Source organism: Choloepus didactylus, chromosome 18 (genome assembly GCF_015220235.1).
Source record: "Choloepus didactylus isolate mChoDid1 chromosome 18, mChoDid1.pri, whole genome shotgun sequence".
Lineage (NCBI taxonomy): Eukaryota > Metazoa > Chordata > Mammalia > Pilosa > Megalonychidae > Choloepus > Choloepus didactylus.
In genome coordinates, this window is record NC_051324.1 from 19,658,874 (window position 1) to 19,803,052 (window position 144,179).

Consider the following 144,179-nt stretch of genomic DNA (forward strand, 5'->3'; position numbering starts at 1 on the left):
GCTACCATTATTGCTATTACAATTTTCAATCTTTGTTAGTGGATACAAAGTAAAGGATAAACCTTTTCATGCTCATGTCACATAACTCAGAGTCCAGTGGGGACTTTGACTCTGGAGACCTTCTCCTGATCAGAGCTGTGCCCTGGCCCAACCCCAAACAACAGAGACCAACTCTGGTTAACTGAAAAGAGTACAATAATTTATTGGAATATTAATGAGTTCTCAGAATCAATGAGGAGGCAGGAGAAAATCTCAGAAAACAGAAGGAAACTGAGGGCAGTAATGTTGAGCTCACACTCAGGAACCACCTGCCTGAGCCCAGCTACCCTGGGCTCTGGTGTGTCTACTGCCTGCTGGGCCAGCCCCAGGCACCCTCAGCATAGCTGAGATCTGGTACTTCTGTCACAGTCACTGAAGAACATTTTGGACTGTCTGATCATTTGCATCAATTCTTCAAGATTCAACATCCTGGGTGGGAGCATTTAATTGGTTGAGGCTGCATCTCGTGGCTGTACTTGGGAGAGTTGGTGGAATTCATAGCAGGAAGCTTTGCTCTGCTTTTTTCTTATCTTTGAATCCAAAAAAGTAGGAAAATTATTTGCATGCTGATCAATCACAAATGCCAACTATCTAGCATTCTATCCTTTTGGAAATCTCTCTGAAAGTACTTTCCTTATTCAAGGACAAAATATAATAATATTTATAATAAAGGGAAAGAGAATAAGTTGTATACAATATACTGAAAGATAAAACAAAGGAATACAAAATGCAAAGAAGAGCTCGAGAATACACACCAGAAAAGTTTTGCTGCAGTGTGAAGAAAAATCATGATGTAATGCTCCTGATAGGGTTTCCTGCCAAACACTTTGGATTTTCCTTTATCTTCTAAAACAAAAATTTTTATACAGTTTAATCATATAATTATATTACCTTTAGTCTATCTAGGCCTTTTTATGTTTTTTTTTACTTTATCTGCTGATTCCATTTCCTTCTGTGTCTGTGCTATGGGAAAAAAGTCAGAACCTAGGGTTTACCAAGGGTGGAGACAAAGTAACCAAACTCGACATTGATGCAAATACACAAAGAGCATCGTAGACATAGGAAGAAACTTGAAATAAACTAAACTTGCTACCTTGCTTTGAATAATCTGAGATGTCCATAAAATCTCAAGCAGTAATTATAAATTGAGAGGATATTAGATTTCTTGGGACTCCAAGTACTAACTAAAGCTATTGAACATCATATTTAAAGGGAAATAACATCATCCTAAATCTCAAATTATTTTTCCAAATCCTTTTTCTAATCCAATGTGCACAGAGAAATAAAGATAACTGGACAGGCTCTGACAATATAGATAGATTACAAACATACAAAGTTGGGGTTGTGAGAGAATGGGAGTAGTATATGCAGAGAAAGTTTTAAGTCTTTTCATTCTTATATTGATGGTTGTAGTATTCACATTTTTCTTCTGACTCCATAATATTCTGTATTGTGAGATGAAACAAATTGTAGGATATTTTAATTCTCTCATCCCCTTTGTCCTTCAGAACCAGGATATTCAGTGTGAAAGAAAGTAGATACAAGTGTAAAATTTTATTTTTTTACCTGAGTGCTTGTTGCAATGGGGGATGTCTTACAATGATTCAGTAAGATGCATTTTGTGTTATGTGGATTTCTGTTTCTCTGTTTCATTTCACAACAAAAAGGTAAATCATGCAAACAAAGTGAGATACAACTACAACCAACATATTGCTAAAAGTTTTCAAGCATGACAATGTGGAGCCACAGAAGCCACAGGATCAGAGGCAGGTGGTTGTCTTAGGTCAGAAGATGGTTCCTTTAGCTGGGTGTGATCAGGAAGGGGCCATGGCATGTCCTGGGGTACTGGCCAGAAGCACTTCTTGACCCAGACAGTGCTCATGTGAATGTGTATGTCATGTAAACTCATTAACCTGCACATTTATGCCTTATTCAGGTTTCTGCATATGTACTAAATTTCATGATAATATTTTGAAAAACTTATATGATACCACCAAAACAAAGCTCCTGAGAAAGTTAGAATTCTTAATCTTAATGAAATATAATACAAATAACAAAATTACAAAATAAACCAAAGAAGAAAGGATGAAAGTTAAAAACAAAAATTAATTAAGATATGTAAGTCATATAAAATTGACCAAGAAATGTAAGAACTGATTCTTCTGGAAATTCCTAAATAAAGCATTAGCTAATATAATGTAGGAAAAGGTATATACAAAATTAAGAATGAAAGGAGCAAAAAACACACACAAGAATTTGAAAGAAATATAAAAGGACAGTATACATAAAAACAGAAAAAAACTTGAAAACCTGGATGAAATGATGCTTCTAAAGAAATATAAATAAATTCAAAAAAGAGATGAAAACCCAAATTAGAACCGTGTCCCTAGAGGAAATTTAAAAATTTTCAGAAATGCCGGTTAAGAAAGTGTGTCTCAGACAGTTTCATAGTCAGTTAATTCCAAAGTTCAAGAAACACATAATTTTGATGCAACTGAAACTCTTTCAGGGTTTAGAGAGAAAAGATATTTCCTAAATCACTTTTTAAAATCCAGCATAACACTATAGAAAATCCTGAACAAGGAATGAGAAAAATAAATTCCTATGCCACTTGAACTTAAAGAGACAAAAATTCTAAATAACTTTAGCACTACACAAGAAAAATGTCAAATTCTGACCAAGAATATAATGTTTTAATACTAGGAAATTTCTTAACACAATTCACCCTGTTAAAATTTCTTGAATAAGGAAGGCGGGGCAAGATGGCAGACTGGTGAGCTGTATGTTTTAGCTACTCCTCCAGGAAAGTAGGTAAAAAGCCAGGAACTGCGTGGACTGGACACCACAGAGCAATCTGTCTTTGGGCATACTTCATACAACACTCATGAAAACGTGGAACTGCTGAGATCAGCGAAATCTGTAAGTTTTTGCGGCCAGGGGACCCGCGCCCCTCCCTGCCAGGCTCAGTCCCGGGGGAGGAGGGGCTGTCAGCTCCAGGAAGGAGAAGGGAGAATTGCAGTGGCTGCTCTTACCGGAAACTCATTCTACTGATTCAAACTCCAACCATAGATAGACTGAGGCCAGACACCAGAGACTCTGAGAGCAGCCAGCCCAGCAGAGAGGAGACAGGCATAGAAAAAAAACAACACGAAAAACTCCAAAATAAAAGCAGAGGATTTTTGGAGTTCTGGTGAACACAGAAAGGGGAAGGGCGGAGATCAGGCCTTGAGGCGCATATGCAAATCCCGAAGCAAGGCTGATCTCCTGCCCTGGGCACTTTTCCTTAATGGCCCTGGTTGCTTTGTCTATTAGCATTTCAATAACCCATTAGATCTCTGAGGAGGGCCGTTTTTTTTTTTTTTTTTTTTTTTTTTTTTAAATCCTTTTTGCTTTTTCTAAAACAATTACTCTAAGAAGCTCAATACAGAAAGCTTCAAAGAATTGAAATTTGGGCACGTCAAGTCAAGAGCAGAACTAAGAGAGCTCTGAGACAAAAGGCAATAATCCAGTGGCTGAGAAAATTCACTAAACAACACAACTTCCCAAGAAAAAGGGGGTGTCCGCTCACAGCCACCATCCTGGTGGACAGGAAACACTCCTGCCCATCGCCAGCCCCATAGCCCAGAGCTGCCCCAGACAACCCAGTGTGACGGAAGTGCTTCAAATAACAGGCACACACCACAAAACTGGGCGTGGACATTAGCCTTCCCTGCAACCTCAGCTGAATGTCCCAGAGCTGGGAAGGGGGGAGCAGTGTGAATTAACAGAGCCCCATTCAGCCATCATTTGAGCAGACTGGGAGCCTCCCAACACAGCCCAGCAGCCCAGAACTGCCCTGGGGGGACAGCACTCACCTGCGACATAGCACAGTCATCCCTCAACAGAGGACCCGGGGTGCACAGCCTGGAAGAGGGGCCCACTTGCAAGTCTCAGGAGCCATACGCCAATACCAAAGACTTGTGGGTCAGTGGCAGAGACAAACTGTGGCAGGACTGAACTGAAGGATTAGACTAGTGCAGTAGCTTTAAAACTCTAGGATCATCAGGGAGATTTGATTGTTAGGGCCACCCCCCTCCCCGACTGCCCAGAAACACGCCCCACATACAGGGCAGGCAACACCAACTACACACGCAAGCTTGGGACACCAATTGGGCCCCACAAGACTCACTCCCCCACTCACCAAAAAGGCTAAGCAGGGGAGATCTGGCTTGTGGAGAACAGGTGGCTCATGGACGCCACCTGCTGGTTAGTTAGAGAAAGTGTACTCCACGAAGCTGTAGATCTGATAAATTAGAGATAAGGACTTCAACTGGTCTACAAACCCTAAAAGAACCCTATCAAGGTCAGCAAATGCCACGAGGCCAAAAACAACAGAAAATTATAAAGCATATGAAAAAACCAGACGATATGGATAACCCAAGCCCAAGCACCCAAATCAAAAGACCAGAAGAGACACACCTAGAGCAGCTACTCAAAGAACTAAAGATGAACAATGAGACCCTAGTACGGGATATGAAGGAAATCAAGAAGACCCTAGAAGAGCATAAAGAAGACATTGCAAGACTAAATAAAAAAATGGATGATCTTATGGAAATTAAAGAAACTGTTGACCAAATTAAAAAGATTCTGGACACTCATAGTACAAGACTAGAGGAAGTTGAACAACGAATCAGTGACCTGGAAGATGACAGAATGGAAAATGAAAACATAAAAGAAAGAATGGGGAAAAAAATTGAAAAACTCGAAATGGACCTCAGGGATATGATAGATAATATGAAACGTCCGAATATAAGACTCATTGGTGTCCCAGAAGGGGAAGAAAAGGGTAAAGGTCTAGGAAGAGTATTCAAAGAAATTGTTGGTGAAAACTTCCCAAATCTTCTAAACAACATAAATACACAAATCATAAATGCTCAGCGAACTCCAAATAGAATAAATCCAAAAAAACCCACTCCGAGACATATACTGATCACACTGTCAAACATAGAAGAGAAGGAGCAAGTTCTGAAAGCAGCAAGAGAAAAGCAATTCACCACATACAAAGGAAACAGCATAAGACTAAGTAGTGACTACTCAGCAGCCACCATGGAGGCGAGAAGGCAGTGGCACGATATATTTAAAATTCTGAGTGAGAGGAATTTCCAGCCAAGAATACTTTATCCAGCAAAGCTCTCCTTCAAATTTGAGGGAGAGCTTAAATTTTTCACAGACAAAGAAATGCTGAGAGAATTTGCTAACAAGAGACCTGCCCTACTGGAGATACTAAAGGGAGCCCTACAGACAGAGAAACAAAGACAGGACAGAGAGACTTGGAGAAAGGTTCAGTACTAAAGAGATTCGGTATGGGTACAATAAAGGATATTAATAGAGAGAGGGAAAAATATGGCAAACATAATCCAAAGGATAAGATGGCCGATTCAAGAAATGCCTTCACGGTTTTAACGTTGAATGTAAATGGATTAAACTCCCCAATTAAAAGATATAGATTCGCAGAATGGATCAAAAAAAATGAACCATCAATATGTTGCATACAAGAGACTCATCTTAGACACAGGGACACAAAGAAACTGAAAGTGAAAGGATGGAAAAAAATATTTCATGCAAGCTACAGCCAAAAGAAAGCAGGTGTAGCAATATTAATCTCAGATAAAATAGACTTCAAATGCAGGGATGTTTTGAGAGACAAAGAAGGCCACTACATACTAATAAAAGGGGCAATTCAGCAAGAAGAAATAACAATCGTAAATGTCTATGCACCCAATCAAGGTGCCACAAAATACATGAGAGAAACATTGGCAAAACTAAAGGAAGCAATTGATGTTTCCACAATAATTGTGGGAGACTTCAACACATCACTCTCTCCTATAGATAGATCAACCAGACAGAAGACCAATAAGGAAATTGAAAACCTAAACAATCTGATAAATGAATTAGATTTAACAGACATCTACAGGACATTACATCCCAAATCAACAGGATACACATACTTTTCTAGAGCTCACGGAACTTTCTCCAGAATAGATCATATGCTGGGACATAAAACAAGCCTCAATAAATTTAAAAAGATTGAAATTATTCAAAGCACATTCTCTGACCACAATGGAATACAATTAGAAGTCAATAACCATCAGAGACTTAGAAAATTCACAAATACCTGGAGGTTAAACAACACACTCCTAAACAATCAGTGGGTTAAAGAAGAAATAGCAAGAGAAATTGCTAAATATATAGAGACGAATGAAAATGAGAACACAACATACCAAAACCTATGGGATGCAGCAAAAGCAGTGTTAAGGGGGAAATTTATAGCACTAAACGCATATATTAAAAAGGAAGAAAGAGCCAAAATCAAAGAACTAATGGATCAACTGAAGAAGCTAGAAAATGAACAGCAAACCAATCCTAAACCAAGTACAAGAAAAGAAATAACAAGGATTAAAGCAGAAATAAATGACATAGAGAACAAAAAAACAATAGAGAGGATAAATATCACCAAAAGTTGGTTCTTTGAGAAGATCAACAAGATTGACAAGCCCCTAGCTAGACTGACAAAATCAAAAAGAGAGAAGACCCATATAAACAAAATAATGAATGAAAAAGGTGACATAACTGCAGATCCTGAAGAAATTAAAAAAATTATAAGAGGATATTATGAACAACTGTATGGCAACAAACTGGATAATGTAGAAGAAATGGACAATTTCCTGGAAACATATGAACAACCTAGACTGACCAGAGAAGAAATAGAAGACCTCAACCAACCCATCACAAGCAAAGAGATCCAATCAGTCATCAAAAATCTTCCCACAAATAAATGCCCAGGGCCAGATGGCTTCACAGGGGAATTCTACCAAACTTTCCAGAAAGAACTGACACCAATCTTACTCAAACTCTTTCAAAACATTGAAAAAAATGGAACACTACCTAATTCATTTTATGAAGCTAACATCAATCTAATACCAAAACCAGGCAAAGATGCTACAAAAAAGGAAAACTACCGGCCAATCTCCCTAATGAATATAGATGCAAAAATCCTCAACAAAATACTTGCAAATCGAATCCAAAGACACATTAAAAAAATCATACACCATGACCAAGTGGGGTTCATTCCAGGCATGCAAGGATGGTTCAACATAAGAAAAACAATCAATGTATTACAACACATTAAAAACTCGAAAGGGAAAAATCAATTGATCATCTCAATAGATGCTGAAAAAGCATTTGACAAAATCCAACATCCCTTTTTGATAAAAACACTTCAAAAGGTAGGAATTGAAGGAAACTTCCTCAACATGATAAAGAGCATATATGAAAAACCCACAGCCAGCATAGTACTCAATGGTGAGAGACTGAAAGCCTTCCCTCTAAGATCAGGAACAAGACAAGGATGCCCGCTGTCACCACTGTTATTCAACATTGTGCTGGAAGTGCTAGCCAGGGCAATCCGGCAAGACAAAGAAATAAAAGGCATCCAAATTGGAAAAGAAGAAGTAAAACTGTCATTGTTTGCAGATGATATGATCTTATATCTAGAAAACCCTGAGAAATCAACGATACACCTACTAGAGCTAATAAACAAATTTAGCAAAGTAGCGGGATACAAGATTAATGCACATAAGTCAGTAATGTTTCTATATGCTAGAAATGAACAAACTGAAGAGACACTCAAGAAAAGATACCATTTTCAATAGCAACTAAAAAAATCAAGTACCTAGGAATAAACTTAACCAAAGATGTAAAAGACCTATACAAAGAAAACTACATAACTCTACTAAAAGAAATAGAAGGGGACCTTAAAAGATGGAAAAATATTCCATGTTCATGGATAGGAAGGCTAAAAGTCATTAAGATGTCAACTCTACCCAAACTCATCTACAGATTCAATGCAATCCCAATCAAAATTCCAACAACCTACTTTGCAGACTTGGAAAAGCTAGTTATCAAATTTATTTGGAAAGGGAAGATGCCTCGAATTGCTAAAGACACTCTAAAAAAGAAAAACGAAGTGGGAGGACTTACACTCCCTGACTTTGAAGCTTATTATAAAGCCACAGTTGCCAAAACAGCATGGTACTGGCACAAAGATAGACATATAGATCAATGGAATCGAATTGAGAATTCAGAGATAGACCCTCAGATCTATGGCCGACTGATCTTTGATAAGGCCCCCAAAGTCACCGAACTGAGCCATAATGGTCTTTTCAACAAATGGGGCTGGGAGAGTTGGATATCCATATCCAAAAGAATGAAAGAGGACCCCTACCTCACCCCCTACACAAAAATTAACTCAAAATGGACCAAAGATCTCAATATAAAAGAAAGTACCATAAAACTCCTAGAAGATAATGTAGGAAACCATCTTCAAGACCTTGTATTAGGAGGCCACTTCCTAGACTTTACACCCAAAGCACAAGCAACAAAAGAGAAAATAGATAAATGGGAACTCCTCAAGCTTAGAAGTTTCTGCACCTCAAAGGAATTTCTCAAAAAGGTAAAGAGGCAGCCAACTCAATGGGAAAAAATTTTTGGAAACCATGTATCTGACAAAAGACTGATATCTTGCATATACAAAGAAATCCTACAACTCAATGACAATAGTACAGACAGCCCAATTATAAAATGGGCAAAAGATATGAAAAGACAGTTCTCTGAAGAGGAAATACAAATGGCCAAGAAACACATGAAAAATGTTCAGCTTCACTAGCTATTAGAGAGATGCAAATTAAGACCACAATGAGATACCATCTAACACCGGTTAGAATGGCTGCCATTAAACAAACAGGAAACTACAAATGCTGGAGGGGATGTGGAGAAATTGGAACTCTTATTCATTGTTGGTGGGACTGTATAATGGTTCAGCCACTCTGGAAGTCAGTCTGGCAGTTCCTTAGAAAACTAGATATAGAGCTACCATTCGATCCAGCGATTGCACTTCTCGGTATATACCTGGAAGATCGGAAAGCAGTGACACGAACAGATATCTGCACGCCAATGTTCATAGCAGCATTATTCACAATTGCCAAGAGATGGAAACAACCCAAATGTCCTTCAACAGATGAGTGGATAAATAAAATGTGGTATATACACACGATGGAATACTACGCGGCAGTAAGAAGGAACGATCTGGTGAAACATATGACAACATGGATGAACCTTGAAGACATAATGCTGAGCGAAATAAGCCAGGCACAAAAAGAGAAATATTATATGATACCACTAATGTGAACTTTGAAAAATGTAAAACAAATGGTTTATAATGTAGAATGTAGGGGAACTAGCAGTAGAGAGCAATTAAGGAAGGGGGAACAATAATCCAAGAAGAACAGATAAGCTATTTAACGTTCTGGGGATGCCCAGAAATGACTATGGTCTGTTAATTTCTGATGGATGTAGTAGGAACAAGTTCACTGAAATGTTGCTATATTATGTAACTTTCTTGGGGTAAAGTAGGAACATGTTGGAAGTTAAGCAGTTATCTTAGGTTAGTTGTCTTTTTCTTACTCCCTTGTTATGGTCTCTTTGAAATGTTCTTTTATTGTATGTTTGTTTTCTTTTTAACTTTTTTTTTCATACAGTTGATTTAAAAAAGAAGGGAAAGTTAAAAAAAAAAAAAAAAAGAAAAAAGACAAACAAGGAAAAAAAAAAAAAAGATGTAGTGCCCCCTTGAGGAGCCTGTGGAGAATGCAGGGGTATTTGCCTACCCCACCTTCATGGTTGCTAACATGACCACAGACATAGGGGACTGGTGGTTTGATGGGTTGAGCCCTCTACCATAAGTTTTACCCTTGGGAAGACGGTTGCTGCAAAGGAGAGGCTAGGCCTCCCTGTATTTGTGCCTAAGAGTCTCCTCCTGAATGCCTCTTTGTTGCTCAGATGTGGCCCTCTCTCTCTGGCTAAGCCAACTTGAAAGGTGAAATCACTGCCCTCCCCCCTACGTGGGATCAGACACCCAGGGAAGTGAATCTCCCTGGCAACGTGGAATATGACTCCCGGGGAGGAATGTAGACCCGGCATCGTGGGATGGAGAACATCTTCTTGACCAAAAGGGGGATGTGAAAGGAAATGAAATAAGCTTCAGTGGCAGAGAGATTCCAAAACGAGCCGAGAGATCACTCTGGTGGGCGCTCTTACGCACACTTTAGACAACCTTTATTAGGTTCTAAAGAATTGGGGTAGCTGGTGGTGGATACCTGAAACTATTAAACTACAACCCAGAACCCATGAATCTCGAAGACAGTTGTATAAAAATGTAGCTTATGAGGGGTGACAGTGGGATTGGGAATGCCATAAGGACCAAACTCCACTTTGTCTAGTTTATGGATGGATGTGTAGAAAAGTAGGGGAAGCAAACAAACAGACAAAGGTACCCAGTGTTCTTTTTTACTTCAATTGCTCTTTTTCACTCTAATTATTATTCTTGTTATTTTTGTGTGTGTGCTAATGAAGGTGTCAGGGATTGATTTAGGTGATGAATGTACAACTATGTAATGGTACTGTAAACAATCGAAAGTACAATTTGTTTTGTATGACTGCGTGGTATGTGAATATATCTCAATAAAATGATGATTAAAAAAAAAAAAAAAAAAAAAAAAAGAAAAGGAGAGAGCCAGGAAGGGGGGTGGGGAGTACTGATGGAACAAAGGATCCCAATAAAGAGACATTCAGGCATAAAAAAAAAAAATATATATATATATATATATATATATAATTGCATTCCATGAATGTTCATGGGGTTTTTCTTTTTGGAGCGAGGAAAATGTTCTAAAATTGATTGTGGTGATGAATACACAACTCTGTGATCATACCAAGAGCCACTGATTGTAGACTTTGGATGGATTGTATGCTATGTGAATAAAACTGCTTTTCTAAAAAATAAAAAAAAATAAATAAATAAATAAAAAAAAATAAAGTACTCCAGTGATCCAATTAAGACCCACCCTGAATGGGTGGGGCAACACCTCCATGGAAATTATCCAATGAAAGGTCTCACCCACAGTTGATTGAGTCACATCTCCATGGAAACACTGAATCAATAGGTTCCAACTTAATCAACACTAATATGTCTGCCCCCACAAGATCTCATCAAAGAACATGGCTTTTGGTGGGACATAATATATCTAAACTAGCACACGAAGAAAAGCACATTTCTGAACCCAAATATTTTAGCGTTAATTCCCTTCTACTGGAAGTTCCTTTTCTAGGAACCTATTCCTTAGAGTTACTCACATGTGTGCAGACACACTTGTACAAAGTTGGGTATTGCAGCCTGGATGATAACAGCAAAATGCAAATGGAACCAAGCTAAATTTCCATTAAACTGGACTAATGAATAAATTATAGTACATCCAAACTGTAGTTGTGAAACTACAACAAAGAAGAACAATGACTTAGAGCCTTACACTAACATGGAAGAATTTAAGAGAAAAAAAAATCAACTTGTAAGAAATAGCATTACAATCAACACAGAATATAGAGAAGTATAACCCCATTTATGTAAAAACATGAACAGTGGTTACCCCTGGAGAGTGAATAAAATGTGGGGGGCGATATACGAACATTTTTACTTTTTACTCTGTAACATTTCTGTATTGTATTTTTGTAATCATAAAGAATAATTTAAAGAACCAGGGAAAAAAACTGCCATTTTAGAAGTTATGTGTAATTAGATAGTATTTTATCGATGTTAAATTTTCTGAATTTGATCATTGTGCGATGGTTACGTGAGAAAATCTTATTCTCGGGAGATACTTGCTGGAGTCGTTGGAAATCAAAAATTGTGAAACTTACTCTCAAATAATCAGCAAGACATAAAAACAAGATAATAAGTTTACATGGGAGTTCACTCTACTACTCTTGTAAGCTTTCTATACATTTGAAGCATTTTCAAAACAAAAAGGTTTTCTAAAAATTTACATGCGATTTCTTCCTTCAAGGGTGGAGACATCGATGTGCAGTACCAGTGTTCTAGGAGGACCCCATTGGCGGATCCCTTTGTGCATATAAGGCAGGAACCAATCACTCTTCTTGGGTGAGACTTAAATGTGGCTAAGAAAGTCCAATGAGGATGCTCAGAGGGAGAGATCATGTTCTAGAGCAAGTGACATAAATTGTGTTCTTTGCAGGGAGGGAGGAGACCAAGGGACTTTAGACCCCCTGAGGCAAAACCTGGGAAACGCTAGAAATAGCTGACAAGAGGGAAATTTCTAGGAGACCAGTTTCCAGAAGTTATTCAGGTTTGGATTCATGTCATAATTATTTGAACAGAAAAAGAAAATGCCACTTTACCTTGAAAAGTGTTAGACATAAAGTTAATTTGTAATAGAAATGACCATTATTTGAATAAAAGTAGGTTTTGGGTGTGCTCCCAAAAGTCCCCGAAGCATCAGGAAGGGAGCAAAGACCCCAAAACACCAGAAACAGGGATAATTTTAAAAATCCAGTCTCAGAGGGAGAGCGCCAATGGGTCCAAATTTCTTGCTGCTTTAATTCATGGAAAGTACCTGAGTGCCATCTAATGGCCAGGATGAGTGGCTGTTTGGAAGAATAAAGAGGAACTCATTCAATAGACATTCAATATATGCTGATACTGCAGGAAAGGCACTGTTTTAGGGGCAGGACATACAATAATGAACCAATCTGGCTAAGGCCCTGCCCTCAGGGAACTAACATTCTGTCTGCATGTCCAGCTGATGGACAATAAACAAATATAAAATGTTGGGTGTTGATAGTGCTATGGAGAAAAATAAAGGTGGGTAAGGGTGCTGTTTTATAGCAGGGGAGATAACAAACTTTCTGGCTATCTGGGGGAAATCATTCCAAGAGGCTGGAAAAGCCAATGCAAAGGCCCTGGGTGGATGTATTCTTGCTGTGTTCAAGGAGCAGGAAGGAGATGAGTGGAGCTGGAGCAGAGGGAGGAAGGGGACGGGGTAGGAGATAAAGTCAAGGAGTCATCAGGGGACAGATCCAGTAGGGCTTCATGAGCCACAGTGAAAATTTCAGCTTATATTCAGAATGAAATCAGGATCATTGGAAGATTTTGAGCAGAGAAGTGACTCAACCTGATTTATGTTTTAAATAGATAACTCTGGCTCCTGGGCTGAGCACAGATAGCAAACAGGCAACATCGGAGAGTCCAGGAGAACAACCAAGAGGTTATTGCAACACTCTGGGTAAGAGATGATGGTGGGCTGGATGAGGAGGGCATGGGTGGTGAGAGATTCTGGATGTATTTAAAAGATGGTATCAACAGACTTGCTTACAGTTCAGATGGTGGGCTTGAAAGAAAGAAAGAAGTCAAAGAAGACTGCAGCATTTTGGGAACTGAGCAGAGATGGAGTTACCAATGACTGAAAAAAAGAGGCTGAGGGAGATGATGGGATCAGGGTACAGATCTGGAGGTGTTAAGCTGAAGATGGCTGGATGTGCTCATGTGGACATATTGAGGAGGCTGTTGGATAAAGGGCCTGTAGTTCAGGGGAAGGGTCCAGGTGGGAGCTATAAACGTCGGAGTCATCAGCCCATGGGTGACATTAAAGCCATGAGATGGGATGAGGCCCCCAAGGGAGTGAAATGTACAAGGTGCATAACCATTGACCCATGGACTCCACTTCTAAGCCTCCATCCCAAGAAACCCCAACACTATCCCAGAAGGAGGCACAAGGATGCTCACGGCAGGATTCTTTGGTCCATGTGAAGCATGACATAACAAAAAAGACTTAGGGATGTTGTATAATGAGACGCACATTATGATACAAAGGGAAGCTATGTAGATACAGGTATGTGTGTGTGCATGTGTGCGTGAATGCAGAGAATGGTCTGGGAGGACATACAACATACTGGAAACAGTTGCATCCATGGACAGACCTGAGACTGGGAAAGTGGGAGGAGCAATGCCTGTATTGCTTGAACTTTTAACGGTGAAACTGTGTTCATATTATTTGTGAAATTAAAAACAAAGTGATGTTTGAAATTACTTCAATTACATATATTATCTGAACACCAATTCTGTGCAAAGCATTGAGGTCCTGTGGGAAGTTGAATTATGTATCCAAGAAAAAATATGTTCTTAATGTTAATCCATTCCTGCGAGTGTGAAACCCATTGCAAATAGGACCTTTTGAAGGTGTTGTTTTTAGTTAGGGTGTGGCCAACTGAGGCAGGATGGGTCTTAATCCTATTACTACTACTGAAGGCCTTATAGAGAAGGGAAGGGAGAAGTCACCAGGGAGGAGAAAGAAGCCAGAAGCCAAAGGAATGCAGAGAAGATTGTGCATTGCCATGTGATGGAAAAGCCAAGGACCAAGGATCACCAGCTGCCAGTTCCAAAATGCCCTAGTCTTCAGGAAGGAAGGATCACCTTGTCGATGCCTCAATTTTAGACCTCTCCTAGACTCAAAAATGTGGTTGAATAAATTCCCATTAAGATAACTGTATTAGATAGAGTTCTCTAGGGGAACAGAATCAACAAGAGATATCTGTAAATATAAGATTTATAAAAGTGTCTCAAAGCAACTGTGGGTATGTACAAATCCAAATTCCATAGATCAGGCAGTAGACTGGCAAATCCAATGAAGATGTTCCATGAATTTCTCAGGCAGCGAACTGGCAACTTCAATGAATGTGTTTGATGATCTCCTCAGGAATGAACTGGCAACTTCGATGAACTCAGGAAATGCTTTGCTGGTCAGCCGAAGAAGTGAAGGTCCTCTATCTGTCTGGCTTAAAAGTCTTCAACGAATTGGATTAAATCCAGCTGATACATTCTTTCATTGTGGAAGACATGCCCTTCATTGATGTCATCAGTCACAGCTGCAGCCTTCTGGTTTATCAGGCAGCCACCAACATCCTTGCAGCAACAGTTAGGCCAGTGCTTGCTTGACCAGACACCTGGGTACCATCACCTGGCCAAGTTGACACATGAACCTAACCATCACAGTAACCTATTTAGCAGCTAGGAAACTTAAGAAACAGCTACTTTTCTGCATATAAAAAAGACAAAACTCAGTACTGGCCCTCAAGGAACCCTCGATCTTAAAGAAGAAGGTAACAGGTAACTGATATTTATTTGCCCTCGGCTGCATCCCAGCTCCTGTATTCAGTCATGTTCGTATTTATTCACTCAACCATCCTAACCACTAAGGGATGGGAATTTCCTTATAAGAGACAAGAGACAGAGGCAGGTAGTGCCCAAGGTCACACCATCAACAAGTGACAGCCAGGTCTGGAACCCAGACAGACTAGATCCAAAGCCCTCTTGGTTCCCATTGTACTACCTGACCTCCAGGTACAGATGGCTGTGCTGCAAGGAATCCTGGGATATGAGCTATGGGATGGAAGATCAAAGCAGGAAAGTCTTCATGGGAGAAGTACCATTTGGGTTGGCCCTTAAAGAATGAGTAGGATTGGGGCAGACAAAATTTTTTTTAAAAAGACAAACTAACTTGTATTAAGTACCTGCTAAGTGCTCCAGCAACTGTGCACGCTGCGATCATGTGCATTATTTGGCTTTATACCCTGTGAAGTAGGCCTTGTTATCCCCATTTTACAAAGGTAGGTACTGAGGCTTAGTGAGTTTAATGACTTGCCCAAGATTACAAAACCACTAAGGACAGAGTGGAGCCTTCTGACTCCAAATTCCATGTCTTTCTCTCCAAATCCTGCTGTCTTAAAATTAAATGGAATGTTCTGGAAAAGGAAAGATACTTGTTCTGGGAAACAGAGAACTGGCTCCTGGTCCCAGCTTGGCCACTGACCTGCAGTGTAATCTGAGCAAGTCCTCTTACTTCTCTGGGCCTCCACTCCCTCTTCTGCTGGTCTTGTTGATATGCCTGAGATTAAAGGTTTAGTCTGGGATACCTCAAATCCATGCCTGAGAGCTCAAGGCCAGTAAAGCTTATACATTCACCCCACATGCTCAGACACACCCAGAGAGAAATGGGGGCCGGTGACCGGGTAGCCACGCTTTCTGGTTGGCACTGGGGAAGCACAAGTCTCTGCCACTGTTCTGCTCTTGACAGCCTTTCACTGCCTGACTTTGACCTCCAAGGCCTGGGGTTTCCCACATTACCCAGAATTCTAGGAGCCCCCTCTTCCACGACAACCTCCCCACCACACAGGGAGTCTCAGGATCCTTCATCCAATGCTCAAATCCTGCTGACCTTTTAGGGCAGTGCTTTCTGCTCCTGGTAAGTCTGATTGTCAGAATGTCCTGGGGTTTGCTTATCGGCCATTAAAAAAAAACAGCTATATAACATTTTTAAAGGTTACTATAAGCTTTTACCTAATTCGAGCCTCTTGACAAATGTGTGATGTCCCATTTAATATATGAGCAAATGGAGGCTCAGAGAAATGAATCAACCACACAAGGAGCCAGTGTCCAAGGAGGCAGAGGACCCAAGCTCCAGAAACCTGCCTCCAGCCTGGGCCAGGGCCTCTCCGCCACCACCTGATGCTATTGCACAACAGTGAATGAGTTGGGCAATGTCATTCCTAAGCTGGAGTCCCCAAGCTCTGCCACTTCTGCAAAAGAAAAAGCATCTGTGCCTAAGCTCCCTGGGGCCTGACTTTGTGGTGGCAGGGCAGGGGCTGTTCCTCTTTCGGGTGGGAATGTTTACTTGCCAAGAGCTGGGCTGCCCATAAGCAGAGGGTCCCCTCCAACCGGGCCAGGACCACACACGCCAGTGCCCCTTGTAGTCCAGCAGGGGTGTACCACGTTGCTCAGGAAGCTCCAAAAATCAGGAGAGGCCGGGAGAGGTGTTCCCCGGCCTGGCTGCACTGTCTCCCGAGCAGGAGCTGCCCTGACAGACACGCCGCCTGGCTTCCCGGGGAGTTTGCACTGGCCCCGCGGGCAAGCTCAGGTAAGGGCCACAGGGCTCCATGTGCGTGCACCTGTCTGCTTGGACGGGCCTGCTCCTGGCCTGCTGGGGCTCGTGGGTGGGCCTGGGAGTCTGGCTCTGCAGGTGCCCATCCCTGTCCGGCCCCGGCCCCTGGCCCCGCCCCCACATGGTTTCCTCTCTGCCACTTGGTTCCTGCTCTGGCTGGGGCATGACTGCTCTCCCTGGTTGGTGTCCCAGAGCCAGGCCAGGTCTGGGAAGACCCTGAGCTAGATCCTACGCTCTGAAAGCCACCCCTCACCTGGGGTGCCAAGAATCCAGGTCCCAGGAGAAGGAAGACTCTGAGGAGCACCAAACAGTGAGTGTCACACACAGCCCGTTCACCCATCCTCCTGCCCCTCCTCTTCCCCCCCTCCTTGGATGAGCCCCTCCCCCAGCACCCCCACTGTCCTCTCCCAGTTTCCCCCAGACCCCTCCTGGCTCCCTGTGCCTTTGGCTTCCCGCCACTCCCCTTCCCCCTCCTCTTTCTCTTCCCAACACCATCTACTGGCACATGCCCTTGGGTTTACAAACAGTTCTGAAGCCTGAGCAGGAGTTTGCCAGGCTAGAGGAATGGTCCCAGTGGAAAAGTTGCACTGGGAGATGGTAGGGGTCAAGCCGAAGGGAAAACATTTCTCTGCCTGCTTGATGCATCCCCTCACTTCCCCACAACATCCCAAACCCCCCTGGGGCAGAGATGGCCGGTGGAAGCCAACAGCGGCTGGCCGCGTACCTGGAGCTCCTGAAGGAAGAGGAGATGAAGGAGTTCCAGCTTCGGCTGCCTGGCAAGATACTCGACGAGGGCTCTTCTTTTGTGACCCCAGCTCAGCCAAAGAAGGCAGGTGGCCTGGAGCTGGCCTCGCACCTGGTGGCTCAGTATGGGGAGCAGCAGGCCTGGGACCTGGCCCTTCGCACCTGGGAGCAGATGGGCCTGGGCTGGCTGTGCACCCAAGCCCAGGCAGAGGGGTACCTGATGTTAGGTGAGGACACACAGGCCCCTCTGCCTGCCACAGATCTCCCCACCCTTCGCCTTGGAACCCCCACCCTTGAACCCTCCCCACAAGCTTTCCTCTGGGCTGTGACCTGGGACTCCCCTGGGAGGGGTGGGCCCTGGGCCCCAGGCTAGGCTAGAGCTGGGAGACTTCCTGGGGTCCCTTTCTGGAGCCCCATACCCCCTTCTATGCAGATGCCTTCCCAGGACCGGATGGGGTCCTCAGAGCACTTGGGAGGGAGTGCTTAGCAGACCAGAGGGGGAAGAAGCCCTGGGAGGGGCACGTAGTTGCCTCATGCTCAGCTTCTGAACTTGCTGGGGGACAGTGTGGCATTGGGGACATGAGCCCAGATTTGGGAGTCAGGCAGAGGCAGTTTCCAGTCCTGGCTGTACCTCACTGGGCAAGTCACTTTGCCACCTTCTGCCTCTGTTTCTCTAACTGTAAAATGGGAGAGTAAGAGCAATGCCTGCCTCATAGGCCCATGTGCAGGTTAGAAGAGTTAATCACGTTAAACATGTAGCACGGGGTCTAACACATAGTAAGTGCTCAATAAATAAGATCCTCTTTGCCTTGCTATCATTGTCATTGCCACTATTATTATTACTTGTCACTGCCCTGGGAGGCAGAAGCTCCTTGCCCTCATGGGAGAGCTGAGTCTCGGGAGGAAGTGACAAAGGGAGGAAGAGTCAGAACCAGGGCAGAAACGCAAATTTCCAGGACCCCAGACCAAGACGTTTTGCCTGGCAGTACCTGTCATTCTCCAGAGGAGCCTGCAGAGGAAGCTGTGAGGGGGTTCCAGTGGGTTCCCTGGTTCACCCTGAGCTCTTGCTGGGGGGAAAGGGACCTGCCTCATAGGAAGACCCCCAGCCTCAGTCCCCCGGCTCCTGCCCCTGCCCCTCTGACAAGCCCCCAGCCTCTTTGTCTCCTTCCCACAGACCCCTCTCCTTCGTTCTTCGGCTCCCCAAATGTAGCCAATCTGGAATCCCCCAGCTGGCCCACCTCTACGGAGGTGCTGAGGTTCTGTGACCCCGAACAGCCATCCCCTCAGGACTCGGACCAGAGAAGGGTTTTGAGGTACCTGACTAACTTGTCCGGAAGCAGCTGGAGAGGTAAGTCTTGCTAATAGGCCCCAGGGCCCCAGGTGGGGCTGTGAGTCAACCAGTGGGTCCCGGCCCAGGTGAGCATGTACCTGCAGGAGGACCTGGGCTGGGGAGACTGCAGAGGAAGGAAGGAAGAGCCAGGCTGGGATGGTGGGAACAGCAGGCCCATAAATGATCTTTCAGAGGCACCCTCACCCATTTGACAGATGGGGAAACTGAGGCCTGTGAGGGGCAGGCAGTGAGTCTCATCCATGCTGGGTGCCACGTATGACACAGTCCCTGCTGAGGCAGAGCTCAGTTCATAATCTTGGTGAGCTCTAAGGATCCTTGAGGTCAGGGTCATCCAGAAAGTTCCAAGGAGGAGTCTGTTCTCCAGTTGGGTTCCAAGAAGAGGCTAAGTTTATTCCTCAGCCCAACCCAGCTCCCTCTCCCATCTTCTTTAATTTCGGTCTCTGCCATCTTGAGCCACCCAGCTACAAAACTCAGCCTCTTCCTCTTCCCTTCCCAGCATCAAAATGGCCTCCTCTTCCCAGTACAGAAGGCCCAGAGAAGGCAGGCCACTTGTCCAAACTCACACAGCACTTAGAGGCAAAGCCAAGGCTAGAAGCTGGGACAACCCATTGCTGTTGCAGCAATTCCCCCCCACCCCACCCCAGCTCCCCCCTCCCCCTGTCCTCCCTCCCTTCCCCCTGAGCCCACTCTCACCCCCAAGCCCTGGCAGTGGTGGTTACAAGCTAAAGCTCAGCTGCCCTCACTTTTCACCCTGCCTTGCTGTGTGACTCAGAACAAGTCACTTCATCCCTCTGTATCTCATTTGCCTTGTCTGAGCCTCATACTACTCACTTTTCACTTCTCACATCACCTCTCAACCCAACCCCACAGAATTTGCAGCTCATTGAGTGCCATACAAAAAATCTGTTTATGCAAAATGCTAGTTCATAACGTAAACTCTCCTGAAGATAAGGTAGAAGGAGAGGGTTAGGACCCTCCGGCTGCTCGCAGTATCTGTCTCCCAATGAAGATCCCCTCTTGGACCCCCACCAGAGTTCTTCTCACTCTGGCCCTTCCCCCATGCCTGGCCTCACTGACCCTTCCCTTCTCCAAGAGGCCAAGAATTCCACTCTGCCCCCAACTTGTATGCTCCTTGCGTTTTGTGCCCAGCAAGACCATGCCTGGAAGTAAACAGGACCCACCCTCCTTAGAATGCCACTTAGTAACTATCTGTCATTACTGGAAATTTGTTGTTACTCAGTAACTATTTCTTGTTACTCAGGGAGAGCAACCCTTTAAGTTGTTTATGAAAATCTTTCTACCTAACAGTCACTGTACTACCCACCAAGAGGAAGTTTCAGGCCAGCTAGTAAGAGGATCAAATTGTATCTCCAGCATTTCATGATTTCAAAAATAGAATTGGTTTCACCCATCTCACAGGATTATTGTGAGAACTCAAAATGCGTGAGCCTGAAACAAAAGTGATGCTCAATAAATAGTCATTTCTTTCCTCTTATTCTCTTTCAGAAAACCCATCCTCACTCCTCTACTTCTCACAATCCCCAAACCACACATCTCCAGACCAGGAGTCGCCCACTGCCCCCACATCCACAGCAGTGCCGGGAGTCTGGGAGCTGCCATCTCAGCCCAGAACGGATGCCAGAGAGCAGACAGCTTCCCAGGTGATCGGGCTTCTGGTTGAAGACCACGAGAAGGAGGACCCATGGGGCTTCTGGAGAGGGGCAGGTGAGGCAGAGGTGGGGGGAAGGTCCCCAGGGGGCCAGGTGGGCAGGCTGAGCACACCGGGTCTCACAAATATCTGAAACATCTCCCCTGAAATCCCACCGTGAGAGGTCCCCTGTTGGGTGAAGTTTCTGTTTCCAGGAGGTCCCTGTGTTAAAATGCAGATGTGTTACCCAGTATAGAAAACACTCCCCCTGGTTTAGTGGACAGGGCACCAGCCTGGGTTCAGGAAAGCTGGATTCAATTTCCGCTCAGCTCCTCAACCCCAAATGGCCTAGAAGGGTTTACTAGGAGCTCACTGTGTTGGGTCTGTACCCAGCACTTCACTCGCACATTCCACTTCAATTTCACCAGCATTCCATGAGGTGCACGTTATCCTGCCTTGGAGATGAGAAAACTGGGGCTCATGTGTTGCTCATGGTTGCACAGTTAGTCGTGGCAGAGATGGGATTCAGCCTTCACACTCTCAGTCCACATCTTTCACCCAGCATCCTGCTCCTTCCACCACCTGGGCAGCAGGGACAGTTACATCAAACCCACAGACACACATGCTCCTGATCCTACAGACTTACCCACTGACCTACACTGCCCCTCAATGTTAGGAGACGCCTCCCTTGAAGTCCAATAGGTGTTAAGTTAAAGGAATTACTTCTGCACCCAGCTAGGAGTAAAGTCATGGAATTCATGATCCTGAGATGTGCACTGGGCTCAAAGTATATCAATTGACTGGCACACCACCTCATCCAATAAAGGAAGGGAGAAAGAGAGGAAGGAAGGATTACAAATGCCTTACAGAAAGGTACAAATGCAATAAACTTACTAGGACAGTAATATCACATCAGAGTCTTAAAAATGAAAAAGCAAGTGAAAAAAGCTATGAAGAGTAGTTGCTATAAACAAACCATTTGGTTTTGAGCATCCTAGCAACCATAGCAAAACGGGAAATATGACAGTTACATAATATATTACTCAACAGAAGAGAAATGACCAATTCAAGAGAAACATTTTTTTCCCTGCTTCTAAATTCTAAGGGAATTCTTCAAATGGGGAACTTGAACTGCAGTGTCACAGCAAGCACAAAAACCACATGGCAGGCATTCTGAAATAAATCAAGAGTGGAAGTTGGCAAGCTTTTGCTGTAAAGAGTCAGATTGTAAATGTTTTAGGCTTTGTGGACCATATGATCTCTGTTGCAACTACTCAACTCTGCCTTTGGTAGCATAGAAGCAGCCGCAGACGAGGCATAAAAGAATGCATGTGGCCGTATTCCAATGAAACTGTATCTATGGACACAAAAATTTGAATTGTGTATATAATTCACTTATCAAGAAATATTCTTCTTTTCATTTTTCTCAACCATTGAAAAATATAAAAGTCATTCTTAGTTTGCAGATTGTACAAAAACAGGCAAGCGGGCCAGATTTGGCCTGTGGTTTAGAGTTCACTACCCCGATCAAGAACAGAACAGTAAGTGTGGAGGTATTGGGGGTAGGGAATTTTTTAAGTATAACTTGAGTCAAGAGGATTTAGGTATTTGGCACAGTGACAGAGTCATGATTGGGAGAATGTGAATCTGAGAAGAGCCAAGCCCTCTCCTGGCACCCCAGGCAGACACGAGCTCCTGAGCAGGTCCGGCCGTGGTGCTGACCCTGAGTAGCCATCCTGATGCTCTTAGAAAATCTTCCTATTGCCAGCAATGTTCCTACAGGAGAGAGTAAAAGAGAATCTATAGATTATGATTTCAGAAGTGGAGATGGCCCCCTGACACCCCATCTCTCCCAGTAATGGAGATGTAAATTGACCCCCCCAAAACCCCACCCTTCCCCAGGTTTTCCTCAAGGCACCCACTGAGATAGAACAGGTAACCTTGAACTCTGAATGCCCTACTGGTTTCCCAGGATAAACTGGACTTTGGGATCCCAGGTGAGGCACTTGCAGTGTCTCTAAAATTCACCTAAGGAGAGAAGTGAGAGGCCCTCAAAGTATCTTGAAGGGAAGAAGGAAGCTGTTGTAACAATTATTCTATTTGGACTCTAAGGGGTTGTCCCTTATATGTGCTTAGCGCCTCCAAGTTCTCGTCTGTCTCAGGTCGGATCCCCTCAGAAGCAGACCTTGAGGCAGGAGGATGTTTATAAAGTACAGGCAGTTTACTTCAGAAACACTGGTAGGAGAGTGGAGAAGTGAGACAGAGAAGGGAAGGAAGTCAAACAGGTGCATTGTGGAGTAGTTTAACCCTGTGAGCCCCTGAGGTTGGATCCTGTTGGGGATCTCTGAAAGAGAGTATAGGACGCTTGCATTCTCTCTCCTGGGAGGTGAGGGACTCCCGCCTGGCATTGATGGAGGGTCTGCCCAGCCAAGACAGAGACCCTCAGCCAGAACCACAGGAGCTTGTAGAAAGACACCATCAGCATGTTCTGGAACAGTGATTGCTCAGGCGATACAGTCACGCACCAATAGCACCTGCTCCACCATCCGTTATCTCATTCAAAATCATGAGCCCCAATTTACAAATGAGAAAACTGGGGTCCAGTGGGGCTGCCCAAGTCATGGGATTAATGAGGGCAGAGAGTTGTGTCTGTTTAGTTCACTCCTTATCTCCAGCCCCTAGAACAATGACTGGCGGATAGTAAGCACGTGATGAGTATTCGCAGGATGAAAGCAAGTCATACAGGGAGAACGACTTGGTAGCATCAAGATCTAAAGCCCACGTTCCTTCCACAGCACCGGAGAAAACACACAGCATCAGCAGCCAGCACAGCATGTGGCTAGGAGTGGATGCCTAAAAGAGTTGTAGGATGACTGGAGGGATGGATGGATGGATTTATGGATGGATGGATGGATGGATGGATGGATGGATGAACAAATGAATCCTATGCCTTTATGTTGTTCCATCTTTCCTCCCTGACTTAGGAAACAAAGAAAGATCATCTCCCCAGAAGACAGAGAGGCCCTGCACCACACAGGGTCAGAATTCTCAGTCCTGGAAAAAAGGGATTTTGCACCAAAAGTTCACAGAGCTGCTACTTCTACACAGACCTCACACTCAAGGCCATGGACCTCTGGTCAACAGAAGCTGGCCTCAGGAGGTGCTGGAGGAGCGAGGGCATTTGATTGAGGTCCAAGACTTATTTGGCCCAGCCCTGGGCATCCAGGACAAGGCCCCCACAGTCATACTGCTGGGAGCTGCTGGGATTGGGAAGTCAACACTGGCCAGACAGGTGAGAGGAGCCTGGGAGGATGGCCAGCTGTACCGGGAGCGCTTCCAGCATGTGTTCTACCTTGACTGCAGAGAGCTGGCCCAGTTCAAGGTGGCGAGTCTCGTTGAGCTCCTGGAAAAAGACTGGCCCACCCCTTTGGTTCCCACTGGGCAGATCCTGTCTCAGCCCGAACAGCTGCTCTTCATCCTTGATGGTTTAGATGAGCCCAGATGGGTGTTTGAGGAGCAGTGCTCTGAGCTGTGCGTGCACTGGAGCCAGCAGCAGTCAGTGCACACCCTGCTGGGTGGTTTGCTGGGGAAAACCACCCTCCCTGAGGCATCCTTGCTGATCACAGTTCGCAACACAGCCCTAGAGAAACTCATTCGTTTTTTGAAGCAGCCACATTGGGTGGAGGTGCTGGGGTTCTCTGATGCTGGCAGGAAGGAATATTTCCACAAATATTTCACAGATGAAAGTCAAGCAATCAGAGCCTTTAGCCTGGTGGAATCAAACCAAGCCCTCTTGACTCTGTGCCTTGTGCCCTGGGTGTCTTGGATGGTCTGCACCTGCCTGAAGCAGCAGATGGAGAAGGGAGAAGAGCTCCCACTGGCCTCCCAGACCACCACTGCCCTCTGCCTGCACTTTCTGTCCCAGACTCTCCCATCTCAGCCCTTCAGGACCCACCTGAGGCACTTGTGCTCTCTGGCTGCTAAGGGAACCCAGAAAGGAAAGACACTGTTCAGTCCAGCTGAATTCAAGAAGCAGGGGTTAGATAGGGGCCTCATCTTAACCTTCGTAAAGATGGGTGTTCTTCAAAAACACCCCACCTCTCCAAGCTACAGCTTCATTCACCTTTGTTTCCAGGAGTTCTTGGCAGCAATATTCTGTGTACTGGGAGATGAGGAGACAGGAGATCACCCTAGTAGCATCCAAAGGGTGAAGAAATTGCTGCGAAGGTATGGAAGGCATGACATCTTTGGGGCACCAACCACATGTTTCCTATTCGGCCTTTTAAGTAAACATGGGGCAAGAGAGTTGGAGAATATCTTCAACTGCAAGCCCTCTGGTGGGGTGGAGGATGAGTTGCTGCGGTGGACAGAAGCAGAAGTCCAGCACAGGGAGTCCTCACTGCAGCTGTGCTCTCTGGAGTTGTTCCACTGTTTGTACGAGATTCAGGATGAGAAATTTCTGACACAAGCAATGGCCCATTTACAAGGAACGAGGGTGCAGGTTCAAACGGACCCAGATCTCCTGGTGCTCACTTTCTGCCTTAAATTCTGCCGCAATGTAAAGAGGCTTCAAGTGAATGACGTCGGGCAGCACGGACCAGCCTCGTGGGACCCCCGGGTGGCTCTGTGAGTATCTCTACCCTGCCCTCATCCCACCTCCTCTCTGTCAGTCCCCATAGCAGGAATCTCCTGAGCCCAGAGGCACACTCACTAAGCTTATGCCAAGGACTAAAGCCACTAGTGACTTCTTATGCCCAAATGTAGCCACCTAAAATTCTCTGTCCACCTAAAACCCTCTGCAGCATCTGACCACATGGACGGTGTCACTCCCTGCTCCCTCTGTGATGAGGGTCTGCCTTCTCTCCTAGATGCACCTCCACCTGCACACTGACCATAGCTTCCCTCCGCTTTCCCCCAGGATCCCACAGTCCACCTGCCTCTGCTCCTCTCTCGACATCATTTCTGGCTAAGAGGTTGCCCCTCAGCTACATCAGGCACCCCCTTGACTGGAAAGACTGTTGAGAATGACATCAGCCCTGGGATCACCCCATCCTCTCAGGATGCATGTAGCTGAAAGGGAGTCCTTATTTTTCCTGCAAAACTGACTTCCTTGTTTGCCTGATCCTGCTGTTAGCCCAGGCACTCACCCTCTGAGCAGAAAGAGTAGCTTTCTCTAACCACCCTCCAAACCCAGCAAAACAAGTAACTTCCCCATTCAGGTTCCCCTGCTGCTCTTGCAGTATTGGTCAGAGAGTATTTCCATGTGTCCATCTTCCCTTTTCCATGAATATTTATTAAACACTGATTCTATGCAGATCACAGACTAATATAGGGCACAATCCCTACCCTCAAGTCACTCAAAACCCAGGGGAGAAGACAGACATGCATCCAAATGATTGCAGTAAAATATGATGCCTACAGTAATGGAGAAATGATCACAATGAATGGACCATATCAGGATGAGACTGAGGAAGCAACACTTGAGTTGGGTCTTTTATTTTTAGATTTTTTTTAGGCTTTTTTTTTTCACAATAAAAAGCAACCCCTGTTCATTATAGAAAAATAAGAATATGTAGATAAGTGAAAAGATGAAAAGAAACATCAACCAGAATCCCATCACTTAGAGATGATAGCATCATTAAGAATTGACACATGTCCTTCTGTCTTTCTGCACTCATTTCTATGCAAAATTATATATACATACTGTATATACTATTTTACAATCAGGTTTACTTTCTTAATAGAGCAAGGCTATCTTCCCAAATTATTCAGTAGTGTGATACAACATCCATAGGGAAGGTGCCATGGCCAGTTTGACTGTTCCTAAGTTCTTGGACATTTCAGCTATTTCTAGTTGTTCATGGTTATAAATGTAAACTAGGTCTTGAAGGAGTGGAGCACAGTGTTGGAAGTTGTGTAGGCCTGACATGGGGCCTTCAGAGGTGTCCTGAGCAGGTACAGAGGCAAAGGACAGACGAGGAGCAGCAGGAGCGAGGGACAGTGGGCTGGAGCAGGAGAGTTTGGCAAATGGAGCCTTGAAAGAGTCCCATGGGGGAGTCAGAATCTACAGCTGCAACTGGAAAGGGAGACCTTAAAGGCACTGGGTCAGTTTGCAGAGAGTACAGTGAGAAGGCTATTGTTAAAAAAAAAAAAATAAGCCAGGAAGAAATGATGAGTCTTGGCCTAAGATAGTGGGAAGCAAGAGGAAGCAGCCACTCTGACATGTCAAGGAAATGAAGGTGGCAGGAGGGTGGCCTCCAGGCATCTGACATTTAATCAAGCTTTGTGAATTTTGAATAATAATTTTTAATGTTTTGTTTTAGTTCCTCTGGTTAAAGATTAAAGATGGCAAACAGTGACCAAAATGAAAAAATTAAACTTTATAATTTAAATTTTACAAAATAAAATAAGTGTAAAAGAAATTGAAACAGGTAAATATTCAAATGATTTCTTTGTAAGTTTGTAGCATTTTTACTTCTGAAGTCATCAAAGCTTAAATCTGCACTGACAGGCTGACTCCCAGGGAAGATGGTGGAGTAGGGAGCTCCAGGACTCAGTTCCTCCCACCAAAAGCTATTAAACAGGCAGGAACTGTCTGAAAAAAGTCATCAGGGGCTCTGGAGGCCAGAAGAACACTGGCCTTGTATTACAGCATCTAAGGAAGAGCAGGAGGAGAGGCTGAAAAAACCATGGTAAAGAACAGTGAGTTGCTCTTTCCACATGGTGGCTTCTGGCATCCATCCCCCACTCTCATGGCAGGCCATTTGGGTTTCACTCCCTGGCTAGCTTGCTGGTGGCAGAAAGGGATATGAAAATCCTCTTCCCTAAGAACAGGAGTGGGCACAGCCAATCACTGATCATGGTTTTTTATTATTATATTCAGATCACTGGGTCCCAGCACTGAGCTACCATTTCAACTCGCCCTGGACAAAAGAGGTGGCAGCCATTGTTTCAACCCCACCCCAGACAGGGGTTGAGGCAGTGGAGATTTAAAGATGCAGTGCTTCCTCGGGGCTATGGGAAACAGTTAGCTGAAAGGCCACATTTGCTGGGCACAGGAAAGCACGGCCTTAGGGAGACATCAAAGAGGTTTTTGGCATTCTCCTTGATCCCCTCCCCAGGGCACTCTCAAGTCAGTCTGCACTCCTTTGGGGGTTCCTGATTCTGTTTTGGCTGGGAAATACTGACCTGGTAAAGTCCTTTCTGAGGTGAGCCTCCTCCTAGAAGCTGCCTGGAAGGCAGCTAGAGACAATGAAAGGAGAATAAAAACTGTACAGGCAAAACAAAAACCAATGGGACAAATTCCTGGAGAAGGAACAGAGGAAAGGAAGCTTTCTCCAGGTGGTGAAATAATTGCACAAAGAGTGTAATCTTAAATACTATACCACATACACAGGGCAAGAATCAGATGAAGAACAGCAGAAAAAATCTGATCAGTTAAACACAGTTATTCTAAAGATCTTGAATAAGTTGAACCAAACATCAAAGAAGAACCTGAACACAAAGCCAATCAACAATAAAACCCAAGACCAGAGAGAGAACCTGGCCTTCAGAGTAAACACATCAAGATAATAAGATGCCTAGACATCAGCAAAAAGTTAAAAGCCATATTAAGAAGCAAGAAGATACGGCCCAGTCAAGGGAACAAATTAAAACTTCAGAGGTGATGCAGAATTTGGAACAACTAATCAAAGATGTTCAAACATATCTCCTAAATTAATTCAAGGAGAGGAAGGAAAACATATATAAACAGGTAAAAGATATTAAGAAGACAATATGTGAGAATAAAGAAGAATTTGAAGGTATAAAAAGAAACATAACAGAAATTATAGGGGTGAAATGCACAATAGAAGAGATTTAAAAATACACTAGAGGCATACAACAACAGATTTGAACAAGCAGAAGAAAGAATCAGCAAATTAGAAGACAGGACAATCAAAATCTTACAGACAGACGAACACATAGAGAAAAGAATGGAAAAAAATGAGCAAGGTCTCGGGGATTTAAATGAGAACACAAAGCACACAAACATATGTGTCATGGGTTTCCCAGAAGGAGAAGAAAAGGGAAAAGGGAAAGAAAGAATATTTGAGGAAATAATGGCCAAAAATTTCCCATCTCTTACAAAAGACATTAATATACACGCCCAAGAAGCACAGTGTACTCCAAACAGAATAAATCATAATAGAACTACTCTGAGACACATATTAATCAGAATGTAAAATGCCAAAGATAAAGAAAGAATTCTGAAAGCAGTAAGAGAAAAGTGATTCATCAGTTATATGGGTTCCACAATAAGACTAAGTGCTAATTTCTCATCAGAAATCATGGAGGAAAGAAGGCATTTGTATTTTTAGTATATTTTAAGATACTAAAAGAGAAAAAATGCTAGCCAAAAATTCTTTATCTGGAAAAAAATCTCCTTCAAAAATGAGGAGGAGTTTAAAATATTCACAGATAGATACAGAGAGATTCATCAATAAGAAACCTGTCCTACAAGAATTGCTAAAGGGAGTTCTGCAGGCTGAAAGGAAAAGACAGGAGAGAGTGGCTTAGAATAGTGTGAAGAAATGAAGATTATCAGTAAGGGTAACTAAAATGGTTAGAGAGAGAGAGAGAGAGAGAGACCAAATAATAATAATAATAACATTGAATTAATGGATTAAACTCCCCAATCAAAAGAGGCAGATTGGCAGAATGGATTAAAAAAAAAAAAAAAGCATGATCCTACTATATGCTTCCTACAAGAGACTCACCTTGGATCCAAGAACACAAATAGGTTGAAAGTGAAAGGTTGGAAAAAGATATTCCATGCAAATAGTAACCAAAAAAAGATCTGAGGTACCTATACTAATAGCAGATGAGATAGACTTTAAATGCAAAACTCTTATAAGGGACAGAGAAGAATGCTATATATTAATAAAAGGGACAATCCACCAAGAAGAAATAACAATCATAAACATTTATGTACCTAACCATGGTGCCCCAAATACATGAGGCAAACACTGGCAAACTGAAGGGAGAAATAGATGTCTCTACAATAATAATAGGAGACACTCCTCAATAAATAAAACAACTAGACAGAAGTTCAATAAGGAAACAGAACACTTGAATAATATGATAAATTAACTAGACCTAACAGACATATATAGAACACTGGACCCCAAAACAGCAGGATATACATTCTTCTTAAGTGGGCATGGATCATTCTCCAGGATATCCTCGACAAAACACATGCAAATTGAATCCAACACCCCATGTTGGGTAACAAAACAAATTTCAGTAAAATTATAAAGATCAAAATTATACAAAGCACTTTCTCTGGCCATAATAGAATAAAGATGGAAATTAATAACAGGCATAGAACTGGAAAATTAACAAATATAAGGAAATTAGACAACATACTCTTAAGCAATTAGTGGTCAAAGAAGAAATTGCAAGGAAACCAGTAAATATCATGAGACTATTGAAAACAAGAACACAATATATCAAAACTTACTGAATGCAACAAAGGCAGTGCTGAGAGGGAAATTTATAGTCCTAAATGCTTACATTAGAAAGGAAGAAAGATCTAAAATCAGAGACCTGACTGAACACATAAAGGAACTAGGAAAAGAACAGCAAACTAATCCCAAAGCAACAGAAATAAGGAAATAAAAAGATTAGAGCAGAAATAAATGAAATTGAGAATTTAAAAAATTGAGAGAATAACAAAACCAAAGGTTGGTTCTTTGAGAAGATGAATAAAATTGACAAGCCCTTTGCTAGACTGACAAAAAAAGAGAGACACTGCAAATAAATAAAATCAGAAATGAGAGGGGTGTGTGTTACTACTGACCCCAAAGGAGTAAAAAAGGATCATAAGAGGATACTATGAATAGCTGTTTGACAACAAATTAGACAACTTATATGAAATGGACAAATTCCTAGAAACACACGAAGAGCCTACACCAACTCCAGACAAAACAGAAGACCTCAACAGACCAATTACAAGAAAATAGATTGAATCAATCATCAAAAATCTCCCAAAAAAGAAAAGCCAAGAACCAGATGGCTTCACAGGTGAATTCTACCAGTCATTCCAAGAAGAATTAATGCCCGTTCTGCTCAAACTCTTCCAAAAAATTGAAGAGGAACAAATACTACCTAACTCATTCTATGAAGTCAGTATCACCCTAATACCAAAGCCATATAGAAATACAAGAAAAGAAAATTACAGGTCAATTCTTCTTATGAATATAGATTCAAAAATCCTCAACAAAACATATGCAAATTGAATCCAACAGCCCATGGTCAAGAGGGTTTTACCCCAGAATGCAAGGGTGGTTCAACACAAGAAAATCAATTACTGTGATACACCATATTAACAAAACAAAGGAGGGGAACCACATGGTCATCTCAATTGATAAGAATAGTTATTTGACAAAATCCAGCATCCTTTTTTAATAAAAACACTTAGAAAAATAGGAATAGAAGGAAACTTCCTCAACATGATGAAGGGTATATGTGAAAAATCCACAGCTAACATCATACTCAATGGTGTAAGACTGAAAACATTCCCTCTAAGATCTGAAACAAGACAAGGATGCCCACTGTCACCACTGTTGTTCAACATTGTGCTAGAAGTTCTAGTCAGAGCAGTTCGGCAAGAAAAAGAAATAAAAGACATCCAAAGTGGAAAGAAAGAAGTAAAACTTTAACTATTTGCCAGTGACATGATTCTATGTATAATAGTCCAAAAAATCTACAACTAAGCTACTAGAGCTAATAAATGAGTTCAGCGAAGTGATGGGATACAAGATCAACATGCAAAAATCAAGTAGTGTTTCTATACACTAGCAGTGAGAAAATGAGGTGGAAATCAAGAAAAGATGCCATTTAAAATAGCAGCTAAAAGAATCAAGTAATCAAGTACGTAGGAATAGTATTATTACAAGGATGTAAAGGACTTGTTCACAGAAAACTATGAAACATTGCTAAAACAAATCAAAGAAGACCTGAATAAATGGAAAGACAATCCATGTTCATGGATTGGAAGAATGACTTGAGTTTCATCTTAAAAAATCTACTTTTTTAAAACTTCCATCCCCTGTAGTTAACAACTCTGCATGTACTAGGCCTCTAGAAATGAGTATGTTACACAACCAATTCAACAGAAGCAACTATCCATAGGGCTTATTTTCCAAAGAAATGTATTGTGTAGAGTAGCACAATTATAAGCCTGCCTAAGCTGTTGTAAAGAATGTGAAAACATTCAGCTGGGCTTGTGAATGGAAATGTGGTGCCCAAATCCTGTTCTGCTTTAAAAAGTGGTAACAAGTACTGGTGAATAATAAGAAAGGTTGTAAAAAATAAATAAATAAAGATGTCAATTCTACCAAAATCCATTTACAGATTCCATGCAACCCCAATCAAAATTCCAGCAGCCTACTTTACAGAAATGGAAAAGCCAATTATCAAATTTATTTGGAAGGGTAAGGGACCCTGAGTAGACAAAAATATATTGAAAAAGAATGAAGTGGGAGGACTCACGCTTCCTGAATTTAAAGCATATTACAAAGCTACAGTGGTCAAAACATCATGGTACTGGCATAATGACAGACATATTGACCGATGGAATTGAATTCAGATTTCAGAAATAGACCTTAGCATCTATGGCCAATTGATTTTTGACAAGGCCACCAAGTCCACTCAACTGGAAAAGAATAGTCTCTTTTAAAAGAGTGCTGGGAGAACAGGATATCCGTATGCAAAAGAATGAAAGACCTCTGTCTCACACCCTATTCAAAAATTAACTCAAAATGGATCAAAGACATAAATATAAAAACTAGGACTATAAAACTCCAAAAGAAAATGTTGGGAAGCATCTTCAAGATCTTGTGGTAGGCAATGGTTTCTTAGACTTTACACCCAAAGCACAATGAAAGAAAAAATAGAGAAATCGGACCGCCTCAAAATTAAAAACTTTTGTGCATCAAAGGACTTTGTCATGGAAGTAGAAAAGGCAATGTACTCAATGGAAGAAAATTTTTGGAAACCACATATCTGAAATGGATTTAATAGCCAGAATATATAAAGAAAGCCTACAACTCAACAACAAAAAGTCAGACAACTCAATTCAAAAATGGACAAAAGGCTTGAATAGACATTTCTCCAAAGACGATATTCAAATGGCCACAAAGCACATGAAAAGATGCTCAATCACTAGACATTAGGGAAATGCAAATTGAAACCACAATGAGATATCATTTCACATCCACTAGAATGGCTACAATTTAAAAAACAGAAAATTACAAGTGTTGAAGAGGTTGTGAAAAAATATAAACAGTGTTCATTGCTGGTGGGGATGTAAAATGGTGCAGCCTCTGTGGAAACAATTTAGCAGTTCCTCAGGAAGCTAAATATAGAATTACCATAGGACCCATCAATCCTGCTTCTAAGTATATACCCAGAAGAATTGAAAACAGGGACTTGAACAGATATTTGCACACCATTGTTCATAGTGGCATTATTCACAATTGCCAAAAGATGGAAGCAACCCAAGTGTCCATCAGCTGAAGAATGAATAAGCAAAATATGGTGTATACATATGATGGAATATCATTCAGTCCCGATACATGCAACAACATGGATGAACCTTGAGGACATTATGCTGAATGAAATAAGCCAGACACAAAAGGACAAATAATGTATGATCTCACTGATATGAACTAATTATAAGTAAACGCACAGAGTTTACTTATAATTAGTTACCAAGGAATATAGTGGGGGTAGAGAATGGGGAACTTCTGCTTAATTTGTACAGAATTTCTATTTAGGTTGATTGTAAAGGTTTGGAGATGGATGGTGGTGATGGTAGCGCATTATTGTAAGTGTAATAGCATTGAGTTATGTATGTGAATGTGGCTGAAAGGAGAAGCTTTGGGTTTTATATGTTACTAGAATGAAAGACGGCAAAATACGGGATTGTATAACACGGTGAACCCTGTTATGGACAATGTTCTTTCATGAACTGTAAAAATGTATGATAGTAATACAAGGTGTTAATTATAGGGTGGTATATGGGAAACAAATATACTTAATAGTACTATTTTAATATTCTTTCATCAGTTGTAGCAAAGATACCACACTAATGCAAAGTGTCAACAATAGGGGGTATATGGGAACACTGTATTTGATACAGGACCTTTCTGTAAACCTACATCTTCTCTAATTAAAACTAAAAATAATACTAATTTAAATAAAAATTATTATACTAAGTGAAAGAAACCAGACACAAAATTCTTCATATTGTATGATTCCATTTATATAAAATGTAAATATAAATAAATCTATAGAGGCAGAAGTAGATTACTGGTTATGTAGGGCTAGAGAAAGACAGAGGGATTGAGAAGTGACTGCTAAGGGGTATGGGGTTTTTCTTTCTGGAATAATGAAAGTGCTCTAAAATTGATTGTGATGATGAATGCTGTTCCAGTTTGCTAATGCTGCCATTATGCAAAATACCAGAAATGAATTGGCTTTTATAAAGGGGGTTTATTTGGTTACTAAGTTACAGTCTTAAGGCCATAAAGTGTCCAAGCTAAGGCATCAACAATAGGTTACCTTCACAGAAGAGTGGCCAATGGCATCTGGAACACTTCTGTTGTCTGGGAAGGCACATGGCTGGCATCTTCTCCCTTTGCTCCCAGGTTGTTTCAAAATGGCTTTCTCCCAGGACATTTCTCTGTAGGCATCTGGGGGTGATCTCTTAGTTTCTCCCAGGCAAACTCTGGAGTAGCAAAAGTCTACTTTCAATAGCTATCTTCAAAATGTCTCTCTTGGCTGCAGCACTGAGCTCCTTCTGCCTGAGCTCTTTTATAGGACTCCAGTGATTAAATCAAGACCCACTCTGAATGGGTAGGGTCCATATCTCCATGGCAATAATTCAAAGGTCTTGTCCACAGTTGATTGAGTCACATCTCTATGGAAACACTCAATCAAAGGATTCCAACCTAATCAACACTAATACGTCTGCTCCCACAAGATTGCATCAAAGAACATGGCGTTTGGGGGGGGACACAATACATCCAAACTGGCACAAATGCACAACTCTGTGAATATACTAAAAGCCATTGATTGTACACTTTGAAAAAAACTTGAACTAAGATTTTTGGGACAGTCTGTAATATCTTGTAATCTTCACAAAACCCTCTGCAGTTGGTATATTTTGTAGTAGGTACAGCTCATATTACAGCTAAGGAGCCTGAGTGAGGCACAGGAAAGTAGAATTCATTGCAGGCGGCTGAATCCAGAGCCTCTGCTCCTTACCTCTCTGTTGCTCCATAATCTTGGAGGAAAGATAAATTGAGTTGGGGACATTTGGGTACTTATTAGGTCTGAGGACTTATTAGGTCTGAGGATCGAGATGGAGATATCTGGCAAGAAAATAGAGATACCAGTTTGAAACTTGGTATGGAGTTTGGGTAGTTGAAGTTCTAGAAGGAGATGACACCCCTGAAGAAGTGTGTGAAAAGTGAGAAAGTAGTGGGTGGAAATTATACGAGGTGCTCCCCAACGAAGCCATCATTCTCTCCCACTTTGGGTTTCAAATGTTCCCCCTTAGGGAAACAACTGCCTTCTGTGGACCCTCTCTGTGCCTTTGCTGTCCTTGGAAGGGGCTAGGGTCCCGTACGAGCCAACCCAAATGATCAAGTACAATTTTCCCATCAGAAAGTCATCCTCAAACCACCTTCACAGCTGTTCTACCTCCCTTCTCCACCTTCCCTTTCTGGGCACTGAGAATCTTTAAGGACTGTGCAAAGGCAGACAGATGTGCCCACACTGAAAGGAGGCTGTGTGAATCACCGAGTTCCTCCTTGTGCCAAGTCCTGTGCTGGACACAAGGACAAAAAACATGAACAAATCTGCCCTGCCTTCAAGGAACTCCCAGATAGAGAAAGAAACAAACACACAAAACAAATATTTCAGAACAGTGTGGCAAGGGGCTGTGGTAGAATAAAGAGCATCAGGAAATTGGCGGGGTGCAGGGGAGGTCAGGGAGGCTGGTCCACCACCATGGAGATGGCACCGCCCATTGCACATCAGGCTCGTGCACACAAGTCACACCTCTCCTGTCCCTCTCTCCCACCCTCAGGTTCATGGGGGTCCCAATTACTGATGCCCGATGGAAGATTCTCTTCTCCATTCTTGGGGTCATCGGGAGCCTGCAGGAACTGGACCTGAGTGGAAACTCCCTGAGCCGCTCTGCAGTGCAGGCTCTTTGTGAGGCCCTCAGATGCCCTCATTGCCACCTGGAGAACCTGCGGTGAGTTGGGCCTGGGTTCTGCTCTGAAGCAGGGATGGGCAGGAGAGCCAAGATGGATGCTGAGCAAAGCATGGGAATTTGGTCTTTGTATTCGACAAATATTCATTCAGTCTCTCTCTGGCCATGAGTCCCTGTCTGGCCATGTACTGTGCCAGGTGCCAGAGCTTCTTTGGTAAAGAAACACAGACAGGATTCTTTCCCCATAGAGTTTGCAAGCCACTGACATTAATTGAGGAACCACACTAATGAACATGTAATTACAATCCCAGATAAGGGATCCAGTGGTGAAAACTTCCTTGACGTAGTGAGTCTTGAAGGAGATCTGAATAAGGAGGAGTTAACTAAGTGAAGCAAGAGAGAAGAAAGTCTCAGGGAGACAGAACAGCACATACAAAGGCCCTGTGGCTGGAAGGAGGTGGGGCATTCAAGGAATTGAGAGCAGGCCAGTGTGGCTGGAGGATAGAGAGCAAAGGATGAGATGGGGCTACGGAGGTCAAGAGGAGCCAGATCTGGTGGGACCTTGTGGGCCATATTGGGATTTGGGTTTTTTCCCAAATGTGATAGGATTTGGGGCAGAATGCTGAGGAGATCAAATTCCTATTTCCAAAGTAGAAATGGGAACCAGTCAGTACAAACACTGTAATAGTTCCTGTGATAGGTTGGACTAAATAAAATTGCAATTGTTTCTGAAAGAGATGTGATAGCTTGGACTACAGAGTTGGCAGTGGAGATGGAGAAGGGCATAGCAAAGAAAAGCCAACAGAGAAAACTGAGAAGGAGCAGCTAGGGAGGCGGGAGGAAAACCAGACAGAATAAGGAAACAAAGCCAGCCTTGTGTTATAGCCTTCTTATCCACATGAGGCTGGTACACTCTCTCCTAAAACTGCTTCCAAAACCTCCACAGTAGTAGGAAAAGCTTTTGAATGACACTCAGAAATCCTAATCCTACCTCAAACTTCAGACCCTAATAGGAAGATGCTAAAATGTACCCCCTTACATTGGTATAGAACTTCACAATTTCCGAAGTGTCTCCCTATCCATTATCTTCTTGACCCTTCAAAACAGCCTGTGACAATGGCAAAGCCGGGATAATTATCTCCATTGTTCTGATGGTAAGAACTGAGGCTCAGGGAGGTTAACTGACTTGCCCAAATTTCACATAAGTAGAAGTGGGAGAATGCGCAGGACCCTGGGGAGTGGGAGGCCCAGCCCTGACACCACCTTCCAGTCAGGGAAGCTGGAGCCTGAGGAGTGAGGGCTCACTGGGATAGTATCATCAGAAGAGAGGGTTTCCCAAGTTGACCCAACCCTGGATCAGGCAGAGGTGAACACTTCCCTCTCTAAAAATGTTGACTGTGCATGGAAGAGTCTACTGCTTAACTGCCCTTTGACGAAGACTACCTGAGATCCCCAAGCAAAGTTCTAACAAGTGATTGGATTTCTCCTGCTAAATAGGAAATATTTTGAATAGGCTAGAATCAAGAATTCTGGGGTGGGTTTGTTTTGGGTTTTTTTCACAGTTCAAATTTAGGATTTTAAATGTGTTAGATCAATACGAGTCAACCATTTAAGAATATAACACATTTTTAAAACTTGGCTACAGGAAATTTTATAAACAGTAGTTTATCATTGACTCAGTGATTAAGCTAGCCATGCAAATAAATGTTTCTTTGTAAATCATCAATAATTGAAACCTTTAAAAAAGTAGGGACTGCGTTTAGGCATCAGCACAATAATCCATATCACCCAGTAAAACCTGCATGTTTTGTCTTTTGTGGGCATATAAAATTGAGCATATCATATACACAAAGGAGAAGTTGTGGTAGAAGTGAAGCTGGCAATCTGAAAGAGAGAATGCCAGGAAGAGCAAAGTCAGGGAAGAGGTAGGAGGACATAGGCTCAAAGACACCCAAGGCAAGAGCCCTGACCTCCTCTGGGACAGAAGGGAATGAGAAAGATGATGTGAAAATGCAGGCAGCTGAGGGAGGGGAGAGATTTAGGAAGTTAAGGTTGGGCAGACCCACAGCAGCAGCACTAGTCAACCACTAACAACTAACCATGTGCCAGGCACTGTTCTGAGTACTTGGCATGCATTATCTTCTTTGAACCTTGCAACCACCTTGTGCAATAGGCACGGCAAATCCATATCATAGATGAGTAAACTGATAAGTCCCCCGTCTTCAACTGGTAACCAACAGAGGCAAGGTTTGAAGTCAGGTCTGCCTGGCTTCAGAGCCTGGACCCTTTACCAGCCCCTACATTCCCTCACTCATGGCCTCAAGCCTCTTTTCTGAAGCCAGATGCCAATCAACCTTAGTTGAGGAAGGGAGGATTGTCTGCCTAGCCCAGCCAGTAACCATGAGTCATCTGGGGATGAATAAAGCCATGTGAGAGACATGAAGATGGGTGAGTCTACCAGCAGGAAATGCAATGGGCCAGGAAGGTGGAACCCATCAGCCAGGAAGGGACAGCCTTTGGGGAGGTAAGCCCTCAGCTGTGAGATGTGACAGGGAGGGGCACAGAGCCATGTCTGTAGGGACATCTGCCTCCTGGATCCCTGGCTTTCTCAGGCCACTCTCTGCAGCTAAGGATTGGGAGCCAAGAAGGAAGACAGACAATGTCTAGGGAGAAAAAAACAAAGACCAAGAGCACCCTTGAAGGACCCCCAGTGGAAGGACATGTCTTTGATATGACTGAGCTTGGATTCCAAGCTGGGTAAGAAGTCCAGAAGGAAGCTAGAAAAAATGAGGGGTGGAGGGGAGGGAAAGGCAGGCCAGTGAGCACATGGAGAGACAGGGATTTGAGGGGGGCATTTCTGACATCCAACCACAAAAGTGCCTGAGAACCACCTTCCACCTCCTTCCTCCTCGTGCGATGTGCCAAAGGCCCCGCAATCACCTCCAATGCCCCATCCCTACCAGTGCCTCCATCGGCAGCACATGGCTCTCCAGACACCGCAGTTCCCCTTCCACCACCACCACTCCCTCACACCACCCCCCACGGGGGTGGAGAAGTCACCCCAGGCATCTTCCCTTCCCAGGGACCCACCACCCCAAACCAGGGCAGACACACAACTACCTGCCTCAGGGGTGGAGAAGAAGCTTGCGCCCACCAAGTTGCCCACCAAATGCTCCATCACACTGCCAGACCAGCATGGGGTGGTGGCCACCAGGCCCCCCACCAGGGACAGAGGGTGGCAGGGGTCCCTGGGCAGGAGTGAGGAGGGAAGTCCATGCAGGGACCATAGCCCCACTCAAGAGCTTCCACTGCTGCCTGGATAAGGTCCAAACATCTTATAATGACCTTTGAGACCTACTACTATCTTGATATTTGTTCCGGTTTGCTAATGCTGCCAGAATGCAAAATACCAGACGTGGATTGGCTTTTATAAAAAGGTGTACATTTGGTTACAAAGTTACAGTCTTAAGACATAAAGTGTCCAAGGTAAGGCATCAACAATAGGGTACCTTCACTGGAGGATGGCCATTGGCATCCGGAAATCCTCTGTTAACTCAGAAGGCACATGGCTGGCATCTGCTTGCTCCCAGGCTGAGTTTCAAAATGGCGTTCTCCAAAATGTTGCTCTTGGGGTGTTCTGTCCTCTTTTAGCTGCAGCTCCTCTTCAAAATGTCACTGTCAGTTGCTCTGAGGTCCTCTGTCTGTGAACTCCTTTATATGACTCCGGTGATCCAATTAACACCCACCCTGAATGGGTGGGGTAACACCTCCATGGAAATTATCCAAACATTTCACTCACATTTGATTGAGTCACGTCTCCATGGAAACACCCAATCCAAAGGATTCCAACCTAATCAACACTAGTACATCTGCCCCCACAAGATTGCATCAAAGAACATGTCATTTTGGGGGACATAATACATCCAAACTGGCACAATATTTTTCTAGCATTACCCTCAAATTTCATCTTCCCTCATGTAGCCTTGATGCCACCATGGCTCAACTGAGAATGTGCAGTGATTACACATCTGTCCTACCAGCCTGGAAAGTCCCCGCCCTCCCTCTCTTCTTGGCAAACTCCTACTCTTTCAGTGCACACCTCATGGGTCCCCCCTCCTTCCCCATTCTCCCGTCCTCTTGCCAAAATCAATCACTCATTCCTGTGCCCTCGCTTACACCTGACTTGTACCTCCTTTGACACTATTTCACACATTCATTCACCTATTTAGTGCCCACTATGTGCCAGATACTGCTCTGGGCACTGCCAAAAAACAGACAGACAAAGCTGCTTTCTCATGGAGCTTATACTCTGGAGGTTGGGAGGGGACAAAAAGCCAACTAAGTATATAAAATATATTGTATGTGATAGGGACTATAGAGAAAAGTAAAGCAGTAAGGGGAACAGAGGCTAGAGGTGGGTGGAGGTGCAATTTGAAATAAGGATGGTGGTGAGGCTAGGCTCTACCAAGGTGACTTTTGTGCAAAGAGCTGAAGAAGGTGAGGGAACAAGCCACGAGATATCTGGCAAGAAGCATGGTCCAGTCCCTGAGGTACAACCATGCCTGGGGTATTCAAGGAACAGCGAGGAGGCCAGTGATGATAGAGTTTAGAGAGATATAAGATGAGACAGAGGTGACAAGGACCCAGGCTGCCAAGGGCCTGGAAGCCAGGGTGAGGACCATGGCTTTTACTCTGAGTGAGGTGGTAAACCATCAGAGGGTTTTGATGAAAAGAGATCTGAAAACTGACTTGTTATTGGTTTCTATGTCTGTTCTCCCAACAGATAGTGCATTTCTGAGGCCCTGGGGAAGTCGAGGGGTGGGGGTGCTTATTGACCTACAACTGGCCCACAGGCCTGGCCCAGAGCAGATGCTCAATGGGTGCTTGTGGGTGTCTTTTGAATCAACAGGTGAGTAAACACAAGGCCATGGGTGTGTCTCCCACCAGTGGGCCAGCTGCAGCTTCACAGCTGAGGGCTGCAAGGACCCTACCTCTGGGCTGAGCTCCAGCCAGACCCTGATGGAGCTGGAGCTGAGCTTCAACACACTAACAGATGCTGGAGCTCAGAGCCTTTGCCAGGAGCTGAGGCCACCAAGCTGCACACTCCAGCGACTGTAGTGATTGCTCCCTGGTTGATACTGCCTTGTGGGGGTGGGCATAGGGAGGAGAAGGGGACTACCCTACCACCATGGAGTAGGTGGTGGTGGGAGCAAATAGAAGGGGAGGGGAGGGCCAGGGCACCTCAAGAGCTCAGCCAGGCAGGACTGGCCCAAGAGAAAGCTCATCCTAGTCCAGACTGAAGAAGGTAGGTGACCTTGAGGCTCCAAGGGCAGCAAGAGAAGGCAGGTCCCAATGAATGTGCAAGCCCTTTCTGAGCCCCTGCCTGGGTCACATTTGCTATTATCCCACTGATCAAAGCAAGTCACATGATGGCCAAGCCCAGCTTCTAGGGTTAGAGAAACAGACTCCACTTCTTGATGGGAGGGCACTAGCAACATGCATGGATGCAAGGGGGTGCCTACTGCCTCTAATTCATTGGGAGGACTAATGGGACAATAGTGTCAAGTGCTTAGAACTCTTGGCTATTTCTGCGGTTTACTAGGTATGCTGTCACTCTGCCTGTTCCCACAGCCGTCATCTGCCAAGCAACAGGCCCTTCTCCTCGAGAAGGTGCTCTGTCAGAGAGAGTAGGACTCCTGGGGGTCTGTTCCCCTTAATTCAGTCTCACTTCCATCCCCATCCAAGGGGACAGAGGCAGGCCCAGCTGTACAGACACAGGAGTGGATTGCACATCCCTCCTGGGCTACACACACACACACACACACACACACACACACACACACACACGCACACACACACATCTCTGCTCACCCCCTCAGAGAGCTGCCCTCTGGGTCTCCTTCTGGTTTCTTCCTGCACCCTGAGGGATCCTTGTTCACTCGCTGGACCTTGCACTCCACCCCACCCCTTCTGCCCAAGTCCACACCACTGCCCTCACTGGGCCATCACCTCATTCCCCATCCAGTAATCCTGAGCAAGGAGGCAGATGGGAGGAGGGACAAGAAGGGTCGCCGACTGGGATCCCCTTCCAATACCAGGGGTCTGTGATCCCTGGGAGGGAGGAACTCTCTAATCTTGAATCCTCACCACATCTACAGATGACAAATTGAGTCCCAGAGAGTCCCGAAGTCGCATTGCTAGGAAGCAGCAGCACCCAGGTTTGAAGCCAGCTCTCGGGTCAAAGTCTGGTTTCTCCTTTCCCTGGCCCCTGTCTTAGCCAAGACCTTTAGGTGTCAGCTTGGTCTGCAGATGAAGGCATTCGGGCCTGGCCTTTCTGCCGGTTGCTGAGCAGACCAAGCTGTGGGAGCCAAAGTGGCAGAAGCAGGGCAGAGGATCTCCAGATAAACAGCATATGGCATACGCTCAGCCCTCATCTTACATAAATGATAATATACCACAAACAATGCCCTGCCCATGCTTTATCATTTACAAATATATCTTGGACATGATCCCACATCAGTACATAATAAGCTGCTTCTTTCTTTTTAATGGCTGCATCTATTTCACTACATGATGTAGCATCATTTATTTAATCAGTCCCCTACTGATGGGCATTTGGTTTACTTCCAGTCTTTGCCATAGTAAACTGAGGCAGTTTACATCCTCCTACGTGCATCTTTAAAGACAGGGAATTATCCGTAGGCTAAATTCTGAAAAGTAGGAGTGCTAGGTGGAGGGTATGTGCATTGTTAATTTTGCCCTCTAAGGAGATTGTACTTTTCTAGAGATACAATCGAGATCAAATGGGCCACAGTAAGCCTCATCCCCACCCCCTAATGTCAGATCCTGCCCAAAGTAGCTCTGTGAACACGATTCTGCAGAACTGGGGCTGGGGGGGCAGGGGGGGTTGCACATTAGGGCGAGGAGTCTTTAGCAGGAGATCCCTGTACAGGCCCGCCCCTCCCCCACCACTTCTCCTCTGGGATGAGCCATCCCTCCGGCTCCCTATGACCCTCAGCCCCTAAAAGGTGAGGACCCATACCATCCCAGACCTCACAGAGCTCAGGCCTGTCCCCGGGCCCAGCAGCCAGCTGGCCCCTGCCATGGTTTCTTCAAACCTGCAGTTCAACCACGAGAGACATGGAGTTAATCCCTGGAGGAGGCACCATGGGCTGAAAACCTGTAGCTTTGTCCAGGAACATCACATATCCCAGACCCTAATACCTAAGTGGGGAGCTGAGGATGGGCCCTCAATTCTGTCTGAAGCCACCATCCACTCCCTCAACTCTTGTTCTTATAATGAGAGCTCACTTTATTTTTCCCTCCTGTACTATAAATGCCCAGAATATTGAAACCCACCATAAGACCCCAAGCCAGCTGACTCTGGGCATTTATGATAGACAAAGGCCAATATGGTTGACAATTAGACACAAGTATAGAGGGGAACACTGGGCAAATTACTCATCCAAGGCTGCTATGGTGAGTGGGCAGGATGCACGTAAATTGCACGGGAGGGAGAAGGGGGGCTCCTTAGCTGCAGATGTGGAATTAAAATCGCCCAGGTTTCTGCAAGCTAGGCAAGTTGTTCTCTTCATTAATGATCACCCCAGGACCCCAAAGGACCACAGCTACCAGGATGGGTGATGGAGCCCCAGGTACCCAATGGAGGGAGCCCTCGGGACAATGATGGGGGCCCATGTGCTTCTCTCCTGCAGGCTAGCTGGCTGTGGCCTTACTTCCAGCTGCTGCCAGGATCTGGCCTCTGCGCTCAGTGCCAGCCCCAGCCTGGTGGAGCTGGACCTGCAGCAGAACGACCTGGGAGGCCTGGGCCTGGGGCTGCTCTTCCAGGGGCTGAGGCACCCCACCTGCAATCTCAAGAGCCTGCGGTAAGGCCTGTGGGTCCCTCCTGGGTGGAGAGCAGGGCAGGGGACAGGGGAAGGGGAAGGGGGTGCTGTGCAATTGGCAGGGGAAGGAAAGGGGGTAGTGAAATGCAGAGTCAGCCTGGGTTGACTCTACCCACTTATGCTGTGTGTCTTCTCCGAGACTTGGTTTCTTCGTCTGTGCAATGGGAACGCAATATCCACCTCATGTGTTGGAATTAAATAAAATGTATGCGACGGTGCTGAGCACCACCACCCAGATCCCCCTTCAGGAGTGAGGACGGATCCCCCGGCTGCTGGCAGCCATACAGGGATGGCCTCTGCCCAAGACAGCCATCTTCTCCGAGAGTCCCCTCCTTGGAGTGGCCTGAATCCAAAGACTGATCCATGGTGGGGTATAGAGGCCAGTCCCCTCATCCCAACTCTGGACAGCTCTGAAGGGTCATCCCTGAAAGCTTCAGGACCCTCTGAGAGCGGGCCGAGGCCTCCCTCAGCCCAGCCCTGCTTCCCTCCCTTCCCTTCCACTGATGTTGACCCCAGAACACTCCCCAGTGAACATCCTCACCCCAGTCTCCCTCTGAGAGCCTGGTTTCCAGGGCCCTGGGCCCTGTGGACCTTGGGATTGTTGAGGGGTCCTGGGGGAACGAGGCTTCCTTGTGCTTGCAGACTGGGCCAGATCCCTTGGAGCGAGGAGGTGAGCCGGGAGCTGAGGGCCCTGAAGGAAGAGAAGCCTCAGCTGTGTGTCCTCAGCAGATGGTAAGGGCCGGACCTGAACTCCCTCCAGCTGACCCCGGCTGGTCCAGACCCAGGAGGTCGGGAAAGAGACTAGGGGTGGGGGAGAGACAGAGCCAGGGAGAGACCAAGCTTCCTAGAGTGAGCATAGCAGCTGGAGTGGGATTTGCTTTTATGTTTGTTTAGTGCAAATACAGTCATGTCATTCCTCGGCTTAACCCTTCCATTGAGATGAATAAGGAGGTGAACCAATACAGTGAGTGAGTGAATGAATGAATGAATCCTCTGTGCCTGCGAAGCTTGATAGGGTGGGTGCAGGTACATGTTTGTTCAATGAAGAACAAGGATGGTTTGGAAAATGGAAAGAAGTGGCCACAAAGGAGAGACAAAGACATAGAGAGTGTCTTGGGAAAAAGACTACCATCATGGCACACACCATGCGCACACCCCACAGGCACCAAATATCACACACACATCCCACGTGCACATACCACAGATGCACCACACACATACACACCACACATATGCACCAAGCACCACATGCACACACCCCACGTGCACACACCACACACACCACATACATACACTCCATGTGCACACACACATGTGCACACACTACATTCACCACACACACACACCAAGCACCACACATCACATGCCCACACACACCCCATATGCACACACCACACACACCACATACACACACCATGCACACACCACACACACACATACCACACATGCACACACCACAGATGCACACACATATCACATGTGCACACACCATACTAACCACACACACCATGCACACACAAGTGCACACACCACATATACACCTCACGTGCATACACGACACACACCACATACACACCCCATGTGCACACATCATAGGTGCACACACACATCACACATGCATACACCACATCACACACACACCATGCACACATCATGCATGCCATGCACACACCTCATGTGCACGCACCGTACATACACCTCACGTGCATACACTGCACACACACATCACATGCACACATGACACACACACACACACACACACACACACACCTCAGGCTTGAAGGTGGAGCCCAGGGGCAGGAAAGTTGATCCCCCACCCCATCCCTGCAGATCCCCCTAGGATCCCCATACTTTCCCAGTTAGGTCCATTTCAGCCTGGGACTGTGAAGTACATCTCACCGCCTGTCCCCAAGTTCCCAGTTTCTGTGTCTCACCTAAAATGGAAGGGAAAGGGCTCCTAGGCCTAGGAGGATTCATTCGTTCATTGAGCAAACATTTCCCACAGACCCACTGTGTGCCAGGCACTGTAGAGGGCTCTGAGTATACAGCATGAACCAGTCAGACAGCCCCAGCCTCCAGGAGCTTGGTCCAGTGGGAAAATGGGCACAAATGAGTTATCCCAGGAGCCTGTACAGTTATAGCTGGGGCCAGTGAGTTCATTGACAAACCCATTGACCCTGCCAAGAAGCTGAGCTGAGCTCAGACAAGTGGAAGGGGTTAGCTGGGCCACGAGAGGGTTGAGTCCAGGCAGAGGCAGAGGCTCTGATGGAGGAAAGAGCTTAGCTCCTTTGAGAAACTGGGAGGAGGCCAGGGGTCTGGAGCTGTGCTACTCAAAGTGTGGTTCATGGACTGGCACTGTCAGCATCACCCCATCACCTGGTAGCTCATTAGAAATGCAACTTCCCAGGCCCCTCCCCAGACCTGCTGAACCAGAATCCCTAGGAGTGGGGCCAGGAATCTGTTTTCGCCAGCCATCCAGGTGATTTTTAAGCACACCAAGTTTGAGAACCCCTGGTCTAGGGGTCAGTGAGCAGGAGGAGGGAGACACAGGTGGGGCTGGAGGGTTGACGGGGCAAGGCAAGGCCTTTTGGACCACGTTAAGAACTTTCAGTCTTAACCTTAAAAGCAATGGGGGTGCTTTTAAACAAAGCCACGTGCCAGATTCAGATTTTAAAATCAGCTGCTGTGTAGAAAATGGACTGGAGATGGACAAGAATAGAAGCAGAGAAACCTTTCAAAGGAGCAGGCAGTGGTCCAGGCCCAGATCTCTGATGACTAGGCTTGGGACCGGGGTAGAGGCCATGGTGGGGGAGAGAAGCAGATAAAAGGAGGGCTATTTTGAGGTAGCGCCAAGATGGTGGATCAGCTCTCAGGGTGGGAGAGGGAGGAGCCAAGGATGGTGTCCCTGGTCTGGCTGGGTGGATGGGGAATCATCACCGAGGCAGGGACTAAGGAGAGGCCGGCATGGGGGGATCATGGGTTTACATTCAAATGAGTGAATATTGAGGTGGGGATCTCATGTAGACAGCCTCAGCCCCCTCCAAGTTCTCAGGGGCAACGAACAACTCTGTTTTTAGGAAGCAAAATGTGGCAATTCCTAACGAGGACTCAGATGGGAGCCAGATGGAACGTAGCGTGTCCTCACTCAAGCGGCAGAGATCAGAATCAGGTAGTTTGAAGAGGCCAGGCTGGCAGCATCACAACTGGAGAGGGATGGGTGGGAGGGGGCGGCTGTGGAAGGTCATCCCATCCATCCCCCTGCCTCTGGCATGAAGAGGAGATAGCTGGGTCCCACCCCACGTGGGAGCTTCTGCTCCTGAACCTGGTGGGGCTTCTGCTTCCCTCTCTCCCAGCCTCAGAGGCTGGCGCTGCTCCTCTCCAGAACAGCTGTGGCATGGATCAGACTCTGAACCAGGGCCCAGTCGCCCAAGGTCCGTTCTTATCTGCTGAGGCCTGTGAATCACCTTTCCATCTCTGCCCATCCATCTTTTGAACCACGTTCCTCTCTCAACCTGCTCACCTGGGAAGAGCAACGCTTCTGGACTTGTGGGAAGGGGAGGTGGGTAGAGGCTGGGGCCAGGGGCAGTTGGAGCTGGGCCCCAGGCACAAGAAAGAGGCTGCAGATTTGCTCCCTGCCATGGTTCAGGCAGGCTCCAGCCTTGGAAGGACCCCTCTGTCCAACTGCATGGGGGCTGGGGGAGAACAGGCAGGAGAACCCGGAGTGCCCACTGCCTCACCTGTTCCAGAGGGACAGTCGCCACAAGTAGCACATGTGGAGCCCCACTGGGTGCCTGGTTCCACCCTTCCCAAGGACCTGCACATGGAGCCACTGGCAACTGAAGATGACTTCTGGGGCCCCACAGGGCCTGTGGCCACCCAAGTGGTCGACAAGGAGAAGAGCCTATACCGGTGAGTGAGGGAGCTCTGCCTGCTCCCCAAGCTGGCCTCCTCTACCCCACTTTCCCCATACTGGGCCTCATAGTCAGCACTTCACTCTTCTCCAATGCCCCCACCCCTTGCCAAGCAAGCAGGCAGGGTCAGAGCTGAGCTACTGCTTTTAACAAGTAAAAAAAAAATTGTTCTGCTATGAATATTTCCAAATATACACAAAATAGAGTACAGGAAACTTCCATTTACTCCTTATCCAGCTTTGCCAACCATTTTGCCAGACTGGTTTCAACTATTCATCCTCCCCTTCTTTTGTTGTTGTTCTATTTTATAGCCAAGACATCCAGATAAAAAAAAATTTATCTTTAAATATTTTATTATGCATTTCAAAAAATAAAAATAAAGAAGTTATCTTCCATATCCACTATGGCACTATTACATCTGACAAAATTGGTGTCCTTCACATCATCTACTACCCAGTCCATATTCACATTTGCTCATTTATCTTCTAGCAGTTTGTTTGTTCTATTCAGGATCCAAACAAGGTCCTTTCATTGTATTTGATTTGCTATGTCCTTAAACCTCATCTGCATCTCATTTAAAATTCATATGCTCCTCCTTTATTAGTGCTATGGGCTAAGTACCATACTAATGATAATTAATAAATGACTATAATCATAATCATGGTCCTGGGTATTTATTTATATGACACATTACCATTCACCAAACACTGTCACAGACATTGTCTCAGCTGGGAGATAATATCACTCTCAGCTTAGATCCACAGAAGCCGGCATACAGGTTCCCCGTCATTTACCAGATTGGAAGATTTGGGGAGATTTGATTTTCCTGATGGGGAAATTGGAAGTCACTTACAATCTCTGTAAAGTATACTTTCAGGTCCAAAGGATTATTGTTGAGATTGGTTTATAGCCTGTTTTACTTAGTAGTAAATGGCCCCTTAATTAAAAAGAAAAAATGCTTGCCTATTTCATCATCATCATCATAACAGAAACAACTGACCACTCCCCAATATATATTAAGAAACTGTCAGCATGCATTCCTTCACTTATAACTCACAGTCCTACGGGATACGTGCTATCGTGATCCCCATTTACAGATGAGGAAACTGAGTTCCTGAGGTTAAATGACTTGCTCAGGAATCCACAGTCAGAAATTTGAGGAGTCAGGACTCAAACCCACATCTGTCTGACTGCAAAGTCTGGGCTTCTTGCCCCTCTACTGTATCTGCAGTGCCCAGTGCAGGGTCTAGCACAGAAGTTCAGTGAGTCTGTGTAGACTAACTTAGTGTCTGCCTCTCCCTGTTCTTCCCAGAGTGCACTTCCCTGTGGCCGGCTCCTACTACTGGCCCAACACGGGCCTCTGCTTTGTGGTGCGATGGGCAGTGACCCTTGAGATTGAGTTCTGTGCATGGAAGCAGTTGCTGAAAGGGATAGGCCTGCAGCACAGCTGGATGGTTGCAGGACCTCTGTTTGACATCAAGGCTGAGCCAGGAGCTGTGGCAGCTGTGCATCTCCCTCACTTTGTGGTTCTGGAAGGTAAGCAAGAGGGAGAAGGGTGAGGGGGTGGGTGGAAGCAATAGTGGGCCTGAAAGGGCTATAGGATGACAGTGCCCTAGGGGAGGAGCTTTGTGGCTTCACTGAAAGACTGAGAGAAGGCTATGGAAGTAGAAACAGGTTTTCCCTCTTTCCACTGTGCTCTAAACATATCTTTTTTGAAGGATTTGTCTCCCAGCCTCAAATTAATTTCACTTGAGCTTACTTGCAAGTCTCCCTAAATAGAAAGTTATCTCCTCAGTAACAATAATAACTAACATTTATTAAGTTCTATTTATATAGATTGTATCAGTCAAGGTCCCTGCATGAAACAGATGAGATGTTTGGGGAGACTTTTCAAAGACAGGACCATTTGCAAAGTAAGGCTAAGTGAACTGACAAGGATGGTTGGAATACCCAGGGACTAGCAACAACGAGAAGCCATTACTATTACTACAAGCAAGAAGAAACAGTGTCACCAGAGTCCAGTGGAGAACTGGAGCCATAAAAAAGGGACTTCCCAGTTGGAGATATGGTTATAAAGGGTTGTAGTTATCCAGACCTCTCTTGCCTCCAAAGACTTCCCACAGCTTAAGTTCTAAAGCACAGGCCCATGGTCAAAAATTTCACAAACAGTAAACAAGGCACCATAAGTGAGAGCCAGCAGCAACTAAGGGCACCAGGATGACTCCCATAACAACTTTAGACATTGGAATTATAAAACAAGAACATAAAATAAGTATGTTTCATATGCTTAACTATATATATAGTCTTTAAAATATAAGCAAGAAGCAAGAAACCATTAAAAATGATAAAACAAATTTGGAAACAAATAAAATTGACAGAAAATATGAAAAAAAGATAGAGTGACATGGATGATAGTGTGAGAAAACCTAACATTCATTTAACTGATTGCAGAAGGATATGTTAGGGAGAATAGAGAAGATGTAATATTAGAAAAGACAATAGCCAAGAAATTTCCAAAATTCCTGAAAGAGATAACTTCTCAGAATCAGACATCCTGATAATCCAAACCAGGAGAGAAAACAAAAACCTGCACTAGACCCATTATAGTGAAATTACAGAATACCAAGTCTAAAGCAAGATCTTGACAGCAACCAGAAAGACAGATTACCTAGAAAGGTACTGCAATTAGGCTGATGACTGACTTTTGAAGAGCAACAATGGAAGGCAAAAGACAATGGAATGGTATCTTCAATGTATGGATAAAATAAATCTCAACGAAGAATTGTAAACTCCAAGAAATATGATTTAAGGAGGTAAAATAGACATTTTAAAACTAACTAAAACCAAAAGAGTTTTCCAAATCCTTCCTGAAAGAAATTCTAAAGTATGCACTTTAGACAAAAGGAAAATTATATGGAAGGTCTCAGGTACAAGATGATGTGATTAGCAAAGACACTGATACATGTGTGGGTAAACCTAACAAAACATTGACTTGATAAGGCAACAATAATAATGTGTGTTGTGTGGGGAGTAAAGAGAGAGAGAGAAAGAACTAACGTATCAATAATAACAGCAAATAAGAATGTCCAAAAGTCTAAGATCTTTGTACAGCTCAGGATGGTGAAGAAAGGGCTGACATTCAGTCATGCTCCAGGCTGTTAAAACACTGAAATGCTTCTGAAAGCCTTCCTACTTATTGAGACCACAAATTACATAACAATGTCATCCCATGTTGGCCACAGAGGCAGGTAACAGGGCCTGGTGTGGTGCAGGCTGGGACGGGGTGGCTGAGACAGTATTGCTCCAGGCTGGCCCAGGGGAGTTTAGGAGGATCAGAGCCTACCAGGCAGCAGGACAGAGGTCTCTGGAGCAGTGTTGATGACAGGGATGGTGGTGCAGCCTCTCCAGATCTGGCCAAATTACATCAGGTGCAAACCCAGCCAATGTTGGGTGCCAGGGACCTAATGTCTATCAATTTAACTGGAAAGACTTCAAAATAATCCAGTGCAATTCTCCATGTCAAATCGTGACTCAGGCAAGGGTTTCATTTCATTGATGAATGATTTGATAAACAATATATGTTACCATTTAAATTAGTTGTAAGCACTTTCATAATAGGTGCAGTTTAATTAGATAATAACAGGATAATTTTTTATTTATATACTGATTTACATATTAATTTATAGTGCTGTCCCAGTAGTTAAATATATTTAATATCTCCTCTAGGCAAAAGTACTGACTAACTTTAAACTTTAAGTATGCACATTAAAAATATTAAGGGAATCAATCAAAGAACAAATGTTAAGAATAATAATTTACACACCAGGAGAAAGGAAAAAATGGAATGAGAAAGTTAAAAAGCAAGGAATTATCCAGCACCCAGGACCAGGAAAGTCTTATTTATTGAGGTTGCAGAAGCTCAGGAAATAATTCAAGCTACACACAATTCAAGCTCTCAGGCAGAGAGCCTGGGGGACAGGGGAAATGGAGGCCAGAACCAAGGGGAAAGCTGTAGGATCCTAGCAGAGATGGAGGCAGTGGGGAAAGATTTAGGAGCCTCAAGAGTCCCGGGGTACCTGGTCTGACAAATGGGATCATGCAAGCATTCAATAGGGAAGATTCCAGAATAAAGCAGGGGATGAAAGAGGGAGGGGTAAGATGAGTCCTGGGGGCTGCAGAGGCCCATTCGTATGAGAAGAAGTTGGGGGGATGGAGCAGACAACAAGCTGGGAGAAGTTATTTTTCCCTGCCTGGCCATCTACAGAGTAATGGCTATAGCACCCATTCTGCCCCTTCCACAATGCAAGACCTTGGCCCAGGGAGAGAGGGGCTTGGCCAAAGGAGTCAGTGGGTCCAACTCTGCTGTCACTCTGCCTGTGCCCAGAGTCTTTGTCTGCCCATGGCCTGGGGTACTTGGGGCTGCACTGCCATTCCTACTGTATGTCGGGTGTTCCAGGGAAAAAACCTGGAGCCACGAAGCACCAACAGGCCCAGGAGACCAGGTCTGCCTTTGGCTCCTGCTCCCAGGCCTCCTCCCACACCCCCTCTCACAGGTGGGCAAGCAGCCCCTCCCGCTGGGGAAGACCCCAGCCATATCCTAGTCAGCCTTTATGGCCATCTGTGAGCCTGGGAAAGGGATGTGCCCAAGAAAGAGACCACAGGAGTCCAGCTCGAGCCGGTCAGACTGAAGGCCCTATATGGACAGGGGTGAACCACCGAGTAGGTGGCACTTCCCTATGAAGGTGCCTGGGACATGGCCAATGGCGTTTGTGAATATTTACTGCGCACTCCGTGCCAAGCACCATGCAAGGCAGTATCCTCTCAGCATTCATAATGACCCTGCAAGTTAGGTCCTGCTGTTTCCCTGCAGTGTGCCAATGAGGAAATTGAAGCTCAGAAAGATGAAGACCCATCTCCAGACCTGGGATTTCAACCCACCCCCAGCCCCAGCCCAGGCCTACCAAAGCCCATGTCCTGCCAGCCTCCCTAGCACATTCTGTGCCTCGCCCTATGGCTGCATAGGACTTAGTCCCTTTAGATTCTGCAGGCAGAGCAAGAGGCAAAATGTACAAAGGCTGCTTTTAGCTCGTGGTGCCTGCGCATGGCCCAGGAAACCAAGCCCTGGTGTCAAGCAGGGCCCCTTCCTGGAATTCCCACTGCCTGTCCTCTGGGCTGCAGCTGTTGATTGTCCTGGAAACCACGACCTCACTCCCTAACTTAGGTTTTGCACCCACAGCTTAAGTTCTCCATCAAGTTTTAATTTTCCATGGTGGATCTTTTCATACTAGATAGAACATAGAGCTTTCAACATCTTAGCTTCACCCCAGGGTCCAGCAGACCTCACCTTCCTGCAGGACCAGCTACATCATCTGTGGGGCCCAGTGCAAAGAAGAAAATGTGGGACCCCTTATTCAAGATGGCAATAGCAAAACATTAAATCCCAAGCATGGGGCAACTTCTGAGCACAGGGCCCCCATGTAACTGCACAGGTGGCATGCCCAAGGAGCTGGACCTGCCATTCTGGCTCCTTCCCCACTCACTGCCCACCTCCTTCAGCTCACACAGGTCCCTGCTCTCCACACATCCTCCCTCCAGGAAGGTGGGTCGATGCAACTTTTTTCTGGAACCTTCTTTCTGTTCTCCCCACTGGGAACAAGAGTCTTTATATGACCACCTCCAGGGGCTCATTCTCCAGTTCTGCCCACTCCATCCCTCTTGTCCCCGAAGCTGACTAGGACCACAGTGCCAGGAACCACAGAGATAGCACACACACCTCAAAACCATCTGCTCTCTGGAACCAACACCTTCTGAATTGTTCAACAGAGAGGCCTGAAACTCCTCAGGTTCAGCAAAATGTATCTTTAAAAGATTTGCCCAGACACTGAGGGTTGCCCAAGGAAGAAACAGAAAGAACCCAACAGTCAGGTCCTGCTGGAGTTAGTCAAGCTGCATTTTATCCCCAACAGTAGCAGGTAACCCGTGCCACTCCAGGTGCTTTAACATCATGGGCGGGCACAGTCTTGTACTACAGAGGCTTTTCCCAGGAGCTGAACTCACACTGGCAGCCTCTATTATTAACCACGCTGCTGTATTGCCCTCCAGCACCCCCACCTTCATGAGGTGTGGATCCTGGCATCCCGCTTTGGGTGGGAAAGTGACTTTACTCCTCGACAGCTCACTTGAGCCTGGAAGGTGCAGAGGATCCTGGGCAGGGAGGGCAGGGCCGCAGTGTCAGACCACAGGCCCAAGAGCAGGGTCTGCAGGAGAGGAGCCCCCAGGCTTCTGGGTTAGGGGGGCAGGAGCTACCACAGGCCTCCCTGTCACAGAACTTGTTAGGCTTTGGGTCACTATTCAGTTGGCTCTGTCTTCCCTATTGGGCTGTGGGCTTCACAATTGCAGTGGCCATGCTGCCTGGTCCACAGAGCTCAATAAACTTTGTTTAATAAAGGGATGCTAGAACCTCAGCCCCAGACCCTGCCGCGGAGACACTCCTAGCCCGTGACAGGTTGTTCTGAACATTTCTAATGAGACCAGCCACAGGCACCTCCAGGGAGAAGGACCTGGACTTTCTGTTAGTGATACATGCCCCAGTCACCACTCAAGCTTCTTCCCTTTCAGTTTAGAGTCTTCTCTGTTGCTTCTTTTCTCTCTCCAATCTACCAGCACAATTATACTATTAAGCAACAGGTTTGGAGAAAGTGATTCTGCTACAGTCTGTGCAAGAAGTAGAGTGACCAGCTCATCTCGGTTTGCCTGGGGCTGTCCTGGTTTTAGCCCTGAAAGCCCTGCATCCTGGGAACCCACTCTGTCCCAGGCTGACTGGCACAGTTGGTCACCCCAGCAGGAAGCCGCACAGCACCTTCCAGAATGCAGCTACAATTAGGTTGACACAGAGCCGGGAGCCGTGATGGAAGTGCAAGGATCTGGTGCCGGTGCTGGTGCTGGCTGGTGACCTTGGGAAAACTGCTTTCCCCTTCAGGATTTCAGTTCCCCTATCTGACAAATGAGGAAGTTCTGTTGCCCTAGAGGGTGAGATGAGATCAGTCCACTTAACAAGCTCAAGCAAACCAGCACTATCTTTTTTGAGAAGCAAATTGGCAAAACACGGCAAGCCACAACAATATTCTTGTCCTTTCTTGCACTTTTCACATCCCTTGGTGCTTACTAATTCCAATGCAGTAACCCAAGGGAAATAGCAAAACTCTCTGCAGAAATATATGCATTGCAGTGCTGTTTATCATGGTGACCCATTGGAACAAGAGGCTGAAACAAGAGGCAAATGATTCATTATAGGATAATGTGTCCAGTAGCAGAAATCATATGCAGTCATTAGGAAGGTAACAGATGCTTGTGGCAATTTAAACTGACAAAGAAAAAGCGGGACACAAAATTACATGCACTGCAATGGAAACATGAAAATGTGTTCCCGCAAAGAAAGGCTATAACGGAAAAGGGGAAGAAGTAGTAGTTGCAGTGTCTGATTAGTGAGCTCATATGTGAATTCTTTCTCCTTCTTTCAGACCATGTGCACTGCTGTTACATTATTTTTCATACAGTAATAACAGTTAGTAAACAAGAAAACTTAAGTCTTGGACTCCATGGTCCCTTCTGGTATCAACATCACTCTGCAATATTCTGACCAGTGCCTACACAGACTAAAGGCTTTTTCTGACTTGCTGGACCCCTCTGCGATGCCCAGGAACCATCTGTGCTGCAGGATGGAGCCACGACCCCTACCTTGAGTCCATTATGTCTCCCACTACCATCCTTCGCTCCTCAAGCTGTCTCTTGTGGCTTCAAAGTCCCCACCTGGTGCATTGGCCAGAGTTCTTGGCTGCAAACAAAGAAACAAATTCTGGCTGATGTAGGCAGAAAGGAATATACTGGAAGACTGTTGAGTAGCTCATAGACTTAACAAAAGGTTAGGTAACCAGACTGGAAAAAAAAAAATAAAAATCAAGGCAGTGACCAAAGGAGGCTGAAAAGCTAAGGACACAGCCAAGGAGAGGCCTCTGCTGCAGACACAGCCACTGGGTTCCATGCCCAGGTCCATGCCAGGACCCTCCTTGCCATGGTGGCTGCTGGACTTTTGACCCCACTGCTGCTGCCAAAGTAATCTCTGGTTTTTCATCCTTGCTTCACCATCTCTAGAGGTCCTGGTGAGGAGTGTCCATTTAGTCAGGGAGTAGCACTCTCCTGAGTGGGAGCCCCGACTTGTGCCCTGCCAAGACCCACACAAAGGGGGAGGAGGGGTTCTTCCCCAAAAGAAGGGTTTGAATCGCAGGTGCCAAATACTTGATAAATGGACAGTTCCCTTGGTCACTCCATTTTCCCACTGTCCCTACCTCCTTGTTCTCTATCTGCCTGAAATCAGACCTGCCAGTATCACTCAACAGCCCCTCGCTGTTACGGAGTCCAGGACAGCACAGGGAACCACAGATTCAGCATCTTTCCCAGCCCCAGAGCCAGGGTCTGGACCTGTGTAGGAACCTAGATGTGTATGGCCAGGCCCAAGGGGGCTCTTGTGGTGCTTCCACCCTATAGACAGTATCTCTTGCAGCCTCCAAAGGCCCTGAGCCCAGGAGTGCCCCATCCCCAATAGTAAGTTCTCCCAGGAATGCTGCTGAGCCTAAATCCTGGGATCCCACTGCCCCAGCCAGAGCCTGACCCAGTGAGGGCACTCAATCCATGACTCTTGAATCCATTATTTGACAGGAGGCCATGTGGACATCTCTCTGTTCCAAGTGGCCCACTTTAAGGAAGAGGGGATGCTCCTGGAGAAGCCAGCTAGGGTGGAGCCCTCTTACATCGTCCTGGAAAGCCCCAGCTTCTCCCCCATGGGAGTTCTCCTGAGAGTGATCCATGCTGCCCTGCGCATACCCATCACCTCCACCGTGTTGCTCTACCATCACCCCCGTCCTGAGGAAGTCTCCTTCCACCTCTACCTGATCCCCAGTGACTGCACCATTCAGAAGGTGATGCTGAGAGCCAGAAGGGCCAGGCCAAGGTGGGCTGATGGCAAACATGAGGTGCAGCCAAAGAGCCCCCTAGATGGTTCCTGAATTAGGAATAGGGATTGGCCTCATATTAGTGGGTCCTTGGTGAGTGTAGAGTCTTCCTGCTGCTCAGCCATGGACTGGTCTCCTGGTTCCCAAAGGTCTCCCCAGATTGAGTTCACACCTCCATTGCTGATTTCTGGATGGCCTTTGGCAGTCTCATTCCAAGAGTCAAAGGATGGGAGTCCTCCATGCTCTGAATTCTAGCCTTTTCCCCCATTCTCTCTTCTTCTCTACCAAAGACCCTGTTCCCACCCTATTCTGTGCAGCCGGACCCTGCATAAAGCTAGGGCCCAGTGGGGGGCTCTCTGCATATCAGTGCACAGGGGGACAAGGATGCAGGGATGGTACAGCCCCCTCCACCCACACAAATACACCGAAACACATTTCACCTTATTCAGACCAGACTCCATAGGGCGGAATCGCTGCGCTGCCAGGCACCCCCTCCCTACCCTTTAATCATTGCTCTGCATGTTCCTCAGGCCATAGATGATGAAGAAAAGAAGTTCCAGTTTGTGCGAATACTCAAGCCGCCCCCACTGACCCCACTCTTCATGGGCTCTCGATACACTGTGTGTGGTCCAGGGAAGCTGGAAATAATCCCCGAGGTGAGCAGCCCAGAGTGCACCCCACCCCCAGGGGACCAGCAGTCATGCCAGGTGGAGCAGGTCTCACAGTTTTCCTAAGGATGGGATGATTTGGGGGTGGGCAGAAAGCAAGTGAGATTTAGGTATCAAAGACTGGGGGAAAAGAGGTTAGGAGGGACGATCACATTCAGGATGGGGAGGACAATGGGGTTTGACTTGGGGGCACTGAGAAGTGTTTGAGTTATAGGGTGTCAACAACCAGCAGGAACACACTTGTAGTTGGGTTTATTAATCTTGCAGTGAGAGATAATTCATACATGAGGAGCCAGTGGGGTATCTCAGTAGGAGGGTGTTAGAAAGAACATATCATGTGATTTGGATCTTGGTTGTGTAATTTGGGGGCAGGTCTATGGAAGCACAGATTTGCTGCAGATTGGGTATTGTCAGAAAGCAGGGGCAACCCCTATGACTGGGAATCTCAACAAGTCTTATCTATAGGGAGGGCAGACTAAAGTGAGGATAAAGCTGGAATTGCTGAAGAAGTAGTACCAAATGGTAGATGTTTGCTATTGTGTGGGTTACACAGCGACCTTGTCTAAAGTGGATTTTCTGTGAGATTGTGTATGCCCAATGGAAAACAGCATAGATTAGCTATAAGTTATAAGTTGATAAGATGAGTTATCAGCTCAGTTTGTAATAAATTTGAGGTCTAGCTATGAGGATCAGACCAGTTCCTCAGTGTCAGGAGCTGCTTCTTTCTTTCTCTCTTTCTCTCTCTCCTCTCTCTCTCTCTCTCTCTCTCTCTCTCTCTCTCTCTCTCTCTCTCTCTCTCTCTCTCTCTCTCTCTCTCTCTCTATCTCTCTTTCTTTCTTTCTTTCTTTCTTCCTCTGTCTCCCCATTCAGCCAAGGCAGTTGAAGTTGGGCCACTGGACATTATTCATGGTATCCAGATCTTCACCATTGCTGAGATTCTACTGATTAGGATCAGAGGTGTGTCCACTGGACATAGTCTTAGTTGAACCATGGTTAATCCTTCTTTCTCCTTCTGTTGCAAAATAAGTTGTTGAGCCACCTGACATGACAATGGTTGTGCAGGAGCCTTTAGGACTCTAGACAGGATACAAAGGCCAACAGTAACAAGGCAGAATCAAAAACAAATGACTAAAAAATAGTATCTACTAGTCTTTGTAACAAGTCTCAAAACCAGGGGCCTAGATTGTGAAATTCAGTCAATGAAAACATGTCTGGAATCCAGCTTGTCTGTTTTAGAAAGCCAGGTGGCTTGATTTTCCCCTAGTCACAAATTGTCCTACTGGTTCTGTGGTATTTATATAGTTGCAACTAAAAGTATTTGCTATATTATGAAGTCCCCTTTGGCTAGCTATTAAATTTTGTCTGCAGGGTCAGGTGGGGGTAATAGAACCATCAATTGGTTAAATTCAGAGCAGTAGCTATGGTCTGGGAAAAATATATCATAGAGTTTTGTTTTTCCTTAAGTGGTAAAAGAAGACCAGAGTGAATCAGAAATAATAGAATAAAGATAAGGGAGACAATATTAGTATGTTAGAGGGTGTCAAAGAGGAATGATAGGCAAGATTACTAGTAGGAATAAAAGGAGAGAAAAAGGCAACAAGAATCAGAAAATTAACCATGTTACATCATCTTGGGCAGAAGCTGTTCATCTCTGAAGTCAGTGGCTTCTGGAAGGTTCCTAAGACTCCTTTGTTTAATTCTCCAGATGGCTAGATGACCAGTAGGGAAGAAGAAGGGATGTATATCTTTTGAGTTGGGAAACATGAATCCAAGGATCAATACCTTGGAGTTGTACTGCTGTGTTAGTTGTTAACAAGAGATGAGAGACACAATTCAGCCATTTCACAAATATTTACCAGGTGCCAAGTCTGTGCTGTCTTCAGCACTGGGGATAGTTCAGTGAACAAGACACACGAAACACTGCCCTTGGGAAGATTACAACCTGGTGGGCTGTAATCTCAAGACATAGTGGCCAAGTACCACAAAGTGCTGTGAAGAAGACAACAGGATCATGTAGGAGAGGGACATGGGTGACATTCAACTGGGTGATTGGGGAAAGTCTCTCTGAGGAGGTAGTGTTTGAGCTGAGACCTCAACGACAAGAAGGACAATGATGTGGAGATCTGTGGCAAAGCGTTTAGGGGCAGAAGGAATGTGTGCAGAGACACAGTGGTGGGTGTGGGCTTGACACCTTCTGATGACAAAACAGAGGCCAGCATGGCAGAGCTTGGTGAGTGTAGCCAAAGAGAGAAGGAAGATGGGGTCCAGCAAGAGGTAGAGGTCTCCTGGGGCTTGTTGGTCCCATCAGCCCTGATGTGGAGTTTGGATTTTGTCCCGAGTGCAATGGCAAGGCCTCATAGGGTCTTAAACATGGTAACAGCAAGATCTCATTTATTTTCATAAATATGCCTCTGATGCTGGGTGAGGATGAAAGATGAGGGTGCAAGAATGGAAGCAGACAGATGAGGAGAAAGGCTGTTGAGATACTCCAGGCAAGAGGTGATGGTGGTTTGCCTAGAGAGACAGCAGTAGGGATGGAGAAAAGTTGATGAATTGGGGATATATTTTGGAGGTAGAGCCAATAGATTTGGTGGACTGGCTGTATATGGGGAGAGATTGGAAGGAATAAGGGTGATGCCTAAATTTGCAATCCAAATTCTCAGTGGATGGTGGTGCCATTCACAAAGTTTGGGAAAACTGGGAGAGGAGCATGTTTGGAACACAGTTGGAATTAAGAGTTGTGAATTGTGATTTGGGGAAGAAGATGGATATAAATTTTCTGTTGACTGAAAATGGGTCAAGTTTATGATTCATTGAGAAGACAATCTTTGGACTGGAGAAATGAGGGTTTGGGTTCAAGATGGAGGCGATGGAGGTAGAAGGATCTGATTTAGGATGTGTGAACATTACTTTTAAGGATGAGCCCTGACTCATCCATGTGGTACCCAGCTGTGTCTCCATCTTTCTGAATCAGGATCGTGGGGAATTATGGAAAGAGCAGCATCTGAAGGTACCAATTGATTTCAGTGCAGGAGATAATCAAAGTGTCCCTGTGGGGTTGGGGCATTACTAGGAGGGCCAAGAAGGTGTCATGTGGGAAAAGACATTACGTGCAGGATGAATGGTGACTTCTCACATGATGACTCTTTCTTTCTTCAGGAACTGGAACTCTGCTATCGGAGCCCTGGAGAATCCCAGCTCTTCTCTGAGTTCTATGTTGGCCACTTGGGATCAGGGATCAGGCTTCAAGTGAAAGACAAGAAAAATGGAACTATGGTATGGGAGGCCTTGGTGAAAGCAGGTAAAAGCCAGGTCAAGTCCAGCGGTCTCAAAAAGTGGGAGAAAGTCAGTAAAAGTATGTGTGTGCTTGTCAGGGAGGCAGTTTGTATTATCACAATTTACAAATGAGAAGAAAAAATCCAGAGAGTTTAAGTGACTTTTTCAAATTATATAACAGCTGGTCTGATCAGAATTTGAATTTAAGTCAATCTGACTCCAACCCCCATGCTCTTTCCCATATAGCATGTTATCAACATGCTGAACTGGAATTAACAGATTTTGACTTCCCAAAATTTTGACAGAGTGGTTAAGGCCTTTGGCAAAGTCTCTCGTGATAGCCTGGATATGATATGAAAGAATAAGAACTTGATTACACAGTTGGGTGGATTAAGCCAACTTTGGCAACATCAGATACTCCCACCAGTATCATTCAGATATTCTCAAGAGGGAATCAAATAATAAACCTTCAGGCATGTAAGAAACCTACACTCTCATAGTCTAGCACCACTACCTCCAAGAGCCAAAATTCCCTAAATACTCTTTCCAGCCATGACCAGCCCTTGTCAGCAGTTGAAATATGATGGAGTTGCCTCCTGAGCTGCTCCAAATAGGCTGCACAGTGTGATGGAAAGAGGAAGGGCTTTACTCCTTCTCGACTTCAGTCAACCACACATAGAGAACTAACCAAGTCACAACCTCAGACATGGGTTTGAATCCCACTCTGGCACTTACTTTTGCTTGCTATGTAACTGTGGGAAAGCACTAACCTTGTTTGAGCTTTGGTTCCTCATCTGTAAAATGGGGGTTTTTATGCCTAATTTGCAGGATTGTTGGAAAGATTAAGTAAAATGATGTAGGTACATGTCTCAATAACTAGTAGCAATATTATTCTTTTCCTTCACACTAAGCCAATTTCTTCTTCCTATCAGTCTTAAATGTGTTCCGTGGAACTCACAGAAGTCCAACTCCTTCTCCATGGGAAAACCCTTCAGGTTGAAGATGTAACCATGGCCTCCCTAAAGTCTCCTCTTCTTCCAATTAAACATCTTCAGTTCCTTCTGTCATTCCTCTTACATTTTGGATTTTTAAAATTCTTTGCATCCAGTAGCCTTCCTCAGTACATGCTCCTTTGTGAATGGAGTCAGGACTGAGTCCAGGACTTTCCAGTCAGCAGTAAGGAATGTAGAACACACTCCTCTTTCCATCCACAAGACCCAGGGCTCCCAGTAATGCAACCTGAGCTCCCATCTCCTGTGCCACCTCCCCAGGCTGTGAGGTCATATTGTCCTTGGAATCTGCTCAAACCCTCAGGCCTTGTTCCCACAAGCTGCTGGGAATTTCCTTCCTCTCCTTTTGCAAGTAACTGTTTAAGCCCCTTCATGTTTTTGTTGTTTATTTTTCTATGAAAATTCACCCATTACTCCCAAATGCCAAGATTTGTTTGACTCCAGATTCTGATGTGCAAATGTAGAACAAACAGTTTAGGTCCACTCAGAATAAGGAGATCTCAATAAGCTATCTAGCAAGGGACTGGCTTAGTTCTCCACCAGGGGTTCTGTTCAAGCCAAGACTGGATAAAATCATGCCTGGAGTGTTGTGGTGCTGTGGGAGAAATTGCTGTTGCTTTCTTTCTCTATGTGTGTGTGTGTGTGTGTGTGTGTGTGTGTGTGTGTGTGCAGATGTGTGTGTTAGCCTATGACAAGGGCCTCTAGGCCTTGGTTTCCCCATAAACATAGGAAGGGATTCACCTAGAAAATCTCTAAGGGTGCTTCCAGCCCTTACTCCCAGATTCTGTCAGAACTTGTCTATAGCTTGTTCACGGAATCCAAGTTATCTCAGATGTGGGTGGGGCGTTTGAGGTGTATCTTATGTGTTAACAACTGGCACTGCTGTGGATGCTTCTTCATCTCTGTTTCCCCCCAGGAGATCTCAGACCTGCAGTCACGCTGCTCCCTCCAATGCTGACAGGTTAGTAAAGGCTGTTAGAGACCACAGGAGCCAGTGGCAGTTCTGGAGTATTTTATCTGGTCCTGGGGGGATGGAAAGAGAGAAAGGAAGAGATTGTCAATGCAAACCTTACAAGGGATCAGGCCTTGGAAAGGGGGTGCATGCCCAGGGGCAGAGTCCCTCCCTTTGTCCCCATACTCCCAGTCTATGGAGGCCCTGGCACCTCCACTGGGTAGCCTCAAATAGCCCCAGCATGGCTGCCTCCCCTCTCTGTGTTCAGCAAAATGCCAGGCTGGAGACTGATGTGAGGGAGGGCAGAGTTGCCCTTCTGGTGGCCAAATGCCCTTACAGGGAGAAAAGAAAGTCAGGAATGCAGATGGGGTGAGTGAAGGGGGCTAAAGTTGGGGGATCAGAGGTAGGGGCTATAACGGGAACCCTTCTTTGTTCGTGAGCAGCCTCACCTCCATTCCCAGAAGCCCCAGCCCTGCACTTCGTGGACCGGTATCGGGAGCAGCTGGTGGCCCGGGTGACATCGGTGGACCCTGTCTTGGACAAGCTGTATGGGCAGGTGCTGAGCCAGGAGCAGTATGAGAGGGTGCAGGCTGAGGCCACCAAGCCGAGCCAGATGCGGAAGCTCTTCAGCTTTAGCCCATCCTGGGACTGGGCCTGCAAAGATCGACTCTACCGAGCCCTGAAGGAAACCCATCCTCACCTAATCGTGGAACTGTGGGAGAAGTGGGGCAGCAGCAGAGACGGAGGGGAGATGGGTCCTGATGAGCTCAGCACTGAAGTCTGAACACCCGTTTTTTGAGTCCTGGCTGTCTCACCCTCTCTGGTCCCAGTTTCTTCATCTATAAACAAGTTGCCCTTGGTGGTACCTTCCAGCTCTAAAGTTACAGAGCTTTGATGGTGCCTCCGCTGGGCTTTATATGTCCATGTCCACCCAGGCACCCAGTCTACCTTCTGGGACTTCACAGGCCAACCGTCCAGGTGAGGCAACAGCATCTCAGGAAACGTCCATCTGGAGCTGGCAAGGGTTCTGCAGGCCTGTGGAAGCCTAACTCAAGGGTCTGGTTGGTGGCCCCAGCAGCCAAGCCTAGAGCCCTCCCTGTCCCCTCTGGATGCAAGGAGGAATCGGTGGGGTGTGGGAGATGGCACGTGACTGGCAACTCTGGCTGGAGACAGCAGCGGACGCAGATGCTTTGTGGGATTTGAATGGCTTGCAGATACATGCAAAAACAAACTTATTTTTCAACGCCCCATGTTGGGCTTGGCTTTTTTATTGGTATTGTTTGTGCCATGTTGTTCTGAGGTCTGGTGTTAAGAAAGCCAGGAGAGGGGTGAAGGAGAAGGCTTCAGGGGGAATGGGGTCTAGGCCTTAGCTTAGGTGTCTCTTCCTGTGGGAAGCCATGCCATGCCCTTGCACCTGGCTTAGGTTCCACTGCCCTGTGCTCTTGCAGCAGCCTGAGTATCCCTCTCAGGGCACTTACCACACTGCATTGGCCCCACTGCTTCCCCACCTGCCTATCCCCACTAGATGGTAACCTTCCTGAGGACAGGAACCACATCTGATCTGCTCATCAGTTTATTCCCAGTACCTAGTACAGTGCATGGCACATGGAGCATAATCAGTGAGGATTTATTATTAGCCAAATGACCAGGAACTGTGCCCAGATGTCTCCCTTCACTCCCTTCCTGGCTGCCATATCGCCCATGTCATACCAGGACCCACCCTAGTGACAATGCCTGTGAGCGGGCCACCTCCATGGCCCCAGGCAATCAGTAATCTTAGAACTGGACCCACTGGTGTTGCAGCACTTATATAAATGTTGTCCTCAACTCATGAAAGCAAAACCTCCTCACGCTACCCCTCCCTGAGATACAGAAGCACAAGCTGAATGCATCTCCCTCCCCACCTTCTCTATCACTTCTCACCGCCCACTTGGGTCACTGCACAGCCCTGGGGGGTCTCTTCTTTGGCCTCTTTGAATCCAAGGGTTGTTCCAAGGGTTAAATGAGCCACATGTATATGCTCAGATCAGTGTCCAGCACATTGTAAGTACACAGTGACAGGTATAACCTCTTGGTTTTATTGCTCATTGGCTCAGTGAGAGAGGTCATCAAATCTCAACTTCTCACAGCTAACCCCAAAGAGAATTCAAGAGGGTGGGGACACAAACATCAAAAAAATGAGAAGGGAAAGGCCCACACCTGTGGCATCAGTTCCAGCAGCATCATTAGCATGCACCAGAGGAGCTCTCTTTGTGAGCCATTGATTTCCCACTGAGGCCACGTTGCTAAACACGCTCGGTACATCTGGTTGACTCCATCGGGATCTCCCCCTGGAGATGAGATGTGCTTGAACTCTCGTATCCCAGCTCTTGGAGCTGTCCTGTGATGGAAGTGGATTCGGACAGAACATCTGTATTAGTTAGGGTTCTCCTTGGAAACAGAATCAATGAGAGATGTCTCTGATTATCGGATTGTAAAAGTGACTCACGCAACTGCGGGAGCGCATGAGTCCAAATTCTGCAGAGCCATCAACAAGCTGTCAACTCCAAGGAAGACGTCCGATGAACTCCTCGGGAAACGAACCGACAACTTTGACGAACTCTTCAGGAAACGAACCGGCAACTTCGACAAGCCCCCCAGGAAATGCTTCACTGAGCAGCTGAAGAAGTGAAGGTTCTCTAACCATCCTGCTTATAAGCCTTCAACTGATCACCTGGACCAAATCCAGCCAATTGCATTCTCTCACTGTGGAAGCATGACCCTTGATGAGTCATCAGTCAGCTGCAGTCAATTGACTGATGATCCGACAAACCAGCCCGTTGGTTTATTAACCAGCCTCAAATATCCTCACAGCAATCGTCAGGCCAGTGCCTGCTTGACCAGACAGCTAGGCCACCTAGCCAAGTTGACACATGAACCCAACCATCACAACATCCATCCTTTGAGAAGGATCCAGGCAACCATGGCTGCTCTCTCAAAGGTCGATAGGCCTGGGTAGAAGGCATGAGATTGTCAAGACTCTGCACCCAAGACGTTGACTCTGCACTTCCAAGGACAGGAAAGCTGTGCACAGCAAGCTTGCTTATTTGTACAGATTCCAGACCAACTGCATCCGCAATTACCTGCTGAATGTGGCAGGTGCACTACTTGCATCGGAATATGATTACCTCAGCCATATATTTTTTAGAACTTAATCCTTCCCCAAATGGCCAAAGCCCTCATGTAAGTCCCTTAGAACCATGGAAGGGTGCTCTAGGACAAAACTATTTTCTTCTATTGCCTTACAGTGGACAACACACTGGAATAGTGCTCCATCAATTGGTTCTAATTTAATCCATTCTCAAGGTAAAAATTCCCATCACCCCGGAGGGGGCTCTGATCCTCCCTCCCAGGAAGCTGCAGGTAGAGTAGGTAGCTCCGGGTCTGCCCAAGGCACTGTCCTCCAATTTTTAGTTCCCAGCTAGGGGTGTGAAAATTGCTGAGAGTCATGGCAGGCAGCGTGTCTGGGAAGAAGCGCCCAACCTTTGCAGGAGGCCCAAAAGGCGCTCACTCCCTTGCTGAGGGTATGGGGAAATTTTCAATAGCCTGTGGGTAGGTTCAAAAAGCAAGAGTATCAGATTACTCAAAGCTGAACCCAAGTATGGGTGAACCTGGAAGTTACAGCCTGCTAGTGCAGCCACCCCACCCATCCCTGCCCTGTTCTAGAAGTTTTATATGCTTTATCCATCTAATCCTAATGACAACACTATGATAACAGGTATCATTATCATCCTCACTTTACAAGGGAACTGAAGCAGAGAGGTATTAGTAGCTTTCCTAAAGTCCCACAGAGTGGCAGAGTTGGGATCCAACCTGTGGCAGGCTGGCTCTGGAGTCTGCTCTCCTAACCACTGCCCAAGCTTCTCTTAGGTAAATGACTCACTCTCATTCCAAACCAAATAAGAGATTGCTGGAACTTGTTTCAATTCACCACAATAGGGCCATAAACATACATTTAGGACTGAGTCATTATTTCTTGCTATCAGATAGATTTCAGTTAGTAGGCTTTTATTCCCTTTTGAGATCTTTTCTAATTCCCTATAGTATCCACTGAATTCCAAGATATTCTAAGTTTCTTTAACTGGTGGGATGCAGTCAATTGGTAAAAGCAGAGCTATTTTCAGGATCTGTGTTCTGCCTGCAACATATTTTACCCAAGTCTGACAAAATTGACTTTGGCATGGAGACCAGGCCCATGTCTCCCACTGGAAATGCTTGTGGAGCAGTCCCAGCCCCTCCTGGCCCAAATTTAATCACTCCCCAGAATAACTGTGGGACTATCTAGTCCCTTCAGAAAAACCCACCCCCTTTCACCTCTACTTGCAGGAGCCGGGCATGTTTGGAGATTGCCTTCCACTGACAAGGGCAGTAACTGTGTTCTGGTTTGCTAATGCTGCCTGGTTGCAAAACACCAGAAATGGATCAGATTTTATAAAGGGGATTTATTTGGTTACAAAGTTACCATCTTAAAGCCATAAAGTATCCAAGGTAACACATCAGCAATCGGGTACCTTCACTGGAGGATGGCCAATGGTTTCCGGAAAACCTCTATCAGCTGGGAAGGCACGTGGCTGGTGTCTGCTCCAGAGTTCTGGTTTCAAAATGGCTTTCTCCCAGGATGTTCCTCTCTGGGATGCAGTTCCTCAAAAATGTCACTCTTAGTTGCTCTTGGGGCATTGTTCTTCTCTCAGCTTCTCTGGAGCAAAAGTCTGCTTTCAACGGCTGTCTTCAAACTGTCTCTCATCTGCAGCTCCTCTCTCAGCTCCTGTGCATTCTTCAAAGTGTCCCTCTTGGCTGTAGCAAACTGTAGTGCTCCAGTAAACTAATGAAGGCCCATGATGAATGGGTGGGGCCACACCTTCATGGAAATTATCCAATCAGAGTTATCACCGACAGTTGGGTTGGGTGCATTTCCATGGAAACAACCTAATCCAAATGTTCCAACTTAATCCCCACCTAATATGTCCGCCCCCACAAGATTGCATCAAAGAACATGTTCTGGGAGACATAATATATACAAACTGGTACAGTTAGTTTGCATAACCAAGGCAGATGGGCTAGGTGAGGACATCTTTGAAATAGACCACGTGAAGGAAAGCCAGACTGTGTGGGTGTAGTGTTGTAAAGTTTGTGAGTTGTGATCCTGCATATGTGTATCCATGAGTGACAGGCAGCCAAGAATGGACTATAATGGAGCCACCCACCCACTGCCATGCATACTAAATTGTAGCAGAAATAGCCATGTTTGTACAAGTGAACTTTCCCCCCAGACCCAGCAGACTGGCCACTGAGGAGCTGTTACCAGGGGCCAATTTCTAGGAAAAACAGAGCAAGCCAGGCTGCAGTAGGAAAGAAAATGAAACTGATGAGCAGAGAGAAGCAGGAGGAAGGGATGGAGATGGTGGTTGCCCTGGATTGCCCCCCAGTCCTTGCTTCCAGAGTGTTGCTAAAGGCACGATGCATCTGTGCCCTGGTTTCCAGGAGCCATCCTGCTTCATTATAATTTTCCCCTTTTATGCTTTCCCTAGTTCCAGTGTCTTTTCTGTTACTGGTGACCAAGACTCCTATAAAATTCACTGCCTTCAATCTCTTTGGGAATAAGGCAGAAACAAAATGAACAATTATGTCTTTAATGTTTTCCTTCATCTTTCCAGGGCCCATCAAACCTCTATCCAGCTCATTACATCCAGCTCTTATTCATAGCATCAATGTTTGGTTCAATCAACCACAGGTTTTCTGGGGCCCAAATGGGTTCCAAATCTGGTGCTTTCAGAGCATGAGCCCCCAACCCCACCCCTGAGGGTTAGGTTCATGTGTCAGCTTGGCCAGGTGATGGTGCCCAGGTGTCTGGTCAAGCAAGCATTGGCCTAACAATTACTGCAAGGATATTTGCAGCTGGATAATAAACCAGAAGGCTGGTTTATTAAATCATCAGTCAATTGACTGCATCTGTGGCTGATACATCAATGAAGGGCACGTCTTCTGCAATGAGAGAATTCAGTCAGCTGGATTTAATCCAATTAGTTGAAGACTTTTAAAGAAGAGAACTTTCACTTCTTCAGCGAGCCAGCTTCCCCTGGGGAGTTCATCAAAGACCTTCATCGGAGTAGCCAGCTTGCTGCCTGCCCTCTGGAATTTGGACTCATGCATTCTGCCCTCTAGAATTTGGACTCGTGCATCCATCCCCACAGTTGCCTGAGACACTTTTATAAAATCTTGTATTTACAGATATCTCTTGTTGGTGCTGTTTCCCTACAAAACCCTAACTAATACATCTTGGTACCAGGAGTGGTTCTTGAGAAACAGAATCTTAAAATGGACTTTTACAATTGGCTTTCTACTTTGATTAGATTCAAAGGCACTAAGGACTCCATTTCCATTAATCAAGATGACACTGATAAAGAAGGCGGGTCAAGATGGCAGACTGGTGAGCTGTATATTTTAGTTACTCCTCCAGGAAAGTAGGTAGAAAGCCAGGAACTGCATGGACTGGACACCACAGAGCAATCTGACTTTGGGCATACTTCATACAACACTCATGAAAACGTGGAATGGCTGAGATCAGCGAAATCTGTAAGTTTTTGTGGCCAGGAGACCTGCACCCCTCCCTGCCAGGCTCAGTCCCATGGGAGGAGGGGCTGTCAGCTCCGGGAAGGAGAAGGGAGAACTGCAGTGGCAGCCCTTATCGGAAACTCATTCCACTGATCCAAACTCCAACCATAGATAGACTGAGACCAGACACCAGAGAATCTGAGAGCAGACAGCCCAGCAGAGAGAAAACAGGCATAGAAAAAAACAACACGAAAAACTCCAAAATAAAAGCTGAGGATTTTTGGAGTTCTGGTGAACATAGAATGGGGAAGGGCAGAGCTCAGGCCCTAAGGCTCATATGCAAATCCCGAAGAAAAGCTTATCTCTCTGCCCTGTGGACCTTTCCTTAATGGCCCTAATTGCTTTGTCTCTTAGCATTTCAATAACCCATTAGATCTCTGAGGAGGGCACTTCTTTTTTTTTAATCCTTTTTTCTTTTTCTAAAACAATTACTCGAAGAAGCCCAATACAGAAAGCTTCAAAGACTTGCAATTTGGGCAGGTCAAGACAAGAGCAGAATTAAGAGAGCTCTGAGACAAAAGGCAATAATCCAGTGGCTGAGAAAATTCACTAAACACCACAACTTCCCAAGAAAAGAGGGGTGTCCGCTCACAGTCATCATCCCGGTGGACAGGAAACACTCCTGCCTATCGCCAGCCCCATAGCCCAGAGCTGCCTGGACAACCCAGTGTGATGAAAGTGCTTCAAATAACAGGCACACACCACAAAACTGGGCATGGACATTAGCCTCCCTGCAACCTCAGCTGATTGTCCCAGAGTTGGGAAGGTGAAGCAGTGTGAATTAACAAAGCCCCATTCAGCCATCATTTTAGCAGACTAGGAGCCTCCCTACACAGCCCAGCAGCCCAGAACCGCCCTGGGGGGACAGCACTCACCTGTGACATAGCACAGTCATCCCTCAACAGAGGACCAGGGGGTGCACGGCCTGGAACAGGGACCCACTCGCAAGTCTTAGGAGCCATACACCAATACCAAGGACTTGTGGGTCAGTGGCAGAGAAAAACCGTGGCAGGACTGAACTGAAGGATTAGACTATTGCAGCAGCTTTAAAACTCCAGGAACACCAGGGAGATTTGATTGTTAGAGCCACCCCCCCTCCCTGACTGCCCAGAAACACGCCCCATATACAGGGCGGGCAACACCAACTACACACGCAAGCTTGGTACACCAATTGGACCCCACAAGACTCACTCCCCCACTCACCACAAAGGCAAAGCAGGGGAGAACTGGCTTGTGGAGAACAGGTGGCTCGTGGACGCCACCTGCTGGTTAGTTAGAGAAAGTGTACTCCACGAAGCTGTAGATCTGATAAATTAGAGATAAGGACTTTAATTGGTCTACAAACCCTAAAAGAACCCTATCAAGTTCAGCAAATGCCAAGAGGCCAAAAACAACAGAAAATTATAAAGCATATGAAAAAAACAGACGATATGGATAACCCAAGCCCAAGCACCCAAATCAAAAGATCAGAAGAGACACAGCACCTAGAGCAGCTACTCAAAGAACTAAAGATGAACAATGAGACCATAGTATGGGATACAAAGGATATCAAGAAGACCCTAGAAGAGCATAATGAAGACATTTCAAGACTAAATAAAAAAAAATAGATGATCTTATGGCAATTAAAGAAACTGCTGACCAAATTAAAAAGATTCTGGACACTCATAGTACAAGACTAGGGGAAGCTGAACAACGAATCAGTGACCTGGAAGATGACAGAATGGAAAATGAAAGCTTAAAAGAAAGAATGGGGAAAAAAAATTGAAAAAATCGAAACGGACCTCAGGGATATGATAGATAATATAAAACATCCGAATATAAGACTCATTGGTGTTCCAGAAGGGGAAGAAAAGGGTAAAGGTCTAGGAAGAGTATTCAAAGAAATTGTTGGGGAAAACTTCCCAAATCTTCTAAACAACATAAATACACAAATCATAAATGCTCAGCGAACTCCAAATAGAATAAATCCAAATAAACCCACTCCGAGACATATTCTGATCACACTGTCAAACACAGAAGAGAAGGAGATAGTTCTGAAAGCAGCAAGAGAAAAACAATTCACCACATACAAAGGAAACAGCATAAGACTAAGTAGTGACTACTCAGCAGCCACCATGGAGGTGAGAAGGCAGTGGCATGATATATTTAAAATTCTGAGTGAGAAAAATTTCCAACCAAGAATACTTTAATCAGCAAAGCTCTCCTTCAAATTTGAGGGAGAGCTTAAATTTTTCACAGACAAACAAATGCTGAAAGAATTTGCTAACAAGAGACCTGCCCTACTGGAGATACTAAAGGGAGCCTTACAGACAGAGAAACAAAGAAAGGACAGAGAGACTTGGAGAAAGGTTCAGTACTAAAGAGATTCAGTATGGGTACAATAAAGGATATTAATAGAGAGAGGGGAAAAATATATATGACAAACATAAACCAAAGGATAAGATGGCTGATTCAAGAAATGCCTTCATGGTTATAACATTGAATGTAAATGGATTAAACTCCCCAAATAAAAGATATAGATTTGCAGAATGGATCAAAAAAAAATGAACCATCAATATGTTGCATACAAGAGACTCATCTTAGACACAGGGACACAAAGAAATTGAAAGTGAAAGGATGGAAAAAAATATTTCATGCAAGCTACAGCCAAAAGAAAGCAAGTGTAGCAATATTAATCTCATATAAAATAGACTTTAAATGCAGGGATGTTTTGAGAGTCAAACAAGGCCACTCCACACTAATAAAAGGGACAATTCAACAAGAAGAAATAACAATCATAAATGTCTATGCACCCAATCAAGGTGCCACAAAATACATGAGAGAAACACTGGCAAAACTAAAGGAAGCAATTGATGTTTCCACAATAATTGTGGGAGACTTCAACACATCACTCTCTCCTATAGATAGATCAACCAGACACAAGAACAATAACGAAATTGAAAACCTAAACAATCTGATAAATGAATTAGATTTAACAGACATATACACAACATTACATCCCAAATCACCAGGATACACATGCTTTTCTAGTGCTCACGGAACTTTCTCCAGAATAGATCATATGCTGGGACATAAAACAAGCCTCAATAAATTTAAAAAGATTGAAATTATTCAAAGCACATTCTCTGATCACAATAGAATACAATTAGAAGTCAATAACCATCAGAGACTTAGAAAATTCACAAATACCTGGAGGTTAAACAACACACTCCTAAACAATCAGTGGGTTAAAGAAGAAATAGCAAGAGAAATTGCTAAATATTTAGAGACAAATGAAAATGAGAACACAACATACCAAAACCTATGGGATGCAGCAAAAGCAGTGCTGAGGGGGAAATTTAGAGCACTAAATGCATATACTAAAAAGGAAGAAAGAGCCAAAATCAAAGAACTAATGGATCAACTGAAGAAGCTAGAAAATGAACAGCAAACCAATCCTAAACCAAGTACAAGAAAAGAAATAACAAGGATTAAAGCAGAAATAAATGACATAGAGAACAAAAAAACAATAGAGAGGATAAATATCACCAAAAGTTGGTTCTTTGAGAAGATCAACAAGATTGACAAGCTCCTAGCTAGACTGACAAAATCAAAACAAGAGAAGACCCATATAAACAAAATAATGAATGAAAAAGGTGACATAACTGCACATCCTGAAGAAATTAAAAAAATTATAAGAGGATACTATGAACAACTGTATGGCAACAAACTGGATAATGTAGAGGAAATGGACAATTTCCTGGAAACATATGAACAACCTAGACTGACCAGAGAAGAAATAGAAGACCTCAACCAACCCATCACAAGCAAAGAGATCCAATCAGTCATCAAAATTCTTCCCACAAATAAATGCCCAGGGCCAGATGGATTCACAGGGGAATTCTACAAAACTTTCCAGAAAGAACTGACACCAATCTTACTCAAACTCTTTCAAAACATTGAAGAAAATGGAACACTACCTAACTCATTTTATGAAGCTAACATCAATCTAATACTAAAACCAGGCAAAGATGCTACAAAAAAGGAAAACTACCGGCCAATCTCCCTAATGAATATAGATGCAAAAATCCTCAACAAAATACTTGCAAATCGAATCCAAAGACACATTAAAAAAATCATACACCATGACCAAGTGGGGTTCATTCCAGGCATGCAAGGATGGTTCAACATAAGAAAATCAATCCATGCATTACAACACATTAAAAATTTGAAAGGGAAAAATCAAATGATCAACTCAATAGATGCTGAAAAAGCATTTGACAAAATCCAACATCCGTTTTTGATAAAAACACTTCAAAAGGTAGGAATTGAAGGAAACTTCCTCAATATGATAAAGAGCATATATGAAAAACCCACAGCCAGCATAGTACTCAATGGTGAGAGACTGAAAGCCTTCCCTCTAAGATCAGGAACAAGACAAGGATGCCCGCTGTCACCACTGTTATTCAACATTGTGCTGGAAGTGCCAGCCAGGGCAATCCGGCAAGACAAAGAAATAAAAGGCATCCAAATTGGAAAAGAAGAAGTAAAACTGTCTTTGTTTGCAGATGATATGATCTTATGTCTGGAAAACCCTGAGAAATCGACGATACAGCTACTAGAGCTAATAAACAAATTTAGCAAAATAGCGAGATACAAGATTAATGCACATAAGTCAGTAATGTTTCTATATGCTAGAAATGAACAAACTGAAGAGACACTCAAGAAAAAGATACCATTTTCAATAGCAACTAAAAAAAGCAAGTACCTAGGAATAAATTTAACAAAAGATGTAAAAGACCTATACAAAGAAAACTACATAACTCTACTAAAAGAAATAGAAGGGGACCTTAAAAGATGGAAAAATATTCCATGTTCATGGATAGGAAGGCTAAATGTCATTAAGATGTCAATTCTACCCAAACTCATCTACAGATTCGATGCAATCCCAATCAAAATTCCAACAACCTACTTTGCAGACTTGGAAAAGCTAGGTATCAAATTTATTTGGAAAGGGAAGATGCCTCAAATTGCTAAAGACACTCTAAAAAAGAAAAACGAAGTGGGAGGACTTACACTCCCTGACTTTGAAGCTTATTATAAAGCCACAGTTGTCAAAACAGCATGGTACTGGCACAAAGATAGACATATAGATCAATGGAATCGAATTGGGAATTCAGAGTTAGACCCTCAGATCTATGGCCGACTGATCTTTGATAAGGCCCTCAAAGTCACTGAACTGAGTCATAATGGTCTTTTCAACAAATGGGGCTGGGAGAGTTGGATATCCATATCCAAAAGAATGAAAGAGGACCCCTACCTCACACCCTACACAAAAATTAACTCAAAATGGACAAAAGATCTCAATATAAAAGAAAGTACCATAAAATTCCTAGAAGATAATGTAGGAAAACATCTTCAAGACCTTGTATAGGCGGCCACTTCCTAGACTTTACACCCAAAGCACAAGCAACAGAAGAAAAAATAGATAAATGGGAACTCCTCAAGCTTAGAAGTTTCTGCACCTCAAAGAAATTTCTCAAAAAGGTAAAGAGGCAGCCAACTCAATGGGAAAAAAATTTTGGAAACCATGTATCTGACAAAAGACTGGTATCTTGCATATATAAAGAAATCCTACAACTCAATGACAATGGTACAGACAGCTCAATTATAAAATGGGCAAAAGATATGAAAAGACAGTTCTCTGAAGAGGAAATACAAATGGCCAAGAAACACATGAAAAAATGTTCAGCTTCACTAGCTATTAGAGAGATGCAAATTAAGACCACAATGAGATACCATCTAACACCGATTAGAGTGGCTGCCATTAAACAAACAGGAAACTACAAATTCTGGAGGGGATGTGGAGAAATTGGAACTCTTATTCATTGTTGGTGGGACTGTATAATGGTTCAGCCACTCTGGAAGTCAGTCTGGCAGTTCCTTAGAAAACTAGATATAGAGTTACCATTCGATCCAGCGATTGCACTTCTCGATATATACCCGGAAGATCGGAAAGCAGTCACATGAACAGATATCTGCATGCCAATGTTCATAGCAGCATTATTCACAATTGCCAAGAGATGGAAACAACCCAAATATCCTTCAACAGATGAGTGGATAAATAAAATTTGGTATATACACATGATGGAATACTACACAGCAGTAAGAAGGAACGATCTCGTGAAACATATGACAACATGAATGAACCTTGAAGACATAATGCTGAGTGAAATAAGCCAGGCACAAAAAGAGAAATATTATATGCTACCACTAATGTAAACTTTGAAAAATGTAAAACAAATGGTTTATAATGTAGAATGTAGGGGAACTAGCAATAGAGAGCAATTAAGGAAGGGGGAACAATAATCCAAGAAGAACAGATAAGCTATTTAACGTTCTGGGGATGCCCAGGAATGACTATGGTCTGTTAATTTCTGATGGATATAGTAGGAACAAGTTCACAGAAATGTTGTTATATTAGGCAACTTTCTTGGGGTAAAGTAGGAACATGTTGGAAGTTAAGCAGTTATCTTAGGTTAGTTGTCTTTTTCTTACTCCCTTGTTATGGTCTCTTTGAAATGTTCTTTCATTGTATTTTTTTTTTTCATACAGTTGATTTAAAAAAGAAAAAAATGTTAAAAAAAAAAAACAAGGAAAAAAATATGTAGTGCCCCCTTGAGGAGCCTGTGGAGAATGCAGGGGTATTTGCCTACCCCACCTCGATGGTTGCTAACATGACCACAGACATAGGGGACTGGTGGTTTGATGGGTTGAGCCCTCTACCACAGGTTTTACCCTTGGGATGACGGTTGCTGTAAAGGAGAGGCTAGGCCTCCCTATAACTGTGCCTAAGAGCCTCCTCCCGAGTGCCTCTTTGTTGCTCAGATGTGGCCCTCTCTCTCTAGCTAAGCCAACTTGAAAGGTGAAATCACTGCCCTCCCCACTACGTGGGATCAGACACCCAGGGGAGTGAATCTCCCTGGCAACGTGGAATGTGACTCCCGGGGAGGAATATAGAACTGGCATCGTGGGACGGAGAACATCTTCTTGACCAAAAGGGGGATGTGAAAGGAAATGAAATAAGCTTCAGTGGCAGAGAGATTCCAAAAGGAGATGAGAGGTCACTCTGGTGGGCACTCTTACGCACACTTTAGACAACCCTTTTTAGGTTCTAAAGAATTGGGGTAGCTGGTGGTGAATACCTGAAACTATCAAACTACAACCCAGAACCCATGAATCTCGAAGACAATTGTATAAAAATGGAGCTTATGAGGGGTGACAATGGGATTGGGAAAGCCATAAGGACCACACTCCACTTTGTCTAGTTTATGGATGGATGAGTAGAAAAATAGGGGAAGGAAACAAACAAACAAACAGACAAAGGTACCCAGTGTTCTTTTTTACTTCAATTGCTCTTTTTCACTTTAATTATTATTCTTGTTATTTTTGTGTGTGTGCTAATGAAGGTGTCAGGGATTGATTTAGGTGATGAATGTACAACTATGTAATGGTACTGTGAACAATTGAATGTACGATTTGTTTTGTATGACTGCGTGGTTTGTGAATATATCTCAATAAAATGAAGATTGAAAAAAAATTAGTATCGGCAGTAAAAAAAAAAAAAAAAAAAAAAGATGACACTGATAGTCCATGGCATGAGTTGGCAATGGAGATACACAAAATATCACCATCTGATTCTCCTAATCATACTCTCATATGAAGCAAGGCTCTGGGTGACAGTGTTTTTGACACCTTAACAGAGTTTTGTGTGGTTAAGAGGTATAATGATGTTAGTTTGTGGCTCTTAGAAACACTGGATAAAGTTACAAGAGAAAGGGATGAGCTAAAGGCTCCAAATTTGAAACTTAAGTGCCATATGACAGATGTAAATGTTTCTGTGTGCACCCTGAAAGAAAATCTTATTTTCTATGGCCACACACTTGAGATTTCTGAAAACCAGACCCAGAGTCTCATTGTGTGAGCAGCAGATTTACAACATAAACTAAAATCTTAGCTTCACAGGATGTCCACTGTTAAAGTAAAGGCATTGATTGGAAAAGAATGGGATCCTGAAACTCGGGATGGGGGCACATGGATTGATAATAACAGTAGTGAGGACATTGGAACCCTGGAATCTGCTGAGTCTTTGCTAGATATACCTGTAGTGGTCTGTCTTGAAGAAACAGCCCCCCACCTACAGTCTGTCCTGAGGAGACAACTACACAACCTCCAGCCTGCCTTGAGGAAAGAGCTTCCCAACCTCCAGTCTGCCCTGAGGAGCCTGACATCCAACCCCAACCTAAAGAGATTAACCCTTCAGTGCCTGCTAAATCTATAATCACCTCCCCTGAGGAAGCAGCCCTCAATCCTCTGTCTGTAGAGATTAATCCTGTTTCAGGAGATAAAACTGCAATGGAATGTTCCAAGGTAAATGGCTTGAGGGATACTTCTAATTCTTTTAATGCCCTACCCCCACCACCAGTCTTTGCTTCAAGACCTATAACTAGACTAAAGTCCCAACAGGCCCCAAAGGGTAAGGTACAAAGTGTGACCCATGAGAAAGTATGCTATACTCAAAAAGAACTGCATGAGTTTTCCTATTTGTATAGACAAAAATCAGGGGAATATATGTGGAAATAAAAATTAGGGGTGTGGGATAATGGTGGAAGTAATATAAAGTTGGACCAGGCAAAATTTATTGATATGGGTCCAGTAAGCAGAGATTCTGCATTCAGTGTTGTAGCTCAAGGGGTTAGAATGGGCATTAACTGTTTGGGCAGTTGGCTGAAAGATGGATCAAAAGTTGGCAGACACTACCTGAGGTCAAAATGCCAGAACTGCCCTGGTATAATGTAGAGGAGGAGATTCAAAGGTTTACAGAGATTGGAATGTTAGAGTGGATTTATTATGGAAGACCTGCTCTTACACGCCTGGAATGTCCAGAGGACACACCTTTTACCAGGACTGTGAGAAATAAATTTGTGAGACTAGCTCCATCATCACTGAAGAGCTCTGTAGTCGCCCTTCTCTGCAGGTCAGATATTACTGTGGAACTGCTGTCACTGAGCTGGAATCCTTAAACACAGTGGGGATAATCAGATCCTGAGTTGGCAGAAGCCATGTAGCAGCAGTTAATTGCCAAAGACAAGGTGGGTGTGGCTACCATAATGGAAAACAGGCTTAAAGTAGCAGTCAAAATAATCTGACTCACAGAGACTTATGGCCTTGGCTAGTAGATCATGCAGTACCTAGAAGTAAAATAGATGGGCAGTCTACGAAATCCTTATTTGATCTATATAAGCAGAAAATTCTAGGTCAAATGAACAAAAGTCTAACTTGAATTACAAAAACAGAGTCACAGCCCCTTAATTCCCAGACTTGAGACAGTTTACAGACCCAGAGCCCCTTGAGTGAGGGGAAGGCCAGATACTCTTGGGGAAGTACCCCCTTACACTGCCAAAAATTTATACTGTTAATCTTCCTCCCAGCCTTCCCCAAGGGGACCTACAGCCTTTTACCAAGGTAACTGTGCATTGGGGAAAAGGGAATGCTCCAGGCAGAACCACACTACCGCGTTCCTGGACGCACCTCTAGAGACTAAAGCTGCAGAGGAAAGCAAGGCAGTGGCCACCCGGGTGAGGCCGGTTGTTGTGTTGGGGAAGGAAGGGTCACGGGCGGGGGACGAGCCTCAGGGGCCTGGCGGGCTGTGTAGAACTCAACAAAGGATAACTGAGAAAAGCTCTAATGTTTGGGTTAAAAGAGGGAAAAAATGGGTTAAAGAAAAAACTTCACAATGTAAGTAAAATATTTTGGGATGAATGATGAAGAAAATATGCCATATCAAAGCTTGGGGGCTGCAGCTAAGGCAATATTCAGAAGACGATGTGTTGTTTTCAATGAACACATTAGAAAATAAGTTGAAAGTCACTTATCTAAGCTACCAAGTCAAGAAGCTGGAAAAAGCTTCCCCATGTTCAAGCTCGCACTAAGCTGTGTCTGTCTGTCTGCGCAGCCTTCGGTGACCGTGTGTCACCGAAGTTTAAAACTCAGAGGTGCGCACGTGTCGACTTGGAAAGCTGGAGAGAAGTCCATCCAAATATGAAGAGTGCGTGGGAGGATTATTGATGATTCAAATTTTTATTCCTTATTCTATAACGTCCACGTTTTCTAAACTGAGTTTTAGTTTAGGATGGGCGTGGGGCGGAGGAATTCGTGCGCAGGCTGTTTTTATGCCAACTCCCCAAGAAAGGGTTCGCGCATCCCCCCCACCCGCACTGCGGTGCGCCGCTTGGGGTACGCGGAGGGGGCGTAACTCCGCGAGGTGCCCACCTCGCCCCAGGAATCGGAGCCGGCGGGGATGGCAGCCTCGGCCCCGCCCCTCGCCGGGCCCCACCCCTCTCGGCCAGGTCCCGCCCTCAGCCCCCGCCTCCCGGTGAGGCCCCACCCTCTTCCCCGCCCCTCGCCGAGCCCCACCCCTCTCCGGGCCCCACCCTTCTCGGCCAGGTCCCGCCCTCAGCCCCGCCCCTCTAACCCGGCCCGGTCCCCAGCTCCCGGGCTCCCGCCTCCCGGCCCCAGCGCCGGCGCCCATTGGCTGTTCCGCCCCGTCCTTTTCCTCCTTTCTTGCTCGATCTGAAATTCCCAGGAAAAACAGCTGGGATTTGCCAGAGGACAGTCTTAAAGGACAGGAGAGACACAGTCCCCCCAGTGACCCCGTGGCATAATGGCAGAGCGTCTGATTCTAGGTTGGAAGGTTTCGTGTTCAAGTCACGTCGGGGTCAGGGGCGCCCGTTTTCCCAGCTGATGATCCGGCCGCCGCCAGCGCCGTGTGTGCGGACCCCGGGCTTCCCTGCAGCTGAGCCGGCAGCATCTTTTCGTGTCCGCTGGGGATGCATCAGGCCCGGGCCCTGGCAGAAGACCCTCGGCAGCCCTTTACCCACCAGAGATCCTGGTCTCTCCTCCGAAACACAGCCGCTCCTCCCTCTTGGGAGCTGCCCCAGGATTCAGGGGAGGATGTCTATTTGCATGTTTGATTGCTTTAGGAATCAAAATAGTTGGGTTTGTAAAGAAACCAGCTTGAATATTTACTAAAGACATCTATGCAGTCGACCAAAGAAATCCCACATGACTTTCCTCTTTAAAAAGTTCCTCGCAGCCCCATGGAGCTTGCTGCCTTCTCACTCTTCCTTAGGAAAAACTTCTAACGTACAGAAAAATAGGATAGCGTCAGGAAGCCCCTCTACCAGTCACCTGGGTGGCCTGGAAAACGGGCCTCGGGACTCCTTCCCTCACCGAGGCCCTGGGTCCCGGGACCCTCTGGGGGTAAATGCAGAGGGAACCCCGCCTTCCCGCCTCTCCCGGGTCCCAGCAGCCCCAGGTCCCTGCACTGGGAGAAGGAAACGGGGTGTTCTCCTGCCCGCCCCCAGCACCTCCATCGGGCCACTCGGCCCTGGAGAGGACAGGGGGGCGGAAGCCAGCTGTTCCCACACCCGGCAGAGGGCGTCAGGCTCTGGGTTCAAAACACACCTGGAAAAGCCAGAAGAGGGGGAGTCAACACCAGCCGCCAGGTCAGGTCAAGGGACTGGATCCAGGAAAACCTCTCCAGGTGGAGAGGGGAGGGGGAGGGGGAAGAGGAGAGGGGGAGAGGAAGGGGGAGAGGAGTGAAGGGAGGGGTTATGCCAGTGCCAGGACGAGACAAGCCGGGATGTGACAGCTGCAGAAATCCACTTGAAAAACTGGCAAGCACACGCAGCGGCTCCTGCGGCTGCGGCTGGGCCGTCGGGGTGCAGGGGGCGCCCGCAGGGGCACGTGGAGGGGTTCTCAGCACGCCCTTGGAAAAGGGGCCGAGGTCCCCGGCTGGCAGCCCCCCGAGTCCCGGACGCTGGACAGGGAACTGACCTGCCGCGGAGCCTAAATGCGTGCTCAGCGACCAGACCCACGCACGGATGAGCCACGCGCAGGTGGTGGTGGTAAAAACCACACGGATAAAAGGTAAGCTTGGTGTCACTTGTTTTCTGCTGTCCCCCCAAAACCTTAGGCTTCTGTTTCCGATTTAGAAAATAAAAACTAAAACAGACAGTTGTACTGAACTGCAATAGGTACAGCCTTCTTTCAGTGAACATTGTCTTTAAAATACCCGGTCATCAATTAAATCGTCTGGTGCAGATTCAGTTTGGTTAAATGGCACTGAGGTTTACTCTTCGTTTGGTTTCTTTTTTCCTTTCCCCCCACCGATCCCCTCCCCCTAGTAGAGTTGGTCAAAGACAAGGCTGGACTTGTCTGTAAGACCAAACTCGGAGGATGAGCCCCCAAAATGTTTAGGGAGGTGTTCCTATGATGTCACCTCATGGTAGTAGATTTTTAAAAATGCCCACCCAACCCCCCAAAAAGGAAAGGCTCAGGCAGTGGCTCTGAAGGGACAGGGCCTCCCAGATGGGCCTTGTAGGGACATTACCACATGCTGGGTGGCGAGGGGTAGGGGTGGGACACAGAAGTCCTGCTGGAATAGACTGCACCCCTTCCTTCCCAGGAACTTTTACTCATTCTGCAAATACTGCTGGAAACACATATGAATATGTGTGTGTACAGCATATACATACATATGAATACTTGTATATTACTAAATTCCTGTGGTTTTAGCCAACCCATTGTGTGGTATGTGTCATAGTGGCCTCATAAATTATGACAACAGGTAAAGGACAAAAGCGGTTCACAGGAAATGAAACATGAATGATTTTAAACACATGAAAAGGATGTGCTTTCAGAAATGCAAATTAAAATTAAAATTTCAATGAGCTATACTGAACACATGAGATTGGCATGACCAAAAAGTGGAATGGCAAGGTGGAAGCTGTGGGCAAACAGGCAATCTCATATATTACGATGGGGATATAAATTGGTAGGACCACTTTTGAAGGTAATTTGGTAATAACCTTTGAGATTTAAAGTGTAATACCCTTTGATACAATATCTAGTCATATAACTTCTAGAAATCTGTCATGTAGAAATAATTGCATATATGAATAACTGAATAAAACGTGTAAATAAGTAAGCTCATTGAATAGTTCCTGAAATAACGAACAAGCTTATTTTTCTAACAGTCTGCATTATTTTATTTTAAAGAAATATACTAGTATTCACATATATGTATATGCTATATAGACACATATTCATATGTGTATATAATATATACACATGTATCACATAATGTATACAACATATCCATATATCACATATGCATGTAATACACATGTAATATAAACATATTTGTAGATATACCTATATCCACACATATATATTTACATGTATATGTATATTCATATGTTACTGTGATAACTTTTTTAATTTGGCAATAAAAGTAAGAATATATTCACCATAAAAAAAATAAAGAAAAGGAAAAAAACAAAAAAAAAATTTTATTCACCAGAGCATAACAAAAAGTGACATATAAAGCAATAACTGTGCTGGTTTGAATGTACTGTGTCCCCCAAAATGCCATTATCTTTGATGTAACCTTGTGTGGGCAGACTTATCAGTATTGATTAGATTGTAATTGTTTGAGTGTTTCCATGGAGATGTGCCCCACTCAACTGTGGGTGATGACTCTGATTGGATACTTTCCATGGAGGTGTTGCCCCACCATTCAGGATGGGTCTGAATTAAATTACTGGAGCACTGTATAAGCTAAGACAGAAGGAGTGAGATGGCTACAGCCAAGAGGGATGCTTTGAAGAATGCACAGGAGCTGAGAGAGTAGCTGCAGATGAGAGAGTTTGAAGACAGCTGTCGAAGGCACTCTTGCTCCAGAGAAGCTAAGAGAGGACAAATGCCCCAAGAGCAACTAAGAGTGACATTTTTGAGGAACTGCAGCCTAGAGAGGAACGTCCTGGGAGAAAGCCATTTTGAAACCAGAACTTTGGAGCAGATGCCAGCCACATGCCTTCCCAGCTCACAGAGGTTTTCCGGACACCATTGGCCATCCTCCAGTGAAGGTACCTGATTGCTGATGTGTTACCTTGGACACTTTATGGCCTTAAGACTGTAACTGCATAATCAAATAAACCCCCTTTTATAAAAGCTGATCCATTTCTGGTGTTTTGCATTCCAGCAGCATTAGCAAACTGGAACAATAACCTTGATAAGAAATATGTTAGATCTTTGTAAAAAAAAAAAAAGTAAACAAGTTTCTTAAGCTATACAAATGCTTGAAGAAATAGTATCCTAAATATTTTCAGGCTATCCTTGTGCCCACCTATTTCAGGCTTGACCCAAACCCAACCTAAATAACAAGAGGTTTTTAGAACTTTACAAAATTATTAGAACTTTACAAAATTATTCTAATGCCTTTCTGGAAGACTAAACCGATGACTACATGTGCCAGTTCGATGTATTATGTCCCCCAAAACACCATTATCTTTGATGCCATCTTGTGTGGGCAGATCTATCAGTGTTGATTAGATTTTGGAATCCTTTAAGTGTTTCTGTGGAGATGCGCCTCACCCAACTGTGGGTGATGACTCTGATTGGACAATTTCCATGGAGGTCTTACCCTACCCATTCAGGGTGGGTCTAAATTAAATTGCTGGAGCCATATAAATGAGCTGACAAGAAGGAACTCAGGGCAGCTGAGAGTGACATTTTGAAGACCAACTGAGAGTGACATTTTGAAAAGGAGCTACAGCCAAGAGAGACACATTGAAGAATGCACAGGAGCTGAGAGAGTAACTGCAGATGAGAGGCAGTTTGAAGATGGCCGTTGAAAGCAGACTCTTGCTCCGGAGAAGTTAAGAGAGGACAAACACCCCAAGAGCACCTAAGAGTGACATTTTTGAGGAACTGCAGCCTAGAGAGGAATGTCCTGAGAGAAAGCCATTTTGAAACTAGAACTTTGGAGCAGATGCCAGCCACGTGCCTTCCCAGTTAACAGAGGTTTTCCGGACGCCATCGTCCATCCTCCAGTGAAGGTACCCGATTGTTGATGCATTACCTTGGACACTTTATGGCCTTAAGACTGTAACTATAACCAAATAAACCCCCTTTAGAAAAGCCAATCCATTTCTGATGTTTTGCATTCTGGCAACATTAGCAAACTACAACACTACCTAAAAACAAAAAGAAAAAAATTGAAATATGAAGTGGCCATGGTACACACTTTTACAGAAGAATGCCTTGGGGTTGCAGACCCAGAAACAAAGGCTCTTTAGTTTAATGATTAAATCTATAATGAAAGAGGCATCACAAATCAGTGGGAAAAGACAGAATTAAGCAAGACAAGTGCTGGTAGAAATACCGAACCATATAGAATGTAGAGAGAGCCCCACTTCACACCACACATCAACATGTATTTCAGATGGATTAGAGCAAAATCTTCTGACCACTGAAAACATCTGAAAGAAAAGAAATCCCTGCACATCTAGGGTCAATATCTTAGTTTGAAATGATATTTGCTATCAAAAGGAACCAGGGCAGTTGGGAGAAAAGTCTGAGTCTAGGCCTAGGACAAGGGGAAAAGAAGGTGACTCTGGGCTACTTTGTTAAGCCAGAACATGTGTATGGAAGGAGTTAGAATAATGGGCTCATTGTGATGGAGCTGGCTCAAAGAGGTTTCCACCGTATATACACATATATACAAATATTCACCCATATATGCATGCATGTGCAAGTGCACAGATATACAAACACACATATGGCGATGTCTAACCATATATGTGTGCGTGCATATACATGCCTGTATCTCACATCTCCACCCACTCTAAGTGACAACATGCCAAAGGCACCCCAGAAACAAAAAGCACACCTAGTGACCAGATCACAGTCTCTAAAATCAGTAAGATCGGGAGTCTGATGGTGGTGGCTGAATCTGTCTGTGTCGTGTACGAATATAATATCCCTGGAACATTTTCTTCAGGTGGCAAATAAAAAACTGTTAGGAAAAAAAGGAACCTTCAAAAACTAACTGGGCCTTTCCTAAGGAAGCCAACCAGCTCAAAGGGGGCCTAGTAGCCAGAGCTGGGACAATCAGAGTATGGAAATATTGACTGAGTATTAATGGACAATAAATAATAAAGAGGACAGGTAGGATGACTCCTCCTTAAAGGCGAACCCGAGACCCATCAGGTGAACGGGGAGGACTCAGGTGGAGACCGTCCCTTCCACCATCACCCAGTATAGACGGATGAGGCCAGACTCGCCCATGAGCAGGGGGATATCGGGGAATGCAGTGGAAGGGTCACTGAGGGGCCGGGTACGTGCCTGGTCTTCTCGTGTCTCCCCTGCAGTTCTTAGGAGGGGACAGGGTGGGGGCACTAATTACATATTGTAGAGTTGGGATAACGTCCTCAGGAGTTGTGAAGTTACCATTCCCAGTGAGGGACAGATGGACATTGTGGTGCCTCAAATGGGAAACCCTGAGAAGATGCCGGATCATGGAGTCTTCCGAGAATGACCCAAGTAAATGTAATTATCGTGAACCTAAGATCAATCTATAATTTGTACTATTCTTTTTAAACCTGTATTCCTAGAAAAGCTGTGGAAATACTTCAGAGTAAAACCAGCAAGAGATACTCAGTAATTCAGTGTAGACCAGAACCTGTCCTGCAGGGAAAAAAGTACATTTCGAGTCATTTGACAAAATGACATTAGGGAGAGTAGGAGAGAGAAAACCATTGTATCCAAGTAAATACATGGATGATGATAAATGCCAGGTCCTGATGCACCAAGATGTCTCAATTCTTGGTAAAAACTCAAGGAGGGCTTCAGGGGCAGATGCCAAGATGGATGGACCTAAACATAAATAGCTAAAAGAAATAATTAGGGTGAGTGTGTATGTTGATGTCTGCGGATGTGAATGTGTGTCTGTCTGCCGGTGTAGATATCCAAAGAGGGAGAGAGAAAGTGAGAAAATAGTAGGTACACACAAATAATAAAGTAAACGCAGATCATATTAAATGCAGGTGATTGGGGTATGAAGTACTTGAGTGTGTGCTATAATACCCTTTTTCATGAACACTTCACACCGAAAATTTATGATATAAAGACACACTAGGTAATTGCAACAAAAATTTTTGATATTTTTATGCAGAAGTACTATAGACTCTTCCCAAAAAAAGTTAAAAAATTAACTCAAAAAGAGGAACCAAGAAATGAATGAAAAAGTTACGTGAAAAATTAAGACGAGGGCAGAGTCTCCCCTCCATGACAAGGTTGAAACCTCTCGCTGCTCCAGGGCCTTCGGGCCTGACGCTGGCAAAGGGCAGCAGTGACTTCCTGACCTGGACGTGGACGGAGGCCTGAGGGAGAGACGCAGTCACCCAGTGCCCGGGGCCCAGGGCCTGAGGACCTGCCCAGGGGCTGCGGGAGGTCAGGGGGAGCAGACCCCTGGCCCAGCTGCGAGTGGGGATGGCTCTGGGAGAAGCAGGGTCTTGAGCGCATCCCCTCCAGGTCCCAGGTGGACAGAATGTGTACCATGGACAGAGGAAGTCACAGAGGGGTGACTTCGCCAAGGTCACCAGGGTCCAAGGCAGAGCCTGGACCTTAAACCTTGGTCCTGCCAAGCATGATGCCCACTAACCCGGCCCTGCACCCACCCCAGCCCTGGCCGCTGGGTAAGCCACAAGCTCTGTGGGTGCTGGCACCAAGCACTGTTGTCCCTTCCTCCCCGGGGCCCAGAACAGACATATAGGGGGCCTAGGACCCTCCCCTGGGCCACCAGGGCCCAGCTGGAAAGGGAGGTGCACAAAGCAGGAGCCCCAAAGCTCAGGGATGCCAGGGGCAGGGCCCCTTGAGGGCAGCAGTGTCCTCAGGCCTGGGCCATGGTCATTAAAGGGGAGAATGACGGGAGGCTCAGGGGGACTCTGAGGGGCTCAGAGGGCAGGGGCATGACACAAAGGGCCCTAAGGGCCTCCAGTTCCATGGTGGGAGCACCCCAAGGCCACCGCTCCAGCCCCTGTGGGTGCAGGCCCCTGCTTTCCCGCAGGCTGAGGGCTGCCCTCCCCCAGCTCCAGGCTCCCTGAGAACCCCTGAGCAAGGCCCGCTGGCCTCTGTTCTGGGGTGTGAAGGGCCTGAGCCGACGGGGTCAGGATCTTGATCCGGTCACACTCAACCCACCTGAGGCCGGGCCCTCACCGAGGTGACCCCGTCCTGCCAGAACTGCCCCCTCTGGACAGAGAACCTTCCAGGGCCACAGCAGGGGAGCTGGAGGAAGGCCTGGAGGAGCAGAGACCTCCGAAAGCCCCTGGGGCTCAGCAGGGGCTGAGCCAGCTCCAGACCCAAGGGCCAGAGGAAGGTGACGGCCCCCAGGAGACCATGGGGCCCCTGGCCCAATGGGGAATTGTCCATGCAGCATGGAGCAGGGACAACAGGGCAGTCATCCTCAGCCTCCAGGTGTCCGACCTAAAACCAACAAATATCAAATCCATGTCAGACTCTCAAACACACGGCCCAAAGTGTGATTTAGGGAGGATCACATATGAGGGACAGCCACCACGTCTGATTTGTCCCCACAGTGCCTGCTGTCCCCTCCAAGCCAGAATGACGCCCGAGCACAGCCACTGTTCACACATACAAGGAAGGATGCCCAAAAGGGTCACTTTGTTCAGGTACAAAGGCCCACCTTCAATTTGAGCTCCACAGTGTCTTCACAGTCCCTGTTCTGGACCCCAGGCTCCTCCTCAGGCTTCCCTTTGGGGCCCACAGGTAAGAGAATCCGCAGCATGGGCTTCTGCGATGTCCACAGCTGCCAGGAGCCTCTGAGGGACAGGCAGTTCTATGGGACAGGAGAGGACAGGGGGACTCTGGATCAGCCACTGCCCTGGGTCAACCCAGGTGAGGTCACCATAAAAAATGTCCCAAAGGCTCAGAAATAAAATGAGCCGATTGTCTCTGCAGTGTCCTGGGAGAGCCACACCTCTACCTGCAGACTCCACAGTGCTGAGACAGGGGCAGGAGGACTCACACAACACCCACCTGGGGACAGACACTCACCGAGGTGAACCAGTCCTGGCAGAACTTTCGCCCCTGGACAGAGAAACTTTCAGGGCCAAAGCAGGGGTGCCAGAGGCAAACACACAGAAGGACAGGCCTCTGAGAGCCCCTGGGGCTCGGTGTGGTCTGATCCAGGACTGAGCTCAGGGGACAGAGGAAGGTGACAGCCCCCAGGAATGCGTGCAGCCCTGGCCCAATGGCGAGTTCTCCAGGTAGCCCGGAGCAGGGACGCTGGGGCTGTAATCCTCAGCCTCCAGGTGTCCGACCTAAAACCAAAAAACATCAAATCCACGTCAGACTCTCAAACACACGGCCACATGTGTAATTTAGGTAGAATCATATAGGAGGAATGGCCACCACGTCTGATTTGTCCCCAAGGTGCCTGCTGTCCCCTCCAAGCCAGAGTGATGTCCGAGCACAGCCTGTGCTCCAACACACATGGAAGGAAGCTCAAAAGGGTCACATGTGTTCAGGTACAAGGTCAAACTTGGGACTTGGGCTTCACGGTCTCCTTGGGATCCCTGCTCTGGAAACCAGTCACCTCCTGTGGGTTCCCTTTGGGGTCAGCAGGAAAGAGCATCAGTAGCTTGGGCTTCTGCGATGTCTGCAAGAGCCTGGAACCTCTGAGGGACAGGCAGTTCTACAGGACAGCAGTGGGCAGGGGGCCTCAGGATCAGCCGCTGCCCTGGGTCAACCCAGGTGAGATCACCATAAAAAAATGTCCAGAAAAAAAGGCTCAGAAGTAAAATGAGCCGATTGTCTCTGCAGTGTACTGGGTGAGCCACACCTCTACCTGCAGACCCCACGGTGCTGAAACAGGAGCAGGAGGACCCACACAACACCCATCTGGGGACAGACCCTCAACGAAGTGACCCCTTCCTGGGGGAATAGTCGCCCCTGGACAGGGAATATTTCAGGGCCGAAGCAGGGGTGCTGGAGGAAGGCACACAGGAGGACAGGCCTGGGGCTTGGCATGAACTGATCCAGGACCAGACCCAGGGGACAGAGGAGGGTGATAGCCCCCGGGAGACTGCGGCCCCTGACCCAACGGGGAAATGTCCAGGCAACACGGAGCAGGAAAGACGGGGCTGTCATCCTCAGCCTCCAGGTATCTGACTTAAAAACAACAAACATCAAATCCACGTGGGACTCTCACTCAAACAGGGAGGATCACATAGGAGGAACGCCACCACGACTGATTAGTCCCCACGGTGCCTGCTGTCCCCTCCAAGCCACAGTGACACCCGAGCACACTCACTGCTCACACATACACGAAGGGAAGCTCAAAAGGGTCACTTTGTTCAGGTACAAAGGCCCACCTTCAATTTGAGCTCCACAGTGTCTTCAGAATCCCTGTTCTGGACCCCAGGCTCCTCCTCAGGGTTCCCTTTGGGGTCCACAGGTAAGAGAATCCGCAGCATGGGCTTCTGCGATGTCCGCAGTTGCCAGGAGCCTTTGAGGTACACGTGGTTCTGTGGGACAGGAGAGGAGAGGGGGCCTAGGGATCCATCACTGTCATAGCTGAACCCAGGTGAGGTCACCATAAAAAATGTCCCAAAGGCCCAGAAGTAAAACGAGCCAATTGTCTCAGCAGTGCCCTAGGCGAGCCACACCTCTACCTGCAGATCCCATGGTGCTGCCACAGGAGCAGGAGGACATGTCGCAGCCCGAGACGGCCCCCTCCTGCCCTAACTGCATGGGGAGGATGCTGGAGCCAACCCCATTCCCTGGGTCATGGCACTTCACCAGCCCTTTCTCCTCAGGGCCTCCATCTGGGGTCAAACACTGTCACCTGCTCCCCACATCACTCCCTCCTTGACCGTCCAAGGTCAGGACCCTCTTTACCTTGATCCACCCCACCAGGCGGGCAGTGCCAGATGCCCCTGTGATTCGGCCACCGCCCTGCACCTGCAGAACCTGCTGGAAAGGACTCCCGAAGAGCTGGTTCTGATTCAGCCTGCAATGGTTGCTCCACTGAGGGGCCAGGCTGCAGCTGGGGAAGGCGGTTCCTCCACACGGGCCCCGTGGACCTGAGGAGACAGGGAGCAGGGGTGCTGCAGGGAGCTGGGGGAGGGGAGCCCCAGTCCAGGGGATGTGTCCACACAGCGGACGACAGGCAGCCTGCGGTCTCCCAAGACCACAGACATGGCCCCCCATGACCCTCAGGACAGGGCAGAGGTTGGGGGTGTCCCACAGGGCAGCGCACAGAAGCTTCCCGAACCCCACACACAGCCCGGGGTCCCCGTCCCTTTCCTGCACCCACTCTGGGTCCCAAGCAGACAGAGGGGACAGGTCTGCCGAGGGCCGTCCAGGTGCGCTGTCCCACCTTGAATCTAAATCTCTGTCCAGGCCCAGCCCCGTTGGTGCCGCCATCCCACACTCAGTCACCACCTTCCCTGAGCCTCCATCTCCACATCGCCCACCCACTGCCCTTCCCTGGCTGCCAATGAGCTCGGTCCTCAATAATGTCCCCAAATCCTTCTATTCTCATTACTCATCCCTATAATTTCAAGGTGAGAAATGGGGCACTGGGCAGAGAGGGCTCCCCGGGCCAGGAGCCTCTGACCCTCCAGCAGAGCTGAGGGGGGTTGGAGAGAGCAGCCCCCTGCCCAGCCCTGCAGGGACCAGGAGGAGCCTGGGGTTCAAGCGGGGACGGGCCTGCCCTGCTCAGAGCTGGACGCAGAGCAGAACTTCCTAAGGGGAGGGGTGGCTGAGCAGAACCTAAATGGGAAGTGAGAATTTGCCAGGTGATGCAAGTGTCTGGTGAGGGTCCCAGGGAGAGGGATTAATGAGGTTCATGAAAACCAATTCCCACCAGCCTAATGCAAATAGCAAAGTGTGAAGTTCACATCCTTCAGCTGAGCATCAGAACAGAGATGTATTTCCGGGATCAGAAGATATTAAAATAATTATAAAATAATTAAAAAATTAAATAATTAAATTAATTAAATAATTAAATAAAATAATTAAAAAATAATTAAAAATAATTATAAAATAATTATAAATTAATTATAAAATAATTATAAAATACTTTTATATTAAAATAATTATAAATAATTATAAAATACTTTCAAGGCATCTGGTTTAGGGACAGACCTTTCTGGCCATGGAGGTGGACGCAGGGCCCCTGGCGCCCATCCAGGGCTCCTTAGCACTTTCCAAAAGGTGAGCTCCTGCAGGGTCTGACCCCTGTCCAGGGACCCCCTGGGGCTGGAACTCTGAGGGCTGGATGAGCATGTTACCCGGGCACGTGCTCCCTGACCCGGGGTCTGCTCCGATGCTGCCATTTAGCACAGCCAGGGGAGGGGAGGGAGGGGAGGGTTCCAGGTGAGATCCCAGGCTGAGGGCACAGGGCAGCGGGGGCTTTCTGAGCCCCGGGGGCCCCTCCTGGTCCCTGTTCTCTGAGCCTGAGGAGCCAAGGGGTGCACTGTGGGGCCCGGATGACAGATATGTCCCTCCTGGAGGGTCCCAGCTATATTCAGCTGCTGGAAACATGTAAATGTCCAGGTCCAGGTGTGTTTAGGAAGGGAGGAGCTCACAGGACTCCCTGAAATCTCACCTGTGAGCCCGGCCACAGGTCAGCCCCCCCCAGGTCCTGTTCACCTAAGTGTGCCCCAAGTCCTGGAAACCATGGGGAATTCCTCCCTATCGAGCCCCCCAATACCCAGTGAGATGGGGCTACTGTCCAACATGATGACACAAGGGAGGGTCTCCTTCATAAACCCTCTTTCAGGCTATTGACGTGCACCTTCTACAGCAGGGAAGGCTCTGCCCACCAGGTTCCTCACCCCTGTGGACACTGAAAAACTACTTGTGATCCAATGACCCAATGGCCACTGGGGTCACTGAGCTCCTAGTTCAGAAACCCGTGGACCTCATGACATCCACACTATGTCATGAGCTTATTTCATGTGACCTGCATGCCAAGCTTGGAAATCCTGAGCTTTCTTCTAATTTGTCCCGAGGAGGCAGTCACAGAACCTCTGGGCCCAGCAGGTCATCCCAGACCAGCCACCCTGGGCCAAGTCAACTCAGAGGTCCTTCTCCACTAAAAATGATTTTGGGCCATTTGTCCCTTGGAAATGGGGAAAGCTGGGACCCCCTCCCGGATGTGTGTCCATGTTCTCCTGGACCCCACAGTCACTCTATCCCCTCAATCCAGGACACGTGGTGCCTTGAAGCCATCCCAAGTGTACTATGGGTCTCAGAGCTCGGGATAGAACATGCGAATGAACAGACTGTTCTAAGTCCTTCCCCGCTTAAGCCAGAACGCCCCATGACCTGAGAGAGGGGCCTGGTCACCCCCACCGTGTGCTCCCTCTAACTGCCCACATGAGCAGCCAAGGCTGGCTCAGGGCAAGGGCGGCATCAGCACAAGCTGCCCGTCCCCCACCCTCTCCCGCATGCTTTTCCACAGGACGGGGGGGCTGGGCATGTCCTCCCCACAGCCATGGTCAGCTCTGGGTTAAAGAGAAGCTGGCCCTTGGAGGGATGTGGGGACCTCCCAACTTAGAGGACTGAGGACCCGAGTCCCTCCAAGGGCCAACGAAGGCCCCTCCTGGGGCTGCAGGCACAGTGTGGACGGGGGACTCTTTAGAGTTCTCCCCCTGGGGCTGGTGACGTGGGAGATGCTGTCCAGACCCTGCGAGTGGGGAGAGCGGAGGTTTTGTACGAGGGACAGCAAGGGCTGCTCTCCCCGGTAGACACTCACGGTGAAAAGATCTGTTTCTCATGACTTTCCTTGTCCTCGTTACATGGGTCTGGGGGGCAGGGCTGTGGGAGAACCTGCTGCTGCCCACCCGCCCTGGTGGTCCCGCCCAGAACCTCCTCCAGGGGCCCATCCTCAAGGAGTCGAAGGCATAAATTTCCCATCTCCAGAGACTGGGCTGGGCCAGCCTTCCAGAGCGAAATCACCCTCCATCCTAACTGCCCAGTCACCAGGCAGTGTCCTTTCAAAACAACGCCTGGTTGCCCTGACAACGGGCTTGGTGAGGTCATCACCAGGGATCTGATTGGTCGGAACAGGGATGATGGTTCCCAAGGGTGGGGGCCTCCCCGGGCCCACAGATGGGAGAGCTGGACTCATACCCAGGACTCATGTCCAGGAGAACCTTCCACCTGGGGTCTGGGGACTGCTCACGTGTGAACCCTCTGATTCTCAGATACCCCCTCGGAAGACAGGGTTCAATGTCGCCTCAGCCTGTTTTGTTTTTTTTTTTTAATTATATTTTTTTGTAGAATATAACATATTCTACAATACATTGAGGTGATGACTTTCCAAGTACAATTTAACAAGTAGTTAGAAAACAAATTTCAAAGAATATTATGGGTCACAGATCCACAATTTCAGTTTTTTTCCTCATTGTGAAATATAACGTATATGCAAAAAGGTAATAATTTTCAACCTAAGATTTAACAAGTAGTTATGTAGGAAATTTCCAGAAATGTTGAGTAACAGTACCATAATTTCAGTTATTTCCTTATTGTGAAGTATAACGTATATACAAAAATGTAAGAAGTTTCAAATTACAATTTAACAAGTAGCTATAGACCAAATTTCAAAGAATTATGGGTTACAGTTTCACCATTTCAGTTCTTTACCTCTAGCTATTCTAATACCCTAGCAACTAAGAAAAGGAAAATTATACGGAGATTCAGTATTCACAATCCTTTGTTAAATTCCATCTTGTCTATTGGTACCCCTTCCTCTAGCTTCACCATCACAATCTTCATGGCAGTCCAGACAGGGACCCTGTGACCCGAGGACAGAGACAGAGCCTTGGCTGCGGGCTTCGGAGGTAAACACGAGAACAGTGTCCAAAGAGGGCACACGGGGGCCTGCCAGGGTAGGAGGCCATGAGGGGCTGTGGGATTTGGCCCCTGCCCTGTATTGCCAGTGACCTCTTTTCTGAGGAATCTAAAAATGAGGATGCCAACTCCTTCTCCCCAGGCTGCTCCCATAGACCACCTGAGGCTTTCTGTTCTGCTGATGAAGAACCAGTTACTCCTTCTGATATATTTAAAAGAACTTGTACCCCAAAATACTCAAGTACAATTTCCAAATGATAGAAAGTGGAAAGGCCTTACTATAATAACTGGAACAGACAGCTCATATCTTTCAAGTCCTATAGTAAAAAAGTGTAGAAGCGAAGTCGCCCAAGCCAGAAGGGAGAGAGTGAGAAACAGTCTTGCGGAGCCTGGGAGAAGCTGTGAACGTCCTCAGGAAAGCAGCAAGCCCTTGTCAACCTTCTCCAATAGAGACAACATGCAACCATCTTGTCCTCTGTGTAAAAAGAAAACAGAAGGGGGCTGTGGCTGTTACTTCAATCACAGATAAAAGTCATAAGTGTCGTTAACAAGGCTGAATACAGTTTTGACCAAACATATGCTTAACAACATGCTATAATGGCCAGACTAATTATAGAATGAAATAAGAAAACTATTCTTAGAAATTAGATATAATCAATAGCAATCTCTTTTCTATTTTTAAAGTAAAAGTTGCATTATAGTACTCTTACAGAAGTCATGGCTTAATTAGAAATATTTTCAGTAGAGTTTTGCAAATGTGCAAGGTTAAGTTTGAATCTCTAATAATTCTATGAATACCCTCCTTTTTTTGACTCACCTGTGGTTCACCACCTATCCATCACCCATGGTTCAAACATAAAAATAGAATATGATTGAACTGAATGCATCCTATGTTAAAGGCTCTATAAAGACTCTGTAACTTAGGCTGGAGGAGTCTTCTGATCTCATATCCAACTAATTCTGGAAGGTCCCCATGCTTGGTAATGGATCAACTTATTTTCACATTGTAAACTTGTTCCTTCAACCTTAAGTTCTCCTTCAGTAAAAATGTGTGGAAGTTGAATTCTTGTCTCGGGTGCTCTTTATTTTAAACTATTGTCTGTCCTATACTCTCATTGGAGTGGGAGGTTGCTAGAATGAAGCCCAAACCAACTGAATCACGATCTGAAAAGGCTCAGGCCTTTTTTAACGGAGATCACAGGTTTGAGGTGTCAAGAGACAAACCTGTGACAAACTGGTGCCCAATGCGGGGCTTGAGACAAGAATAATTTTGATTTTATACTTCGCATCTTGGTTAATTTATCCCTAGAACTTGAAGCACAGTCTAAGGTAATGGCTCAACCTTGAAACAGCAACCTGGAGGGCTCCAACCCCACTGAAAAGAGGGACCCTGCACCCTCACTCCCAAATAAGGCATTTTTTCAAGAGGAGCTGGGGAAATGGTCGGGCTAAGGACAGGAGAAGGGTGCAGCCCCAGGTGAGGGCCTCGGACCTTTTCCCCAGGAAGATGAGGCTGCCAGGCTCAGCCTATCAGCCCCAGAGACTGCCAAGCCTCTTTCAGCCACTGAGCATACGTGCGTATGTCAGGAGATGAACAAATTCACTTACGGACAAAGCAGCTGCTCTTCCTCGACCATCATGGAAACCCCTGGTCTCCAGTTGTCACTGAGGCACCTTCTCCAAGGGGCTTCTGAAGGTCAAGCTATGTGAGACAGGGCATGCTTAAGAGAAATAAGCCTCATTCTCCTATACCACAAGGAAACCTCTCTCCTGCCTTCTTCCCAGCACTTACCACCATAGGGTGGGGGGCCGATGCTGATAGGATAAGGCCAGCCAGCTTTTTGCCTCCTCTCTTTAACTCCCCACAAGCCCTCATTTCCTGTGCCTGCTAACGTCGGCAATGAAGAGGAGAAAAGAAGAGGCCCCCATCTCCTGATGCCAGAGATGGGATCCCAACGTGGCAGAGCCCAAGTGCCTCTGTAAACTGAAGCATGCTGTTCCGGAATAAGAGAGGTGATGGCGTTCACTGTTATCAGAAAACTACAGTGGAGTTTTGCATGTGTCCATCCCAGGACCAGCTGAGGACTAAGCCAGTGTGGGCAGCAGCTGTGGTCCAGGGCAGGGCCTGTGAGGCTGGAATCCTTACATCCAGTCTCCCCACCGCTCATGAGAAAGAACAACAATTCTCCCACCTCCACCCCACCCAGGTGCCCATCTCCCCACGGGCCAGGTAACGCTGGGCAGGTAGTGACCAGGACACAGATGCTCAGGAAAGCAGTCATCCAGAGAGGTTACCTGGAGCAAGAGACCCAGCCACTGGCGCTTCTGAGTATTAAACAACAACAACAACAACAACAACAAAGCAATTAGCCTCCAGTCGTGAGTCTCCATCCACACCTAGGAAGATGCAAAGCTCTACCTCAGCGAATTTTCCAAACAAAATACATGTTTCTTTTTTGCTTCTGCCGCTATTCAAGTTCACCAAGAGACGGGAAACCCACCGCTGACCGGAAGCCTGGCTGGGTAGCGGAACGAGGAGCTGCTTCTTGGTAAAGGTCTCCTCCTAGGAGGCAGGCAGTGCGCACCCCAAATCCTGCCCTCGCCCCCTTCCTGGGCCCGAATCCGTAGTTCCCTCCCGGGTTGCTACCCCTTCTCCCTCCGGGGAAACGGTTTCTCAGGACTCCAGGATGGGGACGCAGCTTCTAAAACCTGCTGGCGCAACCCAAGCCCCCACCCCCACACCCCCCTCCATCCTGACCATGACGAAGTTTTCCCACATCCGCACATCCTCCCGCTCCTTATCTTACCCAGCGAAGCTGCCCCCAGTCCCGCGGAAAGACGCCCCCCGCAAGCCCGCCCAGAAGCTGGACCAGGTGCAGCCCCTCCGCGCTCCTGGACGCGTCTACACAAACTTGTTCGCCCATGGCTGGGGGAAACCCTGCTCTCAGCCCGCGCTGGGGTCCCGGCTTGGGCAACCGGGAGGCAGCACTCACCCCGCGATCCCGGACCGCTGGGGTGCCCGGCATCGGCGGCCACAAGCCCGCCTCCCCAGGGCGCCGAGCCCGCAGCTCCGCAGCGCCCGGAGCCGCTGCGCCCCGGCGCCCTCACGCCCCAGGGCCGCCCGCTGCGAACGACAGAGGCGCCCCCGGCCCAAGGCGTTGACCGCCTGGCTCCCTCGGGCTGCGGCCGTCCGGGGTGCGCCGCGCGGGAAAGCAGCGGCGTGCACTGGGCGGCGGGCGCCGAGCGCGGCGGGCCAGCGAGCGGGCGCCCGGCTCTGCACATGCTCACTGGCGCGGCGGAGGGGCAGCGGCCGGCTACCGCCGGGTCCTAGAGGCGCCCGCAGCGGCTCGCCGGGAGGAGTCGCGGCTTCGGTGGCGGGGACCCACACCCTGACCCCGGCCGGGGGACACGCACACGGGCCACGGCGCCTCGCGCCACTGCCACGCAAAGAAGCTGACACCCACTCTCTTCCACACCCGCCCAGCAACAGCCTTACTCACTGTGATACACGCACGCGACCGCATCGACAGCCACCCACACACACACGCGCGCACCCATACACACTGGGCAATGCCACACACGAGCACGCCGCCACACTCAAATGCAAACAGTGGCAGGCGCACACTGATACAAAGACACACTGAAAATCCTATTTCACAGACGAATACATTGACAGCCACACTCCCATGCACACACGCCCTGGGCTCTGTCTCCCAGAAGCAAACTGTGATCCTGTGACAGGCGCACACACACATAAACACACACACTGCCACACAGTTGTTCACCCTGATCCAAACACAGAATCAGACACACACTGGGTCACTGTCCTGTAGAGACCTAAACACTGACACCCACATTCTTGTGCACAGACACACACATATACACACAACTCTGCCACACTCACAAACAAGCACATACAGGAATGGACACACACACACACACAGTCTGATACAGTTACTCACGGAGTCACTACCATGCAGACAAACACACTGACACCCTCTACCCTGCCCACACATACAGAGCTCTGCCACCAGCTTACTACACTGCCCCACATGACACAAGCAGCCACACTCAACACCCAGTGACGGACCCACACCTTGACATAGTCACAAACAGAAGCAGGGGCGCATTCCAGAGTCCACTGACAGGCTCTTGTTGAGACACACAGAAGGCTCTGACACACGCACTGAGGTGGACACGCACTGATACAGTCACGGCTATACAACCACACTGCTGTACCCAATACTCCTCTTCAAGGGCTGGATCCAACCTTCCGCATTTCCCACACACACACCCCACCCCTGCTCCCCAGAAGCCCCAAGCCCCAGTGCCCACCCCTGCCCTGCCGGGTGCACCGGAGGGCTCTGTCCTCACCCAGGGCTGCCGCTGAGATGCTCAGAGAGGCTGAGGCCCCGCAGAGGCTGAGGGAGCAGGTGGCTGTGGCCCTAACCCCGTCTTCCTGAGAGGGAGTTTCTTGCCTCCAACTCCCGCTACGGGCAGAGCTGACTGGTAAGGCTGAGAGGAGCCCGTTTGCAACAGGCACAGGACAGGCAGGCAGAGGAAGTCTGGGACTGTTAGGAGCCCCATTTATGTAGGTCAGTCATGTGGCTCCCGGATCAGAAGAGACTTGCTTAAGTTCACCCAGTCAGTCAGGTAAAGCACCAGGATTCGAACAGAGTCCACACCCTCAGAATGAAGGCTGAGGGTGCTGGAGTCCTTGAGTTATTGAGGGGTACACAGAGTGAGAGACAGGCCCTGTGTTGCCCAGCATTCCTAGCTTGCAGAAGACTCCTTCACACATGCATATCCTTCACAAAATGTGAATATTTGTGCTGTTACAACACAACACAGCAATAATCCACCATGCACTTTTTCAATGCTTTGCAGGTTCAAAGCCCTCCCCAGAACCAACGACCTCATTTGCAGAACCCAGTGCAAAATGAAATGTGGGTTCCTGGCTCAAATAGTGTTAAGACTATCAAGATGAGGACAGCAGAACATGAAGCCAAGCGCCAAGCACTTTGAGCACAGGGCCCTGTGTGACTGCACAGGTGGCACATCCGTGAAGCTGGCCCTGCCCTCAGGGACCTATTGTCCCATGTAAAAGTCACAATAATCCTGCAGTGTCTTCATATACCCAATTACAGATGAAGCTCCTGGAGCTCAAAGGTGGATAATTGCCCCAGGCTCCCAGCAAGTAGGTCAGGAGCAACTTGAGCCCAGCTCCTGTGGAAAGCCAAGCACTGCCCCCCAGATGCCTCTCAGTGGGGGAGGCCACAGCTGCCTCCAGGGAAGAGTTGCCTCCAGGAAGTCTGCCTGATAGGCACCTGCACTGCCAAGCCTCCAGGAGAGCGTCCCAGGCCCTGCGAGGGTAGACAGGCAGGGGCCCTGCTAACTCTAGGCAGAGATGTTGAGAAATGGGGTGCATACGAGAATCCATGAAGTGGCTGAGAAAGGCTTGGAAGGCACAGCTTTGGCCACCTGCTGGGTGTCAGAAAGGCCAGGGGAACTTCAGAGCGGGGACCAGGCCCTCCTCCCTAGCAGTGGTGACAGATAAAGCATCTGAGGAAGCTGCATCACAGGATAATATCTCTACTGAGGAATCTGATGATGAGGATGCTGATTCCTTCTCTCCATGCTGCTCGCATATTCCACCTGATGTTTTCTGTTCTGATAGTGAAGAAGCAGTTATTCCTTCTGATATAGAAGCATATTTAACAGAACTTTTACCTAAAAACACTCAGGTGCAATTTCCAAATGATAAAAAGTGGAAAGACCTTACTATGATAACTGGAACAGATGATTCATATCCTTCAAGTCCTATATTGGAAAATTATACTGAAGGAGATGCTAAACAGTTAAAAAAAGCTGTTGAATATTTTCAAGAAAGCAGCAAGGCCCTCTCAACCTTTTTAGGTATAGATAACATGTAATCATCTGGTCCTCCATGAAAACAGGATGGAGATGTGGCTGTTATTTTAATCATAAATAAGTCATAAATAATGTAGCAAGGTTAAATACAGTCCTAATCAAATGTATGTTTATCAATATTATGTAATAGCTAAATTAATCATAAAATAAAATGAGAAAACAAGAGACAAGCAATAGTAATCTCTTTTCTAATTTTTAGACTTTGTACAAGTAAAAGTAATGCTCTTACAGAAATCATAGCTTAATTAGTAACAATATTATCAGTAAAGTCTTACAGGCATTCAAGACTAAGTCTCTGATAATGTAAAAACCCTCCTTTGATCTTTGACCACTTGTGAATCAAGACACTTTGCTTCAAAAGTCACTCATATTCATGATGCATCATTTAATGTAAAAATAGGTTATGACTTAATGGTATTCTAAATCAAGATACTATAAATTCTCTGTAACTCAGACAAGGGGGAGCTGTCTGATCTCATGTCCAGCTGCATCTGGAGGAGCAGGGGCTCCCAGGCTTGGTAATGTATCAATTAATTTTCACATTGTAAATTTATTCCTTTTACCTTAAGTGCTCCTTTAGTAAAAACGTGTTAAAGCTGAATTCTTATCTTGAGTGCTCTTTACTTTTAAACTATTGTCTGTCCGTATACTCTTGATTGAGTGGGAGGTTCCTTGATGAAGCCCAAACCCATTGAATCATGACCTGATAAGGCTCAGGCCTTTTCTAACAGAGATCACAGTTTTGAGGTATAAAGAGATGAACCCATGACAGCTGCCTGCAGTTGGCCTGATAGCAGCCACTCCCAATCCCATTCCAACTCCCCACCCTACAGATAACCATTTGGTTATCATCTGTGGCCATGTCCTAAAAGCAATTTTGGGAAGATACCCTGACATCACATGGACTTCCATGGTGGCCTGACAATGTGCTGACACATGTCCAGTTACTGTGGAGTAATGCACCCTCTACCACCTCCCATGCAGATCTGCAACTAAGAATCAGACCAATCTGATCCCACTTCAATCCCATTTTCCCTTGTCTTCATAGATCCCCATTCTGGGGTCCTGTGTATTTACACTGGCTCCCAGCTTCATATTATCTGCTGATTTTTCCTTCCTTCCTTCCTTCCTTCCTTCCTTCCTTCCTCCCTCTCTCTTTCTCTCCTCCTTCTCATCCATCCATCTATCTTTCTTTTCCTTTCATTTATTTACTAAGCAAGGCCCCCACTATGTGTTCAGTTTGGGTTGAACACTAGAAACTCTTCATAAGGAAGAGCTCAGTCTCCTCAAGGAGTTCCCAGTGTAGGACAGTTGACAAGGAACCAGATCCAAAGTGCCATTCCCAGGACTTCCCCCTCCTGACTACAAGATGGCTACTGTAACTCCATACATGACGTCTCCAAATGGTAATGCCCAAGGGCAAGAAGGAAGGGGACACTTCTCATGATTCTCCCTTATCAAGGAAGAAAAACTTTCCCGCAGCTCCCCCTCCACCCACCCACCCACTCAACTTCCAGGTCCCATTGGCCAGAACTGGGCTACAAGCATATCCTAGAACCAATCACTGCCCAAGGAGAATGGATTTAGGTCAAGCCAAGATTCTCTGAGCACACTGCCACCGGATCAAAACTGTTCCTCTGCTAGAAAGGAACATCTTGGGCAATGGCTATTGGTAAGGCAGCTAGCTGGGTGTACCACTTATGTAAACGGTGCATTGGAAACCAAAATAACTTTTAACACCAGTTTGGAGGAATTCAGGGAAGGCTTCCTGGAGGAGGTGACATTTAAACCATCTCTTGAAAGAGCAGTAGCCATTATCTGGAACATAGAGAGAAGGGATTATTCCAGAGGAGGGGCGGCATCCGGTGCAAAGACAAGGAAACAGGAAACACATGGTGTGTTGGGGGGATTGCCAATAGCTTGGCATAGTTAATGAAAAATCAGGGACAGTGATTGACTGTGTGACCCCTCCTTCAGACCTCTGACACCAATGGACAAGGCAGGACTGAGGACCAAGCCTGAGCCATCACCATGGTGAGCTCCCTCCTGTCACCTAGTCACCACCACCCTTTGGAAACAGTCATCCAACAAGTTATGAATCATCAGTCCTATGAGATGCCTCATGTTGACCAGAGTGGTTGGTCACCCTAAACTCTAACTTGGTCTCTTTGGAGCTGAGTAGCCTGGGGAACCAAAGAAATACAAAGAGATCTTCATGAGAGTCATTCCTGAGCCCAGGCACTTGTGAAGTAAAGATTGATTGTGAGGACTGTGAGTATTCCACAGCCTTTGTGTTCAGGCCACACTCTTCCAACTCTTCAGACCTACAATCCAGTGCTTGTCCAGCCCATTTGCATGCTTCTTTGATCTGTCCTTAATGGATGTTGGGCATACTAGGGGTTTGTGGTTAGCAGAGTTCTCCAAGAATCTTTTAGCTGTCATTCTGAGCACCAATCATCAGAATCCAGGGGATAGGAAAATGTGACACATCCAGATACCTTCAAGCTATATCATCTACCTAGATGGCAATTCTCAGCCATGTTTCTCCCTTGACACTTAAGACAGACCAATTCTTATGCTCATTTGTCATTTCCATCTCACAGTCAAGATGTGACCACTCTCCATGCAAGAAAGCACGTCTTTCCTGCAACTGGGTGAGACTATTACAGAGATAACTTTGAATTCTCTCCATTTATTGTTTTTTAAAGAAAGGAAATCCTTTGCAAATGCCAGTGATTTATTATTAGCAAATTATTACCACCATGATAAGTTGTCCCAGAGTACAGTGACTACATCCTTGGGGACCACCAGTTTTGAAACAAGCCTCTTGCATTAAGAGGACCACTGCATGTGGATGAGTGGTTGCAGAGATATTAGAATTGACCAAAGTCACTGGCCATGACATTGAGTTCTGATTCACCATCCCAGATGGAGAGTCAGCGTCTACAGTCTCCACACTCCTCCCCATGATGGTATCCATGGCTAAATGCACCAGTGAGTCATGGACATCACTCATCACCCCCATCCTCCCTCCATTTCCCTTCCTCTCACTGTGTCTTTGCAAGAGCCTGAATCACTGAGGAGGGTTATGTCTTCACAGCCCTCTCCCCAACAGGCAGGTTGTTGAAGTTCCAGGTGTCCTGGTATCTGGTGCAGTAGGGATACTGCCATGCCCCATCATTCACAGGTAGAAAGCTTCAGGAACAGCCTTGCTGGCAGCCAAGAGACATGGCAAGAATCTGGAAATTAAGCCAAGTTCAGGTCCTAGCTTAACCCCTATGAACCTAAGCCTCTTCCATCTCTCAAAATCCACATGAAGAATCACCATTCTGCAACAAACAATGAAATAATAGATACAGGCAAGAATCATCTAAGGACACTAAAACCATTGGGTGAAATGATGTTAGGGAATGGGATATTTACACAGCCTTCAAGCATCATTCCACAAGTCAGCTATTAACCACAAAAGGAAAAGGATTCTTCCAAAATGCACAGCACTGGTGGATATCACCTTAACCAAGTGATCAAACTTAGCTTCACCAAAAGTGGGATAAAATTACAATATGTGTTTACTGATATGACACAATGAGAAGTACACACTTCCTTTATGTGGGATTCTTGCCAAACTCTCACCTGGATCTAACCATGAGGTGGTAATTAGACATTTCCTGATGGCTTAGACTCTTCAATAATAGCAATCTCATAATTTTTTAAGACAGGGGACTATTTTGGAATAAAAAAGGCTAAAGAAAATTGCAATGTGAGATCCTTGATTGATCCTAGATTTTAAAAAGAAGTTATAAATAACATTACATTGGACACCTCTTCTGCAGCATTTCAAATTGTCTTGGTCTCACCTCTTTCTCCAGTCATTTGCTTTAGCAAACATTCCATGCTGGCTTTGATCAGCTTTGTGCAGGGGTGACCTGACAATGCCACAACTCGGACTTTGTGGGCTGCCTGATCACAGCTCCACTGCTTCTCTTACTCCCCAGCATGGAACACCCATGCACAAGCTGGAGGTGCAAGGCTCTCAGTGCTCATAGGGTCACTCTTGACTAAGAAGAGACAGGAGCCAGTGGACAAATGCCTCTCCCCTCATCCTGCAGTGAAGAGCCTAAGATGCATGTCTTAGGGATCAAGCACTAGTTCCCTATAGTAGTGGCCAACTCAATCATCCTTCCTCATACTGACTTTTGTTTCTTCTAAAAGTTCTTCACTCATCTGCCCCTTACTCCTCTTTCCTGGAATTTCACTTCTCAACCCACCTGCATTCAAGCATTTATCTCAAGCTCATTTTTCAGGGGAACCAAAGCTAAGAGAGACATTTTGGAAACAGTTGAAGAAATTTGAATACAGACTGCATAGCAAATTATATTTTATCAATGTGTCATCATGCCTGCAATTTGCTTTCAAGTAAATTGTCAAGGAAAATTGTGTGCATGTGTTTGCAGAGAGACAAAGAGTAAGAAAGAATATTAAAAATTAGTGAATCTGAGAGATGGGGCAAGATGGCAGCATAAGGAGGTGTGGGATTTAGTTAGTCCCCTAGAGCAACTAGTAAATAGCCAGGAACAACTAGAAAATAGTCTGGTACAACTGAAGGGAGGACATCCATGACCAGACAACATCATACACCAGTCAGGAATGGGTGGAACAGCTGAGATCGCAACATAGAACTGTAAGTAAAACTCCCAAACTGCAGAGCTGACACCCCTCCCCCACCAATACAGCAGACTGAGTTGCAGAACTTTGCTATGGGAAAAAGTAGCAGTCACTGCTGGGAACAAGGGAATGTAGCTCAACCAACCTCCAACTATGGTTTTAATTAACAAATTTGGACTACTGAATACAGGCTACAAGCATAGATAAACCTGGAGCAAGCAGGAAAGGAATTTGGAGGTTTATCCTGGCAGAGAGGAGGCAAGGGCTGATGGAAAAAAATTCACAAATAAATAAAAACAAAGGATTCTGCTGAGCTCAGAATTCTGGAAAAGAGCTGTGCTCCGAGAAAATGGGCACACAGAACCAGGTACCAATTCTAGTTCTTGCCTGGTGAACTGGAGGGCTGGAGACTGACTCTGAAGAGGGGACTTCTTGTTTTTTAACCTTTTTTTTAATCTCTCATTCTAAATAGCTCATTAGAGAAAGTCTTAGGATTTTTCAATTGTCAGCACTGACCCAGGGAAGGGTGGAGTTAAGATACAGAGTCAAAGGAAAAACTCAAGTGTAGGAGACAACTCTCTAAAGGGCTTATCTTTCCTAAGAAAAGAGGATGGGTGGAGCCCAGCTCATGTGGATGTTGTCCCTCAGAGAACTCAAACCCCAGGGCCTGGGGTGGGAGGAGGGGACAGAAACAGCTTAAGCTGGGCTTCTGACACCCTCAGTCCCTGATGGGGTCAGGGTCCACTGAGAATTAAATACACCATACCTCTTTAAACCAGTGGAGAGCTGCAAGCTGACAAGCACCACCTGCTGGGTGGGATAGGAAAATCACAGAGGCTAGAGGCCTCATAGGAAAATCTGATAATCTCACTCTCAGGGAAACCTGATACTGAATACAGTCTCCTCCTGAGACCTGGGCCCATCTGGGAAAATCTGATTGGGATAATCAACGAAACCAGATTGTCCCGGCCCGCGGGACATTCAACGGAGGCTCCAAATCCTGTGAGGGAGGAATGGTATGGGACAAGAGACACGAGGAATGACAGCAAGACAGGTTTCTGATCAAGCTGCAAAACTTTATTGAAGAGGCAGGGTATATATACCCTAAGGTAGAGGGAGTGGCTAGTAAAGGCGGGTGGCGGTCTAGGATTGGCTGCTGCTGTTGCTAGGGTGGATGGCAGATGTAAGGCTAGCACGGGATTGGTGGCTACTGTTGCTGGGATAGAAGGCAGGTAGTAAAGCTAGCACCCTAGATGTGAATCTTAGGCGCAAACGGCTATCACTTCCATAGAAGGCTGAGGGCAACTTAAGCCGCTATTGCATCAGCCCCAGCTGTCATGTTGCATATCTCCGGCATCGCTGAGGGTGGATTTTATACATGCTACCTTAATCGTCCCCAACACCAGATATCTAGACAACAAAAAATTACAAATCACACTAGGAAAAGCAAAGATATGGCCCAGTCAAAGGAACAAACTTACACTTCAACTGACATACAGGAGTTGAAACAACTAATTATTAATCAAACAAATCTTCTAAATCAATTCAAAAATCAAATCAGTGAGTTGAGGGAAGATATGGTAAAATAGATGAAGGACATAAAGAAGACACTGGGCAAACATAAGGAAAAATTTAAAGTTTGAAAAAAAAACAATTGGCAGAACTTATGTGAATGAAAGACACAATACAAGAGATGTAAAACACAATGGAGACATACAACAGCAGATTTTAAGGGGCTGAAGAAAAGAGTCATGTACTGGAGGACAAGACATCTGATATCCTATACACAATAGAACAGATAGGGAAAAGGATGGAAAAATATGAGCAGGGTTTCAGGGAACTGAATGACAACTTGAAGCACATGAATATGCATGTCATGGGTGTCCCAGAAGGAGAAGAGAAGGGAAAAGGGGCAGAAAGAATAATGGAAGAAATAATCACTGAAAATTTCCATCTCTTATGAAAGACATAAAATTACAGATCCAAGAAGTTCAGCATACCACAAACATAATAGATCTGAGTAGACTGATTCCAAGACACTTAGTAATCAGATTATCCAATGTCAAAGACAAAGAAAGAATTCTGAAAGCAGCAAGAGAAAAGCAATCCATTACATACAAAGGAAGCCTGATAAGACTACGTTCAGATTTCTCAGTAGAAACCATGAAGACAAGAAGGCAATGGTCGAGATATATTTAATATACTGAAAGAGAAAAACTGCCAACCAAGAATTCTATATCTGGCAAAACTCTCCTTCACAAATGAGGGAGAATTTAAAACATTTTCAGACAAACAGACACTGAGTTTGTGAACAAGGTACCTGCTCTGCAAGAAACTAAAGTGAGCACTACAGGCAGATAGGAAAAGACAGGAGAGAGAGCTTTGGAGAAGAATGTAGAAATGAAGACTTTCAGTAAGGCTAAAGAGAGAGAGAGATGGAAAAAATAAAATAAAGTAGGATATGACATACAAAATCCAAAAGACAAAATGGTGGACAGTAGGCATTATACTGTGTGAAATTACCCAGAAACAAAAGGACAGATACTGTATGGTCTCATTAATATGGACTAACAATGAAGAGGGAAATTTGTGAGTTGAAAACACAAGTTATCAGGAGATAGAAAGAGGTTAGAGATTGGACAATTGGTGCTGAAGGAATACAGAAGATTCAACAGGATTGATTGCATAGATCCAGAAATGGATAGCACAATACTGTATGATGATAGCACAATACCATAAGTACTCTGAACAAAGATGAGTGTGAGTATGGTTGAAAGAGGAAGGCTAGGGGCATGTATGACACCAGAAGGAAAGATAGAAGATAAACACTGGGATTGTACAGCCTAGTGAAACCTAGAGTGGTCACTGACAGTGATTAAATGTACAAATATAAGAATGTTTTTAAATGATGGAGAGCAAATGAATGTCAACATTGGAAGGTGTTTAAAATTAGACAGTATAGGGGAAAAAACAATCAATGCAAACTAGAGTCTATAGTTAACAGTAACATTGAAAGATGATTCTATTAATTGTAACAAAGGCAATATACCAAAGCTAAACGTCTATAAGAGGGGGATATAAGTGAGTGATGGGAATTCTTGGTGGGGGTGATGTTGTTGGAACTTTTCATTGTATTTTATTTTTATTTTTCTTCTATCTTTTGTATTTTTATTCTTCATTTTTTTTTCCTTTTCCTCTTTCTTTGGGGAAGAGATGGAAATGTCGTGATATAGATTGTGGTGGTGAATGCATAATTATGTGATTATACTGTGAATCATTGATTGTTTACTTAGGGTGGATTCTACAGTGTGTGGAAAAAACTTAAAAAATAAACAGGGATACGAGTGCCAGAGAAAATGGGGAGAGAGGGATATACCTATTCCTTGTTGGTAGGGAGGTAGAATGGTGCAGCCCAGCTGGAGGGCAGTGTGTTGGTTCCACAGGAAGCTGACTATTGGGTTACCATATGGTCCTGCAAATTCCATTACTGGTTATATACTTGGAAGAACTGAGAGCAGGGACATGAGTGGACATTGCACACTGGTGTTTATAGCAGCTATATTCATGATGCACAATGGATGGACGTAGCCTAATGATACATCAACTGATAAACAGAATGGTGAACTGTGATGTATACATGCAATGGAATACCAAGCAGTGGCAAGAAGAAATGAAGTTGTGAGGTATGCACCTAGGTGAATGGACCATGAGGACAGTATGTTGAGAGTAATAAGCCAGAGTTCCATTATAATGCCTCACTAATATGGACTAACTATAATGTGCAAACTCTGAGAACTGAATCTGACAGCATAGGTTATCAGGGGAAGGCTTATGGCAAAGGTTCCTAGATTGTCAGCTCTTAAAGCAGTCACATCTATTCCTGAGTTGCAATGGTTTTCTCTAAATTCTGAGATGCTGAGCTGTTTGTGTATAACCTGGTTGATCTCTGTAACTTTGGGCATCTGTGTGCCACCTGAAACTCAGATCCAGAGTTCAGCATTACCCCATACAGTGAATGTTAAAAAGCTGAAAAAAGAGATCAGACTTCAATTAGAGATATGAATGAAATGGACTTGATTAGAACTAAGGTAAACCAGACTAAAGGGAAAAGGATGATATTGACTGTGTTTTAAAACTTCAACTTCTGTGTGAAACCAAAGGAAGAGATGCTTATTTGGTGCAAAATCTATACTTTCTGTAGCACACTATGTAATTTAACTTGTATGGTCAGTTTATTCAAACACTATAGTTACATGGAACCTTCAATAGGGGGCAAGATCTGGTTGGTTTGTACAGGGTAGAATGAAACTCCAATACATCCCAGAGAAATTTGGGCAGAGAATGAAGAGTGTTTGCAAAGACCCCTTGAGGGCCTGGAGAAAAATGAAGAAAGATTAAACTTCCCCACCTGGGGAATTCCTGATATTTTCACAAACATTGGGGAATACCATTATAGTAGGCCAAGTCCTCAATCTTGGGTCTTGCCCTGATGAAGCATGCTACTGCAAAGGAGAGGCTAAGCCTACCTATAATGGTGCCTAACAGTCACCCCCAGAGAACCTCTTTTGTTGCTCAGATGTGGCCTGTCTCTCTCTTAGCCCACTAGGCAGGTAAACTCACTGCCCTCCCCACTAGGTGGAACCTGACTCCCAGGACTGTAAACCTCCCTGGCAAAGTGGGACATGACTCCCAGGGATGAGCCTGGATCCAGAATTGTGGGATTGAGAAAGACTTCCTGACCAAAAAGGGGAAGAGAAATTAAACAAAATAAAATTTCAATGACTGAGAGATCTCAAATGGAGTCAAGAGGTCATTCTGGAGGTTACTCTTAAGCATTCTATAGATATCCATTTTTAGTTTTTAGTGTGCTAGAATAACTAGAAGGAAATACCTGAAACTCTTGAACTGCAGTCCAGTATCCTTGATTCTTGAAGATGATCCTATATAACTATATCACTTATATGGTGTGACTGTGTGATTGCAAAAACCTTGTGGCTTGCACTCCTTTTATCCAGTGTATGGACAAATGAGCAGAGAAAAGGGGGACAAAAAGTAAATGAATAATAGCAGGGGAAAGGAGTATCAGATGTTTTGGGTGTTCTTTTCTACTTTTATTTTTATTCTCATTCTTATTCTTATTCTTTTTTGGAGTAATAAAAATGTTCAAAAAATTGATTGTGGTGATGAATGCACAACTACGTGATGATACTGCAAACAACTGACTGTACACTTCGGATGATTTGTATGCTATGTGAATATATCTCAATAAAATTGAATTAAAAAATTAGTGAATCTAGGTGACATGAACCTAGGGTAGGTGGGTGTTTATTTTACTATTCTTCCAACTTTTCTGCAGGTTTGACATTTTTCTAAATAGAAAGTTGGGAGTATATGAGTGTTGAGTTGAACTGGAGTGTGTTTCACCCAATGTCCCATGACCTCCATCACCACCCCCCATCCCACCCCATCCACACTGGCAGGCACCCACCTTACTGCTCCAGAATGGCTCCTCTCGTCTGGAGATCAAGCAGTGTCTGAGGGAAGGCTTGAGAGATTCCATTCTCTGGAGTCTAGAAGCTTGTTTTAAGAGCTTGTATCTGCCCTTACTGGGGTCCTTGTTAAGGACCCTGATGATCCTAGGGCTTCTGGATTCAACCTTCTGGGCATTCCTGAATAAGCTTCAGCTTCTGAGCCACATTGCAGTGCAGGGAACATCAGTGACCCCCAAATCTGGATTTCTATGTATTCCTTTGTATTGGTTATTAGCTGCATAACCAAATTACCCCCAAAACTTAGTGGCTTAAGACAACAAATATTTGTTTTCTCTGTTCCTGGGAGTGAAGAATCTGGAGGCAGCATAGCTGTGTGGTTCTGGCTTGGTCTCTCAGGAGGGTGGATTCAGGGTGCCAGTTGGAGCTGCAGTCATCTGAAGCTTGATTGAGGCTGGAAGGTTCTCTTCCAAGTCAATCACATGTCTGTTGGCCTCAGCTCCTCATCTTGTGGTCCTTTCCACGGGAATGCTGACAACATGGCAGCTCATTCCCTCAGAGCAAGTCATCGAGTAATGAGCGAGCAAGAGAGAAAGAGAGAGAGCCCAAGATGGAAACCATAGTGTCTTTACACCTAATTTCAAAAAACATATACCATCACTTCTGCTGTATTCTGGGGGTCACACAGACGAGTCCTGGCACAATGTGGGAGGGGACTGTACAGGATGTGAAGACGAGATGAGGAGGCAGGGATCGTTGAGGGCAAGCTTGGAGGCTGGCACCACATCCCTGAATGATGTTTCTCCCTAAACTGTGTCTGACTTCTGAAATCTGCTGGGACACAGTTTGGGATGCCATGGGAGTTCCACCCCGCCCCCCTCCACCACACACACACACACACACACACACACACACACACACACACATCCCTCCTTAAACAGATTAGTGATGCTACCTTCCTCAGTTATCCTCATTGGGTGATGCTTCAAGCAGTGTTCAGCTGCCTGGGTGGAAGCACCTAGAACAAGGGTGCTGAGTCAAGCAGTCAGGTTTCCTTAGACAAGGAGGACAGAGGGGAGAAAGGAGTGGGTGATCATTACAATGGAACATTGCATCTAAGCAGGGTGAGGAGGACTGTGAAGTCAGGAGGACAGGATGAAGAATTAACAAGTGGTCATCACTGGTCAGAAATCTCCATGGGACTCCAGAACCGGAGAGCTTCCAATAGTGTTTAGTGTTGGAGATGAAAAAATTAAGCCTGAATGTGGATGTGATTGAGGAGGCAGGGGAAAGAAAAAATGGTCGTAGGAGAGTTGGTCAAAGAAATTCTTTTAGTTTTCTATATATGCATTATTTTTTCTATATCTTATTGTACCCTTGGAGATTTCTCCTACTATAATGTCTGATATTACTTATTTGTGCTTCTTTTTCCTTTATTATTTCCTTAATTAGGTTAGCAAATGATTTACTTATTTTATTGCCCTTACCCCACTGCCCCATCCCCGCCACCAAAGTACTAGCCCTTGGATTTATTTATTAGTTCTACTATAGTTAGTTCATTAATTTCTGTCCTTATTTTTGACAGTTCCTTCTTCTATTCTCCTTAAGCTTATTTTGTTCTTGTTTGTCCTAATTTCTGGAGCTGAGCCCTTAACTAACTTGTTTTCATTTTTTTAAATTAATAATGGAAGTCTTTAAGATCATGACTTTTCTTCTAAGCATTGCTTTAGTTGTATGTAGCCTGTAAGATAAGATATTTGGCATTTTCATTGATCTTGTTTTTTAAATATTTTGCAATTTTGCTTTGGATTTCCTGACATGAGACTTGTTTAGGAATTTTTTTTTTAGGTTATAGGTTTTTGTCACAATTATATTTTATTATAATTATTGTCTGATGTTATCAAATTATAATCAGAGTATATCTTCTTTATTATTTCTACTCTTGGGAATGCATTGAGGGTTATTTTGTGGTCTGATATCCTATATGGCCAATTTGATAAATATTCCAACAGACACTTCAGAGCTAAGAGGAGTGAGTTAACCATTTTTTAGATATAGCTCTATTTTGTATATTTATAAAGTTTTACTTTATTAGTTATGAGATTTAGGTCCTCTGTAGCCATGCTTCTTTCTATTTGAACTATCACGGGCTGAGAAATGAAGTTAACTATTAGTATTGTGTTTTTCTCTGTCTTCCTCTTTTTTTTTTATTTTTGCTCTAGGAATTTGATTGCTGTGTTTTGATACAAAAACATTCCTGACAAATCATTGAGGATTGTACCCTTGCTAGTATAAAAAGGCTCTTCTTGGTCTTTTGTTTAATGATTTTTGCCTTAAATTCAGCCCTTGACGTCTGCCTTCCTTTCACTGCACTTGGAAGTATGTGTTCAACCATCCTTTTATTTTTCAGTCTCTCTGTGTCACTTGGTTTTAGATGCTCTTGTCTGCAGCATGTAATTTGTCTTTGCTTTTTTATGAAATCTGAGACACTTTTCCTTTAATGAGAGTGTTTATTTCATTTGCAATAACAGATAAGACATGTTATTTCATTTGCAATAACAGATAAGACATGTTTGTTCATAATCCTGTCATCATCTTTATGGTCTGCATTGCTTTTAATTCTTCTCTTTTCATTGTTTCAAAAAGGTTTTTGTTATATGGCCTGATTATTTTCTTTCAAATGTTTCCTCCTGATAATTTGAAAGGTAACTTGTTCTTATTTCTCTTAATGGGTATATTTTTTACTTTATTTACTGTTGATCCTCATTATTCTCTGATTCTGTATTTCCAAATTCCCCTATTCGCTAAAAATTATATGTAACCCTAAAATCAATGCTTAAAGCACTTTCGCAGCCATTTGTGGACATGCACAGAGCCGCAAAAAAAAAATGCGAGTCACCCAATAAGCACATTCCCAGCGGAGGTGAAGAAGGCAACAGTCTGCTTCTTGTTTCAGCTTTCATGCTGTAAATAAATGTCCTTTTCATGATGGATTTAGGGCCGCACTTCTTTTTTGTGCTTTTTTGGGTGATTTCACTAAAAGGGCCCTCAAGCATAGTGCTGCAGTTCTGCATAGTGTTCCTAAGCACAGGAAGACTGTGATGTGCCTAACAGAGGAAATACGTGTGTTTGATGAGCTTCGTTTAGACATGAGTTACAGTGCTTGAATCAATAATATAATTATTGTAATAATATATATTCTAGTAATTATAATATAATGTAATTATTGAACCAATAACATAAATTAAATAAAGTGTCCTTAGACAGGAAAACACATACAAGTTCATGTGTTGATCAGTTGCAGACCCCTTCTGCAGGCACACCCTGACAGCACAATGCCTCACAAAAGCGCCCTTCACCTCTTCCATGCTCTCCAGGACTTTCCTATTGAGGCCGAGGCATGAAACATCAGGAGACCCTGGAAGGTGCCCTCACCTGTGCATCGTGGAAGTTCAAGGATGTTACCCTGTGGAGTGAACTGCTAACCAGTGGGAGATGCAAGCTGGTGAACCAGGGCTTCTCCCAGCTCTGCCTCCTGATGTGGCAACTGGATCTGAGCATCCACTCCTGCTCCCTCCTCATTACAAAGCCTGGGGCCAAAGCTGGCTTTTGGGGGAGACAGAGGCCTGCTGGTGTGTGTTTACCTGTGGCTCTCACATTCCTGTTGCCACATGTTTGTAAGGCACACTGCAAATCCCATTGATCATTAAAGCAACTGTCACTGTGAGGATGTCCACAGCCAGTTTGCAAACTCCACCATCCCAGCAGCTGTCACTGAAACCTCCCCAGTCCCATCCACCCTGCCTGTTTTTGGTTGGATATGGGACCTGCACACCAAGTGTACCGAAAAGAGCCAGGTGTATGTGTGGTGGGGGTGGGTGGGAGGGAGTGGGGAAGTGGCAGAGAGATCACAGAGTCAAGTTTAGTCTCTTTTTTTATCACCCTCAAAATTTCCCCAAGCCCCACAGAACACTCCAGTTTCTGGAATGCTTTTAAATAGCCTGTTCCAATTCATAAGAACAATTAATGCAATTGACCCTCCTAAGAGCTCTGGGAGTACAAGTATGAGATCAGGGAACCAGGGCTCCCAAGGTTTTCCCAGCAGTGCTGAGATGGCAGCACCAGCCTCCTGACCCCAGCCAGGCTCTGCCCTCTGCTCTCTGCTGCTCCCTGCAACACATGAGCCAGGAAGAGGGCACACACAGGGCTGGGAGAGAATGGATGATCTTCAAGCTCCCTTTAGGAGATCATAAATAGCCCCAATTACCCTTTTCTCCACTGTATGCCAACATAAAAAGGTGGGATGAGACAATCATTTCTGCTTTTCAAAGAACCACAGAGCAAGAAAGGAAAAGGGGCAGAGTCCAACATTTTAAGACTGGAAGTTATAAACTTTTTATTAAGGCAGACTGCTTTTATCATTAGAATGTAATGAATTATTCTCAGCCTTCACTGCCTTGGTAATTGTCTCTCCAAAGAATCTCATTAAACATTGCTCGATACTTTTGATCATTATTAATAAAAGTGATAACTTGGAATGATCTCTCACTACTCATCGAGGCTGCAAACCTGGAACATTACCATAGATAATTAATGACAGCTGGGAATCTCCGGGGACAACCATCAGGAGTGTCTTGTCTTTGTTCTTCCCAGCAGGACCACCCTAGGTGAGGGAAAAGGTTTGCCAAGTAGGGTTGGACAGTCTAATCTAATCTACCGGTGGCTTGGATCCCTGCACCACTATTCCTGGCTGTGGGTCTGTGGGCATGTTTATTTGTTTTTCTGAGCATCATTTTTCCCCTGTATGATAAAAGGCATATATAAAAAGCCTACAGCTAACATCCTCCTTAATGGTGAGAGACTGAAAGCTTTCCCTCTAAGATCAGGAACAAGACAAGGGTGCCCACTGTCACCACTGTTACTCAACATTGTACTGGAAGTTCTTGCCAGAACAATTAGGAAAGAAAAAGAAATAAAAGGCATCCAAATTGGAAAGAAAGAAGTAAAACTTTCCCTATTTGCAGATAATATGATCCTATAAACAGAAAATCCTGAAAACTCCACAACAAAGCTTCTAGCGTTAATAAATGAATTCAGCAAAGTGGTGGGGTACAAGATCAAATCCCAAAATCAGTAGTGTTTCTACACACAAGCAATGAACAACTGGAACAAGAAATCAAGAAAAAAAATCTATTCACAATAGCAACTAAAAAATCAAATATCTAGGAATAAATCTAACCAAGGATGTAAAGGACTTGTACATGGAAAACTACAAAACATTGCTAAAATAAGTTAAAGAAGACCTAAATAAATGGAAGGATATTCTGTGTCCATGGATTGAAAAACTAAATATCATTAAGATGTCAATACTACCCAAAGTAATTTATAGACTCAATGCAATCCCAATCAAAATTCCAACAACCTTCTTTGTAGAAATGAAAAAGCCAATCATGAAATTTATATGGAAGGGTAAGGGGCCTTGAATAGCTAAAGCCATCTTGAAAAAGATTGAAGTTGGAGGACTCACATGTCCTGATCTTAAAACTTATTACAAAGCCACAGTAATCAAAACAGCATGGTATTGGCACAAGGATAGACATGTAAATCAATTGAATATAATTGAGAGCTTAGAAATCAACCTTCACAATTATGGCCAACTGATTTTTAAAAGATGGCAAAGACTACTCAATTGGGAAAGAATATACTCTTCAACAAATAGTGCTGGGAAAACTGGATCTCCATTTGCAAAAAAAAAAAAAAAAAAAAAAAAGTAGCCCCCCCCACCTCACACCATATACAAAAATCAACTCAAAATGGATCATATACCCTAAATATAAGAGCTAGAACTATCAGACTCCTAGAAAAACCATAGGGACGCATCTTCAGGATCTTGTGTTAGATGATGGTTTCTTAGATTTTACATCCATAGCACAAGCAACAAAAGAAACAAATAGATAAGTGGGACCTCATCAAAATCAAAACTTTTATTCCTCAAAGGACTTTATCATGAAAATAAAAAACAACTTAAACAATGAGAGAAAATATCTGGAAACCACATATCCAACAAAGGATTAATAGCCAGTATATATAAAGAAATCCTTCAACTTAGCAACAAAAAGACAAACAACCTAATTTAAAAATGGGCAAAAGATGTGAGCAAATATCTCTTAAAAGAAGGTATACAAATGGCCAGAAAGCACATGAAAAATGCTCAGCATCATTAGCCATCAGGGAAATGCAAATCAAAACCACAATAAGATACCATTTCACACCCATTAGAATGGCTGCTATTAAAAAAAAAATGGAAAATAACAAATGTTGGAGAGGATGTAGAGAAACAGGAAAATCATTCATTACTGGTGGCCATGTAAAATGGTGTAGCCACTGTGGAAGACAGTTTTGTGGTTCCTCAGAAAGCTATGTTTAGAATTACCTTACAACCTAGCAATCCCACTATCAGGTATACACCCAAAAACAATTGAAAGCAGGAGCTCAAACAGATATTTGCATACCGATGTTCATAGCAGTATTATCCACAATTGCCAAAATATGGAAGCAATAAAAATGTCCATCAATTGATGAATGGATAAATAAAATGTGACATACACATATGATGAAATATTATTTAGCCATAAAAAAGGAATGAAGTCCTGATACATGGGACAACATGGATGAACCTTGAAGACATAATGTTGAGTGAAATAAGCCAGACACGAAGAACAAATATTGTGTCATCTCACTGGTTTCAAACAACTAGAATAAGTAAACTCATAGAGTCAGAATCTAGAATATAGGTTACCAGGGGATGAGGTGGGGATAGGGAATGGGAAGTTAAGGTTTCAAATATACAGAGTTTGTATTTGGAATGATGGAAATGTTTTAGTAATGGATGATGGTGATGGTAGCGCAACATTGTGAACACAATTAATACCTCATATATGTATGTGTATATATATATGAATATGATTAAAAGGGAAAATGTTAGATTGTATATATGGTAATAGAACAAAATTTTTTAAAAAATTCATGGACCTAGAGGCGGGGCAAGATGGCCGAGTGGTGAGCAGCAGAAATTCTTCTCTCCCCTAGAGCAGCTGGCAATTACCCAAGAACTATATGAAACAGTGTTTTCGGGGTCTCCAGTAACCAGTCACACATTGGACACAAGTTTGGAACTGGAGGAAAAGCTGAGATCGCAGCGAACACTGTAAGTTCCCCGGACCAGGGGTCTGGCGCCCCTCCCCACCCAGACCTCACAGACTGTCTTGCTGCCGGCTCCCTGAAAGGGGGGAAAAAAAAAAACCAAAAAACAGCAATCTGCTGAGGGAAAGAAGGGAGGCTCAACCCAGCCTCAACTGCAGAATTAATTAACAAATTAATTAACTAACTTTGGGAGCTGGGGTGCTAAAGAAGGGCTGGGCTCCAAGAAGTGGGGGAACGTAAAAGCGGGCACCCATTCCCAGACTCCAAAAAAGCCATTTTTTTTTTCCCTTACATTTTGTCCCTTCTGGCTTCTCACGGATCCCTTATCTTTTTGCATTTCAATAGCCCCCAGCAGGGGTGGAACTGACGCGGTTGGAGAGTAATTATCAGACAATAGCCCAAAGCATATCTTTAAATGCTCTATTCTGACACTGACAAAACTTCCAGGCTGGGGAAAGACGTTTAAAAGAGACTCTTTTTTTTTTTTTTTTTTAAATCTAAAAGTAATATATGTGATTATTTTCTATCGGAAAGCCCAGGTTAAGGGACTAGGCTGGGCTTGAGGGGAGACAGAGTATCCACAGTGTCTTTGAATTCCGTATTCACTACTGAAGGCCTCCACCCCCATCTTTAATTGGCAACTCAGGCTGACCAAGGAATCTACCTGGAGAGGCCCCAAAGAGAAGAGGGGAGAAGGGAATAGTGCCCCTGAGAGACAACTGGAGGTCTGAGGATTGGGAGAGTGGAGGGAGGCCCAGCTCAACTGGCAGTCCTCCTTCTGGGAATTCAGACCCCAGGGGCTGGAATTCAGATTCCAGCTTCAGTCAACCACGCCCCTGACAGGATCAGAGTCACCAGGAGAACTAAAGGCTCCATACCTCCTTACACTGGTGGGGGAGCTGCGGGCTGGCCAGCGCCACCTGCTGGACAGGAGAGGAAAAGCACCAATTCTAAAGGCCTCATAGGAGGGTCTCATTCTCAGGAAAACTCCATACCCTCCCAATGAGACCTGGACCTCACTAGACTGGGAAAATCTGACCAGGGTCGACCATATCTGAGGAGACCCACTCACAAAAAGGTTACATAGAGGCAGAGCAAGAAACAGAAAAAACAAGAGGGGAAAAATTCTGATCAACTAAATAGAACCTAAGTTAGAGGTCTAGAATAAGTTGAACTGAATAACAGAGGCCAGAAAACAAAGCCAACCAACAAGAAAACCACTAGGTAAAAGACAGAAAACAAGCTCCAAAATAAACTAATCAAGAGAACCAGATGCCTAGACAACTTAAGATAACAAGCCATACCAGGAAACATGAAAACATGGACCAGCCAAAGGAACAAACTAATAGCTCAGCTGAGACACAGGAGTGGAGGCAACTAATGCTAAATAAATTTGATGAAATGAAGGAAGATATAGCAAAAGAGCTGAAGGATATAAAGAAGACACTGGCTGACCATAAAGAAGAATTCATAAACTTAAAAAAACAAATTGCAGAACTCATGGGAATGAAGGCCACAATGGAGGAGATGAAAAATACCATGGAGGGACACAACAGTAGATTTGAACAGGCAGAAGAAAGGATCAGTGAACTGGAAGACAGGTCATTTGAATTCATACACACAAAAGAACAGATGGTGAAAAAAATGGAAAAATATGAGCAGGGTCTTAGGGAGCTGAGTGACAACATGAAACGCACAAATATACGTGTTATGGGTATCCCAGAAGGAGAAGAGAGGGGAAAAGGGACAGAAAGAGTAATAGAAGACATATTCACTGAAAATTTCCCAACTCTTATAAAAGACAGAAAATTAGAGATTCAAGAAGTACAATGTACCCCAAATAGAATAGATCCCAATAGACCTACTCCAAGACACTTACTGGTCAGATTGTCCAATGTCAAAGACAAAGAGAGGATTCTGAAAGCAGCAAGAGAAAAGCAATCCATCACATACAAGGGAAAGTCAATAAGACTATGTACAGATTTCTCTGCAGAAACCATGGAGGCAAGAAAACAGTGGCATGATATATTTAAGATACTGAAAGAGAAAAACTGCCAACCAAGAATTCTATATCCAGCAAAACTTTCCTTCAAAAATTAGGGAGAGATTAAAACATTTTCAGACAAACAGACACTGAGAGAGTTTGTGAATAAGAGACCAGCACTACAAGAAATACTAAAGGGAGTGCTACAGGCTGATAGGAAAAGACAGGAGAGAGAGAGTTGGAGAAGAGTGCAGAAATGAAAATTATCAGGAGAGGGAAAAATAAGATATGACATATAAATTCCAAAAAACAAAATGGTAGTAGAAAGTACTGCCCTTACAGTAATAACACTAAATGTAAATGGATTAAACTCCCCAATAAAAAGACACAGACTGGCAGAATGGATTAAAAAACAGGACCCATCTATATGCTGTCTACAAAAATTCATGGACCTACACTACATAAATAGTGAACCCCAAGTTAAACCGTGGACTTTAATATTATAGTTGTAAAAATGTGTTATCAGTTGTAACAAACATTCACACCAAAGCAAGTTGGAGGGGAGGAGAGTGTATAGGTATTCTGTATTTATGCATGATTATTCTGTAAACCCACAACTTCTCTAATAAAGGGGGAAAAAACTCTATTTCATATTTTAAAATTTGTACTGAGTTCTGCAAAATACTTTCCTTTTTAAATTTCTTCTGGATCTGTGGTTATTTTCCCCTGTTTCTAATATAGTGCATTTGAATTATTTCTCAGTGATTTGTAAATTTATTTGTGTTTTCCTCCACATAAACCACATTTTAAATTTATTTATCAGCTCTACCAGTTTGGTTTTCTAATTCATTAATACCTTTTTTCTAATTTCCTTGGATATATTTAGTTGGTCTTTCCTAACTTTTTGAATCATATGCTGAATTTAGTTGTTTTAATTCTTTCTTGTTTAACATGCTCCTAAATTTCAGGGTTTGACTAAGTAAACAAGATATTCCAGATATCAGATTCCAAAGTGGATAATAGATGGATCACCATGCAGCATCTTTAAAGAAGGTCGTCAAGAGCTGGTTAGATAAATGACCACATTAATGATATAAAAGAATGAGAGATGAGACTTGGAATAAATTTTTGAAGAGACTTTATTTGGAGAGAGCTGTACCTTAAGTCAGACCCTACGCCTGGGGGGAGGTAATGACAGTGCAATCTCCTGACCCCAGGCTAGTGTGGGAGGTGGGTAGTTTAGGAGATTAGTTTGTAGTTTCTCTGCTGTTGCGGGCACAGACAACTAGTGTCAGACGAACTGCTGAGAAAGCTAAAGAGGCCTGTGTCCACAGAATAGAGGGCTGTACCTAGAGAGTCAAAGGCTCCCCATATGATAGGGAACAAAGGGAGGCCAGCAAAAGAAGAAACTGTCCAAGAATCAAGTGTTGCAGCAGAGGGACCCTGCAAAGGAATCTCTTAAGAAATCATGAAAGTGCTCATGAGAAAGAGTTATCTTGACTACATTTCAGGTGCAATGTGCAATGCATGTGAAGCCATTTTAGGATAGCTCTCATCCAGCGGGGATTTTCTGTGCCTCCTTCTTCCTCCTACTTTCCCTTAGCTCCAAACCAAAATGGATTGGGGGTAGCATGGAGAAGGGAGGGGTCAGAAACACCTTTAATTACTTAAGACTGCATTGGTGCCCTAAAGTGATTATAGCCAACTTTACCAACCAAGAGTTCTCAGAAAGGTAGGGAGAATGCTCAAGTATTCACTGAGTGTTGGAAGAACCACCCCAATCTTGCTGATGTAAAGGGACAGTCAAAACTAAAAATGCTTTCTGATTAAATGAGTCCTGCTGGTTCAGTCTACTGGTGGCACTTCTCCACATGCATAAGGGTGTCAAGGGTAACAATTTCCTCCAAGCTCTATTTCTAAGCATCAATATTTAGTATTTCCATTATCATATATTCCTAGCTTCCAGTTTCAGATTTAATTTATTCTTTGACCCAGGGGTTATTCATGAGAGTTTTTCTTTCATTTCCAGATGGTTGATTAGTGAGGGATGCTATTATTTTGAGTTTCTTTTTAAGTTTGATTATATCATAGTCAGATAACAAGACTTAGGCAATGGGGTCACAACATACATAAGGGTTAAGTTTTAAAGATAGTGTGCAAGGGATTGTGCAATGGTTGTGAAAGGATAAACCTTCCCCGGGACTCAGGCTAATGAGCCAGCATGACTTTCAAGTAGCAGCAGCACCAGCTTCCTGGGAGGCTGGCATCTCATGGCCCCAGAAGAAGTGGTCTGATGTGTCCGTCCAGTTGCCATGGGGAAGACCCCTGGGCCCTGGCCAGTTCTGGGGCTGTGGGGACTGGGTACTCCAATCAGTAGACCACTGACCCATATGGCTGTAGGCATCAGAGCTTGAGGAAGACATAAACATTCCCTTTATTCTACAAATGGGAGACTAGAATCCAGTTACAAGGGTGAGTCGGAAACCATGCTGGGTCTTGAGTCCAGACTAAGGATATTCCAGGCCCGCACTTTGCAACTGGAATCATTGTCCTGTACCATCTGAACCAGCTCAGTTGAGAGGCCCTTTTCCCAGAAAGCTCAGAGGACCTGGATGAGTGTGTGCACAGCTCACTTTACCATCATCTTGAGAATGCCCCAGGGGGCTGATGCAGAGTAGGAAGAGAGAAGCAGTTTGGGATTTGGGGTGTGCATTGTAGGGAAAGCCACACCGAGAGGCCAACATGCCAGAAATTGTGGGGAAACTGCCCAGGCTTTATGTCCTCCTAACACCCTCTAGTACCCAACATCATTTGGGAGCTTTCTCTTCATGATTCATTCCATCATTAAATCATGAACTGATTCCTGGGCACCCACTCTGTGCCACATGCAGGGCTATGCAAAGATGATGCAGCTGTGGACAAGACAGGGAGGTTCCTGCCCACACGGAGCTTGAAGTCAAGTGCGGCATCACCCGCTGGTGGATGCATCCCATGGGATTCCAGGAGAAGCATTTTTTTCTGACATTGACCGTCCTGGGACCAAGGCAGGCCATGACCCTGAGAGCCGTGTCCCAGGTCCCCCAGAAGGACTGGCCAGGATGCGCAGGCTGGCGCCTGGAGTAAGAGAGCCCACCAGCCTGAGGTCAATGTCTGCTGGGCAAAAAGCCCCACGTGCTGACAGATCCTTCCCATGGTGTTCTCAGCACCTAGCCCCATGCCTGGAACCTACCAGAGGCTCAGGAACTACTTGTTACATGAAAGAATGAAGGAGGAAATGCAGTTAACTTCCCTTCCCTTTGGTTTCTTCTTTTGCAAAATGAAGGCGCTGTAGAGATCAAATGAGGAAGCAGCTGGGAATGATCTTGGCAGAGCTGTGTGCTTCCGAACTGATACAGAAAGCAGATTCAAACGGGCTTCAGGAGACCTGATGAAAGGCTGCTCCCAGAAAGGAGGAACATACAATGGGAAATGCAAATTCCCCTGCTGGGGTCCGAAACTCAACTGCATAAGAAAAGGAAGCCCCAAAGTATCCAGGCCAGGGTAGAGGAGGTGGATGAGGTGTGTGATCAGCGAGTGGAGTGAGGGCAGGAAGGAGGGGGTGGCAAATAATTTTCAGTGTGACCTACATCTGCCAAAGACTTCATGAAATCTTAATAATGGCGATGGTGATAGCTAACAAGTATTGAATGCTCTCTCTGTGCCAAACACTGTGCTGAGAACTTTAATGCACATCTCATTTCATCCTCCCAGAATCCCATTCATTCATCCATTTATTCATTCATTCATTCTTCTTTCTTTCATTTATTATGTAAATATTTATTAACAGCTCACTATATGCTAGGCACTGAGGGTTGCACAGCAAACAAAACAGGTTCTCCCTTCGTGAAGCTTATGTGCTGACAACAGCAGAAAACAAACAAGTAAAAACTAAAATGTATATGAGCTCAGGCAATAAGCATGATGGAGAAAAATTAACCAGAGAATGGGGATAAGGAACACAGGGGTGGGTGAAGCGCTGTTAAACACCATCGCAAGGAAAGGCCTCCCTAGAATGGTGACATCTGAGCAGCCCCTGAGGAACAGTGACAGGGGTGCACATAGATATTTGAGGGAAAGGAGTTTCAAGCAGAGGGAACAGCAAATGCCAGAGCCTGACGCAAGCATGTCTGGTGTGATCAATCCACAACAAGGGGACCAGAGTGGCTGGAGCAGATGGGGAAGGCAGAGAGTGGCAGGGGAGGAGGGCAGCCTGGCAACTGGGGCCAGGTGGGGAAGGGCCTTCCAAGTCCTGGTAAGGACTTTAGCTTCTGCTCTGCATGAGATGAGAAGCCACTGATGGCTCTAGCAGGGGGGAGATGTGATCTAACTTAGCTCTTAAACAGAGGTTTGCTGGGTTGAGAATAAACTGAAGGAGGACACGGACAGGAACAGAAAGACTGGTTAGGAAATTGCTGCAGTCATCCAAGAAAGAGATCATAGTAGGTTTGGAAGGGACATGGTGCCGGGGGCATGGTGAGAACTGATCCGAACCTGGATCGATTTTGAAGACTGAGCAGAGCCGACAGGACTCACTGATGGTGAGAAAAAGAGGCATCAAGTTTAGTGCTGTCAACTGGGAAATTACAGACTGAGCTGCAAGGCAACAAAAGCATTTATTTAGAGTCTTGGAATTGCAATTTGGGGAGCACAGATTCAGGTGGCAGCCCATACTGTGTCCTGTCTTGGACCTTCCAAGCAAGGGTTTTTAAAGAAAAAGATAACATAAATTGTAAAGAATCATGAGTGGTGGATATTTGGGGTTTTCCAAATATCCTTGAAGTTTAGACAGTTTCCTGATTTCATCTTGTGGTTGGTTCCTGGCATCCAGCTGTCCTCAGAAACACTGTTGCATTGGTTTTTATATACCTTGGTAGTTTGTGATATTTGGCTTAGAGATGCATAACTTCCTGAATGGTCACCCGGCACCATTTTGAATCTCTTAGCCGTAGTAACTCCATTTTGCTCTATCTCTTTTCTCAGTGCTGGGATCTGAGCTGGTATACTGTAGGGAGAGACTTGCCAGTCTCTGAGATTGGAAGATGGCAGCAGGGGCAGGGTCTGCAGAAGGAGTCTGGGGCTCAGGCTTGCAGATATTAAACCTGCCAGTGGAGATGCTGTGAGGACATCTTCAGTTCAAGGGAAGTCTGGGCTGGGGGGCATCAGCATCCAGATGGTATTTAAAGTTGTGAGACTGGGCCAGGACCTTAGAAGACACTGAGCAGAACAGTGCAGACCCTCATCACTGGATGACATTCCCAAGTGAGAGAGTATAGGAAAAAAGAGAAGAAGCCCACAGACCAAGTCCTGAGGCACAGGGATGGCCACCAAAGGTATCCCACCCTAATCCCTGGAATCTAACTCTTAATGGGAAAAGGGCCTTTGCAGAGGTAAGTTAAAATCTTGAGATGGAAAGATCCTGGCTTATCCAGGTGAGCCCTAAATATAATCATGAGTATTCTTAATGGAGGGGCAGAGGGAGGTTTGACAGACTCGAGAGGAGATGGCATTGTGGAAGACAGAGATTGGAATGCTGCAGCCACGAGCCAAGGAAGGTTGGAAGCCACCAGAAGCCAGGAGAGGCAGGGCATGGATTCTCCCCTGGAGGTGTCAGAGGGAGCCCAGCCCTGCCAACACCGGGATACCAATTTCAGACTTCTGGCCTCCACATTTGTGAGAGAATAAGCTTATGTTAATATAAGCCATTAAATTTGGGGTGATTTGTTATAGCAGCCACAGGAAACTAATACAGAGGCCATCAGGGATGGTGAAAAGAGCAATTAGTAGGTAAACATTGTCCCCACTGTAAAGATGAGGAAGCCAAATTCCCCCAAGGTCACCCAGCAAGTAATTGGCAGAGCAGGACTCAGCCCAAGCCTGCCAGGTTCTGAAATCCAAACCCTTAACCAATGTCTTACGCTCTCTCTCTCTCGGTAGACACCAAGGGTCCAGCATTAGGGAGCCGACTGTCCCCCACTGCCCAGCACTGCTCAACGTGCTCTAGGAGAATTCCAACCAGGCCCAGCCGAACACTCCGAGGGACACTGGCTGCTGGCAAGGAAGCAGTGAGGGGGGCACCCTCCTGCATGGCAGGAGCAGAAACCTCACAGCCCCCCTGGGAAACATCTAGACTGTAGGTCACAAGCCATAAATGGTCAAATCTTCTGATGCAACAAGGCTTCCCATTGAAATCTTTCTCAAGGAAACCACATTCAAAATGCCCATCACAGCACTGGTTATAAAAACATGAAAATAGAAACAATACAAGTGCCCAGCAGTATGAACTTGGTTAAATAAGTCAAGAGGTGGGAGAGTACACATCCTTTAAAAATGATGTAATAAAGATTATGAGGAAACTTGAAAAACAATTCTGACAGGATGTTAAGTGGATAAAGGGGTAAAAGGTATTTGAATTTCCAGTTAAACACTGTAAAAAAACATATAGAGGAAAAGACAGTAAAGAATATACCAAAATATGAATAGCAATTGGATTAAAAATGCAAATTTAGAATTTTTTCCCCTTGTAACCAAATTTTCTAGATTATCTTTACAATATATAATCTATATTATCTTTTTAATCAATTTTTATATACATAAGAAAGTACATTTTTAGCTATATAACTTACTTTTAAGAACCAAACCAGAATGATAAAGACTGTTAAGACCACATCCCATAAATGATGTAGGAGCTAGGAACACTTATTCTGGGGCTGAGCAGACTAAGGGGGTCTTGATGTTAGTATTTCAGCACTTGAGCACTGTCATTTGTGAGAAAAATTAATCCTACTCTGTGTGACACCAGAGAGCAGAAAGAAGACTGTAGGTAAACATCTCTTTGTTCAGCATAACCAAAAACTGGCCAAGAGTAAAACTTCCCAATAATAGCCTTGGCTGCTGACAAGGTGGGGTTGGGATCCTGTCACTGGAGTTCTTCAGCTCGAGATCAGAGCCGTGGTTCTCTAATATAAAGGAGGAGGTTAAAAGAAGTGGAAAAAAATCAAGATGTGGTGGAAACACAAACAGGTGATTGAGAGGGGAGTCAGAAGTCTCAGTGGACCAGGGCTCCTATATCTGGGACCACCACTCATTCCCAATGGGTTTCATCAAGGGAAACTATATTTGGGGGAACCTCAGAGAAGATAGGAGCCAGAAGGACCCTCGAGGCCAGTCAGGCTAACATCTCACCACCTTCACCGGCGAGTAAATAGAGACTGACCTAGTGTACGCCGGGGGTGTAGAGAAGGTCTGCTTAGACCTGATTGAGTCCCAAACATAGGTGAGCTGGCTGCCAGGCCACCCAACCCACCACCACAGAGGCCCCCACTTCCCCGCCCCTGCATCACCCATCATTTCTGTTTCTCCCCAGATGGCAGGACAAACTCAGCAATGGCCGCAGCCCTGCCTGGAAAAGTAGAACAAACATCAAGGGTCACAACGAAAAGCAGCTATTCCAGTCTCACTTTGTTCTTTGAATCTCTCATATACACAAACACAATTGCTTTTCTGAGAAGAAATTAATGACCCCTGGCTAATCATTGTTCTTTTCCTCAGGTGACAAAAAACACTAGTGATCACTCTGGTTTCATATAAAATCAATATTTGATTGAAGGTGACATTTGTTTTGAAATAATGAAATGTCTTCCAGAGCCCAGGCGCCACGCTGCCCCGAGGTGAGAGTGGAGCACGTCTCTCTTCATAATTCATTCCGGGGAAAATGCCCTCCTGTAATGAAAACCATCGTGTCCGTGTCACGGGCAGAGGCGAGGGAGTCCCTGCGTTTCCTGAGGAGCCAATCAATAAAATCCATCAGACGTGCTGCATTCTTGAAGCACTTTCTCTATTCCTTTATCTGGGAGCTGGGAGTGATTATCTCAAGATTTTTTTTCCCAAGGACTCTGGGAAAATGAAACAACTTTCCATCCAGTTCTCTCTCGTGAAAGGCTTTGGTTTCTCCAAATGCCCGTGTTTACTTGAGCCTCAGGGCAGCCTCTGAGTCACTGGGATGAGTTTATCGTTGGGCACACATATTGTGCAGCCACAGCAGCTCCTTGGGACGGGACCCCCAGACTCTGGCTTCAGGCGATGTGGGGAAGTCGTGAGAGGAGGCCCCTCCGACTTCTGAGAGCCATGGCCAAGAGCTGATTTCATGTCTCAAAGGCCTCAAAACAAGTGCACCAGCGATTTTTGGCATGATGAACCATTCCTAAAGAAACTGAAGGATGAAAATGTCCTTGCAAAATCCCCTGCTCTTTAAAACTTTGTTCCAGGTAATTGTAGATTCACATGCAGTTGTAAGAAACACTACAGAGACATCCCTGTACACTTTGCCCAGTTTCCCGCAATGAAAGCATTTAGCAAAAATATGGTACAATATGACACTAACACAATCCACTGATCTTATTCAGATTTCCCTAGATTTACTTGTACTTGTTTGTGCAGGATGTGCAATTGTGTGTTCTATACAATTGTATGACCTGTGTAGGCTCATGTCTTTTATGTCACCGTCAAGATACAGAACAGCTCCAACACCTCAAGGCTACCTGTTATTGCCCCCTTAGAGCCACAACCAGCTCCTCCTTCACCCCTACCCCTGCCATCCCTAACCCCTGGCGACCACTAATCTGCCCTCCATTTCTAAAATGTTGACATTTCAAAAATGTGATATATGTGGAATCACACAGCGTGTACCTTGTTGGGGCTGGTTTTGTTCAGTCAGCATAATTTCATCCAGGTTTTTGCATGTAGCAATAGACTATCCCTTTTCGTTGCTGAGTAGTATCCTGGTATGATTGCACAGCATTTGGTCCAACCATTTGCCTGTTGAATAGCTGTTGACTATGACAAATAAAGCTGCCATGGACTTTGCATATGGGTTTTTGTGTGGACGTAAGTCTTCATTTCTCTGGGATAAACATCCAATTGCTGGACCATATGGTAGTCGCTCATTTAATTCTATAAGAACCTGCCAAACTGTTTTCCTGAGCAGCTGTACCATTTTACAGCCTCAGCAGCAATGTCTGAGGGATCCAGTTTTTCCACATCCTCACCAGCATTTCGTGTTGTCACTACTTTTTTTTAAATTTTGGGTGTTCCGATAAGTGTGTAGTGATAGCTCATCATGGTTTTAATTTACATTTCCCTAATGGTTAATGATGTTGAACATCTTTCCCCATGTTTATTTGCCTTCTGTGTATCTTCTTCAGTGAAATGCCTATTTATGTGTTTTGCCTATTTTCTACTGAATTGTTTGGGTTTTTTTATTGTTGCCTTTTGCTCTTTATACTCTCAACTCCACAGGGCAATTTTTTTTTTCAAAACACTGTAGGAGTTGTTTTTCGTTCACATTTTTTTTTATTAGAGAAATTGTAGGTTTACAGAAAAATCATGAAGAAAATACAGAAAAATACAGAGTTCCTGTATTAATTCCCCACCCCTGACATTATTAATACCTTGCATTAATATGGTACATCTGATACAATTGAAAGAATGTTGTAACTGTCCTATTAACTTTAGTCCATGAATTGCATTAGGGTTCACTGTTTGTTTTGTACAGTCCTATGTTTGTTTGTTTTCCTCCACAGGGCATATTTCATAGCAAACACAAACCATCATGTTAGTCTTGCCTCACAAGCTACTGTGCTTAAGGAGCAACCCAGCCCTCCAAAGGAGAAAGGAGCAAGAAAGCTGAGCTTCTCCTCCTGCCTTCCCACCTCCCTGTGCATTACACCTGGGAAAGGGCTGCAATGAGCCTTGTGGGAACAAGTTTGAAGCCCACCTCTGCCATGGATCTATTCGTGAGCTGCAGCCCTTTCTTCCTCTCTCTGACCCTTTGTTTTCCCATCTGTAAAGGGAGGATATTGAACTGAATGACTTCTAGCATCCTAGAGTCTGGTTTCTTTTCTGTCTGTGTCTCTGGGATGATGTGCCACCATGGAGCTCAACATCTCTGCAAAGAGGAAAAGTGCTGCACTGGCACTTGCTGTTTGGGACTGCCTGGCACCCATGCTCCCTCCTCCTGGTTAATGACACCCAGATTTTCAGGCAGGCGTCTCCTGTCCCCCGTCCCCACATCCCGGGTGCTTCAGAGGATGCCAACTCTGTCCCCCAGCTCCCCTTCCCTCCCTGGCCAGGGCCATATGGCCAGCCCTCAGCAGTGTCCCCATCCTCCTGGAGACTTTGTCAGGGTGGGTGGGCATGTAATCTAAGCTGGCTGAAGAAGCTGAAGACCACAAATGTTGCTTGCTCATTGGGAGCAAAAGAATACCCTGTTCCCCAGTGAACTTGGATACTTTTTCCCCCAGACAGTACCCGTCCCCCAAGCTGGCAGCCGTCTTGGGACCAGGAGAGGGAAATCCTGCTGAGAATGAAACAAGTGTGGATGAGGTGGGTCACAGCATCTGAGGCCTCAGGATTCAGACTCACCTGAAGAATCACTCCTCCCCTGGATACATCAGCTACACCAGCCAAAATATTACTGTTAGCTTGTTTGAGTTGGATTTTCTGTTACTGGCATCCAACATATTCTGTGTGTATAGATGCCCTCCAGAAATCCTGACTCTTTGGGGTAATGTGGGGGCATCTTCCTGATTCCTGGCAGAGAAAACCTGCCTTTGAAAGTACTGTTGATTACAGATGCTGACGTGGTCCCTCTTCTCCATCAGGGGCACAAACGCCTTGCACCTGCAGCTCTGCATGATGAATACGGTAGCTGGTCCACCCTGGCCCTCTGTCTCTGGGAGGTCTTCAGCCACCCCATGGCGGTGGCCAACATTATTTCTCTGTCCCAGATCCCCACCATAAAGCAAGCAACTTGGCAGATGGAACTACTCTCTCTGCCAGTGGGTAGCACAGGACAGGAAGCATATTAAGGGGTTTAATACTGTTTACTGAATTAATTAACCTTGGCTTACCAGTCCATGCAATGGGCATGTCTTATCTCCAATGGATGCCCATGCCTGGTTTCCAGTGCCAGCTGAGTAACTCTGGGGGATTCCCAGAACCTTTGTGAATTTCTGGTCACCCCTTCTGCCCACTCAGTGCCAGAAGCCATTAGAACATCTAACCCTTCCAGCTGCCATTAGCACAGGTAGAATGAGGGGTCTGGATTCTAAGGGTATTCAGACTATGGGTTTTGTTGGGGCTCAGTCTAGGGTCACTACCAGGCTCTATCTGGAAGAGAGTGCTGTTTTGCTTTGCTTTGCTTGCTGACAGTCCCCTCTTCCAGGTTGGGATTGACCCTATGGTTCTTTTCTCATTAGCACCATGTTCTGACCTCTGAACTAACTAGCAGTCATTTCCAAGGTCAACTCTGGGCATTTCAAATCTATGCATTGCCCCATTACACTTCCAAAGGGAAGAGTTCCTTTAAAAACTAGACTGGTGTTTCCTGAGATGGGGCTTGAGGTTGATTCATCTGTGCTCCCCTCACGGGGCTTACACACAGGAGAACAGGTGTCACTTTTTCAGTTTAATAGAATGAAGCCTCTCCCCACACACAGGCCAGGAGTTCATCATAGCCAAATCCAATGATGGCTCTGTCATCTCCTGAATCTTCAAGTTCATGAGTAGTTGGATGCAGGCCATCTACTGGCAGATGTTGGGCAAAATACAGAGAACTGAACTGCAAATAATACCAACATAGCCACTGCTCTCACGGAGCATATAGTCTAGAGGAGAAAATGGCAAAAATAGCAATAAAATTATGGGGGAGCACAGGGTGCTGTGGAATCCTGTATCTTGGCAGATCCAGGAAGACTTCCTGGAGGAAGTGGCATCTAAGATGAGACCTGAGGGATGAGTGGGAATTATGCAGATGAATTCCATCTTGACTATCCCATTTACCAGCTGTGTAGTCTTGGGTAAGTTATTCAACTTCTCTGAGCATCAAGATTTCCAGATGTAAACTAGAGAACTCACGACTATTTTACTTTAAGGATGATGCAAGTTTTCACTCAAAAAATTACTTAGATGAGATGCTGTCAAATAAGCACTTAGAGGAGAGTAAGTGTGGCAGCTATGATTATTTAGACAACAGCATGACCTGAGAGGGTTGTGAGCTTCTTTGGGGAATTTCCAGTTTGTGCTGTGGCTTTGGAGCACTGAGAAAGGCTGGCATCTTGCAGTTTCAAAGTGGGAGCAGCCTTCCTCAAAAGAGAAAGCCCAGCTTGGGCTTGGTGGGAGGGTTGGCCCGGCCAAGAAGGCCCCTGTGCCCCCCTCCCCTCCCTCCCTCGTGATCGCTCTGGAAAACAAGCTGTGTCTCCTTACAGCAGAGAAATGCACAATATTGAAATTGCTCCCCTAATCTTTATGTGATTGCCTTCTCCCTGATAGAAATATTGTCTCTTGCTGAGTATTTATTTTCCACTTCTCTCCAAAGTATTGACTTTATGTAACAGTTTGATATACATCATCCTTTATGGATTTCATAAACTCCTCTGGTCAGCCTTCTGTTGTGAACACAATGAGATTTATGGTCATCTTGGTGTAAAACCCTTTTTCCTTGAAATTTTCTACTTCCAGATATCAAAAGATAAGAAGGGAAGCATTTATCATCTTGGAAATCTTATCCCATGTCTGCCTGCTGAGTATTAGTCAGAAATGACTAGTGGTTAAAGGACTAAAATATGACAAATGCTTGACTGCTGGATGGCTGAGGCTAGAAGAAAAGCAGGATTTAGAAAAAAAAATTCCTCCTCTTCCCCTCAAAAAAGATTTTCCTCCACAATTAATCATAAGAGCATCTAGGGCAGGGAGCAGCCTAATTTGTTGGATGTGCGACCTTGGGAGGACTCAACCAAAGGGCTTTAACTAGTTGAGTCAATTCAGGAAACATTTAGCAAGAACCTATTGCATACCAGGGGCTATGGTGAGCCCTGAGCACCTACAGAAGAGGTCACAGTCTGATGGGGTAGGTGCAGGGAGGCACCTGTGTGAACTAACTCTCCCTCTGGGTGTCCCCAGTTCCTTCCAGGTCCATCTCTGAGGCTACTCCTCCAGGAATATAATCACCTGCTTACTCTCCCTTAGACTCAATTTAGCAAGGGAAGGGCAGACCAACCAATCCCTAAGGTGCCTAGTGTTTGCCAAATGAATAAACAAACAAACAAATGAAGGAATACATGAATGAACCTGGTCTAGAATTGTTCCAAAAAGGTAAAGACAGAAACAAGGAGACCATCAAGGAGGGTACCGATATATATGGATTTGTTCATTATGGTATTTAGGGCTCTCCTTGATCCCCAGAGAAACGTCCTGGAAGGAAGCACAACTTTCACATGCCATTTTCAAGAATCAAAAGGGATAAAAACCTCTTAAATGTTCTAGTTGCTTCACTAAAGAACTTACAGGAAAGCGAGAAGAACTGGGAAAGAGATTTATTGAGTCTCGAAGCCTCCCGTTAAAATTAAATGCAGCGAGGAAAGTGGGTTTCCACATTTAATTGTCTTTCTCACAGTAACTATGTGTCAGTCTCTTCTAAAAGCCTATTAATTCTGTAATTTAGTGCAGCAAGAGCAGAGAGATCGACAGAGCCAGCGTGGGTTTTTTTCTCTTCTCATTGACTACCTGTCATCTGGCATGAATGTTAGAGTAGCTTTCTCCTTGAACACTCCAAATACCCCAAATCAAAAAGTTTTTATAGTCAGTTTAATTACCAGAAAAAAAATGCTTGCACATCAGTGAGCAAAATTGGGTTCTGTGACATTGTGTGTTATGATTTTAATCATAGGTAAAAATAATATTGCTCTGCAAAAGGGCCAAGTTGAAGCCAAGTCCTGGACAGACAGACAACTCAAGTGACTTTGCTGTGTGGTTGGAGCTGCTTTTAAAAAAAAAAAAAAAAAAACTGATTTATTAATGTGGCCCCCAAGTCCATTGAGTAATGCAAGTGTGTGCATTTGATAAATGACACAGCTTTGTTCTGCATCAGCTATCTCCCTGATCAAAGGCAACTCTGCAGATGCTGTCATGCCCCATGTTTAATTAGGGTTAGGGTTAGGGTTAGGACCTCGAACAGGATCAGCAGTCCAGGGCTGTGCTCAGCCATCAAGGCCTGTGCCACTGGCAGGCAGTGCTTTCATGACATTAAGCAGGACCCAGCCACAGGTGGGACTCCAGGGATGTGTGCAGTTTCCACTTTCACAGGCTTCTCGTCTGCTCTTGTCATTCTCTCCCCACAGTGACTCACAAATGGCACAGATCTGATGTGTGGCAAAGACACACTTTGCAGAGAGTCAGAGCCAGTCCTGCCCCTACCCCTGCCCTTCTCGTCAGGGTTCTGGATCTGTCTCTGGCCCTCTCTGGGCCTTAGCTTTCCTCACTCACTCATTCATTCATTCATTCATTCAGCACATATTTACTACAATAACAATTTGTAAGTCACTGTGCAGGGTCCTAAGAACACACTGATGAACTGCATCGGCTTCTGCTCTCAGGTCAGGTGGGGACATTGACTTGGGAAGGTGGGGCCTCCCAGGCAGCAGGGAAAGCAGGTGCAATGCATCCAGTCAGTAAAGCACATTTCATGGTCATTTCAAGTGCAGAGTGTATGGGAGGGAGGATGAGATGGAGGCTAGCCGGGTCTACAGACCCAATTCCCCCAAGGTTTTGTATCTCACCCTAAGGAGTTTGGGGATTTTTTTCTGAGCATGAGGAAGAGGCCACTGTCTGTCTATTGTGTAGTTTTGTCATTTGGTTTTCTTGTTTTTGCTATTGTTTTGGTGGGGGACATATACTGAGTGTGTATGTAGTATAAGTATTATTTCAAACAATGAACCTTCTTCAGTTATCACATTTTCTTAAAAAATTATTTTCTGATTGTGGTAGCAATATATTTACTAGGAAAAATTAAAATGGACAAAGTTTAAAAAAATGCTCATAATCCTAGTACATTTTCGCTTCATGCAAGTGTATTTAATAAAAATTTTAAATCTCTCTCACCATCCCATACACCATCCTATACTCCATCCTCCACAAACTGCAGTGGACACCTCTGTAATTCTCTTTAAGCACTCAAGCTATGATTTCAGTGGGATTGCTGAATTACAGCCTGGGCATGCACTTTTTTTTTTAAGTATAGATTTTGATAATTATAGATTATCAATTTACTAAGAGATTATGAGCCTCCCCATTTCCCTACCTCCTTGACAAGCTTAAATATTATCTACCTTTTTAATTCTTCTTGCTGTCAATCAAAATGTTTTATTTGCATGTTTTTAATTGTTAGTGAGTTAGGTTAGCTTTTTATGTTGATTGGACATTGCAGTTTTCCTTCTGCCATTTATCTACGCATCCCTTCTGCCCAGTGTTATGTTTATCTTTTACTTATTCATTTGTAGGAATCCTTTAAGTATTAGGCATCTTAACTTTTTAAAATTAATTAAATAATTTACTAGAAAAATCTTCACACCTTTGTACAATGTGTAATAGACATTATAATTTTTGCAGAAGAAATTATAATCTGACATGTATTTATGTACATGAGAAAACTTTGCAATATATCAGGTGAAAGGCCATAGGAAAATAATCCATACAGCATGATCCCAAATTTGTGGAAACAATGTACCTAAGAAAAATTGTATAAGAGGGGAAAAAATCCAGAACAGTATATGCTGAAATAGTCAATTATGGTCTTGCCTGAGTGGCAGTATTACAGTGATTTTTGTTTTCTATGGCATATTAACTTTTTAATCTATTATATGTATTGCAAATATTTTCACTCTCAGTTTGGTGTTTGTGTTCAACTTTTATTTATGTCTTTTGCTTTGTCAAAGGTTTAAATTTTTATATCCTTAAGTATATAAATCTCTTCCTTTATATCTTTGAGATTTTGTGTTTTGCTTAGAAGTCATCTCCACATCAAGATTATACAAATTATTCCCCTAAATTTTCTTTCAGTCCTATCATAATTTGGGTGTTTTTTAAAATTTAGCTTTTTATCCATTAGGGATTCATTCTATGTAAGGCATGAGATAAAGATCTAAAATTTGTTTTGTTCCAAATAGATAACAAATTGCCCCAAACCATTTATTGACTAGGCTATCCTTTTGCCCTTGATTTAGAATTCCTTATATATGTATAGAAAATTTCCTTAAAAACTTGAGTCTATTTCAAAATTCTCTCTTCCATTCTATTGATTTGTTGGTCCATTTCTGTGCCGATGTGTGGTAATTACTGTATTTATTTTTGTAGCTTCATAGCACAATCCTAAAAGCCAATATTATGACATTTCCCTGGAATAAAAAAATTTGGTGAAAAATAATGCAAGAGAAAGATGAACACAAAATCCTTAAAAGCAGTTTCCTGGGGGTTGGGGGGAGGGAAAGAAATGGGACCACAGAGAAATCTACAGTCATTTCTATGTTAAAGGCCATGTTCTAGTATTCAAGTTGGGGGCTGGCTTATACGGGCATGTTTTATTTTTATGCTTTAAGACCAATATTATGTCACATTTACTCTTCTGTATATATCAAATATTTCATTTCTTAAAAGAGTAATAATAAAGGAGGGTTTCTGGTTCAAGAAACCTGATACTATGCTAAAAGCCCTAATTTTTGCTTCAAACTCAAAAATTGAGCAAAAAACACACATGCTTGTTCAAATATAAGAAAGAGATATCACTACAGTTTTTTTTATTTTCTTTAATAGAGATTGTTCACATACCATACAATTATCCAAAGATCCAAAGTGTACAATCAATTGCCCATAGTACCATCATACAGCTGTGCATCCATCACAATTAATTTTTTTTTAATTTTTAGAACATGTTCATTACTCCAGAAAGAAATAAAGACAAAAAAAGGAAACTCAAATCCTCCCATACCCGTAACTACTCCCCCTCCATTATTAACTCATAGTATTGGTATAGTATATTTGTTAATGCCAATGAAAGAATGTTAAAATACTACTAACTGTAGTAAATTGTTTGCAATAGGTATATATTTCCCTATATGCCCCTCTATTATTAACTTCTCATTATAGTGTCATACATTTGTTCTAGTTCATGAAAGAGATTTCTAATATTTATACAGTTAATCATGGACATTGCCCACCACAAGATTTACTGTTTTATACATTCCATGTTTTAACCTCCAACTTTCCTTCTGGTGACATACATGACTCTGAGCTTCCCCTTTCCACCACATTCACACACCATTCAGCACTGTTAGTTATTCTCACAATGTGCTACTGTCACCTCTGACCATTTCCAAACTGTTAAATCAGTTCAAAAAGTTTGGGGAAGATATGGCAAAAGTGAAGAAGTGTATAATGAAAACACTGGGCGTACGTAAGGTAGAAATCAAAAGTTTGAAAAAACAACTGGCAGAATACATAGAAATGAAAGGCACAACACAAGAGATGAAAGACACAATGGAGACATACAACAGCAGTTCTCAAGAGGCAGAAGAAAGCACTCAGGAACTGGAGAACAAGACACCTGAAAGCCTACACACAAAAGAACAGATAGAGAAAAGAATGGAAAAATATGAGTGTCTCAGGAAACTGAGTGACAACATGAAATGCATGAATGTATGTGTCATGGGTGTCTGAGAAGGAGAAGAGAAGGGAAAAGGGGCAGAAGCAATAATACAGGAAATAATCAATGAAAATTTCACATCTCGTATGAAAGACATAAAATTACAGATCCAAAAAGCACAGCATACCCCAAACAGAATACATCTGAATAGGCCTATGCCAAGACACTTAATAATCAGATTATCAAACATCAAAGATAAAGAGAGAATCCTGAAAGCAGCAAGAGAAAAGTGATCCATCACCTCTAAAGGAAGCTTAATAAGACTATGTGCAGATTTCTCAGTAGAAACCATGGAGGCAAGAAGGCAGTGGTGTGATATATTTAAGATACTCAAAGAGAAAAACCAGCAACCAAGAATCCCATATCTGGCAAAACTGTCCATATATGAGGGAGAGCTTAAAATATTCTCTGAAAAAAGACAATGAGAGTTTGTGAACAAGATACCTGCTCTGCAGGAAATACTAAAGGGAACACTACAGAAAGATAGGAAAAGACAGGAGTGAGAGGTTTGGAACACAACTGTGGATGATAGCCCAGCAATGTAAGTGCACTGAACAAAGAAGACTGTGATATGGTTGAAAGAGGAAGGTTAGGAGCATGTGGGACAGCAGAAGGAAAGAAGAAACATAAAAACTGGGACTGTATAACTCAGTGAAATCTAGAGTGCTCAACAATTGTGATAAAAGGCACAAATATGTTTTGACGTGAGGGAGAACAAATGAATGTCAACATTGCAAGGTGTTTAAAATAGGGTGGGTTTGGGGGGAAAATAGAATCAATGTAAACTAGAGAGTATAATTAACAGAAACCTTGTATTTTGCTTCCTTTAATGTAACAAAGGTGATATACCAAAGCTAAATGCATATAAGAGGGAGACATACGGGAGGGGTATGGGACTCTTGGCATTGGTGATGTTGTCTGACTCCTTATTCTACTTTAGTTTAATGCTATCTTTCCTTCTGTTGCTTACTAGCTGTGATTTTTTTTTCTATTTCTTTTTTCTTTTTCTTTTGTCTCTCTATCTTCCTTGACTCTTCCTCCTTCTTTGTGGAAGAAATGGAGATGTCCTTATACAGATAGTGGTGATGATGGTGAATACATAAATATGTGACTATACAGGGAACCACTGATTGTTTACTTAAGATGGAATGAATGGTGTGTGAACAAAACCATCTTAAAAAATGAGTTGATGAAGAAACCTGAGGGCACTATGTTGAGTGAAATAAGACAGATACATAAGGACAAATATTGCATGGTCTCACTGATATGAACTAATTATAATATGTAAACTTATAGACATGAAATATAAGTTACCAGGATATAGAACAAGGCTAAAGAATGGAGAGTGGTTGCTTATTATGAGCCGAATGTTCAACTAGGGTGAACTTAAACATTTGGAAATGGACAGAGGTGATGGTAGCACATTGTGAGAATAACTAACAGTGCTGAATGGTCTGTGAATGTGGTGGAAAGGGGATGCTCAGCGTCATGTATGTCACCAGAAGGAAAGTTGGAGGTTAAAAGATGGAAATGTATAAAACAGTGAATCTTGTGGTGGACAATGTCCATGATTAACTGAACAAATGTTAGAAATCTCTTCCATGAACTTGAACAATGTATGACACTGTAACAACAAGTTAATAATAGAGGGGCATATAGGAAAAAATATATACCTATTGCAAACTATATACTACAATTAGTAGTATTTTAACATTCTTTCATCAATAGTAACAAATGTACTATACCAATACTATGAATCAATAATGGAGGGGGGTGGTTAGGGGTAGAGGAGGAATTGAGTTTTCTTTTTTGTCTTTATGTCTTTTATGGAGTAATGAAAATGTTCTAAAAATTGAAAAAAATTAATTGTGGTGATAGATGCACAGCTGTATGATGGTACCATGGGAAATTGATTGTACACTTTAGATCTTTGGATAATTGTATGGTATGTGAACAATCTCAGTTAAAAGAAATTGAAGAAAATGGAACACGTCCTGTGCCACTTTGGATGAATTATGTCCCCCAAAACACTATGTTCTTTCTTTGATGCAATCTTGTAGGGGCAGACATATTTAGTCTTGATTAGGTTTGAATCTTTGTATTGGGTTGTTTCTATGGAGATGTGACCCACCCCAACTGTAGGTGGTAACTCTGATTGGATTATTTCCATGGAGTTGTGGCCCCAGCCATTCAGTGTGAATTTTGATTTAGTCATTGGAGTCCTGTATAAGACTGAGACAGCTTCCTGCTGCAGCTTTGAAAAGACATTTTGGAGAACACCATTTTGAAACACAAACTGGGAGAAAGCACAAGCCAGCCTTGTGTCTTCCCAGTTTTCAGAGGTTTCTGGATGCCAATGGCTTTTCTCAACTGAAGATACCCTATTGTTGATGCTATATCTTTGACACTTTATGGACTTAATACTGTAAATTTATAACCAAATAAACAACCTTTATAAAAGTCAATGGGGCAAGATGGCAGACTGGTGAGCCGTATGTTTTAGTAACTCCTCCAGTAAAGTAGGTAGAAAGCCAGGAACTACGTGGACTGGACACCACAGAGCAATCTGACTTTGGGCATACTTCATACAACACTCATGAAAATGTGGAACTGCTGAGATCAGCGAAATCTGTAAGTTTTCGTGGCCAGGGGACCCGCACCCCTCCCTGCCAGGCTCAGTCCTGTGGGAGAAGAGGCTGTCAGCTCTGGGAAGGAGAAGGGAGAACTGCAGTGGCAGCTCTTATCGGAAACTCATTCTACTGATCCAAACTCCAACCATAGATAGACTGAGACCAGACACCAGAGAATCTGAGAACAGCCAGCCCAACAGAGAGGAGACAGGCATAGAAAAAAACAGCACGAAAAACTCCAAAATAAAAGCGGAGGATTTTTGGAGTTCTGGTGAACATAGAAAGGAGAAGGGCAGAGCTCAGGCCCTGAGGCTCACATGCAAATCCCGAAGAAAAGCTGATCTCTCTGCCCTGTGGACCTTTCCTTAATGGCCCTAATTGCATTGTCTCTTAGCATTTCAATAACCCATTAGATCTGTGAGGAGGGCTCTTTTTTTTTTTCAATCCTTTTTTCTTTTTCTAAAACAATTACTCTAAGAAGCCCAATACACAAAGCTTCAAAGACTTGCAATTTGGGCAGGTCAAGACAACAGCAGAACTAAGAGAGCTCTGAGACAAAAGGCAATAATCCAGTGGCTGAGAAAATGAACTAAACACCACAACTTCCCAAGAAAAGGGGGGTGTCCACTCACAGCCATCATCCCGGTGGACAGGAAACACTCCTGCCCATCGCCAGCCCCATAGCCCAGAGCTGCCCCAGACAACCCAGTGTGACCGAAGTGCTTCAAATAACAGGCACACACCACAAAACTGGGCGTGGACATTAGCCTTCCCTGCAACCTCAGCTGATTGTACCAGAGTTGGGAAGGTGGAGCAGTGAGAATTAACAAAGCCCCATTCAGCCATAAGTTCAGCAGACTGGGAGCCTCCCTACACAGCCCAGCAGCGCAGAACCACCCTGGGGGGATGGCACTCACCTGTGACATAGCACAGTCATCCCTCAACAGAGGACCAGGGGGTGCACGGCCTGGAAGAGGGACCCACTTGCATGTCTCAGGAGCCATACTCCAATACCAAGGACTTGTGGGTCAGTGGCAGAGACAAACTGTGGCAGGACTGAACTGAAGGATTAGACTATTGCAGCAGCTTTAAAACTTCAGGATCACCAGGGAGATTTAATTGTTAGACCCACCCCCCTCCCTGACTGCCCAGAAACACGCCCCATATACAGGGCGGGCAACACCAACTACACACGCAAGCTTGGCACAGCAATTGGACCCCACCAGACTCACTCCCCCACTCACCACAAAGGCAAAGCAGGGGAGAACTGGCTTGTGGAGAACAGGTGGCTCGTGGACGCCACCTGCTGGTTACTTAGAGAAAGTGTACTCCAAGAAGCTGTAGATCTGATAAATTAGAGATAAGGACTTCAATTGGTCTACACATCCTAAAAGAACCCTATCAAGTGCAGCAAATCCCAAGAGGCCAAAAACAACAGAAAATTATAAAGCATATGAAAAAACCAGACGATATGGATAACCCAAGCCCAAACACCCAAATCAAAAGATCAGAAGAGACACAGTCCCTAGAGAAGCTACTCAAAGAACTAAAGATGAACAATGAGATCATAGTACGGGATACAAAGGATATCAAGAAGACCCTGGAAGAGGATAAAGAAGACATTGCAAGACTAAATAAAAAAATGGATGATCTTATGGAAATTAAAGAAACTGTTGACAAAATTAAAAAGATTCTGGACACTCATAGTACAAGACTAGAGGAAGTTGAACAACGAAACAGTGACCTGGAAGATGACAGAATGGAAAATGAAAGCATAAAAGAAAGAATGGGGAAAAAAATTGAAAAAATCGAAACGGACCTCAGGGATATGATAGATCATATAAGACATCTGAATATAAGACTCATTGGTATTCCAGAAGGGAAAGAAAAGGGTAAAGGTCTAGGAAGAGTATTCAAAGAAATTGTTGGGGAAAACTTCCCAAATCTTCTAAACAACATAAATACACAAATCGTAAATGCTCAGCGAACTCCAAATAGAATAAATCCAAATAAACCTACCCCAAGACATATTCTGATCACACTGTCAAACATGGAAGAGAAGGAGCAAGTTCTGAAAGCAGCAAGAGAAAAGCAATTCACCACACACAAAGGAAACAGCACAAGACTAAGTAGTGACTACTCAGCAGCCACCATGGAGGCGAGAAGGCAGTGGCATGATATATTTAAAATTCTGAGAGAGAAAAATTTCCAACCAAGAATTCTTTATCCAGCAAGCTCTCCTTCAAATTTGAGGGAGAGCTTAAATTTTTCACAGACAAACAAATGCTGAGAGAATTTGCTAACAAGAGACCTGCCCTACTGGAGATACTAAAGGGAGCCCTACAGACAGAGAAACAAAGAAAGGAGAGAGAGACTTGGAGAAAGGTTCAGTACTAAAGAGATTCGGTATGGGTACAATAAAGGATATTAATAGAGAGAGAGGAAAAATATATATGACAAACATAAACCAAAGGATAAGATGGCTGATTCAAGAAATGCCTTCATGGTTATAACATTGAATGTAAATGGATTAAACTCCCCAATTAAAAGATATAGATTTGCAGAATGGATCAAAAAAAATGAACCATCAATATGTTGCATACAAGAGACTCATCTTAGACACAGGGACACAAAGAAATTGAAAGTGAAAGGATGGAAAAAAATATTTCATGCAAGCTATAGCCAAAAGAAAGCAAGTGTAGCAATATTAATCTCAGATAAAATAGACTTTAAATGCAGGGATGTTTTGACAGACAAAGAAGGCCACAACATACTAATAAAAGGGGCAATTCAACAAGAAGAAATAACAATCATAATTGTCTATGCACCCAATCAAGGTGCCACAAAATACATGAGAGAAACACTGGCAAAACTAAAGGAAGCAATTGATGTTTCCACAATAATTGTGGGAGACTTCAACACATCACTCTCTTCTATAGATAGATCAACCAGACAGAAGACCAATAAGGAAACTGAAAACCTAAACAATCTGATAAATGAATTAGATTTAACAGACATATACACGATATTACATCTCAAATCACCAGGATACACATACTTCTCTAGTGCTCACGGAACTTTCTCCAGAATAGATCATATGCTCAGACATAAAACAAGCCTCAATAAATTTAAAAAGATTGAAATTATTCAAAGCACATTCTCTGACCACAATGGAATACAATTAGAAGTCAATAACCATCAGAGACTTAGAAAATTCACAAATACCTGGAGGTTAAACAACACACTCCTAAACAATCAGTGGGTTAAAGAAGAAATAGCAAGAGAAATTGCTAAATATAGAGAGACGAATGAAAATGAGAACACAACATACCAAAACCTATGGGATGCAGCAAAAGCAGTGCTGAGGGGGAAATTTATAGCACTAAATGCATATATTAAAAAGGAAGAAAGAGCCAAAATCAAAGAACTAATGGATCAACTGAAGAAGCTAGAAAATGAACAGCAAACCAATCCTAAACCAAGTAGAAGAAAAAGAAATAACAAGGATTAAAGCAGAAATAAATGACATAGAGAACAAAAAAACAATAGAGAGGATAAATATCAGCAAAAGTTGGTTCTTTGAGAAGATCAACAAGATTGACAAGCCCCTAGCTAGACTGACAAAATCAAAAAGAGAGAAGACCCATATAAACAAAATAATGAATGAAAAAGGTGACATAACTGCAGATCCTGAAGAAATTAAAAAAATTATAAGGGGATACTATGAACAACTGTATGGCAACAAACTGGATAATGTAGAGGAAATGGACAATTTCCTGGAAACATATGAACAACCTAGACTGACCAGAGAAGAAATAGAAGACCTCAATCAACCCATCACAAGCAAAGAGATCCAATCAGTCATCAAAAATCTTCCCACAAATAAATGCCCAGGGCCAGATGGCTTCACAGGGGAATTCTACCAAACTTTCCAGAAAGAACTGACACCAATCTTACTCAAACTCTTTCAAAACATTGAAGAAACTGGAACATTACCTAACTCATTTTATGAAGCTAACATCAATCTAATACCAAAACCAGGCAAAGATGCTACAAAAAAGGAAAACTACCAGCCAATCTCCCTAATGAATATAGATGCAAAAATCCTCAACAAAATACTTGCAAATCGAATCCAAAGACACATTAAAAAAATCATACACCATGACCAAGTGGGGTTCATTCCAGGCATGCAAGGATGGTTCAACATAAGAAAATCAATCAATGTATTACAACACATTAAAAACTTGAAAGGGAAAAATCAAATGATCATCTCAATAGATGCTGAAAAAGCATTTGACAAAATCCAACATCCATTTTTGATAAAAACACTTCAAAAGGTAGGAATTGAAGGAAACTTCCTCAATATGATAAAGAGCATATATGAAAAACCCACAGCCAGCATAGTACTCAATGGTGAGAGACTGAAAGCCTTCCCTCTAAGATCAGGAACAAGACAAGGATGCCCGCTGTCACCACTGTTATTCAACATTGTGCTGGAAGTGCTAGCCAGGGCAATCCGGCAAGACAAAGAAATAAAAGGCATCCAAATTGGAAAAGAAGAAGTAAAACTGTCATTGTTTGCAGATGATATGATCTTATATCTGGAAAACCCTCAGAAATCGACGATACAGCT

The 144,179-nt window shown here is 44.7% G+C and overlaps 2 protein-coding genes and 1 long non-coding RNA gene across 7 annotated transcripts; 1 reads left to right on the forward strand and 2 right to left on the reverse strand.

Moving 5' to 3' along the window:
• The first annotated feature begins 16,592 nt into the window (after nucleotides 1-16,592).
• LOC119513611 (NACHT, LRR and PYD domains-containing protein 1-like) lies at nucleotides 16,593-63,902 on the forward strand. 5 transcript variants are annotated; one of them, XM_037808974.1, is made up of 17 exons: nucleotides 16,599-16,895; nucleotides 17,112-17,229; nucleotides 17,606-17,890; nucleotides 18,838-19,011; nucleotides 20,521-20,739; nucleotides 23,647-25,288; nucleotides 35,799-35,969; nucleotides 43,643-43,813; nucleotides 44,474-44,563; nucleotides 46,909-47,000; nucleotides 47,578-47,740; nucleotides 49,055-49,278; nucleotides 56,458-56,717; nucleotides 57,281-57,406; nucleotides 60,578-60,719; nucleotides 62,621-62,665; nucleotides 63,100-63,902. In XM_037808974.1, exons 3-17 carry the CDS (start codon nucleotides 17,608-17,610, stop codon nucleotides 63,438-63,440), a joined length of 4,143 nt encoding a protein of 1,380 aa, XP_037664902.1. In that variant the 5' UTR covers nucleotides 16,599-16,895; nucleotides 17,112-17,229; nucleotides 17,606-17,607; the 3' UTR covers nucleotides 63,441-63,902. The 5 variants fall into 5 exon arrangements, with proteins under 5 accessions (XP_037664905.1, XP_037664903.1, XP_037664902.1 ...); XM_037808976.1 differs by having other exon boundaries at nucleotides 16,600-16,895; nucleotides 17,735-17,890; XM_037808975.1 differs by having other exon boundaries at nucleotides 16,597-16,895; nucleotides 17,112-17,890; nucleotides 63,118-63,902.
• Nucleotides 63,903-86,390: 22,488 nt separating this feature from the next.
• LOC119514680 lies at nucleotides 86,391-90,640 on the reverse strand. Its single transcript, XM_037810466.1, has 7 exons — nucleotides 90,113-90,640; nucleotides 89,587-89,739; nucleotides 88,755-88,907; nucleotides 88,268-88,504; nucleotides 87,897-88,049; nucleotides 87,392-87,676; nucleotides 86,391-86,574 (listed from the first exon to the last, which is right to left on the reverse strand). The coding sequence occupies exons 1-7, from the start codon at nucleotides 90,638-90,640 to the stop codon at nucleotides 86,395-86,397; spliced, it is 1,689 nt and encodes a 562-aa protein (XP_037666394.1). The 3' UTR covers nucleotides 86,391-86,394.
• A 3,213-nt stretch (nucleotides 90,641-93,853) lies between these two features.
• On the reverse strand, nucleotides 93,854-96,711 carry LOC119513837. Its single transcript, XR_005212697.1, has 3 exons — nucleotides 95,868-96,711; nucleotides 95,684-95,777; nucleotides 93,854-94,550 (listed from the first exon to the last, which is right to left on the reverse strand). It is a non-coding gene; the product is annotated as an uncharacterized LOC119513837 (long non-coding RNA).
• Nucleotides 96,712-144,179: the final 47,468 nt, after the last annotated feature.

Coding starts and splice junctions, on each gene's coding strand:
- LOC119513611 (XM_037808973.1), top strand. CDS start 17,608: ATGGCCGGTGGAAGCCAACAGCGGCTGGCCGCGTACCTGGAGCTCCTG. Junction 56,718..57,280: donor GTGACTGCACCATTCAGAAG/GTGATGCTGAGA, acceptor CATGTTCCTCAG/GCCATAGATGATGAAGAAAA. Junction 62,666..63,099: donor GCTCCCTCCAATGCTGACAG/GTTAGTAAAGGC, acceptor GTTCGTGAGCAG/CCTCACCTCCATTCCCAGAA.
- LOC119514680 (XM_037810466.1), bottom strand. CDS start 90,640: ATGGCGGCACCAACGGGGCTGGGCCTGGACAGAGATTTAGATTCAAGG. Junction 89,740..90,112: donor GCCTGGTGGGGTGGATCAAG/GTAAAGAGGGTC, acceptor CCTGTCCCACAG/AACCACGTGTACCTCAAAGG. Junction 87,677..87,896: donor CTGTGGAGCTCAAATTGAAG/GTGGGCCTTTGT, acceptor TGTTGGTTTTAG/GTCGGACACCTGGAGGCTGA.